Source organism: Sciurus carolinensis, chromosome 16 (genome assembly GCF_902686445.1).
Source record: "Sciurus carolinensis chromosome 16, mSciCar1.2, whole genome shotgun sequence".
NCBI lineage: Eukaryota > Metazoa > Chordata > Mammalia > Rodentia > Sciuridae > Sciurus > Sciurus carolinensis.
Window position 1 is genome coordinate 44,282,487 of NC_062228.1, and position 128,702 is coordinate 44,411,188.

A 128,702-nucleotide genomic window follows, 5' to 3' on the forward strand; every position below is an offset into this window, starting at 1 on the left:
CAAATGTGTTTTTCTTTTTTTCCTTTTGGTGCTGGACTTTGCACATGCTGGGCAAGTACTCTTTCACTGAGCCGCATGTCTGACCCCTGCTATCATTTTTTTTTTTCTTTTTTCTTTTTTTGGTACTGGAGATTGAACGCAGGGGCACTTGACCACTGAGCCACATTCCCAGTCCTTCTTTATATTTTATTTAGAGAAAGGATCTTACTGAATTGCTTAGCGCCTCACTTTTGCTGAGGCTGGCTTTGAACTTGTGATCCTCCTGCCTCAGCTTCCCAAGCTGCTGGGATTGTAGGTGAGTGCCACCAGACCTGGCCTGCTTTTTTTTTTTTTTTTAAATAAAGTTTTATTGGGACACAGCTGTTTCCATTTGCCTCCAGGTCAGGATTTCTCAACCTCGGTACTATTGACATTCTAGACCAGATAATTTTATTGTGGAGGCTGTACTATGTATTATAGGATATAGAGCAGGATCCCTGGTTACTAGATACCAGTAGCAACTCCCTTTACAGTAACAGACAAAAACGTCTGTGGAAAAATCCTATCACCTGATGATGTGAGCAGGGAAGCAAAACTGCCCTGGTGAGAACCACTGGTTTCTGCCTCCTGTGCTTCCATGTTGCAGAGGCGGTGTAGATTTGCCCACAAGGCCTGGTGCCTACTATCTGGCCCTTAGCTCCTTTTTGCAATAAACAAATAAAGCTAGACTATAAAAATAAACAGCAAAACACATGATAATATAATCTCAGTCAATTTTCTTCAAATTGCTTTGAAAAGTGACTTCAATGTAAAAGGAAAATAGATAAGAACAAACAATTCAAAGAAACAAAACTCAAATGACCCTGAGGCAAGGTAGGTGATCAAACCTCATTGGCAGTTAAAATATAAAGGTACTTTTTTGTTTTTTACTCAACATTAAAATGTTCAGTTCTGATTAAAATAGAAAATGAACATACATTTTTGTTGAGATTAATGGCAAGTTTGAGACAATAATAAGGCACTAACTACTACATTTAAAATCTACAACATCGTTAAGGCAAGGAATCCCCAACTGGTGGGAATAAAAGCACCAACAATGATACATGTATAGTAAAAATGTTTATCGTATAACTATTGGTAAATTAATAAACCTAAACTTTCATTCGTGAAAGAATGACCTGTAAATATCATGGTTTGTGTGTTATCTAAGAATCAAAAATGATCTGTAGGTGCTGCCTAGATGGGGCTCCCGATGCACTACCTGGAGGCTGCACGTGAACGTGTGCGCAGTCTCAAGTCACTCTCCTCACCCGTAACCTCCTAACCCAGTTACCAAACCAAAGCTTGATGTATCTGCTTCCTGAGTATGGGGAAACTAGATCAAGTACCCACATTAGGCTTTGGTTATCAGCGCTTAAAGAGAATCTGTGGCTATGATTTTAAAACAAAAACAACAACAAAAAAAACCTCTGTGGTGTACTTATGGTTTCAGTTGACACAAGATAAACTTAGAACTTTCAAGCCTTGAAGAGAGAAATATGTATACCTGAGCAGAAAATGAAAATCTCAATTTTTTATAATTCAAGAAAGTTAAAATTATAATGAAATCAATACTGTAACTTATTTTTGGTTTTATTAATTTCATTCCTCTAACAGGCATGAACTTTCCTCTTAGAAAATACTGAACTTTTAAGAAGAGACTCATAAAATCAATATATCAGTGCAGTTAAAATTTAGTAATCTCTTCTAAAAAACGTTTGAATTTTTTTTTTTTTTTTTTTTTGCGTGCTGGGAATTGAACCCAGGGACTTGTGCTTGACAGGCAAGCACTCTGCCAAATGAGCTATATCCCCAGCCCTTGAATTTTTTGTTTTTAATTATAAATAGTCCTCTAATGAGTTGGCTAATATCTAGCTAGGTTTATCTAACATATAATATGAATTTACACTTTACTTATTTAGAATGTTATTTTTCTACAGTGTGGGACAAGTGGATTGTTATTATTCTAAATGTTGTGAGTTTATAGGACAAGAGGTAGGCTAACTGGACACCTGCAGTGACTTCACAGTTGAGTACGGGCTGTCCTAGTTCTAACTTCTTACTTTAGAGGGTTATAGTTTTTTAGTGTTTAGTTTCTGATGTGTCAACACTGTATTTATATGCGACTTTCTTTGACAATTGGAAAAGTCAGGTCATGAACACTATGGATAATGGTTAACAGGGTGCTTGGTTTGACTTGCTATTTTAACTAGAATACTCATACCATGTACAATAGGTTATTTTTTTGGTACCAGGGATTGAATCCAGGGATGCTTTACCACTGAACCACATTCCCAGTCCCCCTCCCTTTTAAAAAAAATTTTGACATGGGGATCTGTTACTTAGGGTATTAAGATGTGAAAGCTATCCCTGAACTTGCAATCCTCCTGCCTCAGCCTCCAGAGTCACTGCGATTACAGGTGTGCACCATGTCCTGCAAACTGGATTATTTTTTATAGCTGATTTGATTTGGATGTTATCCTTTTCCAAATTTAGTAAAAAGGTTATGTTAGCTTCATAGCTGCGACTTTTTTTTCTTTAACAGTTATAAGATAATTTGCTATTAGAGGCATTATCAGCATAGCTCTTTAAGCTTTTTTTGATTCTTACTTGTTTCAGGGCAATAGTATTTTTCCAGGATTTCCAAAATACTGTAAAAATATATACTATAAAATACTAAATGTAAACAAATATTTCCTATATCTTACTAAATTAAAGCTGAATATATGTATATACTGCAATATTTAATAATGCTTTTCTATGTCATCTATACTATAAAAAGTTGAACTTTCTTTAAAGTTGAATAAATATGTGTGTGTGTATATATATATATATATATATATATATATATATGAAAAAAATTCAAATGGTAACTACCCAGGATTCAAATTTACTATAAAAAGTTGAGAATAAACTTAAAACATATGCAGAGTTTATTTCACTCAAGTCCAGGGAAAGGGCAAAGTTTTGAATTGTTTCCTCAGATCTACTGTTAGGACACAGTTTGTAATCTCAATGTGTCGTATGTGCCCAGCTCAGCCTCTTGACCCTGATTACAAAATGGCCACAATTCCCCGTATCACCCAGTCATACAGATATGTGTACTGTTGTTAAGAAGACCATCTCCTTGCATTTTGCTAGGAAAGAAAATTTAACTGAAGCCCGTCTGCAGATTTTAGTCAGGTCTTCTGTGGCCAGGAACATTACACATATGACCAGTTTGTAAAGCAAACCAGGAGAAGCAGTACCTGATATTTATAGACTTAGGTGACTGGCAAGCAATCCTGCCAAAGGGAGACTGGCAGAGGAACACCAATGAATAGGCAAAACTAATGAATAGTATCTGCTAATTCAATACAGCCTTATTTCTGTAAAATCTCCATTTTTGTAATTATATTCTTTTTCATGATGCTTGAACTTTTTCTTTAAAGGATGCAATCTTTTTTATTTCAGGAAAAGTTGTCCAAGTTTTGTTTTTGCTTTGCATTAATTTTGTTGGCATTTCTCTGCATACTAGAGTTGATTCCTATTCACCCTGTCATCAACTGTTTACTGGGAACATTCTAGAAACAGGCAGTGCACCAGTCTGAATGAATCCTGGTCCCTTGTGTCCTTGTTTTCTACACATATTAGGGGAAGGTAGTTTTGCTTCATTTGTATTTAGCAAATTCTCATTGCCATTCATTCCTAATAGTAATCTGCCTTAATTTTCTTCTCTTTTGGTGATGATGGGGACTGAACCCAGGGTCTTATGCATCCTAGACAAATAAATGCTCTGTCACTGGGCTATAACCCAGCTCCTTAATATTCTTTTTAATATAAAAACTATTTATACATTTTTAAAAAATATTTCCTAAGTGGAAACTTGACTTTTGGCTAATGCATTGTTATTTTCTAATTCAGCATAACAGAGAGGGTAGGTTTTTTTTGGGGAGAAGGTTTTAATAAATCATTTGAATCATCTCCCTAACCTCACAGCAGCCCACCTTTCTCCTACTGGTCCCCCGCCCCCACTAGGTTTCTTTACATTATAAATCCCAGGATGTGATTAAAGGGCAAACTATGAATGAAAACTGTACATTTTTCTCCAGAAGGAATTACCTAATGTTTAATAAAGAAAAATAAATAATGCAAGATGCCCCTATAGTCACTAAATGTAAGGATTCTATATGATCTCTAAAAATAAGCAACAGTGAAAACAATGAGGAAAAGTAATACTAGAAGCAGCTCTCATTTGGCACTTTTTTTTTTGTTTTGTTTTTTTGAGAGACAGTCTCACTAAGGTGCCCAGACTGGCTTCAAACTTGCAATCCTTATGCCTCAGCCCCTCAAGTTGCTGGGATCACAGGTGTGCATGCTGAGCTAAGCTGATCTGGTGCACTTTCAATACTAGTTAGACATTACTGGAAAGGATACAGGTGGATTTAATCCTCACCATGTAAGGAAGACATTTGTACTGGAATTAATTTACAACCGAAAAAATTTAAATGTAGTTAAGTAGTTTGCCCTTTGTGAAATGAGTTAAAGGGTGAGGGCAAGTCAAAATTAATCACTGGTTAAATACCCTCAGTGATTTGGTTCAGGTGAATTTTATAAAATTGGCTAGCAAATATTTAACAAAATCTGAGTGGTATGGAAGAATGTGCTGCATTTTTAATGCTCATGTAGTCTTCCTCAAACATCAGTCATCAGATGAATAAAGTAAATTGGTGTCCCACTTACATGGCATTTATATTATGAATTCTTTGATTGTTCTGAAGGCCCAAAGGCCCTGATGTTGGGAAACACCCCAATGGTTAATTTCTCTGACACATCTGCTGCCTCCCTAAGCTTCTCCCTGTTATCAATTCCCTGAGGTTGACTTGGTTCTAAGCACCAAAAAGGCATTCCCACTTTCCTTATGTTCATAGAATTTCCCATTTTTCACCAACTGAATTCTGGTGTCTAAGAAATTCTGATACATATAACCCTTTCCAATTTCTAACATTTATAAGGTTTCTTATCAGTCACAATTGTTATTTAAATAAGGGCCTTTTAGGCATACATCTATAGTATCTGATATTCAGTTAAGTCGTTAACCTCAAATGCTTTCCCACATTCCTTACTATCATAGACTTAAAAAAATTATGGATTTTTCTGACATCAATCAGATTCTGAGCCTTCCCTCATTTCTTCACTCACTTCTCTGTCCTATATGAATTCTCTGATGTTGAGTAAGGTGTGAACCACGAATAAAGGCCTTCCCACATTGCTTACATTCATAGGGCTTCTCACCAGTATGAATCTTCTGGTGTCGACTAAGCTCTGAGCCACGACCAAAGGCCTTTCCACATTCCTTACACTCGTAGGGTTTTTCACCACTATGGCTTCTCTCATGGTGAGTAAGTTCTGACCTTCGAATAAAAGCCTTCCCACATTCCTTACATTTATGGGGTCTCTCACCAGTGTGAACTTTTTGATGTCTAACAAGTTCTGTGCTACAGGTAAAGGCCTTTCCACATTCCTTACACTTATAGGGTTTTTCACCAGCATGAGCTCTCTGATGTCGAGTAAGTTCTGACCCACGACGAAAGGCATTTCCACACTGCTTACATTTATAGGGCTTCTCACCAGTATGAACACTCTGATGTCGGAGAAGATGTGAATCAGAGATAAAACCTTTCCCACACTCTTTACATTTATGAGGTTTCTCACCAGTATGAATCCTTTGATGTAGATTCAGTTGTGAGGCACAACTATATACCTTCCCACATTCCTTACATTCATAGCGTCTTTCACCAGTATGAATTAACTGATGAAGACTAAGCTGCGTGTCATAACGGAAAGCCTTCCCACACTCCTTACATTTATGGGGTTTCTCACCAGTATGGATTCTCTGATGTCGAAAAAGATGTGAGGGGCGCGTGAAGGCTTTCCCACATTCCTTACATTCAAAGTACTTCTCATCAGTGTGAACTCTCTGATGAAGATTAAGTTGTGCAACAGATGGAAAGGCCTTCCCACACTCCTTACATTTGTAGGGTTTCTCACCTATGTGCATCTTTTGATGTTGACTAAGCTGTGACCTAGAATGAAAGGTTCTCCCACATTCTTTACACTTGTGAGGTTTCTCACCAGAATGAGTGCTCTGAGGCTGAGTGACCTCAGAGCCACAACTGAAGGCACTTTTCTTACTTTCACTGCTTGTTTTGCTTTCATGAACTTTCTGATGTTTAATCAAGTCTGACCTACTCTTAAAGATTTCCCCACATTCTCCACATTCAAAGTCTTTTTCGTTATTATGAATTCTTTCATGTTGAACAGGACGTGACTGGCTCCCAGAAGCTTTCTTACATTTCTGCCATTCACAGGATTTTTCTCCAGTATGAGCTCTATGACGTTCTCCAGGGGCTGTGCACCGAATAGCAGGGAGCCTTTGTTCAGTGGTTATTTTGGCTTGTTTGACTCGTCCCTCCTTATGCCCCTGCTGTCTCTCCAAGTGGCATTTGATTTCCTTGCTATCTCTGACCCTGTTGAACTCAAGGTTGGAACGTGTACGTTTTTTTGTCATCTCCTGCTGCAATGATTTAATTTCATAATTGTTCTCTTGTGATAAATTCTTGGTTTCTCTTCTGGACTCCCAACCTGTATGATAACGAGAAAGAAAGCAGAAGGTATTTTCACATTTCAAGAAAAAACAAAGTCCTAGGTAGTGTAGGAGTGAATGTTAATGAATATGGAGTTTCAATTTGAGGAAATGACAATATTACATGCTAAATATTACTAAAAACTACTCTACTGTACACTTCAAATGGGAAGAGTTTTATGATAAGAGAATTACATTTCAATAAAGCTGTTTCTAAAACTCAGGAGAAAACCAGACCCAAAGTGCAGATAAAATGATTTTACAGGGGAAGGATGAGGGCACTTCCTGTCAGAAATGGGAAGGAAATGATAGGATAGCAAGAGAGTGCTAAGTGGAAGAAAAACCTGGAGCCTGTGCTGAAATGTCTTCAGTTTCTTCCCCAGATCTTATGCCTTTTGTTGGCAGGAAGTTTTTTTACTAAAATCTCAGAAGGGTTGCCTTGTCTCAAACAGACTGGCTGGGGGACAACCTGACATGGTCTCCTCAATACAATTCCTCCTCACTCACCTGGACACCATTCTTTTGTCTCCTTCTTCCTCTTAACCATCCAGGGTTCTTTCCCCTGCTCCAATAAGGAGATCACTCTCGGCTTAGTTTTAGAAAGTCCTGCTCAAGGAAAAAAAGGGAAAAGGCTATGTTGAGGTGTCAAAATCAAAATCAGTCCATGATTATCAAGAAGAGCATGTAGATTAAGGGTCAGAATGAGGAAAGAAGGTCAGAGAAATGGGGAAGATACATGTGCCCAAGGCAGAAGCCCAATTCACAAGGGACAAATCATTCTTTGGCGAGCAAGAATCATTAATTCAGCTAGGAATGTGAAAAACTCTCACTTACAAATTCATAATAAATGACATAAAAATTCCAAAAGACTAATTCTGAATTTTGATGGGTAAAACTTACCCAGTGAAATCAAACTGTTATAATTCTCCAACATTACATCGCTATATAGATTCTTCTGAGCAGAGTCCAAACATTCCCACTCCTTTTGAGAGAAGTAAATGGCCAAATCTTTGAACTGAAAACACAAACAAATATACAGTTTGTGAAATTAGTGGACGAAATCTTTTAAGGCAATATAAGAGAAGCAATTCAGTAGAGAGTTCCACTGGACCAGGCTACACTAGATGCTTCCACATGGATGGGTCAGTGTGGACACAAGGGAGATTAGAGACAAAGGCCCTCAAAGGTCTTGGGTATGCCTGCTGCTGAAGATGTAACCATTGGGATTTCCATTATGCACCCAGGTTTGGGAGCAGACAGTCTAGATAAGTGCTGTCTCCCAATTACATGAAACTACAGAGGAAAGTGAACAGCAGGCTCTGTGTTTGGACACAGCTCTCATTTTTCCTCTCAATTCTCCCATTCAAGGAAAAAAAAATCTGAATCAGAATGAATCAACCAACATCACCCTATGTAAATTTATGATTACACAAATGGTATGCCTTTACTCTATGTACAGAGAAACAACATGTATCCCATTTGTTTACAATAAAAAAAAAAAGAAAAAAAGAAAAAAAAAATCTGAATCACGCTTAAGTATCTTATAAAATCTCTCTGAAAATGCATGTAATTTAATAATTTCTTTAAAACTCAGGCTCCACACCTGCAATCCTAGTGATTCAGGAGGCTGAGGCAGAAGGATCACAAGTTCAAAGTCAGCCTCAGCAACTAAGCAAGGCCCTAAGCATCTTAGCAAGACTGTGTCTCAAAGTGAAACAAAAAGGGATGGAGATGTAGCTCAAAGATTAAGTGCCCCCGGACTAAATTTCTGGCACTCCCCTTGTCCCCCAACAAAACAAACAAAACCAACAAAACTGTAAGCTCCCAAACCTAGAATAGTAAATCCTAATCACTTTACTTTCTTTTTATTCCTATGGTGCTGGGGACTGAACTCAGGGGTGTTCCAACACTGAGATACATCCCTAGTCCTTTTTATTTTTTTAAATTTTAAGATAGGGCCTTCACTAAGTTGCAGAAGAAGGCCTTGAATTTGCAATCCTCCTGCCTCAGCCTCCTGAGTAGTCTGGAATACAGGTGTACCTGGCCTTAATCAAATTCCCATGTCACTGCAAATTCTTTTAACAGACACCATTTTTACTGGCTGTATGACACCCCATCTTACATATTCAATATTTCTATTATTGGGCACTAGGTTAGAGTTTTCTAAGATCCTTTTGGAGTTAGGAGTTATTACTTCTCAAAAATTATACAACTAGCTAACCTGTCCCTAACTATAGTTTTTTTTGTTCCTAAGCTACCAAAACAGATGGAGATAGAGACTCAAAACAATGTGACCAAAGGTGAAAACACTACACAAGTTCAAAATGGACTCACTTATTGGTATCCATCTGGCAGAAATCAGAAATCTCCTTATGAATATCCCAAAACTCTACCATCACATTTCTCTCATATTCAGTCCTTAAAATCCAAGGAACCTCTGGCGTGGTGGTGCATGCCTACAATCCAAGCAGCTTGGGAGGCTAAGGCAGAAGGATCGCAGGTTTGAAGCCAGTCTCAGCAATTTAGAGAGACTGTAAGCAACCTAGTGAGACCCTGTCTCAAAATAAAAAATAAAAAGGGCTATGTTTCCCTGCATTCAGTCCCTGGCACAAAAACAACAACAACAAAAAAATCAAATCCAGGTAGCTAGAGATATCGGCAGATACTGAGACAGGTCATCTGTGATGACACGGACAGGGATAAAAACACATCCTTCTTACCATTATATTCCTTCTTACGATTATACTCCAATGCTAGGCTTAGTGTTCCAGTAAATATAGAATGTATTGAATAAATACATTTGTATTTGAATAAATAAAGAATGAACATGAAAGAGTAGGTGCTTTATCCTGAGAGTAATAGGGACCCAATGAACAAAATAAAGGAAGTAACAAAACCAAACTATTTTACTGGCAAGTAGTAAGAGGCAGGAGCCCAATTAGGAGACCAGTACGCTCTTTCTCCCACAAAGCCTGATCTGGCACAAGTCAGCAGTGTGAGGCAATGAGGCATAAACTCAAAAGCAGGAAAGAGAAAAAAGCAATGAGACCTGGTACCTCATTGGATGTTGGAAAGACCAGGAAGCAGGAGTTGGGGAAACCCTAGGCTGGCAGAGTTAAGAGTGCATTTAGATATATTTCCATTATTATCTTAATCCCTAAACTTTGTAAGCCACATTATACTGTGGAAATTATGAAGACTTCCATGGTCACACAGGTAGTAAAGAGTAGAAGTGGGGTAAGATTCTTTCTTTTTATCACAGTACACAACCTCCCTTCAGTGTTTAGACCAAGGGCAATGACTACTTTGAGGAAAGGAAAAAACAGATGGAGAAATGGACACTCAAGGGTTGAAGAGCAGGGGAACAGAAGCTCCCTCCCCTCCAAAGTGTGTAGAGAATGGCTATGGAGCCTTCTTCTGATTTTTTAGGAAATTTCTGGCATGGGTGAGAGTGGAAAGACAACCTCAACAAATTCTCACAGAATTCTAAGAAGTCAAAGTGAAAGGAAGAAACAGATTAATCCAGAATAGAAATAATATTCTGTGAACCTTTAGAGTGAAAAAAATCCTTGAAGATTAACTGATGAAATTAATGACAAGTCACATACCCAGGCACATCCAGGGGAAAAAACTGATTTCATACCCACAAGAACCATGCCTTTCTTTAAAATTAATTACTAGAAAGAAAAAGGGGGGGGGGATCTAAATAAACACTTTAAATCAGGAAATTTTACAGCCAAAATTCTCTGGTTATATATTACATGGGCTATCTTAAAGATTACACTGAACAAAAGACAAAAGTACTTCAGCAAAATAGGAGTGACTTTTCTACTTTTGTGGTAGCTGAAAGGCCTACCAGCATGACAGAGGAAAAAAATTTAATTAACGTGTCAATTCATCTCAAGTCCATTTTGAAACCTCTGAATATAAAATAAGATTGTGAAAAAATGCTTCTATGACAGCTTATAAATGACAAATAAATATGCATAACATGTAAACTGTTGTTTAAAATAAAACAAAAAAGATAGTATTCTTTGACAAGTGGGCAAAGAAAATCAGAAGGCAATTTAGAATTCTCAGTTCTACTACTTATTAACTATGTAATTTTGGGACAAGTGACTTAATAGATCTATTTCCTCATCTGTCAACTTAGTATAATACCCTATTTTGCCAAGTTTGAGATGTCACTGACAATACAACCACCATTATTTTATAAACCAGGAGAAAGAGAGGGAGAGAAAGCAAGCAAGTCAGTCATCAACAAAACTATGACTTGCCAGGAATTAAAAGTCCACCTTGATTTCAGAGAGGCTGAAATGTTAAAGTACATCACAGAACTAATGAAATATGTTTCAAAGGGTTGTTATGTGGATTGAACAAGATCACATATGGGAAAAACTTTAAACTACAGCAGCTAAAAGTTCTCAATAAGCTTCTATTAGTAGTATGATCTTACTCTGAAAATAATCATACTCTCATGTATGCAGATAAAATAATTTGAAAATGTTTACAGTGACTCTAGATGGTGGTTCCATGGGTGGCTCTGATAGTCTTAGTAGGTTCTGAAATTTTTGCAAGAATCCTATGTTACTTAAATTGTTAGAAAGAGTGCAATTAAGTTACTTCTTTCTTGATACAGGAGCATACAGTTATTCCACATGTTAGAAATTTGTAAGCAAAAAGGGCTACTTCAGTGACCCTAGATGGGACAACAAAATAAATTAGACTAATGTGAATAACCTTATTTTTTTTTAAATATTTTTTTAGTTGTCGATGGGCATGATATCTTATTTTTATTCCTTTATTTTTATGTGGCGCTGAGGATCAAACTCAGTGCCTCACATGTGCCAGGCAAGTGCTCTACCACTGAGCCACAACCCCACCCCCGAATAACCTTTTTCTATTTTTCAACTTCCCTGCCAAATCACTGAGGCAGTTCATTGTCAACAGGGTTTTGGGAATGAATAAAATCTAGGGAAATGGAAATTCTAGGTCACATAAGATAAGGTGTGTAAGCAAACACCCCTGCGGCTGGCTTAGGAAATCTGCTCCATGAATATGGTTGCCTCCTCTCTTCCTTCTCCATCTCACTACCACGAATCTGTCCTGAAAACCAAGAAGTCCTTCCCAAGAAGAAAGTGGCAAATACAACTTACCTCCACCATGGCTCCAGATATGCAGCTCTCTCCTCTTCTGAGTTCTTAGAGAAAGAAAAAGGGAAAAGGGTTAAGAAACGAAGAGACAAGCCTTTCTTCCTGAAGCCCAGAGAAGACCCAGTCACAATATACCCCTGACCCCATAGGCACTGAGAGGGAGACCAACAAAGGCAAAAAGTTTAATTAATCAGTTTCATTTACGTTTTTTGGGGGTAGGGCCCAGGGATTGAACTCAGGGACACTCAACCACTTAGCCACATCCTCAGTCCTATTTTGTATTTTATTTAGAGACAGGATCTCAATAAGTTGCTTAGTGCCTTGCTTTTGTTGAGTCTGGCTTTGAACTCTTGATCCTCCTGACTCAGCCTCCTGAGCTGCTGGGATTATAGGCATATGCCACTGAGTCCAGCTCATTTATGATTATAGATGCAAATATTCCAAATGCGAGGCTGATTTCAATAATGTAGTATAACATTTATACAATGAATTATGTTAAAAGATTTCCTAGTTGGAAGAACATTAAGAAATCAAATGATCCAGGTGCAGTGGCACACACCTGTAATCCCAGCAGCTCAGGAGGCTTAGGCAGGAGAACTCTGAGTTCAAAGTCAGCCTCAGAAATGTAGAAAGGCCCTGAGCAACTCAGCAAGACCCTCTCTCTAAATAAAGTAAGATATAAAAGGGCTTGGGATGTGGCTTAGTAGTAAAGCGACCGTGGGTTCAATCCCCAGTACCAAAAAAGGAGAAAAAAAATCTAATGACAAAATACCTTGCATAAACAAATGAAAGGAACACAACAAGTTCATGTATCAAATGATGCCAATAAGATGATGTGGTATAATGTTCATGTCTCCTAAATGGCAAGGTTTAATCCCAAGAACCTGTATATAGGTTATTTTGCATGGTGAAAGAGACTTTGCAGATATACTTCAACAAGGATCTTTTGAGATGGAAGATCATCTGAGAAGGCCCAGCAAAGATCCTTGTAAAAGGAAGGCAGAAAGGCCAAAGTCAGAGAGATGTGACAACAGAAACAGAGGTTAGAATGATGTGCTTTTATCATGTAGGAAGGGACTATGAATAACAGAATACAGGAAGCTTCTAGAAGGGGAAAAAGACAAGGAAACAGATTCTTCCCTAGAACCTAGAAAAGAATGCAGCTCTGCCAACACCTTGATTTTAGTCCTAGCACTTATTTTTTTCAGATTTCTAATCCTGTCTCTGAATAAGGAAACCTCTCAAAGCAGGAAGAGGATAGTATGACCTGTCATTCATTAGAAAGCCATGTTTTTGATAAGTCAGACCTCCCCCATTGGTTCTTGAGCTACCTTCTTCTACTGGGATATAAAAACTTATACATTCCTTGACCCAAAACTTTCTTACAGAAACAATTTAAGAAATTGGTTTCCTAGCTGTCTTGTTCTAAGTGGGGTTGTGGAGGCATCCCTTAGCAGCTCTGTGCTCTGGCACGTTTGTTTCTTATCACATGTGATAAAGTGGAGTCCTATTGTAGGCACATTTACTTCAATTGTTTATTTTGAAAAATTTAAATATCCATAAGTGTTGAAAGAATAATACAGAGAACTCATGCATGCCTGTACCCTAGATTCACCAAATATTAATGATCGGCCACTTCTGGTTCTCTGACTCTACCATTTAAAAATAAATCTAAGTATCATGTTACTCCACTACCAAACATGTCTATATGTATCTCCTAAGGGCAAAGTGTTTTCTTAACACACACCACTACAGTATCTCACACACACATCATTAAACACAGTAACAATTACATCATGAACCACAAAATAGTGTGCATACATCATTAATTGCATTAGTATATACCTTGTGTAACTTTTAACTATAACATCATGAACCTACCAAAAGAAATGAATGATTCCAGAATTCAAGAACATTCAAATTTCCCCCCAAATGTCTTAAATAAATTTTTTGCATTAAATGCAATGCATGAACTTTGTACACTGCATTTAATGTTAAGTCTCTCTAACTCTACAGCATTTTTTTTTTTTTTTTTTTTTGGTACCAGGGATTGAAACCAGGGGTGCTAATCCACTGAGTCACATCCCCAGCCCCCACCTCTTTCTTTTAGTTCTCTAACCACTGACTCCATCCCCCTTCTTTCATAGAATCTAGTGTAGCTGTTCTACCAAATGTCTCACATCTGGATCTGTCTGATTATTTCCTCTTGGTAATATTCAGATTAAGTATATTCAGTACAGATACCACATAGACAACATGTGTCCTTGTTGTATTACTTCAGGAGAAAGATGGAATCATGTCATTTCATGTCTAATGATACTATATTTGATCATTTGATTAAAGTGGCTAGATAACAACACCACCATTGTAAACAGATATTCATTTTCAAGTTGTTGAGATTTTCCAGCATGTCCAGTGTTCCATTCTGAACACTCACCTTGGAGAGAAAGGTTGGAGTTTTTATTATGGAAATTATGATCTACCAAGGAAGCAGTAGCTCTGAGGAGACACAAGTCACTGACGCTTTTGGTTGATGGCCATCTGCCCTGCCTTATGAAGCATGGGAGTTGAATATCACGGAGAACTTAAGTGTGAAGATGAATGATGATGGGCTTTCCCCAAGAGTAGATGAGAAGGTTTTTGTACCTACAGCCAGGTCTTATAGCTAGTATCAGTTTAAACTCAATTAAGAAACAAAAAAATCACAGCAGAATTTAAACATTCAATATGAAAAAAACATTACGCAATTACAGGAAAGTAACCATAAGGACACAAAGAGAACTTATATAAAGGGTTCTTTATAGCTGAGGGAGAGTATGCAAGGAAAGACAAACTTGGAAGGAGTATTCTCCCCAAGGCGAGGTTTCAGACCTCACTGGAAAAGATGTGATTTGTGGCCCACTGGATGGTGGCAAAGTTGTATCAATTTCTTCTTAAATTCAGTTACAGCCTTACTGAATATTCTTTTTTTTTTTTTTTTTACTTTTTTTAGTTGTTAATGGACCTTTATTTTATTTATTTATATGTGGTGCTGAGGACTGAACCCAGTGCCTCACACATGCTAGGGGCAAGCACTCTACCACTGAGCCACAACCCCAGCCCTGAATATTCTTTTTATCTAGAGAAGAAGTTGTAAGGTTAGCTTCCAAAAATGTATATATAAAATAAAAATGAGAGAGAAAAATGTGGTTAGTATAAAAATAAACACACATATAATATGAGAAAATATGCAAAAACTACTAGTCTTTATGTTTGTAACTGGTTAGGGGTTACAGCTGTCTATGGCTTCCTCCATCAACAACCCACTCCATACTTGCACTGCCTTTAATAACCACCTCAGATACTCTGGATTATCTACCTGGTAGGGTGACCTAAACCTTCATTCCTGGTCCTTCAATAATTCTGCCTTTTTTCTTTTTACTCTTATAATTTTTCCATTAGCCTTCACTAGTAGGCATAAAAGTACTGAGAGGAATGTCAGAGTTCGCCTGGGTTCCAGATAGAGCTCTCTACCTCCACTGTGCAGCAGCAACCCAATTTCTCATTGGGAAGTAGGATCAATCATTCTAGCCCACCCATCGCAGGTCATCTGTATTGTTTCTGTTTTGGGATTATAATGAATAAATCTGCTTTAAATTAAAAATAAATAAATAAAAAGGATCTCCCACCTGAACCATGACCTACTGATTGTCCAGAACTCAAGGGAAACAGAAGTAATAGTTAACCCTCACAAAGGGTAGACTCTTGTCTAAATGCTTTGAATACGTTTTCTCATTTAAACCTTTAAGCAGCCATACCAGGTATTATTATGGCAATTTTATAAAAAGCTGTTTTGAAAATTGAACTTGTTTAAGGTTAGTAAAGGAGAAAGCCAAGATTTAAACCCAGCTTCTGGCTGCATGAGTCAAACTTTTCCCACTAAACCATTTTAGCTCTCAGGAAGGAAGAACGTCTATTACATAAAAATCAAACACAAAATCCATTATTTGGGTTTTCGCGTGTTTGGTATTTTCTAGCATTGTTTCTTTAGTTAAAGGCATTGGAATGCTCAAATTTTAATCTCACAGATTCCTGAGTCTTAAAATGATTAGCCATATGAAGTATATGATGAAAGTTTGGATGTGTGTTAGGTAATCCTAATCAAATGTTGACAAGAGCAGGATTAAAGGGAAACAATGTCTTCACCACTGGAAATAACAATTATTTGAGCTTCCTAAATAAAACCCTGCAATTTTGATATTTCAACTTTACCATATAAAATTCTGATATTCATTTTACTTGTCTTTTTGTCAAGTAACTTATGAATTGGTGGCTTTGGAAATAAAATTTATAAATTTATAGGCACACAAAAAAAATCATTATAGCCATTAGGTTTCTCTCCATCCCCTCACCCCAAATTCTGTGAGCTGCTCTAGCAAATTAATTGAAAGCAAGTAGGGGTTGTATGAGCTCCAATCTGTAGCTGGTTGGTCAGAATCACAGGTAAAACAACCTGGAGTTTGCCTGGCATCTGAAGTGGGGGGTAGCATGAAAACTCAATTTTATTGGAGGATCTCAGTAGGCTCTGCTGCTACATAAGTAGTTGGTATATGGAGACAAACCCTCTTCCACCTCTAATGTGGGAGGCCTAAGTTACCCCATATGATAAGCCTTATTACCTTGTTGTCTGCTGCTAGCTCAATCACTTCTTGTGTCCACCTTCATGCACGTATGTACACATGTATTTATTTACTGCAGTATTTGGAAATGAAACCAGGGGTGCTCTATAACTGAGCCACATTCCAGGCCCGCCCCACACTTTCTGTCTAATTTTTGAGACAAGGTCTCACTAAGTTTCCCAGACTGTCCTTGACCTTGCAATCCTCCTCCCTCAGCCTCCCAAGATGCTGGGACTACAGATGAGCAACACTGTGTTTGGCTAATGTCATCATTTTAATTTAAAGATTAGATGAGCACAGACACTCCTATATCAGGGAACACTTCTGTCTCATTCCCTGCAGAAATCAAGCTTCCACTTTGGATACCAGCAGATCTCAGAAAGTTATTATATGCCAGACAATAAGAAAATAATATTTCACAAAGCTTCAGAGACTAATATTACAAATTTATATGTGATTTGGGCCTCTCCAATGCATAAAAGGGTACCACTAATAGTAAGGAACAACATTGAAACAGGGCACCAGTCCCAGGGCAGCCCTCTGCCAAGGTCATTTCACAGGAACTATATTGGGAGTATTTTGTAAAATGGTTCCTTGTGTTGATCTCAGTTGTTAAATTTAGTCAGCAAAGAAACAGCAGCTGGTTACATGGGAACATTAAAATATCTTTAGGACACCATCATTAATTATGTCCCAGAAATAGCTGCTGAGGCTTCTACCCAAAGCAGGGTGCAACTGATATCCACTGCATTTGCTGGTACAAAAAGTTATCGGTTCAAATTGCCATGGTGGCCAATATTTCCACAGCTTGCAAAGCTAATTACTCAGTTAGTCCTATCCTAGATACCTAAGAGAAATGAAAACACATCTTTATGAAGACTTGTATACAAATGTACATGGTAGTTTCATTTCTAGTAGCTCCCAAAATGGAAACTACTCAGATATTCATCAACAGATGATTTGATAAACAAATTGTGTTACTATTACTAATAAACTGAGAAATACAAAAACATGAGCACCACTGTGTGGTTAAAATATCTGAGAAAATGAAGCCAGAGACAAAAGACACTATATGATTCTGTTTATACAAAGTTCTAGAACAGGCAAAACTAATAAACAGAGATGGAAGTCAGAAGCAGTAATTTCAGAATGGGATGGTAGTCATGAAGTAAGGAACCAAAGAATTTTCTGGGGAAATAAGAAATATTCTATTTATTGACCTGGAAAGTAGATACACAGATGAATATACGTACAAAAACATATCAAAATGCACACTGAAGATTTTTAGCCAGGTGCAGTGGCCCATGTCTGCAATCCCAGCAGCTTGGGAGGTTAATGAAGGAGGATCACAGTTTTAAAATCAGCCTCAGCAACTTAGTGAGGTCCTGAACAACTCAGTGAGACCCAGTATCAAAATAAAATACAAAACGGGCTGGAGAAGTCGTTATATGTCCCTGGGATCAATCCCTGGTATCAAAAACCAACCAACCAACCAACAAACAAACACTATTTATACTCATGTAAATGCTTCAGTTTTTAAAAAGGAAAATGAAAAAAGTAAACAAGAATTTAGTCATAAAGGAAGCATGTGGGAGATAATGTTTTAGACAGGCTGCTAGAGAAAAGGAAAGAAATAATGACAGGCAAACAGCCTGCTATCCAGACTAATCAAGGGCCACAAATGTATATCAGACTAAAAATATAGAGTACTCAGAAGTTCTGGTTTCCAGTTTGGCAGATAAAGAGCTTGGAAGTTGTCACTTTCTCCTAACAATTAAAAAACTGAAATGTCAACAAGTCTTTTATACATCAGAACAGGGAAGGTCACAGGGCAATCTATTGCCCCCAAGTTCAAGAGGCAGACAGGCAGATATGAGAATCACAATTTAATAGAGCAAAAACTTCCACAGAAATTCAAAATGGGGTAGAAAAACCTGAACTATAGTAGATGAATTACTAGAGATTTGGACAACTTTTTAGAGTTAAAAACTCCAAAGGAACCAGTCTCAGGAGATCCTCACACTTTTGTGTTCTATGTCCAGGAGGCTGACCAGGTTCTTACAGTAAAGATCAGAGAAAAATTCCACTGTGTATTTGGGAGAAGGAAGGGAAAAGCTGACACTTAGAAATACAAAAAAGAAATACAAAGCATTCCTTTCTTAAGGGGGTTTGCCCTGAGATAACTATTACACAAGAGTCTAACCTACTGGGATTTTATTGAAGCCAAACCAATTGGGGGAAGGGAAATATCCAATTCTGATTCACTGCGGTCTTCCTGTCCTACCTAATGGGGGATGGTGTAAAAACTAAGAGTGGTGAAGGTCACAGGCTAGGGACACTGGTTCATTAAAAGATCAAGAATAAATCATAGTGCACCATCTTTTTAAAATGTTTTTATATGTGATTTGCAAAAATTTTGTTAAGTATTTTTGCATCTATGTTCATTTGGCACAAGAAATAAAAGCAGCAATCAATAATTGGGATAGATTCAAACTAAAAAGTTTTTTCTCAGCAAAGGAAACTATCAACAATGTGAAGAGAGCCTACAGAGTGGGAGAAAATCTTTGCCACACATACTTCAGATAGAGCACTAATCTCCAGAATCTATAAAGAACTCAAAAAAACTTTGTACCAAGAATACAAATAATCAATAAATGGGCTAAGGAAATGAGCAGACATTTCACAGAAGATTTACAAGCAATCAACAGATATATGAAAAAATGTTCAACATGTCTAATAATAAAGAGAAATTAAAATCAAAACCATCCTAAGATTTCATCTCACCCCAATTAGAATGGCGATTATCAAGAATACAAGCAACAATAGGTATTGGCAAGGATGTGGGGAAAAAGGTACACTCATACATTGCTGGTGGAGTTGCAAATTAGTGCAGTCACTCTGGAAAGTAGTGTGGAGATTCCTTAGAAAACCTGGAATGGAACAACCATTTGACCCAGCTATCTCACTCCTTGGCCTATACCCAAAGGACTTAAAGTCAGCATACTACAGTGATGCAGCCACATCAATGTTCATAGCTGCTCAATTCACAGTAGCTAGATTGTAGAACCAACCTAGATGACCTTCAATTGACGAATGGATAAAGAAACTGTGGTGTATATACCCAATGGAATATTATTCAGCCATAAAGAATAAAATTATGGCATTTATAGGTAAATGAATGGAGTTGGAGAATATCATGCTAAGTGAGATAAGCCAATCCCAAAAAACCAAAGGCTGAATGATCTCTCTGATAAGTGGATGATGATATATAACAGGGGGTGGGAGGGAGGCAAGAATGGAGGAAGGATGGATTGTATAGAGGAAAAAGAGGAGCAGGGAGGGGGTTGGAGGAAGGAAAAATAACAGAATGAGACAAACATCATTACCCTATGTACATGTATGATTACACAAATGGTGCAACTCTACTTTGTGTACAACCAGAGAAACAACAGTTGTATCCTATTTGTGTAAAATAAATCAAAGTAAATAAAAAAAGAATAAATCATAGCATTAGAGATCACTAACCCCACAAACTTAAAATACCAAATCACTAAAGGTTTGTTTATCAAGTTCCTTTTACAAATATAAATTATCCAGTTTAAAAAAAATTGCCAAACAAAGTGGTGCATGCCTGTAATCGCAGCAGCTTGGGAGGTTGAGGCAGGAGGATTTTGAGTTCAAAGTCAGTCTCAGTAATTTAGTGAGGCCCTGAACAACTCAGTGAGACCCTGTCTCTAAATAAAATACAAAAGGGGCTGGGGATGTGGCTCAGTGGTTGAGTGTCACAGAGTTCAATCCCTGGTACCTGGTAAAAAAGAAGTAGGAGGTAGAGCACTTGCCTAGCACATGTGAAGCACTGGCTTTGAACCTCAGCACCAGATAAAAATAAATACATAGGGCTGGAGTTGTTGTTTAGTGGTAGAGCACTTGTCTAGCATGTGTGAGGCACTGGGTTCAATTCTCAGCACCACATAAAGTAAATGAATAAAATAAAGGTCTACAACAACTAAAAATACATATAAAATACTTAAAAATACAAAAAAGGTATTGTGTCCTTTTACAACTAAAAAAATTTTTTTAAAAAGGAGGCATAGAAAGAAGCAAAAAAACACAGTTTGAAGAGTTAGAGCAAAGTTAAGAATCAGAATCAGATATGGCAAGGATGCTGTAATTATCAGACTAGGATTTTAAAACAATTTGAGTAATACACACACACACACACACACACACACACACACACACACAAGGGCTCTAGTAGAAAAAATATAAAATATGCAATAAAAGATGGGCAGTGTAAGCTGAAAGATGGAAGTTCTAATAACGTATAAAAAAGAAATGCTACAGATCATAAATAGTATAATAAATAAAGAATGCCTTTGATGGGCACATTAAGTAAACTCAACATGGCTGAAGAAATAACCTGTCAGTTCAAGGATATTTCAATAGGAATTTCTAAAACTTAAAAAACAGAAAAAAAAAAAAAAAAAAAACCAAAAAATAAGGAACAGAATATTCAAGAACTGCAGGACAATTACAAAAGATTTAACATACCAGAAGAAATTGAATCAATAATTAATAATGTTACAAAACAGAATGTACTAGGCTCAGGTGGGTTTCACTGGTGAATTCTAGCACACAAGGAAGAACTTCTACTAATTCTCTGCAATATCTTCCAGAAGAGGGGGACATTTCCCAACTCGTTCTGTGAGGTCAGCATTACCCTAATAACCAATTACCAAAACAAGGACAAACACATTACAAGAAACAAAACAGCTAAAGATTATTCTCTCTCTCATGAACATAGATGCAAAAACCCTTAACAAAGTATTAGTGAATCAAAATCTTACAACATATAAAAAGAATTATGCAACACAACCAAATAGGATTTATCCCTGATATGTAAGGCTGAATGGACATTTGAAAAATGGATTTATGCAACAGACTTTAGTCCATAAAGAAGAAAAACTATAGTATCATATCAATAGATAAAAAACGTTTGAAGAAATCCAACATACATACATGATTTAAAAACAAAACAAAACTCTGGGGGAAGGAAAAAATAACAATGAATGGTATGCAAAAAACAAACAAACAAACAAAAAACAACTCTGACTCTAGGAATCTAAGGGAATTTCCTCAACTTGATAAAGAACATATACCAAACCAAACCAAAAAACCAGATAGCTAACATAATATTGAGAAATGTGAAAGTTCCTGTAAAGATAAAGAATAGGGCAAGGATGTCTTCTCTCCACATTCCTTTTAAACGCCATACTGGAAATTCTATTTAATGTAATAAGAAAAGTGTACAGATTGAGAAAGAAAACTCTGTTTGCAGATGAAATGGTTGTCTTATGTAGAAAATGTGGAAGACTCAATAAAAAACTGCTAGAACTAAGAAGCAATATAAGCAAGGTTATATTATACAAGGTCAATATACAAAAGTCAATCACTTTACAGCAATGAGCAAGTGGAATTTAAAATTTAAATTACAATACCATTTATTTATATTAGCACCACCCCAAAATGGAATACTAAAGCATAAATCTAACAAAACATGTACAAGATATACATAAGGAAAAGTAAAACTGATGAAAGAAATCAAAGAGGAACTAAATAAATGGAGAGAGATTCCATATTCAAGATGGTCCTTTGCATCCTTCATTCCTACAATGTGTGTCTGGGTGGGTAATAACCTCCCACCTCTAAAATCTTGATCTCTGATTTCCACATTTCAACCTGGTTCAATATATCTCCTGTCTCCATTCACATTCTGTTGAAAGGGCTTTTCAATAGGCCCAGTACAGGGCAATAGAACTGGGGATTCCCTCTTATTAAAGATCTTGGACCTACTTTCTCTGGCTCTTCGGTCTACAACTTTGAGAACCACCAAGTTTTCTCCAAAACAAAATAAGTAAAATCTAGGTTGCCTTTGGGCAAAAAATTTGATGCCCATTATACTAAATTCTAAGAAAAAGGCCAATGCAATGTGATTTTAACAAGCACAGACCCATCTTTTTTTTTTTTTTTTTTTTTTTTTTGCAAAGGCCTACACTCCCTAGTAATCCTTGGGACAGAGGGGAAGAGAATTTCAGCAACATGTGGTGGCACATGCCTGCAATCCCAGTGACTCAGTAGGCTGAGGCAGGAGGATTGCAAGTTCAAAGCCAGACTCAGAAATTTAGTGAGGCCCTAAGCAACTTAGTGAGACCCTGTCTCAAAAATTAAAATAAAACCAAAGACACAACAAATGCACACTTTCATCAGAAATTCACTGGAAAAACTATGACAGTTATTTTACAGACATTATATCTTAAACATGCATTTTAGAAGTGGATGTTTGTTTTTCATTTTTTGGAGCTGATTTTTAAAGACATTCAATCAAGTTTTAGGACATTATTTAAACTTGAAAATGATAAGAAATGGAAATACAAGATCCACGTCTCTCAGCGTTGTCTTCTGCTTTGCTGGCAGGTGTACACGGTTTATATTAAATCACAACCTTTGGATTATACACATGCTCATAACTGGTCCATTGGGGTCCACATTTAGTCATACAGTTGTTGATGTGTGGGACAGTGTGATATTGTAACACATTTTTTTACCACTCTCTTCTGGGCCCCTCCTGAGAGGAGGATTATATTTCTTGCCTATTGATATTAGGCTCGACAATGTGACTTGATCTGCACAGTGAAATGTAAAAGTGACATGTTCAGAACAGAAATCCTAAGAGTTTTAAGAACTATTACATAGTTTTTCTATTTCTCTTTTCCCTCTGCAATGAGACTGTCATATTGCTTCTTCAACCTAGGTCCTGAAATAAAGATGTATATGGCAAACATTTTTCCTTATTTATAATTTTTTTTCTTTAGGATGTCATTTGATGAATGGGCATTTTAAACAGACAAATGAATTATTTATTCTTAATTAACTTCTCTTGTGTTTTATTTAAGAAATATTCCCTACTTCGAGGTATAAAAGACATACAACTAATATGTTTGAAGTTCTACTTTCAGTATTAAAATCCTTCATCTGTATGGAGTTGATTTTTGTGTTTTATAGGAGGCATGGATTTATTTTCATCTTTTTGCCAACTAAAGTTTTTTTCTTGCTCTATTGATTCAACTGTCCCTCTTTTCCCCACTGACCTGATTTCCTGTTTCCATCTATAATAGGTTGAATGGTAGTTCCCCAAAAGCTATATGCATATCCTAACCTCTGGAACCTATAAATGTGATCTTATTTGGAAACAAGGACTTTGTAGCTGAAATTAAGGTTCTCAAGAGCCTTCAGAGATCTTCAGAGATCATTCTGAATTATCTGGGTGACCCCTAAATTCAATCACATTGTCCTCATAAAACAGAGAGGAGAAGAAAGGAGACAAAGAGGAGGCCATGTGGCCACGGAGGCAGGGATTGGAACAATGTGGCCATATGCCAAGGAGCACGTGGAGCACGTGGAGCCAAAAGAAGATGGAAGAGACAATCTCCCCTATGGCCTCTGGAGGCAGCACAGTCCTGCTGACACCTCATTTCAGACTTCTGGCCTCTTCCTGTAGAGAATAAATTTCTGCTATTTTAAAGCCAACAAGGTTTTAGTAATTTGTTACAGCAGCCCCAAGAAACTAACACATCATCATATACCAAAATTCCATAAAAGTAAGGAACAGTATCTGGGTTCCTTTTTCCATTTCACAGGTCAACTTACTTATCCTTGTGACACTATCATATAGTCTCAATGATTTCTATATTTAGTGTTATCAGGGAAACTTTACGAGTCACTTGTGGTGACTGGTAACCCAAGGGAAGTAAAAATTTAGAGTCACTCAAGAGGCCCAGAAGGTTTCAGTAGTAAATCTATCCAAACACTTGGAACAATTTTACATAACTCTCAAGAAACAGAAAAAATTAACATTTCCCACCCCAACTCAATGAGGTCAAAATGACCTTGACACCAAAACCTGATAAGGGCATTAAAAATATTTTAAAAGAGAAAAAGAAAGGAAAAGAAAATTAAAGGCAGTTATTGCTCATGGATAGCAACACAAAAAAATCTAAGCAAAATATTAACAAACAGAATCCACTAATATGTAAAAAGACAATATATTATGACTAGTTTATTCTAGAAATTAAAGAATTTAATATTCAAAATCAATGTAATTCACCATATTAACAAAATAAAAGAGAAAAATCTATCACACTTCAATAGAATAAAAAAATCAACTGCTAAAACTCAAAATCTACTCCTGATAAAACTTTAAACCAGAAGTAGAAGAAAGTTTCCTTAAATTGATGAAGGGTGTCTATAAAAATCTACAGTGAAAATATTATATTTAATAGTAAAATAATGAACACTTTCCCACTAAGTCAAGAAAAATTTCAAATTACTTATATGCCAAATAATTGCTCAATCAGTCAACTACTGAGGAAGGGAAAAAGAGAAGGGAGTAGGAGGAGACAAAGGGGAAGTGGGAATGACACTAATGACTTCAACACTGCTCACCTATAAAACCTGGCAAAATTCACCACTTTTGTCTCTTTAAAACATATTCCTCACTTTGCTTCCAGAACATTACCCTCTCTGGGTTTCTGCCCTAATTTCCTGGCTTCACTTTCAGTTTGCTGATTTCTCTTCATTTCTTCAACCTACAAATGTAGACTTCCTTCCCAGATCAGTTCTTAGATGTCTTCTCTTTCAATCTCACAGTTTTGAATACAATCAATATTCCAACAACTGATGCAAGTACAAGTCTAGTCACATCTCTCCTCCAGGTTCCAGATCCACATATCCAGTTGTCTACTCGATTTACCTACACAGACCAGACCCCCAAACATGTTCCTCACTTAGCTCTGCCACTTTGACAAATGGAAATTGCATTTTTCAAGTTGATGAGACCAAAAATCGTGGCATAATCCTTGATTTTTCTTTTTCTAATGTACCACATCAAACCTATAACACGATATTTATAGTTCTGCCTTTTAAAATCTCAATGACTTATCAATGTATTAACCATCATCACCCAGACCTAAACCATCATTTCCCTTGGTCTCTTGGTTTGTCTCTCTGGTTCCACACTTGTTCCTCTGATACTCATTAACAGATCCACTTAAACAATGTTTAAAACTTGAGATTTCCTATTCCAGGTACATCATATAAGTGGAATCATATAAACTTTGCCCTTTTTTGTCTGGCTTATTTCACTTGGTAGGCTTCAAATTTGTTTTAAAGATTGTTCAAGTGGATCTAGAAATGATGAGCTGGAATAACACAGATCATGTTAACCCTCTCCTCAAAGTTTTCCAATGGTTCCCCATTTCTAACAAAAAGCCAAATCCTTTCTCAGATTTACCGTCAAGGCACTATGTAATGTGGCCTTAAACCCTTTCTGAACCTTGTCATACATTATTCTCTTTCCCCCACTGTTCTCCGACTAAAATGTCCCACTTCTTATAATTCCTTGAATATGACAGACATGTCCTCACCTGTAGGGTCTTTGAACTTTCTCTTCTAAATAGCTCAATGTTCTATATCTAAATTTTTTAATGTCTCTTCTCCTCACCACCTTCAGATCTTTTCTCAGATGTCATCTAGTTCTATTTCCAGTAAAGGTAAACTAGGTGTATGTCACAGTAATTCTTATTGCAGTGTTTTAGATTAAACCCAGGGTCTTGTAAATACTAAGCATGTGCTTAGTACTGGCCCATAGAAGTGGAAAAGCTAAACCCAAGTAGAAAGTCACAGTTGACTGGTTTGAGAAGTTTAAGGCTGTGAAAAGTAGTTGAAAAACGAGGAGTTAACTTCTAGAAAGGACACACAAAACAGAATCAGAGCACTACAAGGAGAAGCAGATAAAATGCGTAAAGTGGTGGGTGATTATACAACCCTCCCATCACTGATCAAGAAGACAAAAGTTATTAGGCTTGTAGGTAATTTGAATCAAAAAATTAACCAAGAGGTTTCAAGATGGCGGACTAGAGGGCGGCTGCATTTCATGTTGCTCCAGGACGCAGGATTCAAAAGAGGAGATAGTGAGAGACTTGGGACCAACTCAAAGCCACCGGGTGAGTCTCTCCCGTTGGGGAGGTGTCCCGGATGGGGCGGTAGTCCCGGAATGCAGGGAACTTTGTGAAGTAGAGTTGCTCGGCGAGACGCTCCTCCCCCCACTGGAGGGTAAACACGGACAACTGGGAACATCATAGAGGTGGCTGCTCAGCACAGCGCTTGGACTTCGAGCAACCACTGGGGCTCCGGGTGGCTGCCTGAGGAGGACCTGCGTGGCGAGCTGTTTGGACTCAGAGGGACCGCTTCTGAACACCGGGGGGTTGCCCAGAGGAAGAGGAGAAGTGTGGTGGGTCGCTTGGTCTAGGAGTGACTGCATCAGAGCTACAGGCGGTTGCCAGAGGAGGAGCTGCGTGGCGAGCTGTTTAGACCCAGAACGACTGCTTCTGAACACCGGGGGGCTGCCCGGAGGAAGAGGAGTAACATGGCTTGGTCTAGGAGTGACTGCATCAGAGCTATAGGCGGTTGCCAGAGGAGGAGGCGAGTGGTGAGTTGTTTGGACTCAAAGCGACCGCTCTGAACACTGGTGGCCTGCCTGGAGGAGGAGCGCGGTGGGTTGCTTGGTCTCCGAGCGACTGCTCCTGAACACCCAGGGGGCTACCCCGAGGAGGAACAGGGCAGGTCACTTGGACTCGGAGTGACTGCCTAGGGCTACGGGCGGTTGGCGGGAGGAGGAGACGTGAAGTGAGTTGCTTGGACTCCTAGTTACTGCGATGGAACACCGGGCGGCTGTCCGGAGGAAGAGGTGTGTGGCGGGTCTCTGGGTCTCGGAGCTATTGTACGGGGCTCCAGGTGGTGGCTCAGAGGAGGGGCCGCATAGCCAGGCGATTAGGTGCAGAGCAGGGTCCCAGGACCTAGGCGGCTTCTTGGTGGAAGAGCCGCACAGAGACACGCCTAGGGGTGGAGCGAAGGTTCCAGGACTGCGGGCAGATTCTCTGAGGAGAGGCAGCCTAAGGAGACTCGTCTGCGAAGGGTGAGGTTCCTAGGCCCAGGAGGTAGGTCCAGGCCCCTGGGAACATTGCAGAGGAAGACAGCCCAGCCCAGGCGGTAGTTTTAGATTGAGGGGAACCTCTAGGAGGGGAACTGACCAGTGAGACCTCCCCACCAGGTGAGTCTTCCCTGCCGGGTGACGTTTTCCCACAAGAATGGTAAAACCAGAGACACAGGCACAAGCAGGCCTTGCCTCAGCCTGCAGCCTAGTTCCCTTTTGGATGACCATTGGTCAACAAGTGGAGGCACCTCTGCCCACTATCAGGGAATATATCCCACCTGAGGGCCACCAACCCTAGAGAGGCAGCTTCCTTGTGGAGCACCGCATTATCAACTTCCTCCAAGACTTCAGGCTACTGAAGGATAAGAGGGGATATACTAGCAATCTTCAGGGACATTATAAGTCAATAGAGGAAATCTGCAATATCTTAATGACCCACTGATTCCTGAACAGTATGAGAAAACAAGGGAAGAAAATGCCCCAAACAAATCTAGATGTTACATCAATAAAATCCAACGACAGCACGGCAGAAGAAATGACAGAAAGAGAGTTCAGAATGTACATAATTAAAATGATCAGGGAAGCAAACGATGAGATGAAAGAGCAAATGCAGGCATTGAATGATGAGATGAAAGAGCAAATGTAGGCATTAAATGATCGCACCAATCGACAGTTAAAAGAGCAAATACAGGAAGCAAAAGATCATTTCAATAAAGAGTTAGAGATATTGAAAAAAAAAAAACAAACAGAAATCCTTGAAATGAAGGAAACAATAAACCAAATTAAGAACTCCATAGAAAGCACAACCAATAGGATAGAACACCTGGAAGACAGAACCTCAGATATTGAAGACAAAATATTTAACCTTGAAAACAAAGTTGAACAAACAAAGAAGATGGTAAGAAACCATGAACAGAATCTCCAAGAACTATGGGATATCATGAAAAGGCCAAATTTGAGAATTATTGTGATTGAGGAAGGCTTAGAGAAACAAACCAAAGGAATGTACAATCTATTCAATGAAATAATATCAGAAAATTTCCCAAATCTGAAGAATGAAATGGAAAATCAAGTACAAGAGGCTTATAGGACTCCAAATACACAAAATTACAACAGACCCACACCAAGGCACATTATAATGAAAATACCTAACATACAAAATAAAGACAGAATTTTAAAGGCTGTGAGAGAAAAGAACCAAATTACATTCAGGGGGAAATCAATACGGATATCAGCAGATTTTTCAATCCAGACCCTAAAAGCTAGAAGGGCCTGGAACAACATTTTTCAAGTTCTGAAAGAAAATGGATGCCAACCAAGAATCTTATACCCAGCAAAACTTAACTTCAAATTTGACGATGAAATAAAATCATTCCATGATAAACAAAAGTTAAAAGAATTTACAAAAAGAAAGCCAGCATTACAGAACATTCTCAGCAAAATAGTCCATGAGGAAGAGATAAAAAACAAAGAAGCAAATCAGCAAAGGAAGGAATTATCCTAAAGGAACTGTCAAATAAAGGAGGAACCAAGTTGTGTCAAAAAAATAAATAAATAAATAAAATTTAAAAAATGAACCAAGTGACCGGGAATACAAATCATATCTCAATAATAACCCTGAATGTTAATGGCCTGAATTCATCAATCAAAAGACATAAACTGGCAGATTGGATTAAAAAGAAAGATCCAACAACATGTTGCCTGCAGTACTTAGAGGAAAATTTATTTCATGGAGCGCATTTAATAAAAGAAGTAAAACTCAACAAATAAACGACCTAACACTACAGCCCAAAGCCCTAGAAAAAGAACAGACCAACACCAAAAGTAGTAGAAGACAGGAAATAGTTAAACTCAGAGCTGAAATCAACGAAACTGAAACAAAAGAAACAATACAAAAAATTGACAAAATAAATAGTTGGTTCTTCGAAAAAATAAACAAAATTGATAAACCTTTAGCCACACTAACAAAGAGAAGACGAGAGAAAACCCAAATCACTAAAATTCGGAATGAACAAGGAAATATCACAACAGACACGACTGAAATACAAAACACAATTAGAAGCTATTTTGAAAATCTATACTCCCACAAAATAGAAAATTTCGAAGACATCAACAGGTTTCTAGAGACATATGAATTGCCTAAACTGAATGAGGAGGACATACACAATTTAAATAGACCAATTTCAAGTAATGAAATAGAAGAAGTCATCAAAAGCCTACCAACAAAGAAAAGCCCAGGACCAGATGGGTTCTCAGGCGAGTTCTACAAAACCTTTAAAGAAGAGCTCATTCCAATACTTCTCAAAGTATTCCATGAAATAGAAGAGGAGGGAACCCTCCCAAACTCATTCTACGAAGCCAATATTACCCTGATACCTAAACCAGACAGAGACACATCAAGGAAAGAAAATTTCAGACCAATATTCTTAATGAACATCGATGCAAAAATTCTAAACAAAATATTAGCAAATCACATACAAAAACACATTAAAAAGATAGTGCACCATGATCAAGTGGGTTTCATCCCAGGGATGCAAGGTTGGTTCAACATCAGGAAATCAATAAATGTCATTCACCATATCAATAGACTTAAAGTCAAGAATCACATGATTATTTCAATAGATGCAGAAAAAGCATTTGATAAAATACAGCACCCCTTCATGCTCAAAACACTAGGAAAAATAGGGATAGTGGGAACATTCCTTAACATTGTAAAGGCCATCTATGCTAAGCCCATGGCTAATATCATTCTAAATGGTGAAAAACTGAAAGCATTCCCCCTAGAAACTGGAACAAGGCAGGGATGCCCTCTTTCACCACTTCTATTCAACTTCTAGTCCTAATTAGAACTTCTAGTTCTAATTGCCAGAGCAATTAGACAGACCAAAGAAATTAAAGGGATACAAATAGGAAAAGAAGAACTCAAACTATCCATATTTGCTGATGATATGATTATATACTTAGAAGAACCAGGAAATTCCACCAGAACTTTTAGATCTCATAAGTGAATTCAGTAAAGTAGCGGGATATAAGATCAATGCACATAAATCTAAGGAATTTTTATATATAAGTGATGAATCTTCAGAAAGAGAAAGTAGGAAAACTACCCCATTCACAATAGCATCGAAAAAAATAAAATACTTGGGAATCAATCTCACAAAAGAGGTGAAAGACCTCTACAATGAGAACTACAGAACACTAAAGAAAGAAATTAAAGAAAACCTTAGAAGATGGAAAGATCTCCCATGTTCTTGGATAGGAAGAATTAATATTGTCAAAATGGCCATACTACCAAAAGTGCTATACAGATTCAATGCAATTCCAATTAAAATCCCAATGATGTACCTTACAGAAATAGAGCAAGCAATTATGAAATTCATCTGGAAGAATAAAAAACCCAGAATAGCTAAAGCAATCCTTGACAGAAAGAGTGAAGCAGGGGGTATTGCAATACCAGATCTTCAACTCTACTACAAAGCAATAGTAACAAAAATGGCATGGTATTGGTACCAAAATAGAAAGGTGGATCAATGGTACAGAATAGAGGACATGGACACAAACCCAAATAAATACAATTTTCTCATACTAGACAAAGGTGCCAAAAATATGCAATGGAGAAAAGATAGCCTCTTCAACAAATGGTGCTGGGAGAATTGGAAATCCATATGCAACAGAATGAAACTAAACCCATATCTCTCAACATGCATGAAACTAAACTCAAAATGGATTAAGGACCTCGGAATCAGACCAAAGACCTTGCATCTTATAGAAGAAAAAGTAGGTCCAGAGCTTCAACATGTCGGTTTAGGACCAGACTTCCTCAACAGGACACCCATAGCACAAGAAATAAAAGCAAGAATCAATAACTGGGATAGATTCAAACTAAATAGCTTTCTCCCAGCAAAGGAAACTATCAGCAATGCGAAGAAAGAGCCTACAGAGTGGGAGAAAATCTTTGCCAATCATACTTCAGATAGAGCACTAATCTCCAGAATCTATAAAGAACTCAAAAAACTCTACACCAAGAATGCAAATAATCCAATCGATAAATGGGCTAAGGAAATGAATAGACACTTCACAGAAGAAGATCTACAAGCAATCAACAAACATATGGAAAAATGTTCAACATCTCTAGTAATAAGAGAAATGCAAATCAAAACCACCCTAAGATTCCATCTCACCCCAATTAGAATGACAATTATCAAGAATACAAGCAACAACAGGTGTTGGCGAGGATGTGGGGAGAAAGGTACACTCATACATTGCTGGTGGGGCTGCAAATTAGTGCAGCCACTCTGGAAAGCAGTGTGGAGACTCCTTAGAAAACTTGGAATAGAACCACCATTTGACCCAGCTATCCCACTCCTTGGCCTATACCCAAAGGACTTAAAATCAGTATATTACAGAGATACAGCCACATCAATGTTCATAGCTGCTCAGTTCACAATAGCCAGATTGTGGAACCAACCTAGATGCCCTTCAATTGATGAATGGATAAAGAAACTCTGGTATATATATACAATGGAATATTACTCAGCCATAAAGATGATAAAATTATGGCATTTGCAGGCAAATGGATGAAATTGGAGAATATCATGCTAAGTGAGATAAGCCAATCTCAAAAAACCAAAGGACGAATGATATCGCTAATAAGTGGATGATGACACATAATGGGGGGTGGGAGGGGTTAGTGTTAGGGTTAGAGTTAGGGTTAGGGAGGGGGGCAAGAATGGAGGAAGGAAGGACTGTATAGAGGGAAAAGGGGTGGGAAGGGTGGGGGGGAAGGGAAAAAATAACAGAATGAATCAAACAACATACCCTATGTAAATTTATGATTACACAAATGGTACGCCTTTATGCCATGTACAGAGAAACAACATGTATCCCATTTGTTTACAATAAAAAAAAATTAACCAAATTAATCTATTAAAGAAGACCTAGACATACCTTCTTTTCTACAGGGAAGAGAGTAAAAATCTATATATTAATTCTGCTAAAATCTTTGCTGATGCTTGAACCTCATGTTTAGGGAAAGGCCAAAGAATTCAGGGAAATCAATTGCTAAATGACTGAAGGAAAAAAAAAGAAAAGATCATTTCAATTACTGCTGACTCTAAGGGAGATAGACTGGATTTTAAATCTAGACAAGTTAATTTGCTTTTTAAAAAATATAAATAAAGGTCAATGGACCTTTATTTTCTTTCTTTCTTTATACACAGTGCTGAGAATCTAATCCAGTGCCTCACACATGTTAGGCAAGCACTCTACCACTGAGTCACAACCCCAGCCCCGCTAACTTGCTTCTTAAGACAAAAATCAATACTCTTCCAAGAAGTGAGACAAAATCCTGGCACTGCACAACATATTAATCACAATGTCCACTACACAATCAAAATTATGGCAAAGGTATGCAAGAGTCAAGAGGAAACACCTTCACTACAAACTACAAAACAGAAGCTACAATTACAAGCTAGAATTGTAACTCTTTTGGGTGAAAATATGAGAAAATTTGTCATTTTAACCATATTTACACACACAATTCAGTAGCATCAAGTACATTCATGATATTGTATAACCACCACCATTTCCAGAATTTTTTCACCATATCTTCTCCACCCATTAAACAGTATCTTTCCATATCCCCCACCCCTAAACCTGGTTAATATCTATTCTACTCCATGAGTTTTCCTATTCTAAGTACTTCATATAAGTGGAATCATATGAACTTTGCCCTTTTATGCCTGGCTTATTTCATTTAGTATAAAGTTTTCAAAACTCATCTATGTTGCAGCATATATCAAAATTTCATTCATTAATTTTGCTGAATAATATCCCATTGTTTGTATGAACTGAATTGTGTTCATTCATTCATCTGCTGACAGACACATGAGTTATTTTTACCTGTTGGCTACAGTGAATAATACACACTGGGGTTTAAGTGTGCATTTGAGTCCTTGCTCTCAGTTCTTCTGGGTGTATTTCTAGAAGTGGAATTGCAGGACCGTAAGGTAATTCTGTCTTAACATTTTAAGAAACTGCCAAACTGTTTCCTATAACAGTTGCATCATCTTAAATCCTCATCTGCATTGCACAAGGGTACTATTTCTACTTCCTTATCAAAACTTCTGTTATAAGCATCCTAATGAGTGTCAGGGTATCTCCCTATGGTTTGATTATCATACCACAATGACTAATGATGTTGAGAATTTTTTCAAGGAAAAATGTCTATAAAAGGCCTTTGTTTTGAATTTGGTTTTTGTTGTTGAGTTCTTCAGACATTATGCCTATTAAGCCTTTATTAGATAGATGACTTGCAAATATATCCTCCTACTCTTTGGGTTATTTTTTTCACTATTTTGTTTTTGATGCATGTGTAAATTTTTAACATAGATGAAATCCAACATATCCTCTTTTTCTTTCATTTTGTGTGTATCTGATTTTATATACAAGAAATTTCTGATCAAAAGTCATGCAACTTTTACTTAAGGTACTTCTATGTTTTCTTTGAAGAGTTTCATTTTTACACCCTATTATTTAAGTCTATAATTCATTGTTAATTTTTACATATGGTATACAGAATCCAACTTCATTGTTTTATATGTGGACATTGAGTTTTTCCAGCACCGTTTGTTGAAAAGACTGCCCTTTACCTGGTATCCGTGACAAAAAGTCTTTTGCCTCACTTTTACCATTATGATGCTGAGTTCTTCATATGTGACCTTTCTCAAGTTGAGAGGTTTCCTTCTATTCAAGTTTTTGAGAGTTTTTACAATAAAGGAGGTTAAATTTTGTTAAATGTCTTTTTTTTGGGGGGGGAGGGGATCAAGTAAAATGATCATGTGCTTTTCCATTTAGTCTATTAATGTGGTATATCACGATTAGTATGATGAACCACCTTTGCATTCCAGAAATAAATCTCATTTGCTCAGGGTGTAAAACTCTTTTTAATGTCCCACTGAATTCAGTTTTCTAGTACTTGGTTGGGGATTCCTGCACCAGTATTCATAAAGGATATTAGCCTGCAGTTTTCTTGTAGTTGTCTTTTCTGGCTTTGCTATTAGGGTAATACTGATCTCAGGGAACGAGTTAGTAAGTATTTCTTCCTCTTCCATTTTTTGGAAGATTTTGAGAAGGACTAGTGTCTTCTGCTTTTATATCTTGTAAATTCTGGGGGAGAATGGACATTTTCAGTTATCATGTGTCCTGACTGTTCTCTCCTGAATTTTACTTACTGAGGATGGAGGCCGCTTGCTTATGACATTTCAAAAACTATTTCTGCAGTAATTTGTAGTCTGACATTTCTTTGTGAGAACCCCTGACAAAGGTTTCCTTAAATGTTTAGTTCTAAGAAAGTTTTTATTTCCCCTTCTTTTGGAAGGATGATTTCACTAGACACAGAATTTGTTTTAAGTGAATGATGTTTGTTTCATTCCACTCTCTTGCATACATGGTTTCTGAAGAGAAGTCCAATGTAATTATTTTCTACTATTGCAAAGATGCTTTTTTCCCACCTCTTGCTTCTTTTAAGGTCTGCCCCTTTGTCTTTGGTTTTCTGTAGTTTTAAATATTCACAGGTGTAGATTTTTTTTTTCTTTGTAACTTGCATGTTCTTTGAATGTACTAAATCTGAGATTTGGTGTCATTAATTTTGGAAAACTCCCAACTATTATTACTTGAAATAATTATTTTGATCCTTTATTTTTTTCCTTCTGATATTTCAATGACAAGTATGTTACCCCTTTTGTAATTATGTCATAGTTCAAAGATATTCTGTTCTAGATTAAAGACATTATTTTCTTTTCATTTCAGCTTGGGACGTATATACCTTCAAGCCTACTGATTGTTTCCTTGGCTGTGTTCAGTCTCCCGATAAGCCTATCAAAGGCATTTTTTTCCTAGCATTTCCTTTTGATCCTTGGTTTCCACTTTTTTGCTAACGTTATCCATCTGCTTTGCATATTATCCACATTTTCCCCTGGTGTCCTTAACATTTTCATCGTAGTTATCTTCAATGTACTATCTAAATACAAAATTTGTGTCATATTTAAATCTGGTTTTAATGTTTGCCTTGTGTTTTCAAACTTTTTTCTTTCCTTTTAACATGACTTATACATTTTTATTCAAAGCTGAATATAATGTATCAGGTAGTGTAAACTGAGGTAAGTAGGCCTTAGTATGAGATTTTGCATTTATTTCGCCAGTGATTGGGCTGTGTTTAGTGTTTGCTGTAGCTATAGATGCCAGAGGTTTCAGTTTCCTCTGGTGTTCTTGGTCCTCCCACCTATTCAATTATTTTAAGATCTCCTTCTGAAATAAGAGATATCTTGTAGCTCTTCCAGCTGTAATTGATTATTATTATATAGAAAGCCCTGTGGTAGTTTAAGATGTGGTGGTGGTGGGAGAAGCACTGTATAATCTTATAAAATAAATCTTCTCTTTTAGGGAGCCTGAGCCCCAAGGATGTAACCTTCGGAAGCAATTTTTTTTTGGGGGGTAATGGGGCTTGAACTCAGGGGCACTCAACAAGTCCTCTTTTTCCCCTTTAGCAAGACAGAATGGCTAGAGAAGTTTGGTGTTGACTAAGTGCCCTTTCCTCAAGTAGATAAGGTCCAGTAATAAGAACATGCTTACTATACTTCGAAAAGGTCACTTTCCCTCCCTCCTTTCACCGAACAGGGATTTTTTTCTTCAGACCTCTCCCTTGAGAATACTCAGGAAAGTGTGGAGGTCCCTCTAAGGTTGGGTCCCTGAAGTTTCTCACACCCAAGCTACTTCACTCACCTTTCAGCAATTCATCAAAATAATTAAGTGTTCCTAACAATTTATGGTTCCAATGACTTTTGTTCTAAATAAGATGATCTTGGTTGTTATTATCTGCATTTTATTTTTGTCCAGAATTCAGAGTAGCAGTTTACTCTGTGACCTCAATTCTTTGATGGATCTAAGAAAAACTGATCTCCACCCACCATAAGGACAAGGATAACTTCCAAGGCCTTTAAATGTCAGAGCTAAAACCAGAAATCTTGAATTTTTATGTAGGAATGCAAAGTTTAACAAAACAAAACAAACAAAACCTGCATTATCAATGTCCTATTTCATATCCCCACCAGCGATGATGCTATAAATCTTTGTGATTTCCTAGCTATCTGCAGTTATATCTGGCCACATCACTAAGTTCTAGTCATTAGGGTGTGAAGGAAAGTTACTATATGAATTTCAATGTCGTTAAAAGTCAACCAATATGCCTTTTTGCCTTCCCAGCACCCCCACCAAGCACCTGGCTCCTTGGGATGTAATATAGGGCCATTAGAAGAATAAGGATACCAAACTTGATGGAAAACAAGAAAGTGGATCCATACAAATCCTGGACTGCTAACTACAGACTATAAAATGAGACAATAAAAAAATTATCTTAAGATGTGTACTTTGGTTCTCTTACATCCTTCTAAATCTGTATATCAAACCATTAGCCTTAACTTTAAAAAAGGGGGGAAGGGAATGTCAATATTTTTATTTTAAGTCAAACCCAATTCAATCCCCGAAATTACATAATATTGGTTTCCAATATATCATTTTTTAAACCCTGTAAGTCAATTGTGTTCTTCTCCACTGTCAATGTTTATTTCTACTTACCCACATATTTAATATTTCCTTTAGCCATTCTTCCTTTCTGGTTCTCAAGCTCTTAATCTGGAACTACAAATTATCAACGACATGCCAATACATCCCTTTGGTACCTCACCCATTTTTTTAAGACCATAACATTTGGGGAACTATTAGTATTATTATTATTATTTGCTTTTTGGTACTGGGGATTAAACCCAGGACCTCACATACGCTAAGTAACACATATGCTAAATCACTCTATCACTGAATTACACGCCCAGTCCTTAAAAAATTTTTTTTCAAGACAGGGTCATGCTAAATTACAGAGGCTGACTTTGAACTTGTGATCCTCCTACCTCTACTTTCCAACCAGCTGGGATTACAGCTGTGTGCCACTGTGCCTGGCTGAAGCTGCATTTTTGAAGACACTTAGCCAGGTGTCAAAATGCGAATTTGTTAAAGACTAGTTTCAGGGTCCCTGATATAAAAACTATTTTCATAATAAAACTAACATTTTATTTTTTTCCACTCTCAATCTCTCAGTGTACAGGAATTTCCCAGTCTACATGTGACATTGCTACAGAAAGAATACAGAAGCAGATGAGAGCAGGGTGTGCTGGCACATGCCTATAATCCCAACAGCTCAGGAGGCTGAGACAGGAGGATCACAAGTTCAAAACCAGTCTCAGCAACTTAGTGAGACCAGTCTCAAAAAGCCAGGGATGTAGTTCAATGTAAACTGCCCCTGGGTTAAATTCCCAGTATTAAAAACAAAACAAAACAAAAATTCACAGATATGAGAACCTAGTTATCTTCCATGAAGTAATTAAAAGATATTCCTAAAATTATACAACATATGCCACTTCTATTATTTTCAGAGAACTTATTTTTCACATGTAAAAAGTGTATTAATTTCCAAATTAAAAACATTTAAAAAAAAAAAAAAAAAACCCTTCCAATTTGAGAACTGATATTGCAAACCACAGCACTGTTTTAGGTTAGGTTCCCGGGCAACAGAATCTGGGAATATGACCAATAAGGAAATAAGGGAAGCAGAACTGGGTGGAAGAAGAAACTGAACTGTAATGTAACTGCAACTCTTTGGAGAGCTCTAAACCTGGGATGTCTCTTCAGAGTTGTCCTAAATAGAGGCTGTCCTCAGGGAGACAGTGTAACCTTACATAAAGCAGCTCCCTTTATTCAACAATTTCTGTACCCAGTCAGAGCCATCATAAAAGCAGACATTATCCTTTTTCATTCTTCTTCATCTTTCATATGAGCAAATTCTATGAAATCACCTCCAAAATCCTCTTAACTCTACCAATTTCTACTGCTATATCTGTAGTCTAAGCCATTATTAATATTTTATTTGTTGTGTTCTAAGGTCATTCACAGGAACTAGACCTTATAAATTTAATATCTAGATATTCTCCATGTGCATATAGGTAAAGAGGGATTTGCCATGATTTGATTAGTAATGTCCTAAGCTGTTCTCTCACTCACTTATATTATTTCTATCCTTTAAGAAGTGAGAAAATAGATTTAAAGACAGATGAGATAATCTGCTTGCTGACATACATCAGCACTCTTCTGAGACTTCAGAGTCAACTGACTCTCAGGCACTTTACCTCACCCAATAAGCTCCACCAGTCTTAATGGGTAAAGAAGAGGCCAAAAGAGGAAGCTAAGGAAGTGTTTTGAAATATAATTGGAATTTTAAATTTCTCTGTTGACCTCAAAGTTTGTAAAGAAAAGGGACAGAAAATTTAAAGCACTCAAAGTATGGTTCAACAAAAGAAAAAAGAAAAGCAAAGAAATATGAAGAAAATCATAAAAGAATGAATTTATGGACAAAAAACCAGTATCTCACAACTGAAAATATTAACGTGGCTTTCTTTTCTGGATAATGCATGAAATTTGTAAACTATTTTTCAATTCATATATACATATATTAGCTATGCCATCAAAACTAGGTTTAGTATAAATTCTATTAAATAAAAGACCATTAAAGAAAACAGCAATACTCATTTAGATAAAGTTCTGTAAGCAGTCATTGTTATTTTCATGAAAATAAGTCCCTGTACTTTATGACATCACCATCACTCTTTGAAAACATCCAGTAACAGAATTTGTGATCATGGTTTTACTGCACAACTTTAATATTTACTTTTGTGAAATCAACTTCAAACAAATGCAATTGATGTTTAAATATAAAAGCAAAAGATCCATTTTGACCAATAACCTTAATACTTATCTCCTTTTAAAAAAAGGCATTAGTGGTTTTGTATATATCAAATAGTATCATAGAGATGGCATAACAGAGTTATCTTAGGTAAGGGTTGGACCACATATTGCTATAGAGTCTGAGACCCTTTTAAAGGAACTCAATTATTACAGTTCAGAATCTGGGACTACCACTGTTTCTAACCAAAATTCAATAGAGGATGAACAAAGTCAAGGATTAAGACTCAGCAATGCTAAGCAATTTTACAAAATTTGCTTATGGCCACCCTCAAGGAAATAAAAAGTCTTTCTCATTTCAAAATATCAAAATAATTAACAATACTAAGATCTATGCAGGTTATATGGAAAAATACAGATAAAGAATAGTAAAATTGCAAAGTCAAGTTTTTAGAAAAATCTTACTCATTTTAAAATGACTCTGAAGACATTACTAATTAGCTACCTATGAACCTATCAAATCTGTTGTCAAATAATGACAGACACACTAAATGGGTAGGGAATGTATGTGTAGACCCATATCTCCTAAAATAGTAAATAAAAACATTTTTCACTTGTTATATTAGCATTTGACCTTCATTTTTTTTTGTAGTTGTAGATATATAGCATGCCTTCTTTTTTTTTTTTTTTTTTTTTTTTAATGTGGTGCTAAGGATCAAACCCAGTGCCTCACACGTGCTAGGCAAGCACTTTGCCACTGAACTACAGCCCCAGCCCTCACATTTTTAATAATTAAATATTTATTTGAATCTAGGATATCATCAATTGAAAGACGAGTCCAAACTTCAGAAATATATTTCAAAAATCATAGTACTGATAAAGTATACTAAGTTCATATTATATAGCAAACACTACTATGTACTACTAAGTACAATGTTCTGGAAATATTTTTGATAAAATAGTTTATCATATGATAAGGCATATGAACACATTTCTTTCTATGGGCAAAGGTTTCCCATGGCCTATTAACTCTTGAGAAATAACTAGAAAACACTAGTAAGACAAGTCATTCATATTACCATTGTGTATCACTGAAATTTAAGATTTATTTTATATGCTACCATCTTTTGTAAAGCATAAAAATTACATGTAAAGCTAATGGCCCCCTTCAATTGACACCCAACCCCAGTCCCAATCTTCTTCCAGAGAGAACACTATCAATAATTGGCATGTATCTTTCTAATTCATTGTAAAGTTTACACACATACATATTTCAATAATAAAACAGTTCTGTTCTTAGTATATTATTTCATTCCAACTTACATGAATATTTTACAATGTTTGATCTCTATCTTCACTTTTTTTCCACTCAACATTGTTCCAGATAACTATCCATGTTACACATAATGGATCTAATTTATTTTAACTTCTGTATACTATTCTACCATTTGAATGTCACATTTATTCATCCATTAACCCACTCACTGGTGCACATTTAGAATGTTTTCAATTCATATGTATACATTTCTTATGCATTATTTGTGAATTTCCACAGGCTGTATACAAGAAGTGGAATTTTGAGGATCTGTCTTAAAAAAAAAAAATCTTGCTTGCCTCAGTTATAGATAACATTTTATGTTTTCTTCTAATGGTTTCTGGATTTGACTTTTCTCATTTCAGTGTTCAAATTCTTTGGAATATTGTTTATTTATAAGGTTGTGTATAATTTTATTTTCCTCCATATGGAGAGCAAAATATTCCACAAATTATTATTGACTAAGCCATTACTTCTCTAACAATGTCATGGCTAACACACATCAAGTCATATATATATTCTATTCTTTTAAACCTGTCTATGTACCTACTAATGCACCAATACCACACACTTTAAAGACTATAATTATATACATATGTATATATAGTATATGGTGAGGGTGGCCTCCTGTTCTTCTTCAAAATTGTCTCAGAATCCCACAAACTTCATCTCACATGAATTCTGGAATCATTTGCAAAGATTCCAGAAAATTCCTGTTAAGTTGTTTAGAACTTCATGCAGTCTGGCTTTTTAGAACTGACAATTTGATGATCCTGGATTTATCCATCTAGGTACATGGTTATTTCTCCCCATCTACTCAAGTCTTATACCCTCCAACAAAGTTTTACTTTTTTCAAAAAAGTTTTGTTCATTTTAATTTTTTTAAGCTTAGATCAAGAGATTTTAAATAAATCATGGGTTTAATATATGAGGCCTTCCCTCATTTAGTACAGGGGGCGTTTCTCACCTGTATGACCCCTCTTATGTATAGAAAGTGACGCTCTTTGAGAAAATGCTTTCCCACATTCATTACATTCAAAGGGTTTCTCACCAGTATGACTTCTCATATGTATAATAAGTAATGAGCACTGAGAGAAGGCTTTTCCACATTTACTACATTCATAGGGTTTCTCCCCTGTATGACTTCTCACATGAAGAGTAAGGGAGGATATCCGAGAGAAGGCTTTACCACATTCATTACATTTAAAAGGCTTCTCTCCAGTATGGATTTTTTCATGTTCAAGGAGATTTTGTCTCTGACTGAAGGCTTTTCCACACTGGTTACAATGATAAGGTTTCTCTCCAGTATGGATTTTCTCATGTTCAGTGAGATTTGATTTCTGACTAAAGGCTTTTCCACACACTGTACAAGCATAGGGTTTCTCACCAGTATGAATTCGCTGATGTCTAATGAGATTTGACATCTGAATAAAAGCTTTCCCACATTCATTGCATTCGTAAGGTTTCTCTCCAGTATGAATTTTCTGATGTGTTATAAGATTTTCTTTCCGACTGAAGGCTTTTCCACATTCATTACATTCATAGGGTTTCTCAGCTGTATGATTTCTCATATGTACAGTAAGAGAAGAACTCTGAGAGAAGGCTTTCCCACATTCACTACATATATAGGGTTTCTCACCTGTATGACTCCTCATATGTATAATAAATACTGAGCACTGAGAGAAAGCTTTTCCGCATTTATTACATTTATAGGGTTTCTCCCCTGTGTGACTTCTCATATGCAGAGTAACAGATGACATTCGAGAAAAAGCTCTACCACATTCATTACATGCATAAGGCTTCTCCCCAGTATGAATTTTCTCATGCTCAATAAGATTTTGCTTCTGGCTGAAGGATTTCCCGCATTCCTTACATTCATAGGGTTTTTCTCCAGTGTGAATTCTCTCATGTTCAATGAGATTTGATTTCTGACTGAAGGCTTTCCAACAATCCTTACATGCATAAGGTTTCTCCCCAGTATGAATTCTTTGGTGTCTAATGAGGTTTGACATTTGAATGAAAGCTTTTCCACATTCATTACACTTATATGGTTTTTCCCCAGTATGGATTTTCTGATGTGTGATAAGATTTTCCTTCCTGCTGAAAGCTTTTCCACATTCCTTACATTCATAAGGTTTTTCTCCAGCATGAATTCTCTCATGTCTGATGAGGTCAAATTTATGACTGAAGTCTTGTCCACACTGATTACACTTAAAGGGGGTTACAACATACGATGAGCAATGATAAAATGGTTTGCCATACTCATTACATTCACAATTTTTCTCTCTTACACAGCCTTTCTCATAACTAAGTAAATCTAAATTTTGTTCCAAGCCCTTATCAAGTGAGTCACATTCATAGAAGTTTTGTCTCGAAGTAACAATATCTGAACTCAGAGGAAATATTTTGGCAACTTTTTTACATTCAATGACTTTTTCCTTAATCACAGTTTTCTTGGAGATGGATGTGACTTTCCTCACAAGTGTTTCCTGCTGCTTCTTGATCTGTTCATCAACTTCCCAAACTTCTAAAATGGAGGACCAAAAATTATTACTTGTGAATTTTTCTTCCACTGTACTATTAATAACATTCATAAATTTGTTAATGTGGGGTTTAATTTTTGTTGTCAGCCTTAGTCAACCAATATGAAATAAATTTAAAGTGTAAAGTCCCTAGTTCTAAGGTTTGACACGTTAACTACTATGACAACATTATGGAGCAAAAATTGACATTTGCAGACCCAAGTAGCACTGACTGATTTTAAGAATGTTCTTGTACAATGAAGAAATCAGCAAAATCAGTTGAATTAAAATGAAAATATAACACACAGGTGACTGGACAGGAAGTCCCCAACAAAAGGATAAAATTAACACATGTGGTTAAACACAGTGGATTGAATGCATTCTTATTTCTCCTCCTTTCTAAGATTCTTTCCAAAAAGAATAAAGGGCCAAATCTGTAAGACAAAGGAAATAGGAATGCTGACAAAGGTAAACAAGAGATTTCAACAAAACAGTGTAAGATGAAAGAAAGGCATACATGGAACTGTTAACTGGACAGAACACATAAGAAGCTAAAGTATCATGAAGATGCAAATGTTAATAGGCCTAAAATGGCCACAAATAGGCCTGATAGGCCACAAAACACTGGAAAAGGTCAAGAATTAGAAGATTCAAGTACTTAAAACATAGGGAAAAACAGGAACAAGGCAAGAATGTGTTTCTTCTCACCACTGCTTTTCAACATCATATGGGAAGTTCTGGCTAATGCATTGAGATAAAGACAGGAAATAAAAGGTGTGCAGATTGAGAAGGAAGAAACAGTATTAACAGTCTTTGTTTCACAGATGTCTGATCATCTATGCAGAAAATCTGAAAGAATCAACAAAAAAATTGCTGGAACTAATAATTACAGCAAGATTGCAGAATATAAAGTCAATATACAAAAGTGAATTGCCTACATACCAGTGACAAGCAAATGGAATCTGAAATTAAAAATCTATTACCATTTACACTATCACCCTCCTCCAAATAGGCATAAATCTAACAACAAATGTATAAGATTTGTAAAAGGAAAACTATAAAACTCTGATGATTAAAGTCAAAGAAGAACTGGATAGATAGTATCTCTTGCTCATAGATGATCAAATATATCAAGATGTCATTTCTTCCCAACTTGATCTATAGGTTCAATGTGATCCCACTTTGCAAATTATTTTGTGGATATAGACAAATTAATTATAAAATTTATATGAAGGGAAAAGACCCAGAACAGACAATACAATATTGAAGAACAGTGGAGGACTAACAAAGCAGCAAAGGCAATACAAAGGAGCAAAGACAGTCCTATAACAAATGGGACTGGAACAACTGGACATCTGTATACAAATGAATCTAGACACAGATCTTATACCGTTCACAAAAACCAACTCAAAATGGATTAGAGATCTAAGAGTAAAATATATAACTATAAAACTCTGGGAAAATATAGGAAAAAAATCTGGTCATCTAAGGTCATGGTGATGATAACACCAAAGGCATGACCCAGAAAAGAAGAACTGATAATCTGGACTTCACTAAAATTAAAAACTTCTGCTTTGCAAAAGACACTTTCAAGGAAATGAGAAAACAAGTCACAGATTGGGAGAAAATGTATGCAAAACACATATAATGAGAAAGGACGATTATCCAACATAATACTAAAATTTCTTAAAACTCAACATTCAGAAAGCACGACCTGATTATAAAACAGGCAAAAGACCTGAACAGACATCTTCACAATGAAGATGGCAAAAAGGCACAAGAAAACACTCAAAATTGTGTCAATAGGAAATTAATTTCAAATTAAAAGAACAATAAGACACCATTACATACCTATTAGAATGGTCAAAATCCAAAACACTGGCAACACCAAAGGCTGACAAGGATGTGGATCAACAGGTACTCTCATTCACTGTTGGTGGGAATGCAAAATGATGTGGCTACTTCACAGGGCAGTTTGGCAGTTTCTTACAAAATTAAATATATTCTTACCATGATTCAGCAACCACACCCCTTAGTACTCCAGTGAGTTGAAAACTTATGTCCACACAAAAACCTGCACAAGGGTTTTTATAGCAGTTTTATTCATAACTGCTAAAACTTGGATGGATAAACTGGTAAATCTACACAATGGAATATTAGTCAATGCTAATAAGAGATAAGTTGTTGAGTCATGAAAAGACATGGAGGAACCTTAAATGAATATTGCTAAGTCAAAGAATCGATTCCAGACATACTGGAAACATCATGGAGATGGCAGATATCAGTGATTGCCAGGAGTTACAGGGGAGGGAAGGATGAATTAGAGGAACACACAGAATTTTTACGGTAGTATAACTATTCTCCATGATGCTACAACAGGTATATCATTATGCATTCATCAAAACCCACAGAATATACAATACCAAGCGTGAACCCTAACAAACTACAGAGTTTGGGTGGTAATGATCCGTCAATGCAAAATTACTGGTGAAAGATGTGAACAGATATTCTTTACCAAAGGAGATATAAAAATGGTAAATAAGCATATGAAAACATGCTCAACATATGTCATTAGGAAATTAACTACAAATTAAAACAACAATGAAATACCCCCCCACATCTAATACAATGGTCAAAATCAAAATCACTGTCAATGGTTGTAATAAATATACCACTGTGGTGCAGGATAATGACAGCAGAGGAGGCTGGAGTGGGGGGAACAGGTGGTTTATGGAAACTCTGTACTTTCTATTCAATTTTGCTGTGAACCTAAAACTGATCTAAAAAATAAAGTTTAATAATTTTAAAAACAGGTAAGATGGCTGGGCTTGGTGACACATGCCTGTAATCCCAGTCATTCAAGAGGCTGAGGCAGGAGGATTGCCAAGTTTGAGACCAGCCTCAGCAACTTAGCAAGGCCCTATACAACTTAGAGAGAGAGAGAGACTGTCTCAAAAAAAAAAAAAAAAAAAAAGGCTGAAGATTTGGCTCAGGGATTAAGCACCTCTGGGTTCAATCCCTGGTATCACTCACTCACACTCAATTAATCACAGGTAGGATAAAAGTAGAACTGAAAAGAAGAGGTTTATAGATACACTTAAGTAACCAAACTTCTACTGCCTTTCCATTTTGCAAAGGCTAAAAAAGTTAAAACTACTTTCCTAGACACACTGTATGTAGAGTTATCATATGATTAAGATTTGTCATATACCCATATAACATCTTAATTCAGAACTAATTTAGGAAAGAGAATGGGCATTTTGCTTATGCCAAGTGGCAAGGTTCCAAAGCCCACAGTTATAGAAGCACTTTCCTGGTTCAACTGCAAGCAATCTCTTTTTTTTTTTTTGGGTGCTGGGGATCGAACCCAGGGCCTTGTGCTTGCAAGGCAAGCACTCTACCAACTGAGCTATCTCCCCAGCCCCGCAAGCAATCTCTTGATCAGAGTGGGGGGAACTCCCTCAGCACCTCACTTCTGTATACCTTTCAAGACTCATTCCTAGAAACTTACCCTTGTAGCCTGTATTTTCACTCTTCTCAAAGACTCTGTAAGCCATTTTAATATCTTCATATAAATTCCTTCCTTTTTTTGTGTGTGTGGCATTAGAATTGGATTTGGGATACTCTACCACTGAGCAATCATATCCCCAGATCTTTATTTTGTATTTTAAGGCAGCATCTCCTAAATTCTGAGGCTAGTCTTAAACTTTTGATCTTCCTATCCCAGCCTCCTGAGGAATTCACCCAGTTGAATTCCTTCCTAGCAACTGTATAACATTTTTTTTTTTTTTTTTTTTTTGAGGAGGGTTTACCAGGGACTTAACCCAAGGATAATCCACCACTGAGCTATATCCCTACTCATTTTTAAAATTTTTAGACAAAGCCTAAGTTGCTTACACTGACCTTGAACTTGCTATCCCTGTCTTGGTCTTCCAAGTGGTTGGGATATTCTTTTCTCTGTAACTGGACCCTGATCAGTGTTATCACCTCCCAATTTACACAGGAAGTGGTCATTTCTCTACAATCCAAGTAGGAAAATAATTTTCTAGAGAAAATGAACCAAACAGGTTCTAGACTTAGAAACAACTGAAGTAAATACCTCATGTTAGCAAAATAAAGTATGACATATATGATTATGACCTGTGTAACTCCTACATCATGTACAACCAGACGAATGAGAAGTTATACTCCACTCATATATATGCCACTTAATGTATGACGTGTCATAGTGCATTCTACTGTCATGTATAACTAATTAGAACAAATAAAATATATATATGTTAAAAAAGTATGAATTATATGAATGTTTATATGCTGACTAGTAAGACCTCTGATCCCTTTTTGTTGCTTACAAGTTGGCACATAACATGGGAAAATTTAAAAATAAAAGACCTATAGATACCGGCATTTAGGACTCCACACAAGACTTTAACAGTCTGATTCAAGCATGCTGCAGAACCATCTACCATTCAAAACAGCCAAAAAAATACCTTTGTTAGTTAAAAGTTCTTTAAATTTCCCTTTATCCCTTCATGCATCAAAATAAGGTAAACTAACAACACTAATAGATTTCTTATTTAAATAAGGTTTTGAAAGTATTGTTCAAATCATAAATACATAGAAAACCAAGCAAACAGAAAATGAAGCAAACGGTAACTCTAGGAATGACTATAGTTATGTAAGGACACATAATAAACAAACATTTTACTGGGGTTGTGGTTCAGTGGTAGAACATTTGCCTAGCACATGTGAAGGTTCCATCCCCAGCACCACATAAAAACAAATAAAATAAAGGTATTGTGTCCATCTACAACTAAAACTTTTTTTAAAAAACTAAAATAAAATAAATATACATTTAGCTCAGTAGTAAATACATGTTAACGGTCACAACAAAGTAAGCAGTGAAAATTTAATTAACCAAAAACTGTAATATATCTATGTTCAGAGAAAAAGGAAAAGAGAAATAATGACAGCATTGAAAGAGTATAAAAACTCATCTTCCGTTTACATTAACTGATAAAAATTGAGAAATTACCAAACAACAGCATATTCAGAGAAATCTAGCTTACACTTGCCCCTAAAATACTGATTTCTCCTTTGCCTTATTTTTTTTTTAGTTTTGGAATTATTCCTTCAATTTTTAAACACACACACAAATATACCATATTTACTTATATATATATATATATATATATATGTGTGTGTGTGTGTGTATACACACACTATATTATTTGTATTTCACACACATACATACACACAAATATACATCTCCATCCCTCTTTTACACAAAAGGTAGTTTATTCTGCACATTGCTTTTTTTCACTTATGTACAGTAGTCCCTTTACACCCTAAGTTTCACTTTTCATAGCTACCTCAGTCAACAGTGATCCAAAAATGTTAAATGGAAAATTCCAGAAATAAACAATTCATACATTATAAATTGTGTGCCATTTTGAGTAGTGTAATAAAATTCTAAGATGTACCACCCCAGTCCATCCTGCCCTGGATGTGAAATTTGTCCAGCATATTCACACTGCATTTGTGACCTGCTTGTGAGTCACTTAGTAGCCTCTCAATTATGAAACTAACTATGGTCGTACCAGTATTTGTATTCAACTATAACCCCTAATTACTTAACAATGGTCTCAAATCACAAAAGTTGTCAATTATTTTTTTACAGTATACTGTTCTATTTTATATAATTCAGTACTAATGAGCAAGCAAAACCCTCAAGATTATAATCTCCAAATGTGATTTCCCATGAAAGGAAGCAGGGGTTTTGAGAGAAATAGCTATTGTTCTATGTGGAGCAGTACATTTATAAGATTGGGCAAAGAAACCTCCGGGGTTAAAGATAAGTTAACCTGCATATTAAAATAAAATATTAAAAGTTTTATTTATATGGGCTGGGGTTGTGACCCAGTGGTAGAGCACTTGCCTAGCACATGAGGCACTGGGTTTGACCCCCAGGACCACATAAAAAAAGTTAATAAACAAAATAAAGGTATTGTGTCCATCTACAACTAAAAATATTTTTTAAAAAATGTATTTATGCATAAATGTTTATTCCAATCTTCAAATTACCTAAATATAAATTTATAATGGTTTAACTTGACAAACTTTGGCAAATTCTAGAGTACTGATCATTACTCTAAAAGATTTTAAAGGGAAAGAGAATCATTTCTCTTCCTTGGCCTGTAAAAACATTAATTCAGGTAAATAGCTGATGAGAGCATTTTTTTTTTTTTTTTTTTTTTTTTTGGGGTGCTGGGGATCGAACCCAGGGCCTTATGCTTGCAAGGCAAGCACTCTACCGATTGAGCTATCTCCCCAGCCCCGAGAGCATTTTTCTTTATGGGAGAATTTCAGCTAATAAAACCAGAAGGAACCTCTAATAAAATAATGAATCTGGGCAATAATGATTCATTACTGCTGATAAAACCTTTAAGTAAAAAGTTGATGGCCATCAGTAAAATAGACCAATTCTGAATGACAGCACATGAATCCACTGGTCAATCTCAGTACTTCTAAAATGGGACAAACATGATTAAAATAAGATATACACAGCACCACCTATGAAGTATTTCTGCCAAAGAATTAAATCTAATAAAGTCAAATTATAGGAAAAATAGGATGAAGGAATACGTTAAACACCATGAGGAGGCAAACTGCCAAATCCAGAATAAGAGACATTCTAGAGCAGGGACTGGCAAACTATAAGTACCCTGTTTTTGTGTAACCATGAAATAAGATTGTTCTTTGCAACTTTAAAGTATTGTTAAAATAAAGGGGGATGATGATAGAGAATAAGAAAGAATATGCAAGAAGATCTTACATAGCCCAAAAAGTCTATATAGTAATATTCTCTTGTTTGCAGGGATATGTTCTAAGACCTCCACCAGAGTCCTGAAACTGCAAATACTTATGTGTACTATGTTTTTTCCTATATATGCCTATAACAAAGTTTTATAAATTAGGGACAGTAAGAGACTAACAATAATAAAAATGGAATAATATTAATAATATACTGTCAATAAAATTTATGACTACAGTGACTCTCAAAATACCTTATGTGCTTGATCTTTTCACTTAGAAAAGCAATTTACAGATTCTCTTTGGAATATTCAAATTGTCAGCATCATTACTCTTGTGGTTTGGCACCATAACTAAGCAAAAGAAAAGAAAGGTTATTTGAAGACAAGCACTGTGATATTGTGATCACTGATTTGATGACCAAGAGGGCTACTAAGTGACTAAAAGGCAGATTAGTGTGCACAGCCTGATTATGCTGGACAAAGGGATGATTCACATCCCAGGTGGGATGGCACAAGATTTCAACTCTATTCAGAATGGTGTACAATTTAAAACTTATGCGTTTATTTATGGACTTTTCCACTGAATATTTTTGGACCACAGTTGACCATGGGTAACTGAAATAGCAAAAAGTGAAACTGAGGATGGGAGGTGGTTGCTGTATATTTAAAGAGAAAAGCTGCTGATGCTTATAACAGAATAGCAATAAATTGGTTTCTGCCCAAATAAGAAAGTGGGGGAAAATGGGATGAGGGGAAGTGAAGAACTCTTATGGACTAAAACTTGAGCAATACACCCACCAAATGCAATGTATAGATCCTGATTCAAATAAGCCAGTCATAAAAAGATACTCTTGTGATGATCAAGAAAATATGAACAGAGATTAAGTCTCAGATAATAGTAAGACATTATTAACACTGTTACGTGTGATGGTAATACTTTTGAAAATCTTATCTACTGGCATGGCATGTGGCAGTACTTAAAGGAGAAATGTGAAATAGCTCAACACTAAAACAAAGCTGGATGCAATGGTGTGCACACATGTTGTTCCAGCTACTCGGGGGCTGAGGCAAAAAAAATTCCTTGAGCATACAAGTTCAAGACCAGCCTTAGAATAAAATGAAACCCCAACTCAAAAACAAACCAAACTGAGGTGGGGGCAGGGGTTACAGATGAAACAAGTTTGGAAACTCAGTGATGAATACAAGATTACTTGTACTACTCTACTTTGGGTATGTTTGAAAATGACTGTAATAAAATGTCTACAAAGCAGTACAAGCATATTAGTTTAGAAATATGGAGGTTGATAACAAAAGGAATAATTAAATAAGTTGAAAATAACTGCCTAAAGGACGTGAGATGTGAGGTTAGAAACAGGGCAGTGCTATAAGTTCTGTTATGTCTAATGGCTTTGTAAAACAAGTACATGTATTATTAAGAGAAAAATAAGTACAAAAAGGAGAGAAATTATATAAAAGGGAAATAGTAAAGGCCCCATTAGGTTATCTTATTACTTTTGATTAGGTCAACTATCACATGATCCTCACAAGTCTATCTTTTGTCCATTCTGTGTACCACAAGCAAATCAATGCAAGTAAATGTTTAAATAGTAATAAAAATTTCTCCTAATGTAGTTCTATCACAATCAATCATGGATCATTTTCAGGAAGAATAAGGCACAGGCTTTTCTCTTGGTAATTTAAGTATTACTGGACACCAAATGTGGAAACATACAAAAGATAGTACATGTTTTCAGACTCAAAATCACCCTGGTAGAGAAGAAACAGAATGTTAGTTGAAAGATAGGCAAGATAGGAGATCATTTATTGGAAAATGAGCTCAACATTTAATAACTGCTAGAACCTGGAAAGGTAAAAGCACTCATAATTAAAACCAAGGTGTGAAGAGTTCCACAATTTGGGAAGCATTAAAGAAAACATATTCTAATACTGTTATTACTGAAGTTAAACACTGAGTTAATGAGAAGAAACAAATGTATTATGAAGGTACAGAGAGGACAAATATGCCTATATGCAATTTAGAACTGTCTTTTGGGACACCTGATGTGACCCAAAAAGGAGTCATATAAAAGACATTTCACAAAAGAAGAAGAAATAAACAATGAACAGGAACCAAGGAAAAACCTGAATGCTTGAGGAGCAAATAAGAAAGATATTTTCAAGAAGGGCGAGTCACAGAATCAAATATAGCATAGAGGTCATTTTATTTCAATATGGTATAATTAAACATCTCTGTCTCCTCTCTACTAATAATGCAAACATTATTAAGAAGCAGAAAATATACCTTCAATAAAACTAAAAGATAGCTAAGGTTGGACATAGTGGCACATACCTACAATCCCAGTGGCTTGGGAGGCTGAGGCAGGAGGATGGTGAGTTCGAAGCCAGCCTCAGTAACTGAGAGGCACTAAGCAACTCAGTGAGACCCTATCTTTAAATAAAATACAAAAATAGTGGTTGACTGCCCCTGAGTTCAATCACTGGTACCAAAAAAAGAAAAAAAAAAAAAAAAAATGTATATACATGTATACACACATAAGAACTAGGGGTGTAGCTCAATGTAGAGTGCCACTGGGTTCAATCTCCAGCACTCCCTTCTCCCCAAAAAGGGGCAGATAAATTCCAATTCCAGAATACAAGTAATGAACAGAGAATAGACTGGTTGAGACAGAGAAGAAACCCAGAGATAGTGGCTGCTATTTCTTATCTCAAGACAGTAAGTGCAGGGAATAGAGTTCTCAAAAACAGAAGTGCCCCCTTTGCAACAATGGGATCCAGATGAACTGACTAAAACATAATGATTCCATCTGGCCCTGAAAATAGTAGGGGAGGCAGAACTTGAACAAGGAGATGCAAATAAACATTATTCCTATATAAGCGGATTATAGGCACAGAAGGGTGGAAGAGACAAAACAAGAATCTCTTTGATTTGGGGGAAGGAGTAAACCAACACTCACCACGAAACCTTGCATAAGGATGGCAGTGTGAGATAAAGAGACTTCCTACTAGCTCACAGCATTTTCTCCTATAATCTTCAATACAATCTTTCTACAAATAATAGACGCAGGAGTAAGTAACTTCATTTAAAGATGAACGATAATTAAAAAGGACCCAGCATCAAGTCTAAACAATGATGCTGTAAGAAACAAAAAACGTGAATCTACAAATTAAAAGAAAAAAATAATTCTGATTGATCAATACTAAGATACAGACTCATAAAATTCTAAAACAAAATAAACCTGAGTATCCAAGAGAAAAAAAAAAAAAAAGTGGTATTTTTCAGGAAATTATCAGGCTGCCTCTCCAAGCAACATTCAAAGCTGGAGAGCAAGAGAATTATCTAATCATCTCAAGGAACTGCCTATAAACAGCTTTGGGAAAAAAACAGCTCAAGAATTTTAGACATAGCACAGGGTGTAGAGGCACATGCTTATAATCCCAGCAACTTGGGAGGCTGAGGCAGGATTGAAAGATCAAGGCTAACTTCAACAACTTAGTGAGGCCCTAAGTAACTTAAGGACACCATGTCTCAAAAAAAATAAGAAGGGCTGGGAACATAGCTCAATGTAAAACATCCATGGGTTCAATCTCCAATACAAAAAAAAAAAGAATTAGAAATGGCCAATTATCATTCAAATAAATAACAAAGGTATTTTCTTATATTTAAAATCTCAGGAACTCTATTTCTTTGTTTTTGCAGTGCTGGGGATTGAACCTAGGACCTTGTGCATGCCAGACAAGCACTCTACCACTGAACCACATCTCCAGCCTCAGAAACTCTAATTTCCTCTAAATCAGAAGGTCCATGAGGGAAGGACTTTGTTTTGTAAACTGTTATATTTCCATACCCATAAGAGTTATTTCATCCTTAATGTCACTACTATAAATATGGTTTCCATTCTTTTGTATCCTCTTGGCTCAATTATACATGAAAGCTACCAACTTTTGTTAATGATATCATACCACTTAACTGGATTCTCTATTTGTTGCACTTTCTCAGTTGTTTCTCTTTCTCTTCTCCAATATACAATCCTATCATCTGTAAATAAAGATGGTTTTATGATTTTCTTTCAATTCTTATAGAACTTTTTCCTCTCGTCTAATACATACATAAGCTTAAAGAAAAATGTACCAAGCCACAAAGGAAAAACATGCAAAGCTCCACTTCTGAATGACACAAAAGTAAATATACACGAACAAACACATTGCAGTCTTGTATAGAAAACCTCACTACAAAGAAGGCAGAGTGCTCAAAGTTAATTCATACATCTAGCATAAGCTCAATAAAAATTTCACAGGTTTTTATCAGGAAACATTCAGTTAAGTTTAAAATTCAGTTAAGTCTAAAACTCATATGGTACAATAATCCATGAGGAACAGCCAGGACAGCTGGGAATGATGGCACATGCCTATGATCTCAGTAACTCGAGAAGCTGAGGCAGGAAGATCACACGTTCAAAGTCAGCCTTAGCAACTTAGCAAGGTCCTGACCAACTTAGTGAGACCCTGTTTCAAAATAAAAAATTAAAAAAAAGGGCTGGGGATGTGACTCAGGGTTATGCACCCCTGGGTTCAATCCCCCTTACCAAAAAAACAAAACACAATAGCCAGGACAATGCTCAAAAATGGACTGTATACAACTGAAGAAAGGAAAGGACTAAGTGCTAAGGCTAAGACGGAAATTTACTTTTCAATATATCTTTTTGGATTATTTCTATTTTTTAACCAAGCATATACCGTACTTTCAAAAATTAAAGGAATGGTAGTATGTGTGAGGCACTGTGTTTGATTCTCAGCACTACATGAAAATAAATAAAATAAAAGGTTCATTGACAACTAAAATAATATTTAAAAAATTAAAATTAAAATTAAAGGAATGGCCTTAGGAATAAGTAGGAAGGAGACACTGGGATTTCCACGCCAGAAACATATTTCTAAACCATGGGATTATAAGGATTATGAATTATAATGGAAAGTGTGACTACTGTTACAAAACACAACTTTTAAGCTCTTCAAAATGGAAAGAAGAAACTAAAAGAATCTAAGTGTGGAATAAACATGTTTTTAAAAATACTATAAATATAAAAAATACGAAATGCATAATAAAACAAAATGATGAACATCAAGGAGGGAGTTCAAGGACCATAGAGAGACAACAATCCTGAAAGTAAGCTGCAAATGAATTAGGGAAATCTGGCACCCTAGAATCAGATGGGGCTACAACTGGCCCTGGCCCTCTAAAATTTGAGAAAGGGAAGATAGTGCCAATATGGGAAGAATAATACCTAGAAATGTCACAATAATGCAAGGCGCTCATACTATTTGTTACTCTATAGACAACTAGAACCTTTAGGAAAATCTTGGAAAATGTGAAACAATAGCAACTGCTTACTGAACAACTGTCACGTGGCTTTCACATGGCTTTCCGACTCAGAGTTATTTTTAATTTATTCACCTGCAGAATGCCTCCAAAACATTTCTTCTTCTATCACCCATGGCTCCTCTTCTTGTTCCAACTTGAAAATCACATCTGGTTTGGTGACTTGATAGCCTATTAAGGGAAACAACAAAGAAATTGTATATTATTGCTGGAGACAACCATATATATCTTGGGCTGAGTCCTGAGGGCTTGAGGGCTTATAAAAGATGAGAATAAAGAAGCTTCCACAATGACATAAAGTATTTGTAATCAATCAGTCTCTACAATGACCATCTTGACACAAAAATCACATGAAGAAAGGGAGGGTTAGACTCATCTGGCAATCTTAAGTCTCCACACATTTCATAAATAGAAAAGAATTCCGTGTTAACTATAAAACTACCCTTACCCACTATGACTAGGTTGCTATAGTTCTCCAGCATCACATCCCGGTATAAGTTCCTCTGAGCAGGTTTCATTTGCTGCCATTCCTCCTGGGTGAGGTCCACAGCCACATCCTTAAATGTCACTGGTTCCTGTAAAAACACAATCCTAATTAATTTGAAATAACTGAAACTAGGGATTATGGTCAAAATAAGTAGAACTTCTTTAGTATTCAGGGGTCAAAGTTCACTAAAAACTTTATTAGGTCTTTATATTTACCTCATTTGAATTACATGATGGGGAGAATGCACTACAGTAGAAATATTCTACAGTAGTATGTCCATCAGCTAGATGATGAAACTATGGAGTCAGAGGGACTGACTTTTACTGGGTTGTGCCAGAGATGAAAAAGTTGGACCTAACTCACAGGTATCTGGCTCAGAACCTACCCAGATAGTTGTGTGATCTAGTGGCACAGGAAAGATAAGAGAAATAGGCAGGATGTAGGAGGAGAGGCATGAAAATTTGTACATACAGTTTGAAATATCTACAAAACTTCCAGTTGGAAATGTCCACTATGTGGCCAGACATACAAAGAAAGGAGATAAGAAATGTATTAGCCACTACCTTAAAACTGGGAGCTGGATCGATGGCTGAAGGATCTGAGTGTTAATAAAGAATATGTACTGTGGGCAATAAGGCCAAGGACAGATCCAACAGTTAAAAGGCAAAGAAAGAGACTCAGGGTTTTATTTTATTTACAATCAAAGTACAGAACTGAAACTATAAGAATGGTATAGCACAAGCCAATAAACAAATGAAAAAAATCTGGAAAAATATGTAACTTGATCACAAAAATCTAGTCATAACTTCCCATTTAAAAACTTCAATATCCAAAAGAAAAAATCTTTTATCTGCAAAGACTCCGAGAAAGAAAAACAGTCATATATTCCATAAATTTATTCAAGAAATAGTACAAATGGGATGACACAAAATAGAAAATACAAAGAGAAATTATCAAAGGCTGAATTGCAATGAATGCTTCTGAGAAACTCTCTAAGATGTTGAGATTAATACTATCAATATTGTTATCTGCTAAGTACTTCTTGTCAGGCAAAGCTCTTTCTTTTGACATGTTACCTTTTAAAATTCCCCTAATAAGGCTGGTGAAGTACCTGTTAATACTATCCATTTAAAAGAGAAGAGAATTGGGGCTAAAAATAACTCTCTGGCTAACAAAGTTACTATGTGGAAGAGCTGGGATTCCAGTTCAAGCAGGGTGGCTGCAGAGACACAGGTTCTTACCCATCATACTATAATTCTTCGAATCAGCAGCTGGGAGTCTCAGAATCCCATAAATAGTCTAATTCAAGATGGACAACTGGACACACAAGAACTCCTACACCTGAAGTTCCCTTTACTGCTGAGGTTTCACTGAAGCATAGGAAATCACCAATAATAGGAGAAAATACTACAAAAAGATCAAAAGCTAATAATGGTGGCATGCACTCCTGATTTCACAGGGTTAAGGTTAGGATCAGATGAAGCAGTGAAGAGGAAGAATGCAAAAACAAGCAACAAACAACAACAAAAACAATAAACCCACAAAACCATACAGATGTAGAAAAATAGCCTTTGGTGCAAAGGTTTCACTAATCACTCATATGAACAAAAGTAAACATTGGTGCATGCCTATAATCCCAGCAGCTCAAGAGGCTGAGGCAGGAGAATTGTTCAAAGCTGCCTCAGCAATTTAGAGAGGCCCTAAGAACTCATCCAAACCCTGTCTCAAAACAAACAAAAAGGGGCTGGGGAGATAGCTCAGTCGGTAGAGTGCTTGCCTTGTAAGCACAAGGCCCTGAGTTCGATCCCCAGCACCCCCCAAAAAAACAAACAAACAAACAAAAAAACATAAAAGGCTAGGGATATGGCTCAGTGCCTGTAGGTTCAATCTCTGGCACCAAAAAACAAACATGGAATACTTTTGCTCAATAGTGGACTAAACAAACTAATACAAACAAAACAAAAGAACAACTCATAAAACCTAGTATTTAAGATTTTAGGTAAAGCCAGGCATAGTAGTACACACCTATAATCCCAGCAACTTGGGAGGTTAAGGCAGAAGGATCACAAATTTGAGACCAGACTGGGTAACATAGTGAGATCCAGTCTCAAATCTAAAGGAAAAAGATTAAGCAAGGGAATCATTAAAATAAATAGAGCAAATATCTATTAGTGTATAAGAACCAGTAAACTGGGGTGGGGTTGTGGCTCAGTGGTAGAGCACTCACCTATTTTGTGTGAGGCACTCAGTTCGACCCTCAGCACCACATTAAAAATAAACAAAATATTGTATTCATCTACAGTTAAAAATATTTTTAAAAAAGAACTAGTAAATGTAGAAACAAATTGCTTTTACTTAAATTTTTTAATTAAAATTTTTTTTTTAGTTGTAGATGGACACAATACCTTTCACTAAGCTGCTTAGGGACTCGCTAAATTGCTGAGGCTGGCCTTGAACTTGCAATCCTCCTGCCTCAGGCTCCAAAGTTGTTGGGATTACAGGCAGGCACCACTGCACCTGGCAATTTTACACTTTAAAAAGTCATTTAAAAAATGTGTGTGTATGTATGTGTGTGTATCTCCATTTCCAAAAACTAATACCTTGACTTCTCTTTGTTTTTCTTCAGTAGCATTAGGTTTAAATCTAGGGATTTGGACTCTACCACTGTTATGGTTTGGATGTGAGGTATCCCCCCGCCCCCCAAAGCTCACATGAGACAATGCAAGAAGGTTCAGAGGAGAAATAATTGGGTTGTAAGAGTCTTAACCCAATCAGTGATTTAAGCCCCTGACAGGGATTAACTGAGTGATAACTGAAGTGTTAGGGTGTGGCTCAATGGGGTGTGGCTATGGGGTATATATCCTGTATCTTGAGAGTGGAGACTCTCTTCGCTTTCTGATCACCATGTGAGCTGCTTCTCTCTGCCACACTCTTCCTCCATGACGTTCTCCTTCACCTTGAGGAAAGGAGCCAGGCTTCTATGGACCTCTGAAACTGTGAGCCCTCAAATAAAATTTTCTTCCTCTACAATTGTTCTGTTTGGGTCTTTAGTCACAGCAGCAAAAAAAGCTGACTAAAACAACCATGAGTTTCATGCTTAGCCCTTTTAAAAATTTTGAGATATAGTCTCACTAAATTGATGGGGGGCTGGCCTCAAACTTACAAGCCTTCTGCCCCAGCCTCCTAAGTTAGGATGACAGGTGTGGGCAACCACTTCCAGTGATACCTTGATACTCTTAATAACTTAGACAAATACCTGTCAAGCCTAAATCAAGAAAAAATAATATAATTATTCAAACTTAGATTAAAAAAAAAGTATGCACACTAAAAGACAGACTTGTAAGTTTTTAAATTATGATAAGAGTTCTATTTCCTAGATAGCAGTGAGAGGTGTCCATGGATGGGGTCCCTAATGAAACAGGCATAACTGGAGAAAACAATTTTTTAAAAATTAAAATCTCTGTAAATTGTTCTCAGGCAAATATGTGTTCAAGAGAATCTACCAAAACTTGATAAAAACTGTGAAAGTTCACTGGCAAACAGATCAATATCCTTGATGTGCACAAATGCAAAAATTTTCAACAATTTTGTTGGAAATTGTTGTCTACTATATTTACTAGCAAATTAAATCTAATATTACATAAAAAGGATTATACACCCTGATCAAGTAGAATTATCCCAAAGATGCAGGTGGTTGAACAAACATATTGCAAATCAATTAATGTAATATATCACATCAAGAGAATAAAGGAGGGCTGGGGTTATAGCTCAGTGATAGAGCACTTGCCTAGCATGTGTAAGGCACTGGGTTTGATTCTCAGCACCACATAAAAATTAATAAATCAGATAAAGGTATTATGTCCATCTCAACTAAAAAAAATGTTTAAAAAGGAGAATAAAGGATAAAAACCATATGAATAACCTCAAGAGATGCAAAACCAAAAAAAAAAAAAAACCCAAAAAAACAAAAAAACAAAACCTTTGCTATAGATTAGACAGACTCCTTTCATGATAAAACCCCTCAAAAATTAAGTACTGAAGGAAGGCACCTTAACAAGATAAAGGCTATATGTGACACAGAGAACATAATACTGAACGGAAAAAACTGAAATTGTTTTCTCTAAGATCAGGAATAAGACAAGGATATCCACTTTGACCAATCTTATTTAACATAGTACTGGAAATCTCAGTCATAGCAATAAGATAAGAGAAAAAAATTAATGGACATCCAAGTACAAAATGAGGATGTCAAATTATCTATGTACAGACAACATAATTTTAAATATATCAAACTCCTAAAGCACCCCCCCCCCACCAAAACCATTAGAACTAACAAATTCAGTAAGGTTGAAAGATACAAAAATCAACATATGGGTTGGAATTGCAGCTCAGTGGTAGAGGACTTGCCTAGCTTGTGTGAGGCACTGGGTTCAATTCTCAACACCACATAAAAATAAAAGCACTGTGTCCATTTACAACTAAAAACATATTTTTAAAAAATCAACATACAACATCAGTTATTTTTACACACCAATGATGAAACTTCTGAGAAAGCAATCAGGAAAGTTCACAATAGTTAAAATTAAAATGCACTCTCACATACACACCTTAGGAATCAATTTTACCAAGGAAATGAATAATCTCTACAGAGAAAATTATAAAACACTTATGAAAGAAATTGAAGAGGACAGAAAAAAGTAGAAAGACACGCCATGTTCATGGATTGGTGGAATTAATTTTTTTTTTTTTTCCTGTTCTGGTGCTGGGGACATGCAAAGCATATGCTTCACTGCTGACCCTAGCCAGTGAACTAATATTGCAAAAGTATCCATACTATCCAAAGTGATCTACAGATTCAATGCAATTACTATCAAAATATTAGTACAAAAAACTCCTAATAACCAAAGCAATCCTGAACAACAAGAACAAAGCTGCAGGCATTGTTAATACCTGACTTTACAAACAGACTACAAAGAAAGATTTTATGCCAGCATAGTACTGGCACAAAATCAAATAGAAAAATGAACAGAGAACCCAGAAATAAATTCATATATTTATAGCCAATTAATTTTCAACAAAGGCAGAAAAAACATTCACCTGTTAATGTTCGATACATGGTGCTAGAAAAACTAGATATCCACATGCTTTAGAAGGAAGAACTGAGAACTGTTATCTCTTACCATATACAAAAACCAGTCAAAATGGATGAAAGACTTAAATGTAAGACCCCAAAACTATGAAACTACTAGAAGGAAGCAAAACAGAAATACTTCAAAACATTGGTCTCAATATAGATTTTTTTGGATAAGCTCCCAACATCACAACCAACAAAAGCAAAACTTAACAAGTGGGATTACATCAAACTAAAAAGCTTCAAAATGGAAACAATCAACAAAGTGAAGGGACAAACTACAGACTGGGAGACAATATTTGTAAACTATTCAAATGGCAATGGATTAAGTCCCAGGATATACAAGGAACTAAACCCAAAGGCAAAAACCAAATAATCCAATTTAACAATTTAGCAATTCTATTTCCTTTACAGGCAAATGACTTGAAAAGACCTTTCTCAAGAGGACATACAAATATTCATCAAGTATATGAAAAACTGTTTGACATCACAAATTATCAGGAAATGCAAATCAAGTCTACAATTAGGTGTCACCTTGCCCCAGTTCAAATGGCTATGATAAAAAAAAAAAGATAAACAATAAATGTCATTAAAGATACGGACAGAGAAAGGGGAACTCTCATACACTGAGGTGCTGTTGGTAGAAATGTGAATTAGTACAGTCCTTATAGAAAGCAGTATGGAAGTTACTCAAAAAACTAGAAACAGAATTACCTTACAAACTAAATAAGCCTTACTAAATAAATAAACAAAAAAAAAAAAAAAAAAAAAGAAAAAAAAAGAGGGAAGGGAATCAGTACCTCATATTGTTTTAATACATAATCTACCTAGTTCGGTTTTCAACAAAAAGACTGACAGGCAAAAAAACAGAAAAGGGAAATCCACAGGAAAACAAGCAACAAATAATAGAAAATAGAAACTACCTATGAGAGGGCCCATAATAATTTAATACACTAATATTTCAAAGCAGCCATTATAGACACAGAAATGTTGGTGGCACATGCCTGTAATCACAGTGGCTCAGGAGGCTGAGGCAGGAGGTTTGCAAGTTCAAGGCCAATCTCAGCAACTAAGCAAGGTCCTAAGCAACTTAGCGAGATCCTGCCTCGAAATCAAAAATAAAAATGGCTGTGGATATGGCTCAGTGGTTAAGCACCCCTGGGGGTTCAATCTCTAGAGAAAGAAAAAAAGAAAAGAAAAAAAAGGAAGGAAGGAATACTGACAATGTCTCATTAAACTCAGACTACCAACAAAGAAACAAATTATAAAAAGCCAGAAAGAAATTATGAACTATAATAACCAAAGTAAGAAATTCATCTAATAGGCTAGACTGGAAATATAAATGGCAGAAGAAAAAAAATAAATAAATAAAGGACTGGTGATATAGCTCAATGGTAGAGCACCTGTCTAGCACAACCAAGACCTCAAGTTTGTTGACCAGCACTGCAAAAACAAACAAAAAAGAAGAAATCTGCAAGCGTGAAGAATGATTGAAAAGAATCATATAATGCAAAGAACAAAGAGAAAAATAATGAGGAAAAGTAGAGCTTCAGAGAAATGTGAAACACCATTAAGTGTACCAATATACAAATGGGGAAAGTACCAGAAGGAAAAGGAAAGCAGTAGGAAAAAAGTCAAAACATAGTGGGAAAATATTTCTCAAATTTGATGAAAAAGATTAATCTTCATTTCATTTGAAGAGATCACTGATCTTCAAATAAAATAAATTCAGAATCCCACATCCAGATATATCATAGTAAAAATGTTGAACACCAGAGAAAATCTTGAAGCCAAAATTGTACTGGAATAAGCAAATAACACTTTTGCTTATTCCAAACCATGGTAAATGAGGAGATTAATATAACATAACCTAAATAAATACTTGCTCACTTTTTTCAAATTAATAGATGTAATATTATGGTACTAATTATTAATAATGGGCTGAGTTTACTATACAATAGTACAAAGTGGGAGAAAAGGGAATAGAGAATAGAGCTGCTGTATATTTAATGTCATTTAAATGTAAATCTGAATTAATTTTGATAAAGTGTATAAGCATAAAACACCAAAAAATGCAGGGTAAAAATCATTAAATTAAAATTTTACACTAGTAAATGTTTGCTTGATGAAAATAAAGCACTAAAGGAGAAACAGGAAAGACATAAAACAAAGGAAATAAGAGAAATGGTAGACATAAACCAAATTTTGGTGTCAATATTGATCATGCATAGATTAACTAAAGCTAAAAACAAAAAAAAAAAAACAAAACCAAAAAAGAAAAAAATAGAGATTATCAGACTGGAAAGAAAAACAATGCTGTCTACCAGAGACATACTTTAGGTTCAAACAATAGACTGGAAGCAAAATGATGGAAAACAATACATCACAAGAAAGTTGGACTGGCTATCCTAACATTAGAAAATAACAGAATTTATAATAAGAACTTGTACTAGAGATTGAAGGTATTTTAAAATGACAAAAGCATCAAAGGGGTCAATCTGACAGAATGTTATAACAATTACAAGGTAACGTACCTAGTTACCTTGTGCACACTGGTGGTGCACACCTGTAATTCTAGCAACTTGGGAAGCTGAGGCAGGAGGATCACACATTCAAAGGCAGCCTCAGTTTTAGCAAGGCCCTGTGCAATGTAGCAAAACCCTTTCTCAAAATACAAATAAATAGGGTTGGGGATGTGGCTCAGTGGTTAAGTGGCCCTAGGTTCAATCCCCAATATCTATATTAATCAATCAATCAATCAATAAATGTAATATGTACCTAACAGTCTCAAAACACATGAAACACAAACTTGACACATTTGGAGAACCATTAATTTAACAATAGCAGTTAAAGGTTTCAAATATCATCTTCCAACAATTGAGAGAACAATCTGCAAGCAGCAAGAAAACAGAGGACTTGAGTAACAATATACCCCAAGTAGATCCAACAGACATCTATAGAATACATCACCCACAATAGTGGAATACAAATTCTTCTCAAGTAGAATCAACTAAATCTGTCTCTACAGATCGAATTCTTCAGTTGATCCTTAAGTTGAATAATTTGACCCTGCCCTTTAAGTCAAATTCCAGGACAGTGAAATGCAGGTTTTGGTATTACAGACAATGTCCATTAACAAGCTATCGTTTATTTTAAAATCGCTGGTGATCACTCTGTCCAAACATTGCTGCCTATGTTGCAAAGAATATTTCAGTCTGGTAGAGTGCTTGCCTTGCATGCACAAGGCCCTGGGTTCAATTCCTGATACCACAAAAAAAAAAAAAAAAAAAAAAAAAAAGAAAGAAAGAAAGAAAGAAAGAAAGAAAAGAATATTTCAGTCAGGTTTTATCATTCTCTCCAACTCATGCACTGCATTTAACAACATTCAGTCTCTCCTAGGTTTCCAACATGTTCAAGTTAACCATAATGATCCCAATTCATTTCATGTCACCTCCTGGTGTACCCACCAACATCAAGTCCAAATGTAAAGCCAGGTGCAAGACCTGACAAGAATTCATGCTAGACTCAAATCTGGCTGATTTACATGGCACAAGTAATCTGGAAATAAAGCTTTCAATTCTCTTTTCCTGTATGGATCAAAATGTTACCAAGTAAAATAACCTGACTTTTGGATTTATGTTTTAGTACAAATATCCAAGAACAAAGTCTTCATATGAATGTATCTTGGAGATGAGTTTTCAATTGATTCCTTAAGTGCATATAAAACTCTTCTAGACAGACAATATTTTGAAGACACATTTGAAGACAATGAAGATACAACACATTGAAAAGGAGTAAAACCACACAAAGTATGTTCTTTGGTCACAAAGGATAAAAATTAAGAAATAAGGAACAGAAAGAAATTTGTAAAATTCACAAAAATATAAAAGGTAAACAATATCCCCACCCACACTTCCCTCCCCAAGTGGTCATGTTTCCCAGGCTTGTCTTGAACTCCTGGACTCAAGTGATCTTCCTACCACAGGTTCCCAAGTAACTGGATTCAGGTATGTACCACCATGCTCAGTATTATTTAAATAATACTCTGAAATAACCAATGAGCAAACAATACACACACATACACACATACAATAGAAATTACAAAATACTTTGAGATGAATGAAAACAAAGACAATATAAAAACCATTTTATTTTCTCCCTTTGAATCTGTATGCCTTTTTCTTCTTTTTTTTTAGTTGTTGATGAACCTTTACTTTATTCATTTATTTATATGCTATGCTGAGAATCAAACTCAGTGCCTCACACATGCTAGGCAAGCACTCAACCACAGAGCCACAACCCTGGATGCCTTTTATTTCATCTTTTTGCCTAGCCGTGCTGTCTAAAACCTGCACTACAATGATGAATAGAAGTGGAAGAGTGGACAAGGGAACAAAAACAAGGGGAAAGCATCTGGTGTTAACATTTATTATGATGCCATCTATGGGTCATTTTGTACAAGAAAATCTAAGGAATCCAGTAAAATTCTACTAGAATAAATGAGTTCAAGAAGGTTGCAAAATGCAAGATAAATATACACAAGCCAATTGCAGGGCTGGGGCTGGGGCTCAGCAGTACAGTCCTTGCCTAGCACGTATGAGGCACTGGGTTTGATCCTCAGCACCATGTAAAAATAAAGTACTGTGTCCACCTACAACTAAAAATATTTTTTAAAAAAAGTCAACTGCATTTCTAGATACTTGCAGTAAATATCCAAACAGAAAATTAAGAAAGCAAATACTATTTACAATAGCATCCAAAGAACACTTAGGAAACAATTTAACAGAATAAATAAAATTATTACTAAAATTTTAAAAGATCTAAGTAAATAAAGACATTTCATGTTCAAGGATGATAACACTATATGGACAAAATGACAACACCTCCACGGTCAAGATGAAAACACCTACAAATTGATCTATACATTCAATGTAGTACGTAACATATCGACATTTTTGCAGAAATGAACAGGCAGATTCTAAAATTCATATAGAATGCAAGGGACCCAGAATAGCCAGAATAATTTTTTCCTTTATTCCAGTACTAGGGATTGGCCAGAACCTCATGCATGCCATGCAAGCCTCCCTTTTTAAAATGTTGTACTTTGAGGCAGAGTCTTCCTAAATTGCCCAGACTGGCCTTGACGTTGTGATCCTCCTGCCTCAGCCTCCCAAACAGATGTGATTACAGGTATTTGCCATCATGTTAAGCCAGCCAAAACAATTTTGCAAAGACCCACATTACCTAATTTCAAAACTTACTACAAAGTTACAACAATAAAGACATTGTATTGGCATAAGAACAGACATAGCAGATCAATGGAATAGAACTGAGATTCCAGAAATAAACCTCACATTCACAGTTAACAAATTTTTGACAACAGTGACAGGATAATTCACTAGAAAAAAAGAGTATTTTTTTTTCAACAAATTTTGGTGAGACAAATGGCTTGTCTACATGCATAACAAAAAAGCTGGATCATGGCCCAGAGCACTTGCCTGCCATGTGTGAGGCCCTGTGTTCGTACTCAGCACCACATATAAATAAATAAAAAAAATAATAATAATAAAATAAAATAAAAGATCCATTGACAACTTAAAAAAAAAAAGGTGTAAACCATGACTTTGGGTTAGGCAATCATTTCTTAGATATGATACTAAAAATATAAGGAACAAAACAAAAATAACAATGAACATAAGAAAAATTAAAAACTGAGCCAGGAACAGTGGCACACACCTGTAATCCCAGCAACTCAGGAGGCTGAGGCAGGAGGATCAGAAGTTCAAAGATGGCCTCAGCAACTTTGCAAGACCCTGTCTCAAAATAAAAAATAAAAAGGGACAGGGATGTGGCTCAGTGGTTGAGACCTTCTGGGAACAATCCCTGGTAACAAAAAACAAACAAAAAAAATCATCAAGAAAATGAGGAGGAGGAAGATGGAGGAGGTGGTGTTTGTCTTCTCTCAACTGTGTTCACCTTTCTTTCAATCTACTCCATAATTTCAATGTCTGTGTTAGAATGCTAGGTCACACTGCTCAAAATTAAACAAGTGGGTAATTCCAGAATCAACTGGCCACGTCACTATGTTAATGTTTCTTTTATTGCACTGGTTTATCTTCCTTCTCAGCTTACATGTTCCACTTGGAATATATACTGGTTCATGATAGAGCCAAGTGGCAACCATCCAATAGAAACAGACAATTGAGGACAACTGAAGTAACACATGAAAGAAACGATCAACAAGCTTGGTTTCCATTTGCCCTGTTTCTTTATGTGTCTTTATAGTATGATTTTAGTTTTGATAAATGACTGAAGCTGGAGAAGCCATGGTGGGAATCAACTCTTAAACACTACAGTGTAGAGGTGAAAAGCCAGACTACTTAGGTCATCCTTAGAACCTAGACCATATGTATTTTTGTCTTTGAACAAAATTATTTTTACTTTATTTTTTACTATAAACTATTTTTAAAAAGGCAAAAAGACAACCCACAGGATAGTAGAAGACAGTTCAACATTATTTTTCATGAAAATTATAATTAAAATGTTAAAGACCTCTTATAAAGTCAATAATAAAAAGACAAACTAATTTAATAGTGGGCAAAAGTTCTAAATAGACATTTCTTCAAAAACATACAAGTGGTAAAGAAGCACTAAAAACTGCTTGATATCACTAGGCATTAAGTATATGCAAATCAAAATCATAAGTTATTACTTCATACCCACTAGGACAGTTATAGTTAAAAGGACATAAAATAATAAATGATGACAAGGAAAAGGAGAAACTAAAACCCTCACACACTGCTGGTACAAATGTAAAATGGTACAAGTGCTGTGGAAAACAGCAGGATGATTCCTTAAATGATTCAATATAGTTACCAATGATCCAACAATTCCATTCCTATGTTACAAACCTGAGAAAACTGAACACAGTATTACATCCACAAAAAAATTTTACATAATATTCTTGACAACCTTATTCATAACAACCGTATGACTCTAATGTCCACTAACAAATGAATAAATAAAATGTGGCATATCCAAACTATGGAATATTATTCAGAGATACAAAGAAATAAAATGCCAATAAAGTGAAAGGATGAATGAACTCAGAAAACTTTGTACTAAGTTGAAGAAGTCACAAGACCACATATGAGATTCCATTTATATAAAATGTCCAGAATAGGCAAATCCATAGAGATAAAGTAAATTTGTACCCGTCTTGGGGGAAATGAAAAGTGATGGTTAAGAGATACAGTTTCTTTTTAGGGTGATAATAATGTTCACTTAACCCTCTCCACATTCTTTTGAAGTAAGTTCCATTATTTTCCTCATTTACAAATGAGGCAAATGAGGCACAAAGAGTGCCCATAATCGTACACTTTCTAAGTCACTAAGTTAAGATTTGGACCCAACTCTGTCTCTAAGTCCAGAGAACTACTGTGCCAAGAGGATGAGCTGTATAAATCATATGGTCAAAAGAAGTGTGTATGTTTCATGATGGTTAAGATATTATCTGAGGAAAAAGTGGCAGTTAAGTAGAAATATTCAAAATATAGGTATATGAGCAACTTCCACAGTGGAACCAAAAAGAATCAAGAGCAGAGGAAAACAGGTAATGCTGAGAGAATGAAGAACAATGAATCTTCCATGACCAAAAAAAAAAAAAAAAAAGATGCAGAAAGCTACAGGTATGAGAAATACAAGATTTTGCCATAGAATATTGGTATAATTTAATTCAACTTGTATCAAAAATTCAAACTGCAACATCTCTAGTAATAAGAGAAATGCAAATCAAAACCACCCTAAGATTCCATCTCACCCCAATTAGAATGGCAATTATCAAGAATACAACCAACAACAGGTGTTGGCGAGGATGTGGGGAGAAAGGTACACTCTTACATTGCTGGTGGGGCTGCAAATTAGTGCAGCCACTCTGGAAAGCAGTGTGGAGATTCCTTAGAAAACTTGGAATGGAAACACCATTTGACCCAGCTATCCCACTCCTTGGCCTATACCCAAAGGACTTAAAATCAGCATATTACAGAGATACAGCCACATCAATGTTCATAGCTGCTCAGTTCACAATAGCCAGATTGTGGAACCAACCTAGATGTCCTTCAATTGATGAATGGATAAAGAAAATGTGGTATATATATACAATGGAATATTACTCAGCCATAAAGAATGATAAAATTATGGCATTTGCAGGCAAATGGATGAAACTGGAGAATATCATGCTAAGTGAGATAAGCCAATCTCAAAAAACCAAAGGAAGAATGATATCGCTAATAAGTGGATGATGACACATAATGGGGGTGGGAAGGGTTAGTGTTGGGGTTGGAGTTGGGTTTAGGGAGGGGGGCAGGAATGGAGGAAGGAAGGACTGTATAGATGGAGGGGAAGGGTGGGAGGGGAGGGGGGGAAGGGAAAAAATGGCAGAATGAATCAAACAACATTACCCTATGTAAATTTATGATTACACAAATGGTATGCCTTTACGCCATGTACAAACAGAGAAACAACATGTATCCCATTTGTTTACAATAAAAAGAAAAAAAAAAAAAAAAAAAAAAATTCAAACTGCAGAAAACATGTAAGTAGGATCATTTTAAAGACACAAGTTCCATTTACTGTTCTAGCTGATTTTGTTTTTGTTGTTGGTTGTTTGTTTTTGTAGTGCTGGGGATCAAACTCTGGGCCTTAATGCATGCTAAGTGATTTTAGTTTTTGATCTTTGGTCAATATGTTTTAAACACTGAGCTTAAAATTATAATAAGTTATAGAATTATTTTAGAATTTCTTTTTTGGCCTAGATGCCAATAAAAATCATTTCCTTTCCTTAAATAATTTTAAGTTTTTCCCTCATAAACAATGCAAATTATGGAATGGACTTTGTGTCCCAGTTCGCTTTGCCTCTCCAAATCCTATTCAAATCTGAACCCAACTTGAATTATTCTGTATGTACTTATTTCTTCAGAGACATGTTCCCATTTTCCCACTGGATCTGATTGTCTCTGTATTTTTCCTCACTTATTTTCACTGACTTAATTTTTTCCACCTTACTGATAGTTATAGTAACCCACTTCAACTGCACTGCGAAATAATGCAGGAAACAAACACTTAAAACGTACAAGAGACCTGCTTGTATCCTCTTCTTCCGCAGAAAGGGCAGAGTCCTGAGAACACCAAGCTAAGGAAAAAGAAACAAAATAGTTTTGCTTCAGAGTTCCAGATAAAGGAATATGGAAATTTTCAGTACCACACAACTATCAGATCCCCTACAAATGAATGTTCCTCAGAGCCATGAGAAATGTTAAATGCAATAAAACTATAGAGACACAGAAATGTATGTGGATAACTAATTCAATCATATAGGGTCTGATAAAGATTTTTTTTTTTTTTGGGGGGTGCTGGGGATGATAAAGATTTCTTAATGGTTAAGTATAACATGTTCAATGAATTTACTGACAATATAGTATTTCCCAAGAAATACTTTGCCAATAGGAAATTAACCTTAAGCATGTAATATATGCTGCAAAGACTTAAGGATTAGGATGGCCATTAAGTTTTCTCTTAAAGAATTTAGGAAAAAAACATTAATCAGATATTAGTTAAAGGCACTGAGGAACATTCATATGACAGAGGAAATCTAGTCATCATTCTAATTTCATTTTACAACAACTTGATGCTTTTTGGTTTTCTTTCATTACCCTAAAATATTCAGGGAAAAATGGAAGACTGAATACTTGTACTTATTCTGCTCTCTTCCCAAACCCAACCAAAAGGTTAGTTAAAGCAACAAAGGAGCTAAACTGTACAAATAGAAGATTTCAGCAGGTAAGAGATGTTTAAAATTTTTGAAGCTGGAGAACAGACATATGAGTGGTATCAAAACAAGAAAAAGCTAAAGCTTAAGTGAGGGTTGCGGGGAGGGTGGGAGAGTCATCATAGTAGTCTAAAAAGGGTCATAAATGGAGGTATTAGGTAGTTCTGCAGACAACAGTTTGGAAATAGGGCTCAAAAACCAGGAACTGAATGTAAGACATTATAAAAAAGGTGTTAAAACCTCCTACTGTCTTCTTTCACCCCACGTAACATGGTAACAATTCCTTTACACTAACAAAAAGAAAGGGGGGGGGCTTAGAATTTTTTTGTCTAGATATAATGAATGACACAGGCTCTGGATATCAGCATACCAGATTTGGATGAAGATAGTGCTGAATGTAGAAAAAGATAAATGAAAGGTCTCATATGATACCCTTCCACACAATTTTTTCCTTTGTTTGACTCCCCAAAAGTAGTTCTGGCTTATATTCCTCAAGCAAATCTAGTTCTTGCTGGGGTAACTGACTAGCCCAAAAGAAAATGCCTATAGATCTGACATATGGTCAACCTCCTGTACCATATAAGAAAGAAGGGCAAGAAGAGTATGTTGAAGTGGGCTAACATGGGAAGGGTTAGAGAGCTAAATTCTTATGTATGTTATCAAAAATGAATAGAAAACATAAAAATGAGAAATCAGACATTAGCCATATAAGGATGTCAATTAAAAAAAAAAGAAAAGAAGATGATGATAAATTTCCAAAAAGATTCAAAGTAGTTGGCTTTGGGGAGTGGTAACAGGGATGAGGAGGAATGGAATAGAAAACATTTATAGTTATATAACAGCATTTAAAAAACGCTATTTAAATGTATCCCATAAGAAAAATAGAAATTGTATTTTATGATTTTATTTTAAAAAATAAAATGAATAAAAAGTAAATATTTGCCCTGCAGAGTCAATGACACCCATGTGTTCTTTTTTTAAATATTTTTCTTAGTTGTAGATGGACACAATGCCCATTATTTTATTTATTTTTATGTGGTGCTAACGATCAAACCCAGTGTCTCACATATGCTAGGCAAGCACTCTACCACTGAGCCACAACCCTAGCCTCCAAGTGAACTTTCTTGAGAGCTTGTTTAGAGGTTCTAGTAGGGGAGCACAGCTACTCGTATACCCTTGACCGAAGAACGGTCCTCCTCTATCAGGGAAGGTCGTCCTCTTCGACGGAGCGCGCAGCTTCGGGAGGGACGCACATGGAGCAGTGAGGGAGGAAGGGGACACTCGCCTAGCCAGCCAGATCAGCCGAATCAACCCTGGCGATCAATGGGGTGACAGATGTCGCAGCCAGATCGACCTCACATCCTCCAAGTGAACTTTCTTGATAAGAGTATTGAATTTTCTCTTTTACACTACCCCTGAATATGTAACTTCTTTCCCCTAAACTCTACCCATCTTTAAGCCATCTTACCTCTCCTTTCCATCATCTGGGTCAAATGAGCCATTGTCACACATCTATTATTGCTGATCTCTGAAGGCAGAGATATTCAGACCTTGCCTGCTCTGGGAAAAATGGTCAAGTTGTCTGCAGGTGCAGAAACTCCAGGGTGAGGTCTTTTCAAGATCTCTCCAGCTTTCCAGGTAAATTTCAAGTCAAGAGGTCTGCTTCCACGATTTCTGTTCCTCAGGCTTTTTATTCATACCACAAATCTGTCTTATCCTTGTGGAATCAGAACCTGTGGGCTTAAGACATAAATCCAATTACCTACTGCTTTTTCATCTTATCCTGTGGTAACCAGTCTCCAGAAAGTTCCCCAATGATCACTGTCTCCTGGTATTCAAATCAGACACCTCCCACACCTAATAGGATTGATCTGTTATAAACAATGGAAGACTGAAGAGATGATGGTATGTGACTTCCAAGGTTAGATCATAAAAGACTGTGGGGCTTCCATCTTAAACATTTTAAGATCATGCATCTTAAACAAAGACAGCTGCCATACTATGAAGACAGGTGAGGAAACCTGTCAATAGCTAACACTAATTTGACAACCATCCTGGAAGCAAAGCCTCCCACCCAACTTTAGTCTTCTGAGGCCTGCAGCCATGCTATCATTTTGACTACAACTTTGTGTGAGATACCAAGCCAGAATAATCAGCAGATCACATTCCACAGACATAATTAGCTGACAAATGTTTATTGTTATTTAAGCCTCTAAATTTTGAAGTAAATTTATTGCATAGATTAATGTAGGCCTAACCACTGTCTTCCTTGCTTCACACTCTCTGGAGTCACTGAATAGAGATAATGGATGCAGAGTGCAGCAGATGTCAAGAGGAAAACTCATCAACCTAGGTTGAACCAAATACTCAATATATTGAGACACAAAGAGTCTAGAGACAAAGTGATGTTCACATATTTGCTCCTCAAATACCCTCTAAAAGTATAAAGGCATAGACTTGATAAAGTGAAAGATATAAAGGTGAATAAAAAAAAAAACTCAGATTTGCAGTAACCCCAGTTGCATTAAAAGTCCAGTAATTCTATTCTGAGTTACTTTGGCAACTGAAGTTAAGAAGAGTTATAATTTAGAATTCCAAGACTTTTCATTTGAAATGAGAATTATACCCGTGTCACAAAGATACTGGACAAATAAATGAAATGTAAATTAAGATATATTAATTTATTAATTATAATAAATTTTTGAAAAATTTTTTTCATATATATATTTAGATGTTGCTAGACCTTTATTTTTATTCATTTATTTATATGTGGTGCTGAGAATCAAACCTAGTGCCTCACTCATGTTAGGCAAGTGCTCTACCCAGCTACTAATTTCAATAAATTTTGAAAAGGGCTATGCTTGATATAGACTTCTTACATAGTATTCTTTTAATGACAATCATTACCTTCTAAAATAACTGTGCAATTTATTTATCATATGTACAATCTATCTGTCCTTCCCCAATAAAAACTCCATGAAAACAAAAAATTTTTTTTTCTGTTTTACCATTGATAGGTGGTACTCAGCAGGTTGATAAAATGTCAGCCACTATGGAAAACAGTATGGCAGTCAAAAATTAAAAGCAGAGTTACTATATGACCAAGTAATTCTTGTAATTCTTCTTGAAGAAAATCAAGATAATTGAAAGTAGGGACTCAAACAAGTTCCTATACTCATCTTTAGAGTAGCATTATTTGCAACAGCCAATATAAGCAGCCCAATATTCATTGATGGATGGATAAACATTATATACAAAAAGAAAAAATTATTATTCAGCTTTGAAAAGGAAGAAAATTATGATACACACTAACAAAGATGAATGTTAAGAACATTGTTAACTATATGTTAAGCCAGAAAAATGTGTTATAATTCTTATGTTATCTACAGTTGTCAAATTCATAGGAACAAAGTAAAATAGTGGTTGCCAGAACTAAGGGTAATGTGAAATAAGGATTCATTGTTTAAGCTACCAAATTTCTTGGGCTGGGGTTGTAGTTCAGTGGTAGAGCACTTGCCTAGCATGTGTGAAGCACTAGGTTCAAACCTCAGTACCACAAAATAAATAAAATAAAGATATTGTGTCCATCTACAACTAAAAGTATTTTTTGAAAAAGGACCAAGTTTCCGTTTTGCAAGATAAAAAGAATTCTGGGAATGAGCAGTGATGATGAAAGACTAACAGTGTAAATGTACTCAATGCCAAAGAACTGTATGATTAAATATAGTTCAGAGAGTAAATTCTGTATTTTTATATTTTACAATTTAAAAATATACATATATACATATCAAATGAAATACTTCTAAATTGGTGATTTTAAACTAGGAGGAAGTAATATGTCAGACATGAATAAAAGAAAAGGATGGGTAGTTTATGGAGTTTTGAGAGTTCAAGTCTTACTTGAGTTTGGGTTTTGATAAGTATGTATATTAAAAATTCAAGGATGAGAGCAGAAATCAAACCAGTGGAGAGAGAAAAAGGAATAAACCTGGACAATAAAAAACAGAAAATGAAAAATTTTATTACTAATTATGATAAATGCAACTAATTATACTCACCTATTAAACAGGATAAAAGAGTAAAAAGCTCAGCAATGTGCTCCTCACAAGAAATCTGAAACATAAAGACATAAAAGAAAGGAATTGAAAAAAATTCCTGATAAATACAGTAACAAAATCAGAAAAGGATTATTATCAGTCAAGATAACCTGGACTGAAAGGCATTTGCCAGAATAAAGAAATACGTTTCTTAATGTAGCAGACTGGAATCCTGGTCCTAATTCTTCAACCCTGACTAACAGGATTATTATACATTCACATTATTTGCCAGGTAACTTTCCCATTTCTAGTTACACTTCATAGGTCTTAAGTGACGTTGAACTTAAACACTGACTTACTTCGATCAACAAAATATCAGTATATTTGGGGGCAGAGATTTTTAAGTTATCTGCATGATCTGTGCTGTGCTCTGGTGATCACCCTGGAATGAAAATGCCCTGGTAACCATTGTTCTTTTGGCTTGAGCCCAACAAAGAATAAATGCAGGGCAGAACTGAATTCATCCTACAGTTCTGTCACTCAACCAGAAGCACCCTAGATCCGCTTAATATAGTGAACCGAACAACCTGAACACGAGAATAAATGCTACCTACTGTATGCTACTGAGATTAAGGGTGTTTTTTAAACAGTATTAAACTAAGACAGGAATGGGGGTATAGCTCAGTAGTAGCGCACTTGCCTTGCATGCCTAAGACCCTTGTGCCACAAAACAAAATAAAATAAAAATAAATGAATGTACATAATAAAAGAAGGAAGCCATACGATGACGATAGTGAACCCGAGAAAGATCATCACGTAAACTTGAAAGCTACAAGAGTGTCAAGGATTGTGGGGGAGGGGCGGCAAAGGAAACAAAAGAGGGGGGATCAATGTAAAGGAAGGCTCACTAGAAAATACAGAATTGTATTTTAAAAGTACTTATCTACTGTATAAAATACTACAGAGAAACTAACCCGACAAGAACCACTACACATCAAAATCACACTTCGCCATGCTCACTCACATTCACACCACACCCTTAACCACAACCACAACCAAACACATCATAATTATACCACCGCACAAACATAATCACATACCTTCGAACATCATGACACACCCTCTCACCACGTTATTCTGTCCCAACGACTCCAACCACTCCAAAAGCCGCACGGCGAGCACTCCCCACCGCCGCCACCCAGCACTCCAGGCCCCCTACGGGCCTCCGCCCCGTCAGCCGCCCGCGGCCGGTCCAAACCGGACCCCTGGAGCCCCGCCCTCACCTCCCGAGGCGGGCACTCGCTGCCTCACAGACCCGGGACGGGTGGCCGAATGCGCGTCCAGCGCGCAGTTTCTGAGCGACTGGGTGAAGACCACACGCAAACAGGTCAGGGACAATCCAGGGTGAGCCGAAGTAGCTCTCCGCCACCGCTACCTTACGAAGCATAACTCCTCCCAGAAGGCCACGCGGTCCAATTCAACTTCCGGCCAGGACGCTGCCCGCCTTTCCAGCGCTGACCAGGGTTTAACCAAGTTTGCTGGAAAGGTTTAGGTCTAGCGCGCCTCGCGATGGCGACGCGTCAGCGGTGAAACTGCTCTGGACTTGGGGAGTTGCAGGCGCAGTTATTTCGGGTGGGCCCAGGTTGGGCCCTGAAAGGAATCCACGTGGACCCCAGCTCTGGACTACATTTCCCAGGTGGTCTGGTGGTCTGTCGCTCTTTCCGCAAGAACTCGGTTGTTGCTGGACCGTTAGATCAGTGAGGTACGAAATCGTGTTCCCTGGGGCAAGCGCCTCAGGTCCGCCGGGTCAGACCCGGGAATGGACTGGAAAGGCTTCGGGTGAAAATACTGGAGGCATGTGGGGAGCTGGAGCCTTGGGACTATGCGGGCAGAGCGAACTGAACAAGAGAGTTTGTGGGATTGTCAGTGAGCTGCGTTGACACTGCTGCTTTATGTGTGGATGTGAGATGTCTGGTCATCGTGAGGTTATGACTTTAGTATGACGGTTCCTTAATGTATGTGACACTGTGCACGGACTGCTCTCTCCTTTATGATTGTGACTCCATAACTCTAACCCCAGAAAACCCTTCTGACGTTAGTCAGATTCTAGCCCAGGATAGCAGTGAAGTTGCACAGGATGGCCCATTTTCCTCTTATCTCCATTCTCCGTGTGTGGTGGGTGATGAATTTGGGGCTGATAATGATCTCTAATCTGAGTAATTGAGGAAAAACCTGCTATCTTACAGTTACCTTCTTCCATTTCTACCTTTCTCCAGGTGAGTTGCTCCGAAGAAAAGTAAAGAATGCATGATAAACTTCTACAAGTAATATCCAAGGTATCGTGGGGTTTCTTTTATGCGTTCCTTTCTCTGAAAATTCTTGCTTAATAAGGGTGTTTCCAAGTGCGGTGGCACGCCTGTAAATCCCAATGATTCAGATCACAAGTTCAAGGCACTCTTCAACAACCTAGCCAGAAGACCCTCTCTCAAAATTAAAAAACAAACAAACAAACAACAAAAAAACTTAAAAATGACTGGGGATGTAGGTGAGTGTTAAAGCGCCCCTGGGTTCAATCTCAGTACCTCAAAAACAAAACAAAGATATATCATTTTAATGTAGATCCTTATACTCTCCCCACTGGAGAAAAGGATAGGTATGCCTGGTATTAAAGCCATATACCTAATGTTCACTTATTTGAAAAGTGGTTCTACTTCTGTTTGCTGGTTTTTCTTCTTTTAAATATAATATTTACTATTTTAAAATAAAAGCATGAGCTGGGCCTAGTGGTAAAGGCCTGTAATCCTGGTGGCCTGGGAGGCAGAGGCAGGAGGATCATGAATTCAAAGCCAGCCTCCCGGGCTGGGGAAGATAGCTCAGTCAGTAGAGTGCTTGCCTTGTAAGCACTAGGCCCTGGGTTTGATCCCTAGCACACACCCCCCCCCCCAAAAAAAAAGAAAGAAAAAGAAAAAGCCAACCTCAGCAGCTTATGGTAGGCCATGAGAAAAATTAGTGAGAACCTGTTTCAAAATTTAAAAAAGGATTGGGGAGGTTGCTGGGTAGTTAAGCATCACTGGGTTTAATCGCTGGGTACTAATAAAGTAAAAAATAAATAAAAAGCATGATTATTTTAGAGATTTGAAAAACAGAGTTACTAAGAAAAAAAAGTTGATCACTCAACTAGTATTAATGTTTAAATGTGCATTTATTATTTTGCCAATATCAAATTATATTTCATTTACATTTTTCTTTTTTTTTTTTGGCAGTACTGGGTGTTGAACCCAGGTCCTCCTGCATGTAAGGCAAGCGGTGTACTACTAAGCTACATCCCCAGCCCTCATTTACATGAGCATATAGTTTCACTACAGAGTGTTGTATTCTGCTATATTTTCCAGTGGTCTTGGAAATACCATTTTTTAAAGACACGTTTGTTTGTATGAAAGAACTCAGGTTTCTACTTTGCATTAGATCAATTGTATCTGACTTTTAAATATTTGTACATACACATATACCCTGCACATGCAAGTTTAAATTGGCATTTCCATGATTAATAATGAATGGTGATCACACCACTCCATATGTTTACTGTTAGGGTTTTTTTTGTAATATGTTTCTTCAAATTTTCTACATGTTTTTCTCTTGGATTAACTCTTATTCATAGTAAGAGTTTATATAATCTGGATATGAATACTTAATTATATTTTCATACAATTTGGAATGTTCTATCATTTTAAGATGGTTTTATGAACAAAAGTTCTAATTTTAACAAGGTTGAGTTTACCAATTTTTTTTTCTTTATGGTTAATGCTTTTTGTATCTCGTTTAAGAAATCCTTCCCTGTTCCAAGTTCATACAAATATTCTCCTATATTTATGCTAAAAGCTGTAAGTTTTGCTTTCCCATTTAGTCAATCCATTTTTCAAAATATTTTTAGTTGTATATGAACACAATACCTTTATTTTTATGTGGTGCTGAGGATCTAACCGAGTGCCTTACACATGCTAGGTAAGTGCTCTACCACTGAGCTACAACCCCAGCCCTAGATAGTCAATCCATTTTTAACTGACTTTTGTATATGCTGTGGGCAGGGGAGAGGGTGTCAGATTTTTTCCCCTCTTATTAATACCCAATTTTCTCAGTACATGTTTTAGAAAATCCATTGTGTTCTCACTGGTCTGCAAAGATAATCTTGTGTATGGGTGTATTTATGAGCTATTATTCTATTCCATTGGTCTATTTGTACATCCTTGTGCCTCTTCTTCAAAAGTAATCTGTCTTTTCTTCCTCTGGCTGTTTTAAGGATTTTCTCTCTGTTTTCAGTTTTCTGTAATTTTTGCGTAACAATATCTAAGTGTGTTCTTAAAAATTTCTCTGCTTGGAATTTGTATGCATATTTTAATTTGTAGATGGGTGTCTGGTATTAGTACAGAAAAATTCCTAGTCATTGTCTCTTTAGAGAGACAATGCCTTGCCCCTGCTTTGTTTTCTATCCTTTCCTTTCTTTATCCGGTTCTAGTTAAACATAGATTAGAATTTCTCATTCTTCTCTTTTTATCTCTTGATCTCTTCTTGATTTTAAGAGTTGGCACAACTCAAATAAAAACAGTGCTAAACTGGGTGCAGTGTCATATGCCTGTAATCCCAGTGGCTCAGGAGGCTGAGGGAAGAGGATTGCAAGTTCAAAGCCAGCCTCAGCAATTTAGCAAGACCCTAAGCAACTTAGTGAGACCCTGCCTCAAAATAAAAAATTAAAAGGGCTGGAGATGTGACTCATTGGTAAAACACCCCTGGGTTCAATCCCCCAGTGTGGGGGTCTCTCAACCACGTCCCATGTGGATGAGAAAAGAGTTAACTGTAGGAGGATCTGCTTATCAATCAATTACCCATAAATTTATCTACTCAGTAAACACACAAGAGACAATACTCTTTTAAATGAAGCGGGTCTGGCCATACCAGCTCTGGCCTCTAACAGCATGGAGTAGCCCAACTCTCTTTTATTTATAGACGCACAGGTAAAGAGGGCCAAGACTGGGGTGGAGCTTCTGTAATGGACAGGATAGGGTGAAGTTAGGGGGACTATTCAGAAGGAGACAGGGAACCACTCCCATGGAGCACCATTGCTTCTGGGTGGTTCCTAGAAGCCAGACATCTGCATCCCATGGCTCAACCTAGTCTGATTCTGCTAAATAAGGATGGCTTCCCACACCCCAGTACAGGAAAAAAAAAAGACGGGGAGAAAGAACTACTCCATATGAAGCATTTTCCCCCTCATCATTTCTACTCTCAGCCCTCCCTGTGAGCTAATTTGTTGTCCTAGATAAAAACCTGCACAGTTCCTATAATTATTTGATCATTCTTTGGTATCCTTTGATAGTTTTCAGTCACAAGATCAGTCTCATTTTATTAATTACAACCTCTAGTTCCACTTAATAATCTTTAAATTTCATGCAGAGCCCCTTCTCCATGTTCAGGCTTGCTTCCAACTAGAAGCTTGCAGTGTGTAAGGGCAGGGGACATATTAAACTTCTTGATTTCCTAACCCTGAATTTCTCTTTCTCCTGTCCAATAGGCAGTCTTTGAATCTTATGAGATTAGAAAAGGGATGGGGAAGAAGAGATGAGAACAAAAGACCTTTAAGAAAGACTGGTTTTAGTGTTGGTTTCTCTTGTTTTGATGGATATTCAATATTGACTCTTTTTTTTGTAAGGTAATTATATGAATTTCTTGGAGAAGTCCCTATTGGGAATCTCTAATTGCATTTTGTGTGATGTGGCAGCTTGTCTCCTTGAAATGGCTACTTCGAATACATGACATGGACCTTGGTAGTTTATGATCTCCTCCGTTGCTGAGGTCACTTTGTCCCTTTATTGGGTCTGCATCTGGTCCAAGGAGAAGAATAGGCACCAGTCTTTGTGTCCTATAAACTCCAAAGGGCACAGCAGAAATTCTACCAAAGAACCTGACCATTCTACTTTGGAATCTTTCAGGTCCCCTTATTTGGCTGAAAGTGAAGGAGAAATATCCTCATTGTTCCAATGGTATAGGAATGTCTGACCTTTTCCAAACAACAATAAATTCTTGACACCAGCTGGGTGTATTACAATTCAGTTCAATTCTTACACTAACAACCAGGAGTTAACATAGAGGTTAAAGAACTTAGTCTCACAGAACTGTCCCTAACTTTAGACACTAACCACAAGTCTTGGATGTCTCTAAGGCACTGTACTTCTTTGCAGCTAACCACAAACTGAGGAGTTCCCATAACCCTTCCTTAGGTTCAGTTAATTTACTAGAACAACTCAGAACACAGGTAAACATTTTAGTCAATGACAAACCACCTGTCCAATGGTAATTGCATAAAATTAAATGGAGCTGAAAAATCCTATTGCCTAGTATTTTTACTATACCTTTTCCTGTTTAGATATGCAAATGTTTATCAGTATGTTAAAATTGCCTACAGTATTCCAGAAAGTAACATTCTATTCAGGTTTATAGTCTAGGAGCAATAGGCTATACCATATATTCTTTGCAGTGCCTATACCATCTAAGTTTATGCAAATACACTTTATGATGTTGGCACAACAATGAAGTCACTAAAGACACATTTCTCAAAATGTATCCTTGTCACTAAGCAATGCATGCCTTGTCACTAAGCAATGCATGATTGTACTTATGATTACAGTTCTATTGTAAAGGATACAACTTAGAAAGTGCAAAATGGAAGAGATGAATAGGGCAAAGTCTACGGAGCAGGATGTACATTTGGATAGGATCTTAAGAATTTTGTCTAACAAAATGTCTAAAATGAAAGATTTATTAGTATTTATATTGTGGAAATTTCTGCCACTATAAAATTATAAAGTTAAAGAATTTGTGCTATTAGGGAACAATTCTTATAGCAGTCATAAAAGAACTATAGTTTTCAAGGAATTTAATTTATGCTATTGGCTAAGATAGGGATACTTTAAATTCATATTTAACTAATTTTACATTTTAAAGTTTCAAGAAGTGTTAAAAGACTTAGGAAAATAGCAGGGCATTGTCCCAATACCCTTTCTCCTTGTGGCTACCCTCAAATCTTGCTGTTTCTCTTGGCATTTTTCCTATATTTTTGTTATTTTTTCATAGACATTTTCTAGTGACCTCCTGCCAGATTTTTCTATACAACAGTCCTCATTTCCTATCCCTGCAGTAGAGTTATGTCATTGTTTTTTTTTTTTTAAATCATCATTATCCATGTGATTAGAACCTTGGAAGTATTGTTAATCTGAGCCAAGTAATATGCTACTAGTCCTTTGATGCTTTCTAGTGTAATTTTTATTTTTCTGAGCATACATTGCCTTGTTTCTTCATTTTCCTGGGTCCATGTACCTGTCACTAATTTTTTCCCAAGCTTTCTAGCATTGTTGTTACTTTGTTGCAAACATACTGACTCCCTATTTTTCCCTGAAGACCTCCCTCCCTCAGAATCTTCTTTTTGTTCCTAAATGTTGTTTTGCAGGACTGCTACCAGATGTTGTCCAGGAACTTGTCTTTTATAGTTACACTGGGAATTTATACATGGTTCTCATGTTAGTTTTCCTGTTTCTGAATATAATACCATTTCCTTTTCCTGGGGTATTTCCTGGTTTTGATGGAGCACATTCCACTAGTTTCCTAAGAAGAGTTACATCAGAGATAATTCTATAATTCTCTGAACTTCTAGAATTGTTTTGATTTAATCTTAACATTGGCTTAGTGATTTGACTGGTTATAGAATTCTGAACCAAAATTTGTTTTTTGTAATAGTAGTGAAGGAATTGCTTTGTTTTCTTCTAATTTCAAACAGTGTTCTTGAGAATTCCATTGCTATTCTAACTGCTGGAAAATTTTGTGATCCTTGTTTTCCTGGAAGTCTTTAGAAAGTTCTATTTTCCCACGATATCCTGAAATTTTACTTTAAAATGTACTGTTTTTTGAACGTCCATACATTTTCCTCTCAGAACTTAAAGAAAAAGGGAAGGGGGGAAGAAACTTACTCATTAAGCTGGTTGCTTTCTAATTCACATCATTAGGAAAGTTCACCATGTTTGTCCACTACTAGGAGATAGGGTTCCAACCTCTTCCATTGCTCTGTCTCTTCCTGCAGAGCCTTCTCCTCCCTCCTCTGCTACCATTTCTCTCCTATTATGAAAGTAGTTTATTTATTGTTTCAGGGGCAATGATGTTCAGAGATGTGTCCATATACTTCTCTCAGGAGGAATGGGAATGCCTGGACTCTGTTCAGATGAACTTATATAAAGAAGTGACATTGGAGAATTTCAGCAACCTTGTTTCAGTTGAGTAAGCATAACTACCCCGCCCCACCAAAATTCATAATTCATCCTTGGGCTAGTGAATATTTCACTTCAAGTAACCAGCTGAATTTCTGCTCCCTGTTCCTCAAGGAATGGTTTGAGTTGGAATGGAATGGAAGAATTGGAAATGGGCAGCTCCATTGGGCTGTGGCTGAAGCTTCATCTTCTTCATCTTCCTCTGATCTTTCCTGTAGTGGCATCTCTTCCTTGACCACCAAGGGACTGGATCTGAGTCCTGGGACATCCACAGCATAACCGTGTCCCATGTCTTTTCTTATGAGCAGGACTTTCCAATTCTAAACCAGCTGTGATCTCCTTATTGGAACAAGGACAAGAACCCTGGATGGTTGAAAGAGCTGACTAGAGGCTTGTGTTCAGGTAAGTGAGAGAAGATGGGACAGGAACAGGGCCATGAGGAGACATTCCCTCTGAGATTTTATCAGGAAGCTCCCCTCAAAGGGCAAGCCCTCTTCTATATAAGCAATCATGCTTCTTTTCTCCCATACCTTTTTCCCAGTCCATGATAGTAAATACCTTTCTTTGTTTCCAAAAGAGTTATCTATGTACATTTTAAATTTTGTTTCTTCTTAGGATATACTGCATTTCAAATTCTATAGTAAAAGAATCCCTTAGAAATATATGTGTGTATTTTACTTTTTGTTTTTTGTACTGGTTTTCATTTTATTATTTACTTTATACTTATTTAAATTCTTCAAACAGCTTGCCCTGAATTTAACAGTTCATTCTTTCATTTAAAAAAGTAGAGTGCACCTTTTTTACTTTAAAAAAAATTCAAGTACAGAGAACTACACGATTATGATTAAACACCATGATGAACTGTGAAGTGAATGTATCCATATAACCACCACTGGAGATAAGAATAGAATATAATTAGCACCTCAGAATCCCTCCATAATTTGTTAGAACAACTCACAGAACTCATGACAGCATTATTCTTATGATTACTGTTTTATATAAAGATACAGATGAATATCCAGATGAAGAGGTATACAGGACAAGGTCTAGGGAAGGTCCCAAGCATAGGAGATTCTATCCCTATACCTATGGAATCATGGTATGCCACTTTCCTGGTCACCACCTTGGCAATTCTCCCAAGCTCGAGTTTTATTACACAGGTATGACTGATTAACTCCCTGACCACATGATTGAATTCAATCTCTAATCATTCTGAGAGGTCAGGCATTGGGGTAGGCCTGAAAGTTCCAACCTTCTAATCACAGACTTGGTCTTTCTTGGTAAACTTCTCCCTTAAAATTATCTCTGGACCTATCATGGATCACATAATTTGCATAAACTCAAATATACTCAAAAGACACTTGTAAATAATGAATGTCACTCTTACCTGGTAGTTGCAAGGGCTTTTGAGGCTCTGTGCTAGGAACCCAGAACAAAAACCAGATATATTCCTTATTGGTCTTTATCATAATGCAAATTGGCTGGGCACCATAGCTGACACCTGTAATCCCAGTGAGGCTGAGGCAGGAGGAATACAACTTTGAGGCTAGCTTTGGCAATTTAGTGAGACTGTCTTCAAAATAAAAGGTAAAAAGGGCTAGGGATGTAACTCAGTGGTAAAGCACCTCTGGGTTAAATCCCCAAAACCAAAACAAAAAACCAAAGTGGGTATAATTTATGTTAATCCTTTGTTTTCAGTTCAGAATCCATGCCCACAGCTATATGTGATATTCCTGAGTCCAGATTCTCTTTTGTTCATTAGAATGTAAAATCATTTTTTTTAGATTTCTAGTTTCCTATGCATACAGAGAAGTATAATCATCTCTCTTGTGCAATAGGAGAGGGGATCTTGAAGTCTCACCACTAATAAAATGCTTAAATTCATGCTTTAGCTTTCAGTATTTTCTGTCACCTCACTGTGTGAAGTGGCAGATGCCTTGAATCTTGAGATCTGCACCCTGAGTCAGTATTATGGAAATAATCTATTGTAGGCTTAGAATTTGAGTGTTATTACTCATCTATTGTCTTTCCAGTTTCCAAGTTTTATTGTTACTGCCTCTTTTCCAATAGCCTTTGTCCTAATGGAGTTTTTCTTAACCTTTGTTAAACTTTTACTATAGATTCATGAGTAAGCAATTATGAACTCATATATACAATCTGTCAATTTTTTTAAAAAAATATGCCCCTTTTAAATTAAAATAGTAGAGTTGATTCCCATTATTCAGTTTCCATATTACAAATTCATTTACACACTAAATTTTATTTGTAATCCCAAAATCAAAACAGAACTCTCATGGTCATATATAGAGTGGCAAAAAATTTGAATCTTCCAATATGTACTTATTCCATTTGATATCAAAGAAGTCACTGCTCTGACTTATTTTAACTCTCATATTGTAAAAACATATCCTTTTGTACTTATTGTCACATTTTCTTTCTATTGTTGAATTCACTGTTTAAAGTGCCAGCCAAGGGCTTGGGATATAACCCTGTAAAGTTCCTGGTTAGCATGCACAAGGCCCTGGGTTCAAACCCCAATACCACACAAATAAATAAAATGGCCCCTAAGCATGTGTGCTGTGTCATCTAATGTTCCTAAATGCAAGAAGACAGTTGATTTACCTTATGGAGAAAAATCCATTGTTAGAGAAGCATGATATAAAGTAAGCAATTACTATGGAAGAATGTCATGGCAAAAATAAGGATACTGGTCAGATGAAATGGCTTACAGACATCAAAGTAATGTCAGGTCCACTATCTTAAAGCAAATACATGAACTTTTTCTTCCAGCTTCCCAGATGGTCATTGGCCAAATTTATGTAATTGTATCTTGAAATCCTTCTTCTAATTATTGTACTCCAGACCATCATGAGTTATAGTACTTTTGGCCATGCATTCAGTAGTAATCAACAAAAGGAAAGTGTCTTTAAATAAAATCACATGTAAAACAAGATTATACAGGTTCAACTAATAAGAGCAATAGTTCAGTATTGGATAATTCACTTTTTATGGAGAGTTTAAAGAACATAAAACTATAAATAATGAGTCAACTTTAGGGTTTTTTAAAACTTTAAGAACAGTACATCTAAACACTCATTTATTGCCTTGGTAATTCAACAAATTATTTATTGAGCTTCTTATGTTTTAGGCATTGCCAAACATTTGCCTTCATTGGATCTATGCAGATATATACAACATTTCAAATAATAAGTGCTATTAAAGAAAAGGCAGAATGATCTAAAGCCTAATATGTGGAAGATATTATTTAGTCTGAAGATCAGGTCTGACCTCACTAGAGAGATGCTATTTGAGCAGAGCCCTAAATGGCAAGCAGCAATTAACAGCCAGTGGTAATATGGAAGGTGTAGTATGCCAGACAAAGAGAAAACCCCAAGTAGTTTAGATTTTAGGTAGGGCAAGGCTAGACCAAATATCATTCCATGTGCTGAATAGATTAGAGAATGCTTGAACATATTGGGGAGACTTAGGAGATCCCTATAGTGATTTAAGGAAGGTGATGCTGGTCTAGAGTATAATAATTAGAAGAGGACAGTTTCAAGATGAAATCACCTAAATTTGGCCAATGATCATCTAGGGAGCAGGAGGAAAAAGGTCATGTATTTGGTTTGAGATAGTGGACCTGGTATTACTGTGATGTCTGCAAGCCATTTCCCTTGCCTAGTATCCCTATTTGCCATGACATCCTTCCATAATATTTGCTGTCAATACTGAGTGTTTGCTTTATTCCAGATTATTTACATTTGTTATTCCCCATCTTTCCAGCAATAAAGAGTTAAATACTGTCTCCATTTTAAAATGAGGTAAAGAGGGCTCAACGATTAAGTAATTCCCTTAGAACATAAAACTGGGGTTCACCTTCTCATGTGTTGACATGACAGTCCTCGCCTCTGAGTATATTTCATTCTGTCTTATTCTTTCCTGTCTCAAATTTGAACTGCCTCTTTTTTTTTTTTTTTTTTTTTTTTTTGCTGTACTGGGGATCGAACTCAGGACCTTGTGCTTGCGAGGCAAGCACTCTACCAGCTGAGCTATCTCCCCAGCCCATTGAACTGCCTCTTTTTAGTCACTGCCATGACTTGAAGGATCCATTCTTCCTCCCAACTTGCCTGAATTCCAAGGGATATTATTTCCAGTGAATCTCCAATTCTTATTATGTTCTATCCACAGAGGAGATTTGCCTGTCTACTATTCCTGACAGTTTCATTCAGCATCTTAGACTTGTTGCAAACTTTTTCCCAATGTGAATTTGCCAACAGTATACCTCTTAAATACCCTCACACCTGCATTTATACATTTCAACCCACTTCTTCTAAATAGCTCTTTCATATAGGTCTGATAATTATCTACAAATTGCAAAATAAAGTATGGTGTTTTGCATTTGTAAGTATATGTTTATATACATGTATATATGATTAAAATCACTGTATAATATTGAGGATAGCCCTGAGCAGTGTGTATTGAAGGTGATTCTGAATCACACCAAAATGTAAGGAAGTCATCTACTTCCCAAATCACCTCCCCAGCTTCTGTTATTATCTCTCCTTAGTGTCTGTGCTTTTCATAGTTTTACAAATTGCCTAGCTATATTTGAGAACCATCTTAGCGTCTTCTTTTCTGGGTATTATTTTCAATTTAATCCTTCCTTTTTTTTTTTTAAGAAATTTAATTTCTGAATACAATGTGTAATATACCTTTTTATTTTTTTTCAGATCTGGAATCAGTGTATGAGAACAAAATATTATCTCTAAAAAAAGAGACATTTCAGTCAAGTAATATTTTGCTATGAAGACATACCCCCTTTTATTCATCCTACTTTTCTTATTCCGCATCAAAATACTATTAGCAAAGAGGAGCCCTGTGAATCTAAGATATGTGGGAAGACTTTTGATCAGAACTCAGAATTTATTCAACATCAGAGAGTTAATTCTGCTGAAAAACTGTATGAATGTAAGGAGTATGGGAAATCCTTCAGTCGTGGCTCACTCTTACTCGACATCAGAGGATTCACAGTGGTGAAAAACCCTACGAATGTAAGGAATGTGGCAAAGCTCTTAGTTGTAGTTCCTATTTTTCTCAACATCAGAGGATTCACACCGGTGAGAAACCCTATGAATGTAAAGAATGCGGAAAGGCCTTTATTCAGAGCTCAGAACTTATTCAACACCAGAGAATCCATACAGATGAAAAACCATAAGAATTTAACGAGTGTGGAAAGACCTTTAATAAAGGCTCAAACCTTACTAGACATCAGAGAATTCACACTGGTGAGAAACCTTATGACTGTAATGAATGTGGAAAGGCTTTTGTTAGTTGCTTAGACCTTATTCGCCATGAGGGAATTCGTACAGGGTAAATGATAAGAAAGTAAGACACTTTTGTGAACATTTGTTTTTAAAAACATGTAATGAAAACAAACCAGGAATGTAGGTTTTCCTGGGTATTTAGTTTTCTAGGGCTACTGTAACAGAACCAAGAAAAATTTGGTAGCTTAAAAGAAAGGAATTTATTCCCTCACTGTTTTGAAGCCTGGACATCCAGAATCAAAGCTGTAAGCAGGTTGTAAGTATTTACAGAGGTAATCTGTTTTATACCTTCTAGTTTCTGGTAACAGCCAGAAACTCAACATTCCGTGGATTACAGGTGCATCTCTTTACTCTCTGCCTCCATCTTTTGCAGTCTCTCTGTGTTTCTATTTCCTCTAACATGGACACCAGTCATATTGTGTGTCACCTAATGATCCCATCTTAAGTTGATTACATCTGTAAAGATCCTATTTCAATGTGAGATCATATTCACAGATACCAAGGGTTAAGATGTCACCGTATCTTTGGGGGGACACAGTTCAACCGATAACACCTTGTGAACTATTTTGTCTAATGTATTTATAATTTCCTTTTATAACCTTCTTAATCAAATTTATTTTAAAATATAAATTTAAGGTCTAAATTAAACCTCCCTTTTCACCCACCAAAAAAATATTCTCCCAACTGCTTATTCAGTATTCTTTCCTCTCGTTTCTCCTTAATTTGTTTATATTACCTTATGTTTTAGGGCCATCTTTTTTTATTGCTGTGACCTATAGATCTGTGCTTCCAATACTGCACTGTAAGTTGTGTTGTATAGACTTAAATCATTCTTGAAAAAACTGTAAACTTATTTTTGAAAGTAACTCATTTCTTTACTTTTGGAAGGAGAGCCTCACATACACTAAAAACAAGTGCCCCCTGAGCTACATCCCCAGCCACTCTCCCCTTTTGAGACATTGTCTCACTAAGTTGCCAAGGCTGGCCTTGAACTGGCCATTCTCCTTGCCTCAGCCTCTTGAATAGCTAGAATTAACAGTAATGTACTTGCCCAGCATTGAGTTCTTATTTAAAAAAAATAAAAATAAAAAAGGAAATAAAAAAATATAGGGACTGGGGATATAGCTCAGTTGGTAGAGTGCTTGCCTCCCAAGCACAAGGCCCTGGGTTCAATCCTTAGCACTGCAAAAAGAAAAAAAAAATTTTTTTAAATCTTAGACCAGAGATTACTGCTTTCAAAATATTACAATAGATCTTTCCAAACTTTATGTTAACTTTATGTTAATCATAAGCTGCAGGTGGTGGACACAGCAACTCAGGAGGCTGAGACAGGAAGATTGTAAGTTCAAAGCCAACCTCAGCAATTTAGTGAGGCCCTAAGTAACTTAGTGAGACCCTGTCTCTAAATAAAATATAAAAAAAGACTGGGGATGTGCCTCAGTGGTTAAATGCCCCTGAGTTCAATCCTCGGTACCAGAAAAAAGAAAAAAAAAAAAAAGTGTGATCATAATATGCCTGCTGTATCATAATTTTATTTTATCATGCCAAAATATACCATAATAGTCCAGTTCGATGGTTAAAGCCTATAATCCCAGCACCTCGGGATCCTAAAGCAGAAAAATTGTAAGCTTGAGGCCAGACTCAGCAAATTAATAAGACATTGTCTCAAAATCGAAAACAAAACAAAACAAAATGGCTGGGAATATAGCTCAGTAGTACAGTATACTACTAGTACCCTTTCAATCCCCAGGGATTGAACTGCAGCACATGGGAGTAGTGTTCAATCCTTAGCCACCCACCCTCCCTCACAAAAATCAAAATATACCATGATTACCATTTAATTAAATAACATCTTCATATTATTTTTTAAAATATTTTTAGCTGTAGATGGACACAATACCTTTATTTTTCAGTGGTGCTGAGGATCAAACCCAGTGCCTCTCACATGCTAGGCTAGTGCTCTACCACTGAACCACAATCACAGCGCCTTTATCATTATTTTTAATGGTGTTGTAATATGTCTTGCTGTTAACTTGTGTCAACTTTTATGTTGTTAAATAACTACTGACAAACATGGTATACACTGAAGCTTTTCAGTTATAAAAGTTGTCCTCTAAATGCAAATGTAATGCTTTTTTTAAATTACATTTGAAAATGGAAATAATGAACATTTTCTCCCTATAGAATCTTGCCAATACTTATCCAATCCTTGTTGTAATCACTGTTATCAATTTTTTTTCTTCCAGACTTCTACTATACTTAATACATGTATGTGTATGTATATATGTAAGTACTTATGGAAAATGTAATGCTGCTTTATAATTTTTTGTGTAAATATATATTATATGTACTAATATGTATGTGTTGGGTTGCTCTCAGCAGTAAATGTATTAAATGTAAAACGTTGGAACTGTTTCTAATATGTAATAAATATCTAATGAATGTTATCCAATATTGACATCAGTATCTTTATCATTGTTATTGTTTGTGGAGAGTACTTTAACAATGCTATACATCATGGTTGATGTCAGAGAATTCATAATGAGAATTTTAGAAAATTTCATTATTTGTAGAAAAGTTGGGGAAAAAAAAAAAAAGGCAGGAAACAGCTGCCTGTTGCTGTTCTCTCAGTCAGCATGGTGGCACTAGTGGCACCATGCAACCAGTCTTGGTGGATTGGGAGCTACTGTTTTAAAAGAGGTGCTGGATAGGCTGATTTCACTGCATGGGGACAGAAACCAGAAAAGCCATGAACTGAGCAGGGGGTAGGCTTCTGGCATTGGGGTTCCCATGCGCTGGAGTTTAGAAAGAACTGTTATCAATATTGTTTTGGGATAATTTCTTGGCTCAGCAGGAATACATCTCTTGCTGGATGTCTCCAACATCCCAAGCACATGCCCTATCGTAGGGTATTTGCATTTGCCTGGAACACTTTTTTCTAAACAGTTGCATTATGAGATCCCTCACTTCCATCAGGTCTTTATGCAGAGGTCTCATCTGAGGACTTTCCTGGTTACTGTATCTAAAATCTCACTCCCGGGCTGGGGAGATAGCTCAGTCGGTAGAGCGCTTGCCTTGTAAGCACAAGGCCCTGGGTTCGATCCCCAGCACCAAAAAATAAAATAAAATAAAATAAAATCTCACTCCCCTATTTAATGTCCCCTTGCCCTGTTTTTTTCCTCTTGACAATTAACATTTCCCTTCTGTTTTCTACTATGTCCCCAGCACTAAAATAGTGTCTCAATCACAGAAAGCACTCAGTATACAGGTATGTATAAATGAATATATTAATTCTGTTTAGTGGAAAACTTGCAGCAAGCATGTCTAAAATCTACACCTAATGAAGCCCAGCCAATACATGTTTACCTGATGAGGTAGTGGGGTCTAAGATAGCTCCCAGTGATCTCTGTGCCCCAGTAGTCTGAAAAGGGAACTTACTCATAGAAGCAGTAAAATGGTGATGGTCAGTAGCTGGGATGTGGGGAAAGAGATGTTGGCCAAAGGGTACAAAGTTTCAGGATGAATAAGTTCCGGAGATCTGTCGAACATTATGGTGACTACAGTTAATGAATACTTAGAAATTGCTAATACTAGATCTTGATTGTGCTCACCACACAAAATGAGGTGATGATAGATGTGTTAATTAACATGATTTATTTTGTTAAAAGTATACATATTTCAAAACACTGTACATTGTATATGGTTTGTCAATTATGCCTTAATAAATCTGGGGGAGATGTGGGATGTGATACACTGAGAATATATCACTTTGTGGTGTTATGATTTGAATATGAGGTGTCCCAAAAAGCTCAGGAGACACTAACAATGATCAGAGGTGAAATGATTAGATTATGACAACTGTAACCCAATTGGATTAATTGGATTAATCCATTGATAGATTAATAATTTGAAAGGAATTCTGTACTGGGTGGTTTTTGGCAGGTAGGGCATGGCTGGAGGAAGTGACTTTTGGGGTTTACATTTTACCCCAGATGCCTCCATCTCTCTTCTTCCTGGCTACCATGACCTGAGCAGCCTTCCTCTGCCATACCTTTCCACCATGATGTTCTGCCTCACTGCTGGCTCAGAACAATGGAGTCAGCTGACCATGGATTGCAACCTCTGAAACAATTAGCCAAAATAAATTTTTATTCTTAAATTGTTCTTGTTAGGTGTTTTGGTCATAGTAACGAAAAGATGACTATTAATGTGAAATCAATGCATAACCTCAGTATAATCAGAGAAACATTGGATCAAACTTACATTGAGAGATGCCACAAAATAAATTGGCCAGTTTTCTTCAAAAAATGTCTAAGTTATGAGAGACAAGAAAATACTGAGGAACAGTTTCATGTTGGAGAAGACGAGAAATAGCAAATAATGTGGGACCCTGGAATGGATGTTGGTCTAGACAACATTTGAATTCAAGTAAGGATTATAGTTTAATTATGATTATTATATCAATGTTAATTTCCTTTTTCAGTAATTGTACTGTGGTTATATGTTAATACTAGAGGAAGCTGAGTAAATATTATATAATTGTTTTGTTTTGGTACTAGACATTGAACCCAGGGGCAATTAACCACTGATCCACATCCTCTGCCCTTTTTATTTTTTATTTTGCTGAGACTGGCTTTGAACTTGCAATCCTTTCTCAGCCTCCTGAGTTGCTCGGATTACAGGTATGTGCCACTGCACCCAGTGTATAAGAATTTATTTTATAATGTTTTTTTTTTTAAAGTATTTTAAAACAATTTTTTTTAGTTGTCAATGTACCTCTATTTTATTTATTTATATGTGGTGCTGAGAATCAAACCCAGTGTCTTACACATGCTAGGCAAGTGCTCTACCATTGTGCTATAGCCCCAGCCCTAAAAATAAATTTTTAAGAAAGATATTACTTGGGGGTTTCTCAAAGCCTTTCTTTTGCTTTCCTTTTATCCTCATGATGTCTCCAGGATTGAGTTTAAGAAAAGGGAATAGATCAGGCCAATATGCCATCTCATCAGAAAATAGAAACATTTCTAAGGCTTCATGTATTTGGCAATGTCTTTTCCCTTTATTTTATGTTTGTCAAATTACAAATGTAATATGTGTTAACAAGAAAACAATACAAAGATATACAAATGAAACAACTACTTACATTCCCCTTCTCCACCAAGGTAACTAATGCTAACAACTTAGTTGTCTATCCTTCCACAATTCCTGTTCATATAAACATACTCATGCATATATACACATATGGGGGAGGTTATTTTTTTAATTTAATTTTGACAGTGCTGGGGATCAAACTCAGGGTTTTGCACATGCTAGGCAAACACTCTACCACTGAACTACATCCCCACTCAGATTTTTATTATAAAAATAGAATCTCATACACTATGCACTTTGCCCCATTCATTTAACAATAAACCACAAACATCTCTACATATTAGAATTTTAGCTCCCTTTTCTATTAGCCCACCCAAATTTCTTTACTTATTCACACATTTGAGATATACTTGGTTTGGTCATTTACGTGGTTTTCTTTTTGTGTCCCTTTTCCCCTCCCCTTCTCCCTCTCCTTCTGATTCCCCCATAACCTACCAGCATTACCCACCCCACAACCAATGCACAGTCTTCTCTACTTTTCTCTAGGCATATAAAATCATACATAAACATACGTGGATACATTTATCCTTTAAAAACAACTAGAGACATTTTGTTACTCATGTACAAAAAGGGTCATATTATATACACTCTGCATCTATCCTGCCTTGAAAAAAAAAAACTGAAGAAAACATTGTATAATTCCATTCAAGTCCACTAGCATAGTTTTAATTTGTCCACCTTATTGCCTGAATAAACACTCTATGGAATGGATATTCCTTCTCCAGATTTCCCCACCAATAGGCATTTTCTTTTCTTTTTTTTCTTTTTTCTTTCTTTTTTTTTTTTTTTTTGTGGTGCTGGGGATCAAACCCAGAGCCTTGTGCATGCAAGGCAAGCGCTCTACCAACTGAGCTATCTCCCCAGCCCCCAATAGGCATTTTCAATGATTCTAGTGAATTTTTTGTCATGAGGAACAATTTTAAAATAAATGTTCTTGTTCTTCTGTTCTTTGTGTATTAGGGCTTTATACTTATTATTATTATTTTTGTACTGGGGATTGAACTTAGGGGTGCTTAACCACTGAGCCACAGCCCCTTTTTATTTTTTATTTTGAGACAAGTTTGCTGAGGGCCTCCAATTTGCAAACCTCCTGCCTCAACCTCCCGAGCCACTGGGTTTACAGATGTGTGCCACCACACCTGGATGGGACTTTTACTTCTAAGAAGATTCTCTGAAGTGGCAAAAGTATTTTAAGTTTTAGAAGATGTTATCAGATTGCTTTTCAAAAAAGCAACTTGAATTGCTTTTTGAAATTTATGTTTCCAACAAAACTATATTAAGAACAATCTTTGTTCTGACAGCCAAAAGCAATCGTGCATGGTATTATCTCATTCTAACTTTAACCTGCATTTCCTAACAATGATTGAAACTAAACATTTTTTGACAGTTCATTAGCTACTCTTTTCACAAGTGTCAATTTTTTAAATATATTTTTTAGTTGTAGGTGGACACAATAACTTTATTTTATTTTTATGTGATGCTGAGGATCGAACCCAGGGCCTCACATATGATAGGTGAGTGTTCTACTGAGCCCAACCCCACCCCTGGCTATGTCAATTTGAAAAACACTTTCTCCCTCATCAGCTCTGAAATATTTTCTCCAATTAATTATTTTGTTAACAGCATCTTTACTATTTATATAGTCAAATCTTTATTTTTAATTGTTTTTAAGTGTCCTGTGTTAGTAAAGTTAATCTTTCTGAACTCCTAGATTACGTAGTCTCATTTACTTACTTTACGAATTTATAAAAATATGAAGTCTAAATCCACCTGGAATTTGCTTTTGGATATTGTTTGTGCTGCTGATTCAACTTTATATTTTCCCAGATTAAAAGTCAATCATGGGATGGGGCTGTAGCTCAGTAGTAGAGTGCTTGACACTGGGTTTGATCCTCAGCACCACATAAAAAAATAAATAGATTTTTTAAAAAGTCAATCATGCCATAATTCTTTTTAAAAAAACTAGAGTTATTCCCCTGTGGTTTTAGAATATATGTTTTCCATATACACACACGTCTACTAAATTTTCTATTCTATATTTATCTGTTCCCTTGCCAATAGTATTAAAATTTCACTAGCATGATTTCATGTTATCTTATGGTAACTGGTATGACATTTTCTTTTTGACATTCTCTTTTTGATATGGTTATTTTCTAGATTCTCAGGCTTTTATTTTTCATATTAAATTTAAGATCATTTCACATATAAACAAAAAACATTGAGATTTAAGGCAATTCTAAAAGAACAAATAAAGTTACCAGGTGTTAAATTGTCAATACAGAGAATAGCTCTTGATTTCTGTTATCCTACATTCTTAGGAAATTATCTTAAATTTTAAAAAAATAGTATTTCTTTAATTATCGATATCCAACTATATCATCAGCAATCAGGGATAGCTTTAACTTTTCTATTGTTTTTATCAAATATTTTTTTTTGTTTATTGCCTTTACTGGAATCTCCAAGATAATATTAAATTACTGATTTTAAAAGCATGGCTTCAGCTTAACATATACTATGGGGTTTTGTTAAAGAAATCCTTTAAGTGGTTACTCTTGATTACAATTTAATTTATAGGATTTGGGATTAGAAATGTTTGCAAATTCTTTTAAATGCCTTGTTGTCATATTAATGAGTCTTCTTTTAAGCTATTAATCTTATTGATATATTTCCCAATACTGACCTGGCTCTACATCCTTGGGATAACTACTACATGGTCATATTATGTCATTCTTTAGGTACATTACAGCTGAATTCCATTTGCTATAATTATATTAGTTCTATATTAATGAGTAAAACTGATCAGGAGTTTTCTCTTTAAAAAATTATATTGACTTCATAAAATAAACTGGAGAATACAATCTAAGGATTAAAATATCCAACGTTCATATTACTTTCTTTAGAAGAGCAGAACTGTGGGCTGGAGAGATAGCTCAGTTGGCAGAATGCTTGCCTTGCAAGCATAAGATGCTGGGTTCAATCCCCAGAACCACAAAAAATAAGAGCAGAACTAATCCCAAATTTATTTGGGCCTGGAGCAGCCTTTCAATTATAAGGCTTTAATCACTTTTCCAAATTCTTCAATGGTACTTGTTATATCAAGTTTTCTTTTTTTTCTTTTTTCTTTCTTTCTTTTTTTTTCTTTTCTTTCTTGGTACAAGGGATTAAACCAGGGATACCACTGAGCTAAATTCCCAGTGCTTTTTATTTATTTAGAGATAGGGTCTCACTAAGTTGCTGAAGCTGGCTTTGAACTTCTGATCCTTCTGCCTCAGCCTCCCAAATTGCTGGGATTACAGGTGTATACGACCATGCCCAGATTCAAGTTTTCTATTTCATACTGCAATTTATATAACCCATAGTTTGCTAGAGATGATCCATTTCCTTTAAAACATGTTTATTTAGAGTTATACAAGGTAGTTTTATCATTCTTTTTATCATGTCTCAATCTATTATGTCCTTTTCTCACCCAGACCAGGCAATCATACAGGGAGGCAAATCTTGAAACATGGATTTCAACTCAATTTCTTTTCTTATATGGACAACATGGCAGCTCAAGGAAGCACACGCTTCTTAAACACTGGAATGATGGAAAACTTGGGGTATAGTGTCCAGGACAATCACAATGAAAAGTATGGGGGAGAAAAGTGAATGCTACATTAATTTGCAATTTAAAAAAAGAAATTCCACTTCACTGATTTCTGCATGAAACATTCTAAATTCTAAGACCTGTACAAAAGGTATCTCTTATGCTGGGCGTGGTGGTGCATGCCTGAAATCCCAGTGACTCTGGAGGCTTAAGCAGGAAGATCCCAAATTTGAGGTCAACCTCAGCAATTTAGCAAGACCCTGTCTCAAAAAAAAAAAAAAAAAAAAAAAGAAAAAGAAAAAAAAGTGGCTCTTCTAAGTTGCTAAAAGATACTTTAAGCAAGACCAAGAAAATATAGTGTCCATTATAACAGGGTAACACTAGCTTTTGTCAAATATTGTGCTGAGTAATGAAGTTTACAGTGTTTTGTTTATCCAATATCAGGATAGTAAACTATTTCTTAGCTTTCATTTTCAACACTTTTAGTAAAGTTTGTGGCTGACATCAAAAGACATTAAAAACATTGCTTTATTATTCAGAAAAGGGGTCAAAACAACTGCTTTAGCCATTTATATTTATTACAAACAAGGTAGAGAAAATGTAGCTGGTGTAATGTTAAAGTTCTTAAAATAGTTGGCTGCAGTATTATTTTTTAAATTGTTAATACAATAAAAGATACTGGTGATATTAAAAATGGAAAACTTTGGTAAATTGCACTCTAATATACTATTTGACATAGGGTTTGATAGTCACAATTTATATTAAATTCACATTCACAATTCTAAAATACAAATAATTCTTCTTATGCAGCTCACTGAGGAAAGTACCATATATACTTCTAAGTCTCTTTGTATACATTTTGTATTCTGTTGGCATTCTATTTAGTACATTTTTAAACTCTTCTCTGCCAGAGTCACCATGTATATATCTCATAGAGTATTCTCTCTAGTCTTTTTTATATGTTCATATTACAACTGGAGCATGGTTTCTCTTGCAATAAAACCCTTTGTCCAAATTCATTAAATTGGTTAGATTTCTCCTACACATGAATTCCTCCATACCCAATGAAGCTCTGTATCTTGCTCAAGACTTTCCCACAATTATTAAATTTTCATTCCTGTAGGCATTCTTCCGAGCATGAATTTTCTGATGTCTACTGAGGTTTGGCTTCTGGTAGAAAGCTTTGCCACATTCATTACAACCATAGGGTTTTTCTCCTGTGTGAGTCCTCCAGTGTTTATTGAGGCATGACTTCTGGCTGAAACATTTCCCACATTCTCTGCAACGATAGGGTCTTTCTCCTGTGTGCATTTTTCGGTGTACATTGAGATATGATTTCTCCCCAAATGACTTCCCACACTCACTACACACAAAGGGTCTCTCTCCTGTATGTGTTCTCTGATGTTCTGTGCGATGTGACTTTTGGGTGAAGGCTTTCCCACAAAAAAAGCATTCAAAGGGTCTTACCCCAGTGTGAATTCTCTGGTGCTTAATAAGTGTTGACTTATGTGAAAAGGCTTTCCCACAGTCAGTGCATCCATAAGGCTTCTCCCCTGTGTGACTTCTCTGATGTCTAATGAATTCAGACTTGTAGCAGAAGGCTTTCCCACACTCACTACAGACATGGGGTTTCTCTGTAGGTGGAACCCTCTTTGGTCTGTACACAAGAGAACTGGTTGCTGCTGGTTTATACATAACTGCCGGATTACAGCTGAGAGTCTTCTTACAAAGATGGCAACCCCAGGGCTTTTCTCCATTAGATCTTCTATCATGGTCTGTACGCTGTACCAATTTCTCATATCCATAACATCTGTCTTGCTTTTTTGCATAGTTTCTCTTACAACAAATCAAGTTTAAATTATGGTTCAAACTCTTTCCATAAGAATCCCAGTTATTAGGGCTTTGAATTGAAGAAAAAAGATCAGTGCTCAAAAGTGGTATTTTCCCAAACTTATTACATTCATGGGGCTTTCCCTTGGGCAATGTTTTCTTGCTGGTGAATGCACCTTGGCCCAAAAGCATATCTTGCTGTCTATTCCTCTGGATATTAACTTGCCAGAAGTCTTCTGGAGAAAGTACAAGTGAATCATCCCTTATGAATATCTGTTCTTATTATGATCTGGAATAAAACTACTTTAGAAATGTCCTCAAAATTTAAAGGGTTTGCAGTACATGAATAGAATGAATGATAACCAAAGAGCACAATATAGGGAAGAGTGTCCTAGGAGTAGTGAGCACAAAATAGAATGGAGTACATATACAGAAATAATTTCAAAGGTGGGATGATACAGAGCAGGGGTTGGCAATGTGGATTTTTTTGTTTTGTTTTGTTTGTTTTTTGCTATACTGGGGATTAAACCCCACCATACTCTACCACTGAGCTATAGCCTCATCTATTTTTGTTTTTCACTTTTTTGAGATAATATCTCACTAAGTTGCCCAGGCTGGACTTGACCTCATGATCCTCCTGTCTCAGACTCCTGAGTAGCTGGGATTATAGATATGCTTGTGGTAATCTTGTCCTTTAAGAGCCAAAGAGTGAATATTTAAGGCTTTGTGGACCATATGGTCTTTGTCACAATTAGTCAACTGTAGCAGAAAAACACAGACAAAATGTAAACATAAGACTATGGCTGTGTTTCAATAAAACTTTATTCACAAAAATAAGTGGCTGATCTGTAAGCCATGGTTTGCTGAACCCTGTTTAGAAATAAAGTTTAAGCATTATATAGAACCTTGCCATTCAATGTGAGGTCTTTAAGAGGAAAATTTAGCCTTATTTGGGAATTTGCTAGATATGTCTAATCTCAGACCCTGTCCCAGATCTACTAAATCAGAATCTATTTTAGCAAAATGCCTAAATGATTAACATGTCAGAGTTTGACAAGCACTGATACAGCAGTTATTACAGAGTTTATCCTGTTAGGCTATAAATAGCAACATACTCTAAGGCTACTGTATTTTAGTAATCTGTTTCTTTTATAATCTTATTAATTTTATTTTTATATGTAAAAAAATGGGTCTTAAACACATGGACTTCTTAATGGCACAAAAACAATTAAGAACCCCTGACTTAAAGATATGCAGGCATGAGAAACACTAGATGTGATTTTAGGAGATGTCAGTGAGAAGTGGGGAGAAAGCCATTTCTAAAAAAAGAAAGAAAACCAGTATATGTGGAAAGAACAATTAGAGTGGAAGAAGGAGATTTTAAATGAGCACACATTGGCAAAGCTCTGGAATGAAAGCAAGGTGAAGCTGGGTGCTACGGTGCACGCCTATAATTCCAGCTCCATGGAAGACTGAGGCAGAAGGATCGCAAGTTTGAGGTTGGTCTAGGCAATCTGGCAAGGCCCTATTCTCGACAAAAAATTTTGGTAAAGCAGCCCTGGAAATCTCTAGAGTGAAAAAAAAAAAGGAGGAGGAGGAGGAGAAAGAAGGTAAGCAAGCAAGGTGTGAGACAATATGAGGGATAGCAAGGACAAATAATGACTTTAGTTTTTACATACAAAGAACAGGGTAAATGGACACACCTGTGGAAATGATTCACAGACTGGCAAAATGGGAGCTGGGTGGCACAAGGGTAAAAAAGTGACCCATAAGGCAAAGGGACTAGTTATGAGCATCGTGTGGTCTCAAAATGGATGAGTTCTTTAAAGGAGTGACATGAGGAGGAAGAGAACCAACTTATGGAAACCAGGAAAAGCAGCCCCTTGGCAGGAAAAGGTTGGTGTAGAGAACACATGACATTCAGAAGGCAAAGTTGATAAGGTACATTTTGTGGAATTTGCAATTATAAAATTCTCAAAAGAGGGAGAATAGTTGACAGCCAGGTTATCATGGTTTCAGGAAGATAGATGGGCAGTTTTATGAAGCAGAAATATACCCCAGAGGACACCAAATGTAGAGGTTAGGAGTAGTGTGGTTCAGAAGCCTGAGGACCTGGGTTCCAATTCTTGCTCTGTCCCTTACTTGTATGTTCTCTTATTGTTTCCTAATTTGTGAATGAGGTAATAAAGGGGTAATAAAGGTGTTGTAAGGGTTAAATCAGTTGATCCATGTAAAGTGCTCAGAGAAGACCATGGCACATGGAGAACATGGAGTGCCATCCCACAATTCTGATTATTTGTAAGAACACCTGAATGTGAAAGAGGTGTACATGACCTCAAGAGATAGAGGATAGAGGAAGGGAGGTGGACCAAGTACATAAGGGCAGGGCTGAAATTTAAAGTAGAGGTGGAAGGAACATCCAGGTAGGTGTGGTGGGGACACATGGAGGTCAAAGGGTCATCAAGAAGGCTGAAATGTTCAGAAAAATGACCCTAAACAAAACTTCAAAGGTGCCGGCTTCCCCAGGTACCCCTTTTGCTAGATTTATCGCACTTACCCTGACAATGGCAGCCTGGGCACGCTGCCTCACAAATCCATGGTGCTTCTTCCTGCTCCAGCCTGAGGATCACATCTGGTTTGGTGCCTTCATAACCTGTTCCAGGAAAATGATCCAGATTTGGGGATGAGCTCCTTGGTCTTCAAGCAGCTCTGAACGCGGCACAAAAAATATTGTACTTGGGAGTGTATATATACACCTCATCCAGAACCAGTGGAGTTAGTAACCTAGGATGATTGAAAATTGGGCAAAACCCACTGAGGCAGCACAGTGCAAGGGTTAGGAATGTATTCTGTAGCCAGGCTGCTGGGATCAAATTCTGGCTCCACTAGGTACTGAGAAGGTGACTCTGGGCAAATTAGTACACCTCTGTGTGCCTCAGTTTCCAAAAGTGCAAAATAATGGTACTGAAAAGTACTTACCTCATAAAGCTTTTCAAAAAAGGTTTATTTCTAATCTTTTCTTGCTTTCAGACTTTGGGCTACAGTGTGATGGATATGGCTAATGTTTTTTAAAAAAATCCAATATTATGACTTTGAAATGCCACTACACTATGTAGATAAAGAAATACTATGGAAAAGTTAAAGTAACATGTTTAAGAAGGTGACTGAATCTATATACTTTTAAAATGCTAGTGTCGGGGTATTTGTTCCACTGAAGTTACCTTCGGAGTGGTCTTCTGGCATCGATTACTAGGAAAAGGTTCAGAAGTGCTTCTACTGTAGTTACAAAATGGTATCCTGCCAGTCTGGTGGCACACATCTGTAACCCCAGCAACTTGGGAGGCTGAGGCAGGAGGTCAGCCTTGGTAACTGAGCAAGGTAGGTATGTTCTGAATTATATAGTGAAGCTGTTCTTACCCACTGAGACCAGGTTACTGTAGGTCTCCAGCATCACATCCCGATATAAGGCCCTCTGAGAAGGATTCAGCCGGCGCCACTCCTCTTGAGTAAAGCCCACAACCACATCTTTGAATGACACGGGTCTCTGCTGAAGCTGAAATGAGAGTAAATTATGTGGAAAACTGTTGGAGGAGGCAGATGATGTTGACTTATAATGCTCAAGGTCAGAGCTTTTCAAGACCATCTACCTAGGATGCTCTTTCCTAGCTTATTCCTAGCTTTATGCTATATTTGGTGGAAAACATGAAAATCATGTTGGAAGCCACCCACCAACTGTCATTCATACTTTGAGTCAACAACCCACAGTGTGTGGTCTACTGCTGGTTGCTGGGAACACAATGATGGATGGTTCCTGACCTCATGGGGCTCACTGTCTGGCACAGGGAGAGCACTTTGTGGAATCATCAGCATGGAAGCGTCATGACAGCTGTAATGGCAGGACACATGTGGTCACACTGTAGCATGCAAAGAAGTAACTGGTCCATTAAAATTTTCAGGGTCTGGTTAGGCTTCAGAGCTCAGGGATATGTGGAGTGGAGTCTTTCTATAGGAAGATGAAGAAACTGCACTCCTTGCAGGGAACAGCGTGAACAAAGGCATGGAGGCAAAAGAGTGATTTTGAAGGTGGCAAGTTACTCAACAACACAGGCAAAGTACACAAAGGGCTTCGAGTGATGAGATGATGAAGTGTGTGCACAAAGCGCATGTTGGGAGGCCACGGTGAGTCCTTTTCATTCTGTGTGAAGTGGTGTAAAGTAATTCTAAGCAGACTGGAAAGTTAAGGGTGCATATTGTATTCCCAGAGTAACCACTAAAATCATAATGCGAAGAGGTACAGTTGAAATGAAGTGGAGTTCTAAAAGATGTTCAATTAGTCCACACACATGTGCACGTGCGCACGCACACACACACACACACACACACACACACACAAGAAAAAAAAAGAAGAAACAGAAGATGTACACCCCTGTAATCTCAGTGACTGGGGAGGCTGAGGCAGAAGGATCACAAGTTCAAAGCCAGCTACGGCAATTTAGTGAGACTGTGTCTCAAAAAATCATGACTCTGTGATTAAACACCCCTGGATTCAATCCCAAGTACCACAAAAAATAAAATAAAATAAATAAAAAAGAAAGTAGACAGGAGGATTATAATCTGGTGTACTACTGCATAGCAGAGTAACTACAGTTAATGATAAAGTACTATATATTCAAAATAGCTAGAAGAGAGTTTTCAAAAGCTTTCATCACAAAAAAATGATAAATACATGAGGCAATGTATACTTTGCTGTTCCTGAGTCAACTTTGTTTTGGAGAGAGTTGGTCTCTTGTTGCTCATTTTAGGTGGACACCTAACATTATAAATGTGAATCACAAATGACAGGGGATTTAGAACTTCCTATGACTCTCACAACAATAGCAACACTGTCATATCACTGAGGAGCAAAGGACTCCAGCGTTTTTGTCCCCTGAAGAACAGGGGGTTTTGCTATTGGGCTGAGACACTTTCATGGGAAACACTAATGAACCTCTGTATTAAACTTATTTCTGCATTTATTACTGGTAAGGACTGTTTACCATACTACTGCTTCTCATACTTTTGGGTACAAGGATCACCCAGAGTCATTTAAAAATAGATTTGCAGGCCCACCCACAGAAAACCCCCTCCAGGAGGTCTGGGGTGGGGCCTTCCATTCTGTATTTCTAATAGTCTCGCAGGAGATACACACGGCATCTCTGTAACCAGCAGCACTGTTCTGCCTCAGTACATCAGGGAAATGTCTTCAAAAAGTACCTTGAAAAGCTAGTTTTCCCCTAGAGATATTCATGTTCTTCTTCCTCATGAGCAATGCCAATCATGGGATAATTTGTGTTTGCCTTTTTGTTGAGCTCCCAGGAAGATAACAGTTACTGACCTCTCGCTGGCTTCTCTGCTTTGTACATCTGTATTCCTAACAAGGAATGTTCCTTGCTTTGGTGCTCATAAGATCAAACTTGAAAACTACCTGAATGTCATACTCCATGTATTTATTCTCCATGAAGCATTATATATCTGGTTTTAAAAATGTTGTTCTCAGTACTAATATGTTTAAGTGTCTTTCCATCATGACTGTGTAGAGATGAGGCTGTGGTATTCCACCCAAATCCTCCTGAAAGACTGGATGCTACAAGCTCAAAAACTTTCTCAGATTTATCTTTGCCCAGTGGAAACTACCCAACCCAAGGTTCTCTCTCTTCTTTGGGGCAACCTACAATCAAAGGTTGATTTCAAAATACTAAAATCCCCTCACCTCAATCAGGGACAACATTGAGGGCCATCCCAGCTCCATAGTTTGTTTTAGTTTGTTTGTTTTATGGTACTGGGGGTTGAACCCAGGACCTTGAGCATGTCAGGCAAGTGCTCTACTACTGAACTACATCAACAGACCTTACTTTTCATTTATTTTTTAAATTTTGAGATAGGGTCTTGATAAATTGCAGAGGCTGGCCTCAAACTCCCACCTCTACTGGTATTACAGGTGTACTACCAGGCCCACTACTACCATGTTATGAGATCAGCTCAGGCCTCTGTTCAAAACTCCCTCTGCCCTTTCTCCTTTGCCTCAGAGGAGTTCCAAGAGCCCCCTCAATAAACCCTTTGTGCGAAAATCTCCATCTCCAAATCTGTTTTCCTGAGAATCAGCCCATGACAGTGTCTATGCTTATAATGGGTATTTTAATTTTTTTCTAGGACACTTTCCCCAAGAAGGAAAATTTGGTTACTTAATGTCATACTCACCTGGTACTCGAACATTTTCTGCTGTTCTTGGAAAAAGAGTGGAGACCTGTGAAGGTAGAGACTGGGAGGAAAAGGATGGAAGAAGAACAGAAAACAGCTGTGAAGATCATATCTGCCTTGGAACTTGCAAATTCTTCTGTTTTAAATCACTGTGGTAGAAAAATAAAATGACTACCATTCAAGTCAGAATGTTAATGCATAAAACAGACCTTCTAAGAAGTAAAAGCTTCTACCAAAGAATAAATGAAAGTTAAAAAAAAAACAAAAACCCTTGAAATTAAATAATTAGACCTAAATTCTGAACAAGGGATAATTTATGAAAATATTACAAAGAATCCAAAGAAAAACTAACTGTAAAACAGTAAAATATTCTCAAACTATGGTCATAAATAATTAATGGAAAGCTACACCTTGTTGTCATTAAAAATAATTTTAAAAAATAAATAACTTTCAAAGCCAGGTGCAGTGGCATACACCTATAGTCCCAGTTACCCAGGGGGTTGACACAGGAGGATCACTTGAGCCCGGGAATACAAGGCCAGCCTGGGCAACACAGTGAGAACTCCATCCCCAAAAACAAAAACAAAAAAAAACAATTTCTAACATAAAACAGTTATGTTGCTTTTAACCCATATGTTTAAGAAATACTATGGCTTAAAAAATTATACAAGCAAAATGGCAAATTATAGTTTTAAGAGTATAAGTAAACATTTTGTGATATACCTGAATGTTTAATGTTAGAACTGTGTTAAAATCACCAAAATAATAAGGTCTATATTTTCATATTAGGTTTTTCATGTCTATTCTCACTGAAGTTATCTGGGGTGATGTCCCCTGTACTAGAAAAACCTAATGTTCCCTGCTAGTATCCAGATTATTACCTCTATCACTCTACCTCTAATTTTCACTAAATAGAAATGGAACTCCTTAGAAAATGGCTGAGTCCACATCTGAAACAAGATATACCTCCACAGTCTTGAGAGAATCAGAAAGCAAGGATACTACCTCAGTGGGTGGGTCATGGCAAGGGACACAGGAGTTGGTCACAAGAAAGACTAACTATAAGGAAGAGTGTTAAAAGAAAAGTGGTCCTGTCTACAGAAGCTAAACATACGAATACCTTATGGGCTGGTGCTGTCATATGAGTGCACGTGTCACAGAATTTTAGCCTATAAAAACTATAAAAACTATCAATTGGGCTGGGGAGATAGCTCAGTTGGTAAAGTGCTTGCCTTGCAAGCAAAGGCCCTGCGTTCAATCCCCAGCACTGAAAAAAAAAAAAAAAAAACTATGAATTTGCAGTGGTATCTTAAAATCACAATATTAAAACCTCTTCTTTCTTAAAATATCTGATATTGTAATTATCTGCTGACGATTATCCATGTATTAGGAAATATGGAAACAAGTTGGCATAAATCACTAATAAAGAATGTTCAGTTTTTCACTCACAGGAGTACACTACGTCATGATCTATAGGCTGGAAATGAAAAGCCACATCTAGGAACAACAAGAGCTCTCACACAAGGCTGGTGAGAATGCAAACTGGTTTAGCCATTTTGGAAAATTATTTGGCTAAAGATGAACCTAAAATCCCCTATCTCAGCAGTTCTACCTGCTGGATATATACCAGAGTAATAAATGTGTACTGTCCACACAAGACTGTGGAGAGCATTTTTAATCACTATAAACTATCCTAGACCTTGCCTGGGAAAACTGGAAAAATTATGGTACATCCATACAATGGAATTGACTGGGACTGGGGTGTAGCTCAAAGGAAGAGAATGTGCTTAACATTTATGAGACTCTGGGTTCAAGCCCCAGGACCGACATAAATTAAATTTAATAAATAAATAAAAATGATAACACATCCTTATAGACCCAGCTACTTGGGAAGCTGAGGTGGGAGAATCAGTTGAGTCCACCAATTGGAGACCAGCTTTGCAACATAGCAAGACTTCATCTCAAAAACGAAAAACAGGAAAAACAAAAACAAAAACATGAACCGTCCTGACAGCCACGAAACAACACAGATATACAAATTCCACAGACATTATATCAAATGGAAAAAGTCAAACATAGGTGACAACATAGTGTATGGTTCTATTTCTATGAAGTTCTAGGATAGTTAAAACAATGGGGTTGTGGCCCAGTGGTAGAGTGTTTGCCTAGCATGTATGAGGCACTGGGTTCAATTCAGTGACAACAGTCAGAATTGGGGAGACATATCAGCTGAGACGGGCTGAGGACTCATCTAAGATTGGGGTCAGAAAACTTTTTCTTTAAAGGGCCGACAGTAAATATTTAGGCTTTGTGAGTCAGATGCTGTTCGTTGCAACTACTCATTTCCACTTCATAGTAAGAAAGCAGTCACAGACAATAGTATATAAAGAAATAAGTGTGGTTATATTCTAATAAAACTTCCGTTACAAAAACAAAAGGCAGGTCAGATTTGGCTTGCAGATCATAGTTTTCAACCATAGTTCTAAGACGATGAAAATGCTAATTCAAGTGGTGGTTACAGGATTTACATATGTTTAAAAATTCATCAAGTTGCTGGGCATGGTGATGGTGCATGCCCATAATTCCAGTTACTTGAGAGGCTGAGACTAAGGAGGACTAAGTTTGATGCCAGTCCAGACAATGTCTCAAAATAAAATAAACGAGTCTGTAGCTCAGTGGTGGAGCACTTGCCCAGCATGCACAAGGTCCTGGGTTCAATCCCCAGAACCTTCCCCCCAGATTTATCAAGTTGTACATTTAAGATGTGAATATTTTGTTCTATATATTTCATACCTCAGTAAAAGAGAAAGGGAAAAAGAAAAGGAAAGATAAGACTAAACCCACATTTTGGTTTGCCTAGAATTGATTTCAAGGCAGAAAAACCATATCACTAATATGGGGGCAAGAAGAGCTTGTATCCTGATTAGCAATCTTGATCTGCAGGCCTGAAGGCCAAAAATTCAAACTTCATTACCCCACAGCAGACTTCCACTGCTAAATCCAAATTCATTAACCAAATTCTGTTCCCCACAGAAGTTATAACTAAAAGGCAAAACCCAAAAAACCCTGAAAAAAATTCAAGAATTTAAAAAATTGTCAGGTGTAGTGGCACATGCCTGTAATCTTAGCAATTTGGGAGACCAAGACAGGAGGATCTCAAGTTCGAGGTCAGCCTCAGCAATTTAGTACAACCTAAGCAACTTAGCAAGACCCTGTCTCAAAATAAAAAATAAAAAGGGCTGGGGATATAGCCCAGTAGTAAAGTATACCTGGGTTCAATCCTCCAGTACCAAATATGTATGTGTATGATATGGAATGCAATTAAATATTAACAATGACTCAATTTAGGTACAATATTTCTTACTCTAATCCAGAATCATAAAACACACTCTTCACTATTTGCATATTTATTGTCCAGCGACTTTTTTCATCATGAGAAAATCCACAGGAGTTTGAAAATGGAGGGTGGTTCTTTGAAAGAACTGAAGTATTGAATAAGAATTGACCTGGCAAGAAAGACCTGGGACCCTCCAGGTTGGGGCAATTAATCCAATTCTCTGTCTAAGAGAGAATGCTTCCTCCTTCGCTTCACAAGGCTTGGTTACCCAGCTTCTGCCTGGTCACCAGAGCTTCAGGGTTCCAGTTGAATGAAACATAGCAAATGTGCTGGCCTGAAAGACCCAAATATCAGTGTATGGGCTCTAGCTGTGTTCATTTAGGTCTGTAACTTGGGTAAAATCACTTCCTTCAGCTTTAAATGAGATGATGGCATCAACAGATGCTAACTAGGGCTATGGTGTGGCTCAGTGGTACAGCACATGCCTAGCATGTGTGAGGCACTGGGTTTGATTCTCGGCACTACACAAAAATAAATAAATAAAATAAAATAAAGGCATTGTGTCTATTTACAACTAAAATTTTTTTAAAAAAATAGATGCTAACTAAAACCACTGGTGAAAGTTGGATGAGAAATAATTACATAAGCCTGATATGGTGGCATGCACCTGTAATCCCAGGGACTCAAGAGGCTAAGGCAAGAGGATCACAAGGTAGAGGCCAGCCTCAGCAACTCAGTGAAGCCCTAAGCAACTTATTGAGATCCTATCTTAAAATAAAAAATTAAAATGACTGGGACTGCAGTTCAGCAGTAAAATGCACCTGGGTTCAATCCCCAGTAACAAAACAAAGGACCTAGTATTTAATAATATGAAAGGAAAAATATAAGCTTTAACCTGGACAAACCTGGCATTCATTATCTTAAGCAGTTAATATCACCAGTAAGAAGATATATGACAGTATGTGATTCCTGTACTGTGAAAGATACAACATTCCTTCTGTGGCATTCTTGCCCCAAATTCATATTTTAATGTTATCATGAGCAAACATCAGACAAAATCATATCGAGTGACACTCTATAAAATAACTGACCTAGAGGAGAAGGCAACCTCAGGTCTGAGAACAGCATTTCTTCACAGGGAGGTTCTAGGATGAGGACTACACAATACATGTACGACTGAATGACTACGTGGACATTATCTGTCCTCATTATGAGGATGACTCTGTAGCAGAAGCTGCCATGGAGCGGTACACACTGTACCTAGTGGAGCATCAGGAATATGGGATATGTCAGCCCCAACCCAAGGACCAGATCCGTTGGCGGTGCAACCAGCCCAATGCCAAACATGGCCCAGAGAAGCTGTCTGAAAAGATTCAGCCCTTCACATCTTTACCCTTAATCCAGGAATTCAAGGAGGGACACAGCTACTACTACTTCTCTGTACCCATCAACCCCCTAGAAAACCACTGCCTGAAGTTGAAGGTGGCAGTCAACGGCAAAATCACTCACAGTCCTCAGGCTCATGCCAATCCACAGGAGAAGAGACTTTCAGCAGATGACCCAGCGGTACAGGTTCTACATAGCATCGGTTATAGTGCTGCCCCACACCTCTTCCCTCTTGCTTGGACTGTACTGCTCTTGCCACTTCTTCTTCTGCAAACCCAGTGAAGATGTATGCCACACTTGGCTTAAGGATTGGAACTGGACCAAGGAGCCAGGGACAGGCACACCTCATGCGTCCTGGGGCCTGTCTCAAAGCTTCAGCCCTGGGAACCACTCCCACACAAGCACAGGCTGCTACCCAGCAGCCTCAAAACGGGTCAGTATTAAGGGTTTCAACCCAAAGGAAGTCAACCAGCCTGACAGTGCCATTCCCCTACTTCAGAGAGATGGAGAAAGAAGTGGGGACAGTACTTTCCCTGCTGTTCCTGCCTTTATGCCAAAGAAACAAACTTTCCCAATATGGCCCCTTATGAGGGTCCAACAGGAACAGAGCTAGAAGGGGCCTGAGGCCATGTAGATGGACAGTGAGTCTGGCAAAGATGCCCCTCCCAGAGAGAGCCAGGATGCCCAGATGAAATGACTGAAGGAAAAACAAGAGACAGTTTCCTGCATGGGAGCCAGGTACAGGAGAGGCAGCATGCTTGGGCTGACCCAGCATCTCCCAGCAAGACTTCTGTCTGTGGGGCTGCCACAGTGAGGTTTGTAGCCAGGCACTGCATCCTCCTCCCAGGATTGGGTCACCACTACCTGGAGCTGTGCCAGCAGGGAAGCTGTGCCAACCTGTTCTTAGTGTAGCTTAAAGGGCAGGGCCCACATGTATAATATCTGTATATAAACTTGTGTGTATCTGCTGATTTCTACAACAGGAGTTTTTTTATACAGTATTCTTTGTCTCAAAATAAAGCATCGTGTTGGTTTTAAAAAAAATAAAAATAAAAAAAATAACTGACCTATACTCTTTAAAAATGTCCACTTCATGTAAGACAAAGGCCAAGGATCTGCTCCTGATCATAGAAGTCTAAGGGCTGGGCATCCCAACTACTCAGGAGGCTGAGGTAAGATTGCAAGTTCCAGGTCAGCTTGGGCAATGTAGTGAAATGCTGTCTCAAAAAAATAAAATTAAATTAAATTTTAAAAAATTTTTAAAAACTGGAGAGTGCTTGAGCATGCATATAGTCCTGGGATCAATCATCAGTACACAAAAGGAAGGTGGGGAGAGAGGTAAGAAAGAGGAGACACTAAAGTGATGTCAGCTACAGGCAGCATGTGATCCTGATTGGATTCTGGAACAGAAAAACAAAAATTGCTATAAAATGACATTATTAGCTGACCTGTGAATATAGACTGTGGCTTAGACAATAGCACTAAATCAATGTTAACTGCCTCATTCTGAAAACTGCTGGCTATGTGAATATTCTCATTCTTGGGAAATAGGCACTAAGGTATTGATGGGTAAAGGAGTATCATGTCTGCAACTTAGCTAAAATAGTTGAAGTAAAAGGTAAGAATTATACACACACACACACACACACACACACACACACACATATAAAACAGTCACATATCACAGAGAGCATATACACACAAGTACACACACAGGTTTACCTAGATGAATCTTTATAAAGGATACATAAGTAATCTCTTTTAAGTTTTCCAAATAAAAAATAATTTCCAAATAAAACTAATTTAAAAAATTATAGACACAGTAGGTCTGCAGATCCTGGTACTACGACCATTCTGAGATTTCAGGGATTTTCCTGCCACTAGGTCAGGACAGAGTGAATTCCCCATACTCCCAGAGGCCAAGTGAGGTGGCACAAATCACAAGTGGCCAGATCCCAACCTACAGGATAGTCGAATGCAAAGTTGGACAAATGTGCATCTGAAAGAACATGCCTATCGGGCTGGGGCTGTAGCTCCATGGTAGAGCACTTGCCTAGCACATGTGGGGCACTGGGTTAGATCCTCAGCACCACATAAAAGTCCATCAACAACTAAAAAAAACATTTAAAAAAAAAGAACATGTCTATCACACTTGCAATGTGACTATAGCCTTCTCTGCCTCTCCCTCTCTCTTGATCTCCCTGGATCTTGGGGGTCAATTCTTCTCTCATCATTTAGTCACAGACAGTCCATAGAAGGAGTAAAGGAGTAACACCCTTAAGTTGGTTCTTGCTTAGCTTCTGGCTCAGGGATGATGCTATTTCCTCATACCTGGCAGTGTTGGCTGTGGCAAGAAGTCTGGGACTGCCGGGTGCGGTGGCACACACCTGTAACTCCAGTGGCTCAGGAGGCTGAGACAGGAGGATGGCAAGTTCAAAGCCAGCCTTAGTAAGGCCCTAAGCAACTCAGAGAGATTCTGTCTCTAAATAAAATATAAAAACGGACTAGCGATGTGGGCTCAGTGGTTAAGTGCCCCTGGGTTCAATCCCCAGTACAAAAAAAAAGTAGTAGTAGTAGTAGTAGTAGTACTAGTAGTAGTCTGGGACCTCAGTGACCCCCTCATAAGAGGATTTTTGTCCCAAGGATCCTCCTCCTAGACCAGATGGGGTCTTTTACCTGGCCTGCCAAGCACTGACAGTTTCATCTCGCAACAGCTACTCACCCTTAGCTGCAGCCCCTGGCAGGGCCTTCTGCAGGCTTGGACAAAGTTCTGAGGCCCTGAGGGCTGGCAGGAGCTGGATAGCCCTGCTGTCCAGCAAGACGGAAGGATTCAAAGGTCTGCAGGGCACCCAGGAACTGAAGATAAGCAGATCCCTTGGTGAGTATCATCCAACTCTCCTCTCCCAAATATTCCTGGCCTCAGGGGGAAAGCCTGCAGAGACCCATGGAGAAGAACATGGATGAGTGACAGTTCCATTCTGGGCTTGAGTATTTCCACAAAGACCCTGAGCCTTTGAAGCCAAGAATTTCTCTGACTGCTAGAATCTAGGTCAAACACTTTCCCTCCGTAGGCCCATTTCCTTATCTGTAGAAAGAGGAAGAGGCTATCACACAGAGACTCAGGAGCCAGACAGCCTGGGTTCAAACACAGTCTCTAACATTTATTGGTGGGTGACAATGCATGAACTACTTAGTCACTGTGAATCTCAGTTTCCCCATCACTTATTTCTTATTTTTCCCTTCTTTGACTTACAATGAGAGAAGACATTTTTCTCATATATTGTTCATTTGTCTTTTAAAAACAATCTATTATGCTCTTTTTTGTTTGTTTTTTGATACCAGGGATTGAACCCAGAGGTGCTTAACCACTGAGCTACATCCCAGCCCTCTTTATTTTTTATTTTGAGACAGGGTCTCACTAAGTTGATTAGCACCTTGTTAAGTTGCTGAGATTGGCCTCAAACTTGCAATCCTTTTGCCTCAGCCTTCAGAGTCACTGGGATTACAGGCATGTGCTATCATGCCTGGCTCTATGTTCTTTCGTTTTTGTTAAGAGGAGTTTGTTTTAGGGGTCACAGTTTCAGAGGTCTTAGACCATAGACACAGCTGACTCCATTCTTTGGAGCTGGAGGTGAGGTACAACATCATGGTTGAAGAATGTGGTGGAGAAAGCAGCTGGGAACATGGCACCAGGAAGCAGAGAGAGAGCTGTCTTCACTGTGACAAAATACAGACCCCAGAAGCATGCCCCCAATGACCCACCTCCTCCAGCTACACACTATCTGCTTATAGTCACCACCCAGTTAATCCCTCTCAGAGGATTAACACACTGATTGGGTGATGGCTGTCATAACCCAATCATTTCACCTCTAAGCCTTCTTGCATTGTCTCACAAGTGAGCTTTTGGGAGACAGCTCATATCTAAATCATAACATTACACCCCTGGCTCCCAAAAGTTCATGTCTATCTCACAAGGCAAAATACATTTAATCTATTTCCAAGAGTCCCCACAATCTCAACAGTTCCAAGATTGCCCAAAAAGTCCAAGTCCAAAGTCTCCTCTGAGACTCGAGACCAATTTTTAGCATAAGCCCCTGTAAAAATCAAAAGCAAGTTACAAATATCCAATATATGAAGGTACAGAATAAACATCTCCATTCCACAAGGGAGAAATAGGGGCACAGAAAGAAGGAATGGGACCAAAGCAAGACTGAAATCCAGATTGGTAAACAAAGTCCTGTAGTTCATGTCCAGCATCTGGGGCATATAGCACTGTGATGTTCTCTCCAAGGGCTTGTATAGCTCCACCCCATGGCTTTGCTGGATGCAGTCCACGTGGCCTCTCTCTTGGCTTGTGTCTGCTTGGTTCCTGCAGCTTTCCTTGGCAGACATTCCACAGCACTGGCATTTCTTAGTCTCGGGGGTCTCCTCCACAGCTTTGGCTTCCTTCTCACATCTCCACGCAATGCCCTCTCAGAGACTGCACAGGGACCTCACCCTGCTATAGCCTGCCTGGCCCCTCAGTCCTCCCTCTGAAATCTTGGTGGAAACCTCCATAATCCCCTAACTCCCACATCCTGCATTCCTGCAGAACCAGCACCATATGGTTGGCACCAAGGTCTGCCAACATCTCTAGCAGTAGCCAAGCCTCCTGGGACCAAGCCTTCAGCAGCCTCTCAGTATCTGGGTGGCTGAGCATGGTGAAACAACTTCCTAGGTCCCTCTGTCTAGTCTCTTCTCAAAGGAACTTTTACTTTTACACCCTTGAACCTGAGATGAGTGTGGTCTTCCCAATTCTTGAGACATCCTCAAGCCATCTTTCTTATTATCTCTGGGCACAATCTTTGGCGTTTCTTTAGTGGCTGTACTGTCTTCAACAATCACATTCCTTAGCCCCAGTTTTAATGACACTTTTCTGCCCAAACTACAAGTGTTTCAAATCTTTCTGTTCCTATCACAATTAACTTAGCTAAAGGCTGCCTAAAGAACTAATTATTAGTATACTGGAAAAAAAAATGAGGTATAAGGAATTTCATCTTAGTTTTACTTTAAAAATAAAATATTGGAAGTAATAAAAATGTCCCAGGAATTAAAGAATGATCTGATAATGATAAGTTACAAAATGGAACATAATGTAGACATTAGAAATAATAACTGAAGTCTGGGGATATAGCTCAGTGGTAGCCTGCTTGCTCAGATGTGCAAGGCCCTGAGTTCAATCTCTAATACTGCAAACAACAAATAATGATAATAATGAGTATAAGGTAAAATCTGGGTGTGACAGTGTATACCTGTAGTCCCAGCTCCTCAGGAGGCTGAAGAAGGGGAATCACTTGAACCCAGGGGTTTGAGACCAGACCAGGAAACAGAGCAAGATTTTGTCTCAAAAACAAAACAAAACCAAGAAAGAAAGAAAAATGGACAAGTATACTACTCACTGACATGGAAGAACATTTGTGATATACACTGATGTAGGAATTATAAGTTACAACAAACAGTGTGAAAGCAAGATTCTATTTTTAAAATTATGTAAGTTTAGGGCCTGGGGTTGTGGCTCAGTGGTAGAGCTCTGCCTAGCATGTGTGAGGCACTGGGTTCAAACCTCAGCACCACATATAAATAAGTAAGTTAAACGTATTGTGTCCATCTACAACTAAAACTATTTTTGAAAAATTATTTAAAAAATTATTTAAGTCTGAAAATATTGATTGTTGTTTTCTGAGTGAAGGGATTGGAAGGAATTTCACTTCTTTTTAAAGACTAGTTTATTTTTCTTTTTTCCTTTTTGTTGTTGTTGATGGATCTTTATTTTATTTATTTATTTATATGTGGTACTGAGAATTGAACCCAGTGCCTCACACATGCTAGGCAAGTCCTCCACCAATGAGCCACAACCTCAGCCCAGGAATTTCACTTGTTGATGCTTTAATTTTTTGACTATCAAGATCCTCATGTTTATCTATTTATTTGAATATATATACTAAAGTCAATAGTAATAAGAGTAAAAACAATAAATCAAAGTAAGCATTTTCACCCAGGAATGCAACTGGTTCTTGGAAAAGAACAAATAAAACTATGACACATCTTAGAAACAGGATGTAGAAGTAGGAAAAAATAAACTGGGCTTGTATTTATTAGGCCCTGACCTTAAATAAGGCACTGAGTTATTTCCACATATTGACTCATTCAATCCTCACACTACCCTCTCAGCCAGGTACTACTCCATTTACAGACAGGACATGGTGCCCCAGAGAGGTGAAGTAATTAGGCAGCACTGAGATTCAGATCCACTTTGTCTGACTGTAGATGGTGTGCTTTTAGTTTCTGTCTTGCTATCTCTCCAAGTGAAGATGGGTTTCTCTTCTTCTTTTTTTAAAAATATTTTTAGTTGTAGATGGACACAATACTTTTATTTTATTTATTTTTATGCAGTTGAGGATTGAACCCAGTGCCTCATACATGGTAGGCAGTACCACTGAGTGCTGTACCACTCAGCCACAACCCAGCCCCTAGGTTTCTTAAAGAATGATACAATACCTGATATGCACATTGAATTGAACTAAAATCACCTCAACCCTTTGATTCTAAAATATGAAGTAACTGGGGACAGATGGTGAAACTATGAAGAATTTTTTTCTCAATATGTTTTCTTATGAAGGTCTGAGCTTTGACTCCCCATCCAGCATAACATTTTTAAAGTTTTGTTAAGTTTCAAATCTGCAGTCCCCATTTTAATTTATTTTATTTTTCTGGTACTGCAGATTGAACCCAGGGGCACTTTACCACTGAGCTACATCCCCAGTAGCTCATTTAATTGTTTATTTTGAGACAGGATCTCACTAAATTGCCAAGGCTACCTTTGAACTTGCAATCCTCCTGCCTCACCCTCCTGAGTAACTGGGATTATAGGCGTGTGCCACTTGACTATATCCCCTATTTTATATGTATAAAGGACATATTAGTACATTTGTACAAATAAATGCAGAGAGGATAAAGGAAAACTTCTATAACAAGGTAGAAGGAAAGATGTAATTACAAAATCACCATTTGGCAACCATAATAATAGTAATTCAGGCCAGAATCACCATGGATTCTTGCCTAACACTAGTGGAAGAAACTTTGAGGTTATTGACATGGTTTCAAATGATCTCTCCATAAATTACTTATTAATATAATTTTATAGAGGAGAAGTCTGGCGGACATAATCTTAACCAAGTGATTACAGTTAACATCATCATTAATGTGACAAATCAACACCGTGTACTTGATGGAGTACCTTGAAAAGGATACAACGTCACTTTGGTGATATTCTTGTCAAAGATACACAACATGACTGATTATGAGAAAAAATCAGAAAAATTCAAATTGAGATACATCCTGTAAAAATAACTGGCCTGCACTCCTCATAAATGTTATGATTAAAAATGATAAAATATAATGACTGAGAAAATTGTCCAAATTAAAGTAGTTCTATTGTGCTATAGGTACAGATCAGTGATAAGAGTGTTTGCCTAGCACACTCGAGACTCTTGGTTCTATCCCCAACGCTAGAAAACAAACAACCAAAAACAAAATAAAATAAAACAAAACAAAAAAACAAGGATTCTAAAGAATCATGTAATCCTGGATTAGAATCCAGAACCACAGAGAACAGTTGCCATAAAAGACATTACTGGAGGCTAGGGTTGTGGCTCAGTGGCAGAGCGCCTCCCTGGCCTGTGTGAGGCACTGGGTTCAATCCTCAGCATCACATATAAAACAATAAATAAAAAATAAAGATATTGTGTCCATCTACAACCAAAATTATTTTTTTTAAAAAAAAGCCATTACTGGGACAAGTGGAGAAATCTAAATAAGGCCTGCGATTAGATAATAATATTTTAATTTTAACATTTATGCTTTCAATAATTTTATTGGGGTCATGTAAGAAAATGTTCTTATATTTAAGGAGTTCATAAGGGTAAAGGATCATGTCTACAAATTACCATCACATGGATCATAGAACATATGTGCACATATATACAGGGAAAAAGAAATTATTTGCACATATGCCAAAATGTTAACAGAATCTGAATGAAAGGTGTAACAGGAATTTTTGTCCTATTTTTGTAACTTTTCTAAGTCTGAAATTATTTTAAAATGGAAAAAAGACACACAAAGAGAAAAAAAAAAATCAAGAGTGCCCTAATTGGTGGGATGGATTTCTCAGCAAAGGAAGCAATCAATAATGTGAAAAGGGAGCCTACAGAGTGGGAGAAAATCTTTTCCACACACACTTAAGAGAGAGCACTAATCTCCAAAATGTATAAAGAACTTAAAAAACTTAACATGAAAAATACAAAGAACACAATCAATAAATGGGCTAAGGAACTGGGGCAGACACTTTACAGAAGATATACAGGTGATCAACAAATATATGAAAAAGGGTTCAACATCTCTAGTAATTAGAGAAATGTAAATCAAAATCAAAGATTTCATCTCACTCTGATTAGAATGGCTATTATTAAGAATATAAGCAATAATAGGTGTTGGCATGGATGTGGGGAAAAAGGTACACTCATACATTGCTGGCGGAGTTGCAAATTGGTGTAGTCATTCTGGAAAGCAGTATAGAGATTCCTCAGAAAACTGGGAACGGAACCACCATTTGACCCAGCTATTCTACTCCTCGGTTTATACCCGAAGGACTTAATGTCAGCATACTACAGTGATGCAGCCACATCAGTGTTCATAGCAGCTCAATTCACAACAGCTAGATTGTGGAGCCAACCTAGAAGCCCTTCAACAGATGAATGGATAAAGAAACTGGTATATATACACAATGGAATATTACTTAGCCATAAAGAAGAATAAAATTATGGCATTTGCAGGTACATGGATGGAGTTGGAGAGTATCATGCAAAGTGAGAAAAGTGAATCCCAAAAAATCAAAGGCTGAATATTTTCTCAGATAAGTGGATGATGATACATAACAGGGTGTGGGGTGGGGGTAAGAGAAGAATGGAGGATTGTGTAGAAGGAAGTGAGGGGAGGGGGAGAGGGAGGGAAGGAAAGATAGTGGAATGAGAAAAATATCATCACCCTCTGTACATGTATGATTACACAAATGGTGTGAATCTATATCACATACAGCCATAGAAATGAAAAGTTATACCCCATTTGTATACAGTGAATCAAAATGCAGTCTGTAAAAATAAAAATAAATAAAATTTAAAAAATAATACAAAATAAAATAAAAATGAGTGCCCTATTTGCGGCTGAGGATGTAGCTTGGTGGTAGAGTGCTTGCCTAGCATGTGCAAGATCTGGGTTCAATACCTAGTACAACCACAAGGGTGGGGGCGGTGGTAAAGAGAGTTCAATTAATAGAATTCAAAAACCGGTAAAACCAGCTTGTGATATTAGAAGTTGGGAGAAAGGATCTCATTGACTGGGTGACTAAAAGGGAGCATCATGAGGACCTTCAGGGTACTATAATACAGTTTTCAGATCTGAGCATATTAACCACCAGTGCTTCCTTTGTGACAATTCATTAAGCTATATATTTATGTTTTTTTATTTTTTTAATTTTTTTTAGTTCTGGTGGACACAATGCCTTTATTTCATTTATTTATTTTTATGCAGTGCTAAGGATCAAACCCAGTGCCTCACACATGCTAGGCAAGTGCTGTACCACTGAGCTACAGCCCCAGCCCCATGTTTATTTTGCATGCATCAAAAGGTTTATGCCAACAATTTTTTCAAAGAAAAATTATTTGCTCCCAAATGCAATACTGACCACAGTATAGGTAACAAAGGAAATCTGCTTGGAGAACAAGGAAATACTGAACTCCTTACTCTGTGCAACTGAAAAATACTCTCTGACCTTAATATTAAAACTTGACCTGTATGGTTTCTTAAAATACCTCCTGCCTTAGCTTCTAGCTTCCTTTGTTTCTTAAGACATTATAAGCATTGTGCTTTGTCTAAAGGTTACATAAGGACTGAATTGTTTTAAAATCAATTAAAATATTGTTTCAGCAATGCCCCCTTTCATTAGGCTAATGGTTAAAAATCTCCATTTACATTTTATTTGTAATCTTGTCTCAGCCATCTTAGTGACTATTAATTCAATTTTAACTTAATAAACAACAAATTTTTTTTTTCTTTGCGGTGTTGGGGATTGAACCCAGGGTCTTGTACTTGCAAGGCAAGCACTCTATCAACTGAGCTATCTCCCCAGCCCAATAAACAACAATTTCTAATAGTACCTTTAAGGGTTTTTTTTTTGTGGTTTTATCTTTATTGAATTGCTCTATCAGTACTCATATGAAACTGATTCATGGAAGTCAAACACACCATGCCTAAAAAGTACACAACAACATGAAATGACTCTTAGAACACGCAACTTCCAAAACTAGTTTCTTTTCCTGTGACAATTTATTTTTAAGCTGAGTCTAGATTAAAGCATTTTCCAAACTCAGTTTGCTCTTTCAGTCAAATCTTACATTATTATTTTAGATACTTACTCAGTAAACTCTTTGTTGTCTAACCACAGGCAAGGTCACACCCATCCTGGTTGTCTCCAAGTAAGAAACCAGGCTCACTCTTGGGATGCTGTCACAGATGGACATGTCATTATTTTTGCCAGAAAGAACACTAAAGGAAACATTAGAAGAAATATGCATCAAATTCCTGACAAGAGCAAAAGAAGCAATATATTTAATAGCGTATTACTTAAGATAAAGTTTACCATTTGATTTCTTTTAAAGCATTTTTATTACTGTGGGTAACTCTTAAAAGATGGGAGTTTCAAAAGAGTTTTTAGGTGGGCCTTGGCCAAAAGGGATCTGATGCAACCGGCTGCTCAGTGGAGCAGTGTCACAAGGGTGAAATGCTTTCCCATTATGCAGGGTGGAAGCCTCAAATTCTTGATTTTTCTGTCCCCTACCTTGAATTTCAGGGGCCTCCTCCTCATCAAACCCCATAAACGTCCTAATCATTGACATAACATGTTTCCTCTCATGGGCCCCAATCTCTAATCACAAGAGGTTCTTGTAGTCACTGATATTCTCATATGTACAAATATGACCACAGTTCAGATTACACAGATGGCCAGACAGCAAATTACATAGATCCCAATCATGAGTCCACACTTACTTCGACATTCCAATGATCCGGGATCAATTGCTGACCTCCATAGTCCCACCCCTTTCAATAACTCAGAGTACCAATCACTGATCCTCACTGATCCCTCTATTCTTCATTCCCAGATCTACAAAAGTTCAGTCATTAACACTCTAACCCCCAATGATAACGTAAAGTCTGAATCACCGATGGTCCGAAGCCCTAATGCACTCCACATCAATGCCTTCGAAGAACCCCACTTGGCCCCAGATCCATGAAGAACATTATAACTGACCACCATGCATCCAGTCAATCGAGATATTTCAAAGAGCCTTGGTTTATTAATTCCCACACATTCGCAGTCCATCTTCTTCACAGAGCCTCTGCCACTGACTCTTACAAACCTCCGCCCCCCACTACGGGTCCCCCACGAGACTCAGAACCCAATCACTGAACCCCTCAGTCACTTCGATATTGACCCTTACAGGTTCCCATAACTGACCCAGTCGGGCCACCGTAGTCCCCAGTCACCATACTAAACAGGTCCTGATGTTTGACTGTTTCTCACACTGACCATTCGCGTTTATCCTGGATCGGCGCCTTTCATCTACAACTGGTCACCCTACCACACGGCCTCACGGTGGTATAAGCTCTTCCCATCCTGAATGACCCGTGCGCAGGCTCAGTCGCGACTTACAGGTTGTCAGATGCTACCCGGTAACCTTCCAGAGAACAGGATTCTGGGGTTTCAGAGCTTTAATGGGAGGTACAATGGCGGCGCCTGCATGATGAACGCTGGGTGGGGGCGGCCATTTTTAGAACTCCACCGTACAACGCGTGTCTAAACTCTTTGCTAGACCAGGGATGCGGCTCTTAGGGAGAGAAGAGCCAAGTGCCCCTGGGTCTCTAAAACAGATGTCGCCGCTGCTTTTAGACACATACGCCCAAGCCTGCTGTGACCAATATGGCAGGATCCGGATCTCGAAGCTGAACTTTCTTTGTCTCCATTAGCCGGGACAGTGAAGATGGCCACACATATTTTTATGATTTCTTACGTGCAATGGGTGCGGCCGTCTCTTAGGAGGAACTCTCCTCCAGCAATATAAAACTTTTTCGGGGCCAGCCCTAAGACTTGGAGAACAACGAAGTGACTCGCACTCAGGGGACCTGAGGTGATCGGGGGAGTGGCGTGGCTTCACAGAGTGGGCGGTGCCGCAGAAGGGAGCAGGTTCGAAGTTCTTAACCAGTCACTGAAAAAAGAAAAATGTTGAAAGTGCTGTCGTTATCTTAGGTGGTTTGCTCCAGAATCCGACCTGAGACAAGAATGTAAAAGCAAGCAGTTAATTTTGGGACACTGAAACAGGAAGGAGGAAAACCAATAGAATGCATCAATGAGCAAATTGCCGGTGAGCAACGGGAGCTCTATTTTTGAAGAACCCAGAGAGATTGTGTAGAAATCACCTCCAAGTTGTCCCACCCAAGGGCCGATGAAGCTGAGACATGTATACAGCATCTCCCTTCCTTATTGTTTAAGGACTTTACGGGCGTTAAAGCCCCAGAATTTCCAGCCTGCTTCATGGGCTGTTCTCAGGTAGGGTATGTAGGTGCATGTAGTAAGAAGCCAGGGGTCTAAATCTGGGAATGGTGAGTGCCCTGGGGAGGAGCTCGGCATGAAAAGCATTCCCTAGATATTCCTTGAATATCACTTAAAGCAGTACTTGCACATCACAGGCATTGGAATATCTCTAGAAATGGTTGCTTTGTCCTATGACAATAGATTTTTTTAAGTATCCTAATTTCAACTGGTTATCATAGCAATGGGGTACAATCTCCAAAATGGTTTCCAATGATTCCTACCTCCTAGTATTCACCCACTGTGTACACCCCTTCCACATCATGCCAGGGTTGGTCTGTGAGACTAATACAGTACAGAAGCCATGGCACCTCACAGTTTAAATTAGGTTATAAAAGACATTTTAACTTGTCTTGAAGTGTTCCCACATACACACCCAAATAACTTACTGTGGGAGAAGTTAGTTGCCGTTTTCATCAGCTTTGTATAACTGTGATCAAAAAACCTGACAAGAACAACTTAGAAGGAAAAATTTTTTGAGGGCTCATGGTTTTAGAGGTCTCAGTTCATGATGGACCTACTCCGTAGCACCATAAAAATAAATAAAAACCCATCCATCTTTAGCAGCAGCCTTATACCTGACCATCAGAAAGTATGTGAGACATCAAATTTATGTTTGTTGTTTTAAGCTTGTGAGTTTGGGATAATTTGTTATGCATCAATAGATAACTTCAAAAGCTGTGGTAAAGATATTATCACAATTCCTTAAGTTGCTAATCTTGTGAGATTGTTTTTATCAAAATAGAGGGACTTATTAGCAGTTTCCTCTTTTTCCACGTGATAGAAAAATTAAAGGCCTACTTCAGCACAGTAGAGCATGCTTGTAATCCCAGGAAATTGGGAGACTAAATCAGGAGAAGCATAAGTTCGAAACCAGCCTCAGCAACTTAGCAAGACCCTGTCTCAAAATAAAAAATAAAAAGGGCATAGAGTGTAACTCAGTGATAAAGTGTCCCTGGGTTCAGTCCTCCCACCAAAAAAATGAAAAAAAGACAAAACCTGTGACTGTGCTAGTCTTTTAAAATTTCACGAAGAGCTTAAGAGTCTTGTATGGTTTTAATTAATATAACTGGTTTATATGACTGTGCTTTGAAGTATAGTAATTAATAAAAGTAACCATTTGTAGAGTGCCTGTTAATGCCTGGCCCTCTCATTTCAAAGGCCGTTCTCATTCTAGGATAGTTTGATGAAACTGTAACAGTTGGTAAATTGTCAGGCATTAAGGCAAAGGGAAGAAGAGCTTTTGAGGGTCTTTTGCTGGAAATTAAATGCACTGCCTCAGAATCTACATATATATCATTTCTTCTCATTACTCACCCAACCACAATAGTAGAAATACAATCCAGAAAGGAACAACTGAAAATATTAAAGACTGCCACAGATACTGTGAGGATACTTTAGTAATAGCCAACTTACAGAAACTGCAGAATGAGGTGATCTGTCTGTAATCACTCAGTATTAAAGAAAGCAACAAGAATCAGAGACATATATGTCTGATGATGTGTTAGTCAGTTTTCCTTTATTGTAATAAACACCTGAGATAAACCACCTTTAAAAAAGGTTTATTTTGGCTCTGTTTTGGAGGTTTCAGTCCATGATCAATTGGCCCATTGCTGTGGGCCTGTGGGAAGGCAGCACTTTATGGCAACATTGTGTGGTAAAAACTGTTCACTTTGTGGCGAGTTGGAAAAAAGAGGAAAGGGAGGAGATGAGGATCACACAATCTCCTTTTAGGGCATGCCTCCAATGACCCAAAGACCTCTCACAGTCCCCACCTCTTAGTTTCCACCACATCCATGTCCCAATGGCAACATGGACTGGGAAGTAAGCCTTTAACACATGGGCTTTTGGGGGAACGTACCAGCTACACTATAGCATCTGTGCTATAGAAAGGTAAAGGATCATACTATTATTAAGTTTTACTAAAAATTGATTAAAACCTCAATATTTAAAACACTGAATTAACAAGTAAAGAGGGAACTGAGAACTCCAATAAAAGCAGAGTACTCAAGGAGCTGAGATCTGGATGGGGAAGAAGAATGCCTGGATAAAGGACAGGAGTAAAAGAAGAATGTTTATAAAATAGTATACAATGGGGCTGAGGTTGCCGCTCAGTGGTAGAGTGCTTGCCTACCATGCGTGGGGCAATGGGTTCAATCCTCAGCACCACAGAAAAATAAATGTGTCCATCTGCAACTAAAAGATAAAAAATATTTTTAAAATATCATATACAATAAATCATACAATGTATGATTTCATTTTTGACATGCTCAAGAATAGACAAAACTATTGAATTAAAAAAAACACAAAGTAGGGGCTGGGTTTGTGGCTCAGTGGTACAGCTCTTGCCTCACACATGGAGGCACTGGGTTCGATCCTCAGCACCACATAAAAAAATAAAGGTCCTGTGTCCATATACAACTAAAAAAAAAAAAAAAAAGAGAGAGAGAGACACAAAGCAGTCAACTCTAGGAGCTATTGACTCAGAAGGAAATGAAGGGAAGTGATAAAAATATTCTACATCCTGTTTAGGGTGGTGGTTTCATGCATCTATATATTGTCAAGACTTACCAGAGTGAACATTTATGATTTGTGCATTTATTATATGTAAATTATACACTAATTTTTAAATGAAAATGTAAAGTGTTCCAAGTATTGAGTGATAATGTGGGCCAGGAAGCTGAGAAGCGGTGAGAGAAGAAGTGATGGCCTTTATCATAGTCTGGGGAAAGATGGGACACTGCCGAGGCTGTCATCACTTCAGCACTTACTGCTTATGATAGTGTCCTCTTTAGGCAGAGGGACTTGAGAAAGGAGCCCTCTCCGCAGACTTAGTTCCAAGGATTTGTGTGTGGCTCAGCAAATTGAAGACTGCAGGCTAACCCAGCCTGCACAGACCATCTCTTCTCACTTGCTTCCTTGGCCTGATGTGCACAGGTCCAAGCCTATAGAACCAGATGTAGTGACCCTGGACATTGTCATCATTTAAAGGAGCATAGGAGATAATAAAGGCTGGAGGCCAGGCACTAGAAATCACTTGAGAAAACCATGTGGATCCTGGACTGGTGAATTTTCCATGAAGTTTTAGTTCATAAGAATGTTCTCCTGCCAGGCACGCTGGTAATCCTAAAGACTTGGGAGGCTGAGGCAGGAGGATTGCGAGTTCACAGCCAGCCTCAGCAATGGCTAGGTACTAAGCAACTCAATGAGACCCTGTCTATGAGTAAAATACAAAATAGGGCTGGGGAGGTGGCTCAGTGGTCGAGTGCCCCTGAGTTCAATCCCTGACACCAAAACAAAACAAAAAAACCCTGTCCCAAAGAATGTCCTGAAGTTACTCTCCTTTTCTCCATCGTTGTATAGGTTCTGCGGTTAGGCTACACATTACCATGAGAGAAAGTGGAGAATAAAATCAAGAGCACCTTCCTTGCCTTCTGGCACATCTCTTCTAAAATGAGATTTTTGTCTGGAGGCAGAGGTGATGTCATCTTTTAGGAAAAGTTGCCCCTCAGAATGAGGGGGGAGCTTCCTATTCCTACCTGTCCTAGGCAGCACCTGATTAACCAGGCCTTAACAAATCCAGACAAAATTGACTCCTGGAGTAGAGCCTTAGGGATCAGAGCAGCCCTCAGGAATATAGGCAGTCCTGTCCTCCCTGTCGCAAGGCAGACTCCTGCAGGAGCACACTCACGGCGGGGCTCAGCCAGCCAGCCAGCTGGTGTGGCCAGGGCTCCAGACTCTACTTCTTCAGCCTAGCAGCCTAAGAAGGTTCCTGCTCCCCAACTCCTAAGAGACACATCTCTGGGCAACACTGTGTTCACTGTGACTACCAGCTTGTGGTCATGGTCAAGGCACATGCAAGCACGCACAGAGGCAGGGCTGGCCTGAACTGCAGGAAGCCTGTTCACAGCAGGCTGCCAGCGGGCAGGTGGAGATATGGTGTGACAGTCCCCAGGGTGGGTCCCCAGCCTTGCCCCCCTTGGATCTGCCAGACCTCTGGGTTGCTACCTGGACCTGGTGGTGGCAGAGTTTCATGTGAGGTGGGCATGCCTGAGTATTCGGTGGAACTGATTCCACAATGGATGGAAATGGGGTCTTGGATGATACTGGATTAGGCAGAGAATGGGGCCCAAACATTGAGAAGATTCCCGAGTCCCCAAGTGAAATTGTTTACCAAGAACTTCTTGACTCTGAGTTCAGTCCATCACTTCAAGATGGGCCTGGTCTGCCCTGGCCCTGGCCTCAAACCCCAGGGGCCCTTGTATCTGAGAAGAGTCTAGAGTGAAATGAAAAGGTGCACAAGTACAAACAGAAGTACGAGGTACAGCAATGTTTCGCGGCCCAAGGGCATCAGCAACCCAGAGAGGGGGTGGGAGTGTGCGTCAGGAGCAGCACTTGGTGGTTCCAAGTCTTAGGGTGGTACCAAGGCCCGCTTTCCACTGGCAGTTAGGACAACCTCCTAACAAGAAACCTCATGACAAAGAAAACCATACCTGGAACCACAGGAGGTGTTGTACTGAAGGCCATGCTAAGGTCTTAGAAGCTCACAAGGAAGAAAGTGGAGGTGTCTCAAAGGAGAGACCTGGCACTACAGCCACCAGACCACTATTGCCTCATTTCTTAGTGAAAATGGGGAGACAAAAATTTCAGAGCATGTAGGCAGTCACATGCAAAGAAACAGGGACTGGATATCACTAAAGAATGAAAAAAAAGGGCAGAGGAAATGGCAAACAACCTTGATTAGAAGTCTGAGGATGACTGCATTTTGAATTAATCATCACATTATAGGTGAATCATACAGACCTGATTGGGCACTGAGATCAAGATTCACATTTCATACAGAAGGTATGGAACCCAGAACACTGTGGTCATTTTGTTTGCTTTTGAGACAGAATTCTGACTGCATTGCCCAGACTGGCCTCCAGTTCGTGATCCTCCTGCCTCAGCCACTCAGTAGCTGGACAGGTCTCCACACCACTGCTCAGTAAGATCATCTTAATTATGAAGTTATTAAAAATATATGTGGATAAAGAAACACTAATGGAACTGATCCCCAAGAATTTTGTCCCATAATTGGGAAGTCTTATTTAATTGTTCATAACACAAATTAAGGCCCATGAAAGATATTACAGCTATATGTTATTCTATTTTATTGGTGTACCAAATTTCCCATTCTCCCTTGCTAAGGGCAGCCCAATGACTAAATGAAATGTTATCATAAGTGATATATGTAATTTTCTTTCTTTTGGTACTGTGGAATGAACCCAGGGGTACTTTAGCACTCACTTACATCCCCAGCCCTTTTTTTTTTTTTTAAATCTTTATTTGTAGATGGACACCTTTATTTTATTTATTTTTATGTGGTGCTGAGAAGTGAATCCAGTGCCTTACATATGCTAGGTAAGTGCTCTACCACTGAGCTACAACCCCAGTCCTATTTTTTATTTTGAGACAGGGTCTCACTGAGTTGCTGAGGGCCTAAGTTGCTGAGGTGCCCTTGAACTTGTAGTCCTCTCGTCTCAGCCTCCGAGTTGCTGGAATTAAAGATATTAAAGATATTCCACCATACCTAGCTGTAAGTTCTTAAGTAATTTCCAGTCTTCTCTGTTGATAGCCATGTTTATACCCACGTTTAAACCCATGTGTATAGCAGCACAATTCATGATAGCCAAACTATGGAATGAGCCTAAGTGTCTGTCAGGAATGACTAGATAAAGAAAATGTGATATAACTAAAAAGAATAAAAGAAAAAAGAAAAAAAGAAAATGTGGTATACATAAAGAATTAAATTGTGTCATTTGCAGGAAAACCAAACTCAAAATGTGGAGTCATATGTTCTCTCTTACGTGGAAGCTAGAAATGAAAAAGGAAAAGTGTGTGTACGTGTGAAGGGAGATTTCATGAAAATCAAAGGCAGATCAGTTCAGAAAAGAAGGACTAGGGGAAGGAGGAGAGGAAAAGGCAAAATACTGGGGAATGAT

At 37.3% G+C, this 128,702-nt stretch overlaps 4 protein-coding genes and 1 pseudogene across 13 annotated transcripts; 3 read left to right on the forward strand and 2 right to left on the reverse strand.

Moving 5' to 3' along the window:
- Window positions 1–310: 310 nt before the first annotated feature.
- Window positions 311–76,288, reverse strand: Znf568 (zinc finger protein 568). 6 transcript variants are annotated; one of them, XM_047527468.1, is made up of 10 exons: window positions 76,106–76,288; window positions 74,844–74,898; window positions 72,254–72,518; window positions 70,091–70,149; window positions 55,790–55,916; window positions 55,417–55,512; window positions 11,800–11,843; window positions 7,544–7,658; window positions 7,151–7,249; window positions 311–6,642 (listed from the first exon to the last, which is right to left on the reverse strand). In XM_047527468.1, the coding sequence occupies exons 3-10, from the start codon at window positions 72,285–72,287 to the stop codon at window positions 5,192–5,194; spliced, it is 2,025 nt and encodes a 674-aa protein (XP_047383424.1). In that variant the 5' UTR covers window positions 72,288–72,518; window positions 74,844–74,898; window positions 76,106–76,288; the 3' UTR covers window positions 311–5,191. The 6 variants fall into 6 exon arrangements, with proteins under 6 accessions (XP_047383424.1, XP_047383422.1, XP_047383425.1 ...); XM_047527466.1 differs by having other exon boundaries at window positions 72,254–72,525; XM_047527469.1 differs by lacking the exon at window positions 76,106–76,288 and adding an exon at window positions 75,923–76,065.
- Window positions 67,043–67,272, forward strand: LOC124966975 (protein cornichon homolog 4-like; annotated as a pseudogene).
- Window positions 75,835–90,901, forward strand: LOC124966081 (zinc finger protein 829-like). Its single transcript, XM_047527173.1, is given in 7 exon segments — window positions 75,835–76,226; window positions 76,576–76,748; window positions 83,440–83,503; window positions 83,505–83,533; window positions 87,862–87,899; window positions 87,901–88,135; window positions 88,138–90,901. Coding segments are annotated over 7 exon segments (1,140 nt in total). The 3' UTR covers window positions 88,347–90,901.
- A 6,614-nt stretch (window positions 90,902–97,515) lies between these two features.
- Window positions 97,516–121,813, reverse strand: Znf793 (zinc finger protein 793). 5 transcript variants are annotated; one of them, XM_047527589.1, is made up of 7 exons: window positions 121,663–121,813; window positions 120,491–120,620; window positions 112,705–112,914; window positions 105,260–105,320; window positions 102,440–102,575; window positions 101,580–101,675; window positions 97,516–99,258 (listed from the first exon to the last, which is right to left on the reverse strand). In XM_047527589.1, exons 4-7 carry the CDS (start codon window positions 105,272–105,274, stop codon window positions 98,276–98,278), a joined length of 1,230 nt encoding a protein of 409 aa, XP_047383545.1. In that variant the 5' UTR covers window positions 105,275–105,320; window positions 112,705–112,914; window positions 120,491–120,620; window positions 121,663–121,813; the 3' UTR covers window positions 97,516–98,275. The 5 variants fall into 5 exon arrangements, with proteins under 5 accessions (XP_047383545.1, XP_047383547.1, XP_047383546.1 ...); XM_047527591.1 differs by lacking the exon at window positions 121,663–121,813 and adding an exon at window positions 121,384–121,447; XM_047527590.1 differs by lacking the exon at window positions 121,663–121,813 and adding an exon at window positions 121,296–121,428.
- Window positions 109,821–110,868, forward strand: LOC124966421 (ephrin-A1-like). Its single transcript, XM_047527677.1, has one exon. It carries the CDS (start codon window positions 109,836–109,838, stop codon window positions 110,262–110,264), a length of 429 nt encoding a protein of 142 aa, XP_047383633.1. The 5' UTR covers window positions 109,821–109,835; the 3' UTR covers window positions 110,265–110,868.
- Window positions 121,814–128,702: the final 6,889 nt, after the last annotated feature.

Bases quoted from the DNA above. Each gene is read 5' to 3' on its own strand.
- Znf568 (XM_047527468.1), bottom strand. From the start codon at position 72,287: ATGGCTCATTTGACCCAGATGATGGAAAGGAGAG. The intron at 70,150-72,253 runs GTAAGATGGCTT...CTTTTTCCTTAG, and splicing joins CCAGATGATGGAAAGGAGAG to CTTGGTGTTCTCAGGACTCT. The intron at 55,513-55,789 runs GTAAGGGTAGTT...TTCCCTTAATAG, and splicing joins TAGCAACCTAGTCATAGTGG to GCTATCAAGTCACCAAACCA.
- Znf793 (XM_047527593.1), bottom strand. The intron at 101,676-102,439 runs GTAAGAACAGCT...TTCCTGGAACAG, and splicing joins CAGTAACCTGGTCTCAGTGG to GTTATGAAGGCACCAAACCA. The intron at 99,259-101,579 runs GTAAGTGCGATA...TACTTTCTCCAG, and splicing joins CCCAGGCTGCCATTGTCAGG to AAGACTTCTGGCAAGTTAAT.
- LOC124966421 (XM_047527677.1), top strand. From the start codon at position 109,836: ATGGAGCGGTACACACTGTACCTAGTGGAGCATCAGGAATATGGGATA.